Genomic DNA, 141,195 nt, shown 5'->3' with positions numbered 1-141,195 from the left:
TGGCAAAAGGACCAGAGTTGATATGTCTTTTTAAGTTTGTTTTGTGTTGCTTTTTAAATTTTATTTTTTAGTCTGTGTGTATATCTGTGTCGGGATATATGCACATGTATATAGATGTTGGATCCGCTGGAGTCGGAGTTACAGGCAGTTGTGAACTGCCTGATGCGGGTGCTGGGAAATGAACTCAGGTCCTCTACAAGAGCAGTATGTGTTCCTAACCACCGAGTCATCTCTTCAGCCCTCTTTGTCTTTTTCAAAGACAGGGTTTCTGTGCAGCACACATGTGATGCCCACAGAGGCCAGAAGAGGGCGTCAGATGGCCTGGAACTGGAGTTACAGACAGCTGTGAGCTGTCACAGGTGCTGAGAATTGAACCTCTGGAGGAGCGGCCCATGCTCTTAACCGCTGAGCCATCCCTCCAGCCCCTGGCACAGCTTCTACCAGAGGCTGTTCCCACTGGATTAACAGCATATTCTCGTATGAGAGAATGGAAAGCAGCTCAGAGAAGTAAAGCGACTAACCCAAAGTAAAACAGCCAGTTTGGGTTCATATCCTGGTCTGTCGGACCCCAGTGGGGCACATGTTGGTGTCTGTGGTGTTTATGGCCCGGCACCAACATACTAGAAGTGTCTGAAGGGTGGCAAAATGCCTTCTCCATGGACTGGGCACAGCACATATTTTTAAGACAGTAGAAAGTGCCTCTGAAAAACAATGGTTTACAAAACAGCTTAGCAGAGGTCCTCTCATCTGGATCCCAGCCAGAAAGGGCCAGGGGAGGGGGCCCTCTCCTGGAGCACTCTGGGTCAGAGCCCAGGGCTGGGGCTCCCTGGTGGGGACTGGGCAGGAAGCGACTGGCCTATGGAGGCCGACAAAAGGTCCAATCAATGCTATCTCCCCAGGCCATGCCTGGCCAGACATTGATTTCTAGTGCTGCTGTTAAGTCCCTGTTTATGTAACGCCTGAACTTTGCACAACTGAACATTTAATGTGCAGAGAGGGCCTGTTGCCATGAAAACCAGGCTGCGCTGACAGCCGGGATGCGGCCGTATCCCTGTTTTATTGGCCTTCGCAGAATGTATTTTAACCTTGATAAGTCAATAACTTTTTATACAAAAGGAAATCTGCCAGGAGGGCTTAGGACCCACTGGCCTCCCAGTCAGAGGGGAGACGCAGCAGCTGGCTTTAATCCTCGGGAAATCTCTCTGCCACTCAACAGCCACTGGGAGCCAGGCCTGGCCTGCCGAGGCTAGCACCTGCCTAGGGGGCTGGGGCCGGGGTCGTCCTCACTTCCAGTCTGTGTCTGGTTACTGAAAGCTTCCGGCAAAGTTGGAAACACTGACTGGAAAAGACCCCGAAGGTTCAAATCCCAGCTCCACCCTCGCATGACCTTTGAGCAAGGGCCAAGATCACCAAAGCCTGCCTCTGTGACCCAATCAATGAGTCTTCTCCGTGGCTTTGTGCCAGGTTTACAGATCAAAAATCAGAAGTGCTGGGGGCAGTGGCCGGTCACAGTAACCCCCCCCAAAGGGCTGGGGTAGCTATTGTCACACGTATTTCACGATAAGACATGGGTTTTCTCATTACTGTCCTGAGGTAGCCAAGGTTGAAAGCAATGCGCCCAATTTTCAGATGTGTAGACTGAGGGAGTTGGTTATCTCATCCAGGAATCCATAAGAGGGTGGTGCCCACAACCCTGTGTGCTCAGAAACATAAACACAGGGATAACTGGTTCCAAGACTCAGCAGACATCACTAGTCGATGACAGCACAGCACTCTCCCTCCTGAGCTTGCCTCAGAATCCTCTTCAAGATGGAGCTGTGCTCCAGATGGGACTTATATGGAACTGCATGTTCCCAAAGAGTTCTGTGTTCAAGTTCTACTCTGTCCCAAATTTGCTGTGTGACCCGGGGCAAGTGCCTTCCCCTCTCTGGACCTCATGATCCACCACAGTGATATAATAGGGGGACATTAATGGCTCTGGGATTCTCAGAGAGCTCTTGTACCTTGAAGGAACCCCCAGGACTTCCTGTTCCAGCTCTGCCCTCTTCTCAGAGCCCCTGAGCCTTTTCCAACTCCATCAGCAAACACTGACCTAGAACCCGCAACGCTGGGCAACTGGGTGAGGCAAACAATAACAAGGCCACCTGTATGACATCCCTCCGTAAGAAGCGAGAAGGGCTTACTAACATTCAGCTTGCTCGCTTCAGTCCTGGTCGTGGGTGCCCTGCCAAGGGAATGGTGCCACCCACAGCGGGCAGCTCTTCCTATCTTAATTAACATCCCCCAACACACACACACACACACACACACACACACACACACACACACACACACACACGTCTGCAGGCCAACCTGATCATCATCCCTCACTGAAACCCCTCTCCCGGGTGATTGACCATTTAGATCTTGTCAAAGTGACATCTAATACTAGCCATCACGCGGGAGGGGAGGGGGTCTCCGAAGAGGAAACAGGTTTGTTTGAGCTGGGACTTGAACCACACTAAGCCAGAGAGATGCAAAGAGCCAAAGAATAACACTTATTTTCTGGGCTGGCGAGGGTCGGGGTGGGTGGGGAGAAAGCAGCCTCTGCCTAGCTGGGGGGAGGGAGGGGACAGGGGTGTGGCAGTCGGGAAGGAGCCAGAGGGGGCAAGGGTGGGCTGTGGGTGGGGAGCTCCATGGGGGTTCACCCCTGAGAAGGCTTGGGCCTCTTCATGACACCCCCGTGGCTTGCGGGTGCCCTGGTCTTGCTAACCCATCCCCTTTGCCTGCCCCTCCCCCGCTGAGGGGCTCAGGTACTGGGGGGCGGGGCAGGTGAATGACAAGGTTACCAGGGTTCCCTCCCTCCCCTTTTCTCCCTGAGAAGCATAAAGAGCTCTTTCTTTTCTGCTTATTAATAGCTCTGATTAAATTATCTCTGAAAAACCTACATGGCATGCACCAATGGGGGCTCGGCACCCTCCTGGCTGTGGCCTAGATTAGAGCCGCCAGGGCAGGTGAGGCGACTGGGGGGTGGGGTGAGAGGCTGAGGCCGCCTGCCCCCCTGCCAGAATCCAGGCCGGCTCAGTGGGGGCTCAGCCTCTGACCCACTGGGACTCACTGGGTCCCCAGCTGGAAGCAAGCAGGCAGGTGGGGGTCTCTGCATCGGCCTCGTTCCCTTCTGTGGCCCCTCTCACCTTTCCCCCTTGGCTATTTATTGTTCCTGCCCATGGCTCCGCTCCCCGTGGGCCATCAGTAGCTGACAGTGTGTGTCCAGCTGCACCTGCCCCGCTTTGGGGCAGCACCTGCTCCGGGCACTCCTTCCCGGGTAGCCTGCATCAACCCTCTTAGCTGCTTCCTCAAGGACCACAGGAGACTTAGTTCCACAGGGCCCACGTCTCCATCTGTCACTGCAGATCCTAGGGTCGGGCACAGGACAGCTGTTAGAACACGCTGAATGTAGTAGAGCAGTGGGGATGGGACAAGCAGGCTTCCGTAGTAGTGGGGGCAGGACTAATCTCCCACGTAGGGCTGTGAATCTCGATCCACAGAGAGAGGAAACTGAGGCACAGAGGCACTGACTCATATGGTGGGTGGTTCACCTTACCAGTCTGTTTCCACTCTCCACTTCTCTTCATGTCTATCCTCTACAAGATAAGAAAACAGAGCCCCATTAGTCCCAGCAATTGGGGAGGGTGGAGAGGTGGAAACAGGCAGATCTTTGTGAGTTCAAGGACAGCCTGGTCCACATAAGGAGTTCCAGGCCTGCTGGGCTACATAGTGAGACTGAGAGAGAGAGAGAGAGAGAGGAGAGAGAGAGAGAGAGAGAGAGAGAGAGAGAGAGAGAGAGAAGCAAAATAATTTGGTGGGATGCCGCCGCACATGTACAGTCCCAGCACTCAGGAGGCCTGAGGTGGAAGGTCTGCCTTAAGACCAGGCCGGACTACATAGCAAAACTCTATTTGAAAGAAAAAAGGAAAAAGTCTGGGCCGCCTCGTTCATTAATTGGAAGATGAATTCTTGAGCACCAACTGTTTGTAGGCCTCTGCTAGGGAGCCCTGGGGAGCTCCAAGTTTAGGGAAACAGACAAATGTCAGACTAGACATATCACAAAGGCTGCAGACCTTGCTCCCATGATAGTTGGGCGTCAAGAAGGCTTCCGGAGGAGGAAGCCCACTACCTACATTCTGAAGGAAGGGCAAGAGTTGGCTACCTGGAGGGAGCACCCTCTAGATGGAGAGAGCACCCTCTAGGTGGAGGGAGGACTCTCTAGGTGGAGGGAGGACTCTCTAGGTGGAGGGAGAACCCTCTAGGTGGAGAGAGCACACTCTATGTGGAGAGAGGACCCTCTAGGTGGAGAGAGCACACTCTATGTGGAGAGAGGACCCTCTAGGTGGAGGGAGGACCCTCTAGGTGGAGGGAGGACTCTCTAGGTGGAGGGAGGACCCTCTAGGTGGAGGACAGCATGTGCAAAGGCCCTGTGGTGACAGCACACATAAGTGAAGGATATACATGTATCTCAGGAAGATTGGTGTGTGGGGTCTTACAGGAATGCTGAGGGAGTGAGCTAACCCCTGGCTCCCCTGTAACCAATGTTCAAGGGCTGGCCTGCCTGGGGCTCCTGCGGACTGCAGCAAAGGAATTTTAACAGAGTGTCCAATCACATCATTGGCTACCGCTTAGAGCAAAGGCCAGGACCATGACCTCACCAAGTGACCTGTGGGCGAGGGTTGTTGTGAATGTGTGTTTGGAGACACCGTAGAGGCCCAGGCTGAGATCTTGCAGGGCCTTCAACTGCTTGGGGGATATCTTTCTACTAACAAAACTGCCTCTGAGCCCACTGCCCGCCCCCCAAAAGCCCACCGTTAGCGCCTCACAAACTTCCTGACTTTCAGAGACAGAGGGCCCCTTCAGATCTCACCCCTAGCTGCCTCACTGCACTGTTTTGGAATCATGCCAGGTCCTTTGGAAACTATTGACCCACATCAGGGAGACAGGAAATGGGCCCAGAAAAGAGAAAGAATGTGCTGTCAATGGCACACATTGCCAGTCAGTGGCTGGTGAGGGGCACGATACACCACGGTGGAGGACTCTGTCATTGGGTGACCTTGGGTAAGTCCCATGGCCCTCTTCCCATATGAGATGTAGGTAGTAATTCTATATGCACCACACAGGTTTGCTGTGAAGGCAAAAGGGCTGTGGCACATGAGCAGCACCAGCTAGGTCCTAAGGGGCCGTCACGGTGACCTGCACAGGGAGAATCTCAGAGAGGGCTGAATGTTCCGTAGCGTGGCCCACTGGTCACCTTCAACCCTCCCTAGACTTTAGCTGTCATTGTCTCCTACCCTGTCCGGCTTGAATCTGGTCTTCCCACCTGTCCCGGCCCTGGGTCCAGCCAGCAAGTCGCCTGGGCAACTCACCCTGACGTCAGGGCTGCTCTGGCCCCTGGCCCAGAGGGGAAGCAGCTGGCAGCTGATCATGTTTCCAGGTAAATCGCCACCCCCATCAGCACTCGGGGAGCAGGGGGAGGGAGGGGAGGAAGGACAGGCAGCCACTGAGAACTAGAACAAGTAGGGAGGTCTGGAGCTGCTGGGAGCCCCTCATCCACAGCGCTGCCCTGAGACCTGAAACAGGGCCAGCTCCTGCCCTAGATAAGGAATGGGTGGCCTACTTGGGCCTGCCCTGGAGGTCCCCTGTCAGTGCGTCTCCCAGGTTCTGGGAAGGGGTTGGTTGGCTCCTAAAAGTAGGCTAAGGCCTGATTGTAATCCACACAAAACCCTGGATACACTCACCGGCCCTCCAGAGTGTGACCACATCTAACACTTATGGAACGCCTGCGCTTTTCTTTCCTAGCAGTAATTCATTGTGCCCTCACGCCAGCCCACTACGGAGGGGATTAAAATGTCCCGTCTTCTTATTTTACAGAAAGGAAACAGGCACTGAGCCCTGAAGATAAATGGCCAAGGTCAACAGCAACAGTGGTTCTGAGGGACCCCAGGCATCACTAAGATAAAGCCGGAGGTGGAGACCGGGTGTGTGTGTGTGTGTGTGTGTGTGTGTGTGTATGTGTGTGTCCCAATGCTTCATGTTTCTGTAGGAACCTGAGGTTCTGCCTGGATGTCTGCCTTGTTTTGTGACAGGCACCTCACGGTGGAGGAAACGCCTCTCCCGGGATTCAGTTCCCCGTCTGTAAAGGAGAATGCTACCTGTGGGCTGTCAGGCAAACAAGAACGAAAACAGCTGCTTAGATTTAGGTGATACCGTGCCTCAGTTTCCCTATCTGTTAAGTGGAAGAAAAACTCGTGCCTCACCAGGTATGGTGACCTGTGCCCCTAGTTCCGGCACTCTGGGGGCTGAGGCAGGAGGATTGCTGGAAACGAGGTGCCTGCCTCCTGGGTCACAGTATGCATCTGTGGGATGTCGCTTACAAAGAACTCAGCACGTGGTCTGTGCCCCACAGGTCTCAGCGTCGATGCCCAAACTCCATGGAACAAGACATTCATGGACCCTTCACATCTGTCCATCTGAGTTCCATCGGTGAACTGAGAATAAGTGCCAAGGTGTAAAACGTCGGTCATAATGCTGATCTCACAGTTTTGAAGATTGCGTAGAGTGTGCGCTTCGTTATATGTGTTAGTGTGCTCTCTGTGTGTGTGTGACTGGCACTGGGCCATGCACACTTGTGCACTCTTACCATTTTGCAGCGCTCTAACCTTTTTATTATCTTTAACACACTTCTCATAAGGTCTGTTCCAAGAGTAAACAAAATAAAGCAGATGGTACACTTAACGCAGTGCCTACCTTCAAATAGGCACTCAATAATATTGGTTTTTTTTTCCCCAACCCTAGGGTCTCAACAAAGGGACTACACCTACCAGCATGCTCTGCGCTCCCAGTCGGGGCCCTTTTGCCGGGTTTAGGCGCGCAGCATGCCGGGAGTTGAAGTCCTCTAGGAGCGGGCCCCGCCTCATCCCAGCTTGGGGAAAAGAGGTTGGAGAGCCGCCCTGCCGGCCTTTGAATTTTGCCGCGAAAAGCGCGCGTGGCGGCCCCCGGCCCCGCCTCGCGGAGGACGCGGTGCCGCGTCACCGTGGTAACCGCCTCTCGGCTGTTGCTGATTGGGCTGTGACGCGAGGGGCGGGCCGGGGGCGAGACGCCGCGGCTGCAGCGGACGCTCGCGCCTGTCAGTCGCGCCGGAGCGGAGCAGCGGGCAGCACTGCCGGGCCGGCAGCTCGGCGAAGAAGCTGCGCGCGCCGGCCAGGCCGGGCCGAGACCGGGGCCCGAGGCTAGGCGAGGGTGCCGGGCGCTACGAGGCGACAGCCCCGGGAGCCCCGCGAGTTGTCCGGGGCCACAGGCGCGGGAGAGACCGGTGCATCGCCTCCGCTGCAACGCTCGAGCCCCACGCCGGGGGCACGGCTCTCCATCCTCGAGTCTGCCCTGCGCCAGCTGGATTTGCTGGTCCTCAGCACCAAGGCCCGCGAGGCTGCATCCCAGCCTCTGTCGCTCGCTGCGGCTGCCACTGCCGCTGCTCGCCGGCTTCCCCTCCCCCCACACCCGGGGCTCGGAGCAGCAGGAGGAGGAGGAGGAGGAGGGGCCGGTGCGTTCTCGGCGCTGCTCTCTGCAACCTGCGGGGGCTGGTGCACGCCGGGCGAGGAACCGGGGCCGCTGCAGGTGCGTGCAATCCTCCGAGGAGACGGACTCTTCATCCCCGGGCAAAAGCCGGGAGCTGCAAGCAGAGGGCGGGCGGGCAAGCGAGAGGAAGCAACAAAGACAGGCTGCAGCTGGGGCTGGCGAGAGGGGCCGCGGCCGCCGGCCTCCCAGAGCGGACGGAGAGGGCGCCCTGGGAGAGGCGCGGGCAGAGCTGCCGCGGTGAGCCGGGCCCTGAAGGGAGGCGCAGCGCCTCCCGCCGGACGCATGGAGCACAGTCTCCGGCGAGGATGCACCGCCTGAGCGCGCGAGCGACCGGGGTCCCGGGCGGACGTGACCGGTGCTGAGCAGAGAAACCCCCTTCCCCGACTTCGGACGGCGCTTTCGGGCGTAGGGATCGGCCTCACCGACTGCTCCCCTTCCCACCCGAAGAAAAGCATCGGCCCCCAAGGTGGGGGGCTTCCTCGGGCAATCTTTATCACGCCTGCATGGCCGCGACCCGCAGATTGGAGCGTCGTGGCCTCTGAGACTTGGTGCCCTTCGCCTGCCTGGCTGACACAGTGAGTTGCGGGGGCACGGGATTTTGGACTTGAGCTGGGAGCAGCCTCTGGCAACCCGGCAATCTGGACTGGCCCTCAAAGGGGCCCTAGGTTGTTGAGCGCCCAGAGGCAGCAGGGCTTCTTGTCCACCCCTGTCCTGCCACGTAACTTATATATGGACAGGCTGGAGTGGAGGGTGGGGACCCCTGGTGGGTCTTCTGCTGGGCTTGGGCAGATGCCAGAGAGGGAAGGTCACCCCACCCATGGAGCTAACAAAGGTAGTATGCTCTGCCCCCCTGGAAATTCCCGGGGAACTCTTGTAGTTTGTAGGGTTTGACTGGGGACGTCCACAGTGGGCCAGCATGAAGGGTCTACAACCTTTGAGACCTTGAAGGGCCAGAGGTGTGGAGTCCCAAAACTTGTGTCTGAGGATCGTGTCCTCTGGGGCAAGACATTTGTGTCTCTATTGTTACAAATAACTCACAAAGACGGCATGTCCCAGCGGGCTGCATGTGACATCACTGCCTGACCTCTGATGTCAGAGGATTGCGGCCACCGCGCAGCTGGCCTTGAACCCAGAGCCAGTATGGCCGGAGCTGGATGTCCTCGGGTAGTAACAGAAGGTGAAGGCCAACTCCTTGCATCCTTTCCACTGCAATCTTATGACCTAAATCCCCAGTCACCACTTGAGGTGGGGGAGGGAGGCGGTGCCAGCTGTCCCTGCCGAGGCTTCCTGCCCCTAAGGACAGGTGTTCCGGACTCTTCCCTGTATCTCCTGGGAGCCCACAACTCCCTGAAGAGCAGCCTCCCACTTGTAAGCAGGATGTTCTTTAGGAGGCCTCCATGACCCCCACCATGTACCCAGCCAGCAGCCGAAGTTCCCGGGGTCCCCAGAGAAAAGCAGGCTGCTTCTCTTGAAAATGAGAATGTTCTGCTCCGAGCCAGAGAGAAGAGCTGCGACCTTCCCGGTCGGTGTGTCTGCATGTCTGTCTGGGTGTGTGTGTCTGTCCAGGGAACCCCCCTGCTGTTCAACTCCAAGGTGAGGGGCCTTGGCCCAGCTGGGACTCCCTGCCTAACCCACTCTCCTTCCGGTGTTTAAGATGATTTTGACAAGCGGTGTGATGGATGCTTATTAAGCAAATGCAGGGCCGGCCGGAGCCAAGGTCTGAATCTGTCCCTCTCTGCCAGGGCCAGGGGGATGGGTGGGGACGGCAAGAGTCCCCTCTCCCTACCACAGGCTCACAGCAGCCCCGTATGGTGCAGAGCCCAGAGAAGTCCTGGGCCACGTCTGTGCCCATCCCAGCAATGACTGCCGGGATTAGATATGGGTGCAACATCCACAGTCCTCGGAATGGTGGGGAAACCTGGCGTCACAGCTCCCACAGTGAGGGGAGAGGAGAGGGTGAGGAGGAACGAGCAGGCATTCTGAGAAGCCAGCCCTGGTTCCTCTGTACAGACCGCATGTCCCATCCTCCTCCCGGGGATTTTCTTGTAACGTTGGTCAATAAACACCACGGAGGCTGCTCTGGGGGTTTGATGTGGCGGTGGTATTGCCAGCTGAAACAGTTTCCTTAAACACAAGCTTCCGAGGACAGCGCTACAGCAGCAGATTGGGGGCGGGAGGTGGGGTGGGGGCGGGGGGTACAGGGCTGTTTGCACGGCCTCTCGACACTTCCCAGTTTAGAAACAAACTTGGAGTGCGCGCCAGAGATGCACACACAGGCGGTTGGAGGCCCTCTGTGGAGTATTTACATTCCCTCAGCCAGAGTTGGGCAACTCCTTCTGTTCCCTTCCGTCGGCTCCCCGGGCTTGGCAGCGAGCGCCAGACGACAAGCAGGGGGAGTGCCAGTTTACCCAGCGTCTTCCTGAGTGCCAGGCATCTTGCAGCATCTCAGCTGCTGCTTGGAGTGGCTTGTGCCGTGACCCATTTTGCGGATGAGAAACCCGAGGCTCGAGCCAAGGAAGGGATGGTCTTTTTGTAGGTGCTCAGCCAGGCAGCTACAGTGGGTGGACCTCAGTGGCCCTGGCTTTAGAATCTGCAGTTGGATCTTCCCAACCTCACACACACAGGCACAAGGGGAGGCACCCCTGCCCTGGGGCGGGTTCCTGGGTGAGACAAGACCAGTCGAGCACAGTGGCAACTTCTGCCAGGCCTTGTGATCTCAGCCTGTGGCTCTCACCTGCTGGGCCCCTTTCTGTAGCCCTGGGAGGAGGAGAAATGTGTAGCCTGAAACCCACCTGCCAGAGATAGTCAAGAAGCCAGCTCCCGTGTGTCGTCTGCTCGGAACCCTGGGCTTGCTTAGAGGGGCCTGTGATGGCCCTGGGTTGGTGGCAGGCTCTGCTGGTGGCAGGCTGAAGACTGGGTACACTTTAATGGGTGGAGCTCCTGGCCCAGCAGCAGGTGAGGGCATATGTGAAGAAGATGGGACATGAGTCCCCAAAGGGACAGATAGAAGAGCAGTCCAGGCTGTCCCAGAGGAGTGCTTCAGAGCTGTCAGGTTTGCCTGGGGCAGGGTGGCCCTGATGTGGCTTATATCCTGGAGTCTCTGGTGGGGCAGCCTCCACTTAAGGATCCCCTCCTCACCATGCCCAGGTGCCCAGGTCATTTCACGCGTCTCCAGTGACCTGAGCTTTGGAGCCTCGCAGCTAGCTGGTCTGGACTAGGTCTAGGCCCTGCCTAGGTGCTTGATGCCTGTGATAAGAAACCTGAAACTCCCCCTGAGAGGCTTCTGGCAGAGAACCAGCTTCTGGGATGGTTGGGTCTGGGACCGACTGGCTGTGTGACCCTGCTGCATGGCTTTGACTCGCTGAGACTTGGTTTCTTCATCTGTGAAGAACTACAATCGGCACCCACTTCCCAGGGGCGTGGTGGTGGTGGTGGTGGTGGTGGTGATTCCGTGAGGGCTACTGCAGGCCACGGCATACAGTAAGCGTTCGATAAATGTGGTGTATATCTGCTATGAGCGTAATCTCCAGCTCTCCCCAGTGTCTTTCTTGGAGGCCAAAGCAGAAGACCCAGTTCTGGGCTGGGGGGTCCCCTACCCTTCCAGCACCTCAGCAAGGGGGCCCCCACGTGGTGAGCCCGCATGGTGAACACGCGTGGCTCCCAATCTGAGTGCCAGGGGCTCTGGGGCCTGGCCAGGGTGTCCTCCCCAACCTCCCTCCTGCCCACTGTGCTTTGCCAACCCTCCCCAGTCAGAGGAAGCAGGCAAGCAGCTCTTATTCATGAACCGTAATTCAATCAGGCAGCGATTCCTTGGGGCTGGGCGGGGGTGAGAACGAGGAGGCGCGCACAAAAGGGCCGCTTTATTACCTCCCGCGGGCCGGGAATTGCTGCTCTCCCCCAGCACCGGCCGGAGCCGCCTTTATTGTGTTAACCCATTTGCGTGTCAAGAGCTATTGTGCGCTTTCCTGCCGCCTGTACGGTGCGGCCGGCCGAGGGAGGAGGGCTGCGCTGCCGGCCGGTCACCTCCGCGGGCGCCGCCCGCCGCCCTGATTGGTTGCTAAGCGATTTGCATCCAAGGTAATCACTTTTATCTCAGAAGGATGTCGACTATAATTATAAGCTACTGACATCTTTTGAAACCTGCTTAATGACTATTTTAGTCTGCCCGGGCTGGGGGTGGGGAGAGGGATTCTGCGAAGGGGGGGGGAGGCTGTGGGGGGGGCTGCGGGGGGGGGTGTATGTGTGTGCATTCTTTCCACCTGGACCACTGATTGCTTAGTTGAGAAACAGCTGAGGGCCTACTGACTCAAACAAAAGGCAAGCCGAGCCGGTGGCTGGTGGGGCGCTCCTATCCCTCCCTAGTGGAGATAGTGCCATTTCAGAGATGGGGAAATAGAGGCCCCTGAGGAGCCAGATGACCCATAGAAATCTCAGTCCTTCTCAGGTCCCCTAATCTGTTTCACTGGGGGGACACAGAGAGGATGCATTCATGCCTATGGTCACAGAACCAGGGAGTGGCAGGTGATGGAGGGGGGTGGATTCCTGTAGTCAGGGTCGGGGTGGGGCATGGGCAGTGAGGAGGCGTAGTTGAACTTGAATAGACACACACACAGTCTCAGTCTTGATGAGGGACTCCTGGTGTGCCCACTGTTGCTCGGGCCTTGGGGAGAAGAGGCCTTCAGATACTTTGGGTAAGCGCAAGGCTGTGGGGATCCCCAGGCACGAAGGCTGCAGCTACTCAGACAGGGCTTCCTGATAGAGGGACCGAGAAACTGCCCAGCTCAGGTCGCTGGCAGAGGGGTCGCTTGGCATGGTCAGAAAAGGTCAGCTATCAGGAGGGGAGAGAGGGTCAAAGAAACTAGTAAGGATGTTGGGGAGGAGGGAATCATCTCTATGTCCGAGCTAAGGGTCCCATGTGGTCCAAGGGAAGAGGGACTTCATCATGGCCTAGGAACTGGGGAGCTCAGCAGGGGCCTTGGGGTCCTTAGGCCTGTCTTGGGTGGAACCCTAGTCTCTCTCCTCATTGGGTATGTGTGTTCCCATCCAGATCAGTTTCCTGGTTGTTTATTGGCAATGGCAGTTCCCCTATGGGCTGTGGGTGGGAAAATTTTGTGTGTCCAGGACACTTACTGAGGTCCTGGCCTGTCACCTCAACCTCAGCTCCACAGCAAGCCATTGCCCCAGCCAGCTCCAGCAGCTGTTTGGGGCCCCCCAGGAGCTCTTACTGTATAGAGGCAGGGGTGGGGACGGCCTGGAAGGTCAGGAGGTGAGGCTAGAGGCGTGGGCTGTGAACAGGCTCTAAGACGTGTAGACACAGAACTTAATGACCCAGGGTCTGTGGGGAGAGGGGCCTCCCTGGGAGGAAGGAGTCCGGCCATCAGCTGTCTGTTTCAGGATTCACTTCTGGCTCCAGCCATCCATCTGGCAAAGCCAAGGCCTAGCTTGGCACTGATCTGGAGGCAGAGGTAGCAGCTCCTCCAGGCCCATACACCCTCACCATCTGTGTGACCACAGGCTCCTCATCTGTCAGGTGGGCCCAAAGTCCACCTGACTGGAAGGCTGTGAGGACTGGCTGCAATGAGCTGGTGGGGGGTGAACAGGGATGCCCATTGCTGCTCAGCCGGAGGCCTTCTCCGCTCCTGGCACTGGAGACAAAAGGTGGTGAGACTTAAGGAACCTCAAAAGATGGCTAGCACTGAGGGAGAGGCTGGATCGGGCTGACTGCAGGCCTCAGCTCTCTCAAAGCATGTGGGGACTCAGGTAGAAACTTAGAGCAGGGAGGGCTCCCTGGAGGGGAAGGTCCTGTTGCTTTCTGGTCCGTACACACACACACACACACACACACACACACACACACACACACCCTTTTGTTTTTCCTAGAACTCGCTTTGTAGACCAGGCTGGCCTTGAACTCACAGAGATCCGCCTGCCTCTGCCTCCCGAGTGTTGGGGTTAAAGGCGTGTGCCACCACCGCCCAGCCTGGTCCTTCCCCTTTCAACTCCTCTGTCATGAGAATCACTGTTGACAACTGCTGTGTGCTAGACCCAGCTTCCTGCCAGGGCCTTTGGAATCCTCATTTAAGGCCCTTATTGTCCTGCCAAGGGCGGTTTTATCCCTGTTGTTTAAGTGGAGAAGTGAGGCTCATTGTAGTGGAAGGGAAGTCTCCAGCCAGGGCCCCATGGCAGGTGAGCAGGGTCCTCTTCTGTAGAGGGCAGGACTGGGCAGGCTGTCCTAGGAAGATGCCTGAGCAGGAGCCAAGGGGCCTACTTTAGACTAGCCATCTCTTCACATTCTGTACAACCTTGAGCAAGTTGCCCCCTAGCTCTACCCAGAGGCAAGCGCATCCCTTAAAATGTCAAGGATGGTAAGTCCTGTGGCAGGCCCTGCTCCCCTTCTGCCAGGGCGCCCTTGGCAGACATTGCCAATCAATCGCTGCCCTCTTCCCCTGTCTCGTTCTTTTCCTGACCTTGGGCTCCTTCCAGCGCTCTGGGCAGCTAGCGCCAATCAGTCATTAGGGCCCATGAGCTAAAACACTGCCTGGCCGTAATGAGCTCAGGGGTCCCTCTGCCGTCTGTGGTTCAGAGGGCCAGGGGATCACACCTGGAGATTGTCCCGCCGTGCAAGTTTCAAAGCACCTGTAGCCTGGAATTTCTTGACAGTTAGTGCTTACTGAGTTCTTCCTGGATACCCCCTCATTCATCACCCCACAGGGCACCCGCGCGCGCGCCTCTTTATACCTCTAGGAAGAGCTCGGCCCATTTCAAAGATGAGGAGGTTGAAGCTAGCACCCACCGTTAAGCAGGATAGTGTAACACACTTCAAACCTGGGACTTCAAGGCCACAGCCCGGGAGTGTCAGGCAGATGTGACAGCCTCCTGAATAAGCTGCCATGCCTTCTGAAGCCTTAAGGGCTGATAGGCAGTGTGGCAGGGACAGCCTGACGGGTGGGTGGGGCTGTTTAGGTGAAAGGGCCATCAGGATATGACTGGGAGGGGACTGGAGGGAGCCGAAAACTGGCCTTGACATTTGGTGGTGGCAGCTTTGAACAGAGGAGCCATGAGGTACCATCTCAGTATCGAGTACCTCTACCAACCAGGGTGCTGTGCTTGATACTATCTGCTTCTGGGATACTAGGAGCCGTAGACAAGAGTGCTTCATACAGTAGGTAGACATCCAGGTAGGTTGAATGAATGCATGTGTGCTTACAGGGCAGAAGTGCCCCCCTGGAGCACCCAGGGGGTCCAGCTGCTAGGTAGAGCGAGCCCAGAGTCCCCTCTCTGGTAAAAGTTGGGCTACCCAGCCTGGCAGGGGAGTGGCCAGGGAGGGAGGAGGCTAAGCAGGGGCCCTCAGCCCTCCACAGCCCTGCCTGTCTCAGGGGCCCTCTCCCCGACCTTCTGCTGTACAGTGTGTACCTGAGCAGCCCCGCCTGGAGGACAGTGTGGGCCCGGCACTGGGGGGGGGGGGGATGAAAGATGAAGGTTCGTGACCATTTTTTAACTCAATAAAGGGAGAGACAAGCTGCAGGCCGGAGATATAATTAGTCCGCGGCAGTGGCGCTTTCTTGATTTAGCTTCTGAGAGAACAAGACAAGGGTGTGATACCCAATTAGCAGTGACATCCAGTCGGAGCCTCAGTAGCTGAGATAGCAAACTGTTTTTATGACTTCTTCTCTCCCAGCGTGGAGCAGGCAGGGAAAGGTCCATCAGGGCCTTATTTCTTTCATCATGGGACAATTATTAGTGATCTCAGGATGTCCCAAAGCCAAATGAGGCATTCGTTAACCCAAACAAGGGAGCATCCCAGGGCAGCAGCTGGAGCCTCGTCGTCGGCCAGCTCTAGGAACCCAGGAGTAGCGGGAGGAAGCCCGTGGGAAGAGGCTGACCCACGCAAAGCCCATTAGTTTGGCAGAGCCAGCTCCGATCCTGGAGAGCGTCTTGGCACCTGCCTCGATGTCCCTACCTGCTTCCCCTAAGTGGAGGCTGGGCTAATTCCTCTGGGGACCCGAGCGAGTCGGTTCTGGCCTTTGGCAGCTCTTCCTGGCACCGTTTTCCACCCCCCCTGCCAACTGGGCTGCAGGCTCTGGCTCCTTGGCCCCGCACCTGCAAATTGGGCTGCGGTTAAGGAGCCCCCATTGTGGCGGGCGGCACCTACCCTCCCGCCCGTCACAGGCCTCAGACCCGGTTTCTGGCAGGGTTTCTGACGGTGGTTAGCCTCATTCTCCACCTCACCTGCAGTCCAGGCACCCAGCCCTAGCCAAGGCCGCACCCAGCTCTCTGGCTGTCCTGGCAAACACCAGGGATACAGAGAGAAAGAGCTGATGTGCTCACTGTCACTCCCTATCCCCCCCCCAGCCATCCATCAGGTCCCCGTCCGAGGTCCCCGGGCTGCTGCCCATCCTGTGGAATCTTGCCTCACCCCACCCCCCACCGCTGCTGTCTGTCAGTGTGGAGCCCTCCACTCATGGTTCAGACGACTGACAAAATCCAGCCATGCAAAGTGGGAGTTTAATTGCAGACAGTTTTTACGGATCATGGGCCCATCTGTGCCACCATATGCAAAAGGGAAAAAAAATTCCCCCTTTTCTTTTTTCTTTTTACTCTCTCCCCCCGCCCCCACTGCCATCCCAGACTGACTCAGAAATATTGTGAGAGGTATTTGGATGAAACCGGTACAGAACTGGGGTTCGTCACTCTGCAGGGTAAACCTGGCAAGGCCAGTAGGTGCTCAGCCAGCTGCTCCAAACCCCACTGGATTTTCTCACATCTGTGTGCCATGGGTGCCCTTCTCATGTACCTGGTGGGGGCCTTCCTGTGACCTCTGGCTAGACTTAGTGTGTAGCCGTGTATGAGAGAGGGGCAGGTTTCTAGGAAGTGGAACCCTGATCGTGGGGCTGACGGCATCACTGATTGCCACGTCCCTGATACCCCTTGCCCTGACACCCTGCCTGGCTGTGCATTTGAGTCCTTGCCAAGACAGAAGGGCAATCCAGGGTGGGGGGGCTCATCCCCAGATACGGCTTCCCCCCAGGGCTCGGGGCTGTTCTCAGCAGCTTCTGAGAGGATTTGCCTGTGACACCACCGTCTGTCCAGTATTGTTTCCCAGACTGACTTTAGTCTGTTTCTCCTTGTTTCTTCCTCTGTAAATTGGAGATAAGGATGGCAGCATTCTACACATGAAGTACATTTAGAACTGTCCTCTCTTGATCCTGAGGCTCTGGGCCCTGTCAAGGAGGCCCTTCAGAGGCTTTTAGCACTGTCCCAGGCTCCTAATCGGGCATTTGATGTCTCTGGGAATTCATGAGTGAGTACCTGAGCTCACGATTGCACGAACAGGGAGGCACACACACGAGGAAGTAGGCATGTGAGTGAGTGAACGGGTGGATCTGTGAGTGACTGAGTATGAAAGCAATCCAGTGAGTGCCTGAGTGAGTGTACATGAGCAAGGCACCGAGACCGTGAGTGAGTGAGCGAGCGAATGCCCCGAGTGAGCGGGCGAGTGAGTCAGTCTGGGATTTGAAGCCTTTTCTCTGGGGAGGAAGCAGTATAGAGTCTTGTTTGTCAGGAATTCGGGGTTTCCCCATGCCCCCTTTTACTAGGGTCTAGAAATCACTTTAAGTTGATTTCAGGTAAGGGAAACAGACTGAGAGATTAAGGGTTCTCCAGCATCATGCATCTGGAGATAGGCCAGAGATGTCTGAATTCTTACCCCTCTTGACAGGTAAGAGGACCAAGCCCAGAGCTCGGAAGAGATTTGGCCAAAGTCACACAGTAAGAAAGCTGCAACCAGTAATTGTAGGGTTCTTCCTAGTCCATGAGGAACTGAGGGCCTCCAGCCAAAGCCAGACCAGTGTCCCTTCTCTGTGCACCCCACCCTGCCCCAGGACTCCCCAGTGCTTCCTGTCCAGCATTATAAACTGGCAACACCGTAGGTACCAGCAGCTAGGCCTACACTGGGGTTCGGTCCTGTGCCCAAAGCCTGGCACTTTGACATAGCCCTCCTGCAGCAGGTAGCCAGGAAGTCAGGCACCAGGCAGCCTCCCCCCACCCCGTGGTGATCACCAGCTCCCGATGTAATCATTAAAACTATTAGAAGGAAATGTTCGCTTGAAGCAAATGTCAGGCGCCGAGTTGTGCTTTGTAAACGCTCACAATTAATGCCAATCAGGCCCAGAAAAAAGCCGGCCCGGAATCCTGTCTGCCTCATCTCGTCTGTCAGCTGGTGCCGCTCCGTGTCGCACATTTTCATACAATTGCTATAAACATAAAAGGGAAACTCCACAGCGTTCCCAGGCACCCGGATGGTGCGTCGTCTTAATTACTTGGCACTCTGCTGTTCACTTGGCTGCCCCAGCTCAAGCGGGTAGGAAGGGAACAGAGAGATGTTGTGTGGAAGGGTCAAGGGTCGGGGGGTCAGCAGGGACGATGAGTCGGGTGAGAGGCTCGGATCTCTGGCCCCACCCTCTGCAGGCTGCAGGTTTTCTAGGGCTCTGGTCCTGAGTCTAAGAAGTGAAAGAAGAAAACAAAAGCCTGCTAAAGACTATCTCCAAGGTCTGTGGGGGAATGGCAGCCTACAAAACCTAGTGTAGCTCCTGGAATGGTTGCCTGCCTCCTATATAGCCAGGCACCAGGACACAACCAGTAGGTTTCAGTTCCTACCCTGGGCCTTGGTTAAGATGTCGGGCTTGCTGGGCGGTGATGGCGCACGCCTTTAATCCCAGCACTTGGGAGGCAGAGGCAGGCGAATCTCAGTGAGTTCATGGCCAGCCTGGTCTACCGAGCGAGTTCCAGGACAGTCAGGACTGTTACATAGAGAAACCCTGTCTCGAAAAACAAACAAAACAGATGTCAGGCTTGCTGGGCCTAGAGACATCATGAGTCTCTTTTCTCATGTCACTGCAGACCCTCTGAGGGTGCACATCCTCTTCTGTGCAGGGAGGGTGAGGCATCTGAGCCCTGGTTGGTGGGCTCCAGTCTCTGACCATGGTGCCATCCTGTGACCGCCCTTCCAGAGCAGCTGTGGGGTTGGGAGGAGATGAGGTAGCTCTCAGTCCCTGTGTACAGTAGGTGCTTAATGCCCAGCAGTTGCTGTTACACCACCACCTAGACAGGACTTCAGAGCCTGGCTCAAAGTCAATGCCACCAGCTTGGGACTTTGCCGGATAGGATGTGGGGGTTCCTCGGTTTACTCGTCAACTTCCTGAGTTAAACTAAGAGATGCACATGGATGCTTATGCTCATGAGGTGCCTACCTACCTTCCATCCCTCAAATGGAACAGTTCCCCAAATTCGTGACAACCCAGGGGGCTGGACATGTCACTGTCCTAGGCCCCTCTCGACAGAGGGGAAGCTGAGCGAGGTTCAGTCCCCCACAGGGTTATGTGACTAGGAGGTGCAGAAGCTGGACCTCGAAGCTGAGACCTCTTCCTGTCCTCTGTCCCCTCACCACGCACTGCACACCCTGCAGGACCCTTCTGAGCCTCATGCGCTCTCTGTGCGCAGGGTCTTCTGGGGCCAGGCCGGCTCCACAGGGACACACTGGCCTTTGTGTCTGCTCAGCCGGCTGGGCGGCCAGCAGAGCAGGGAGAGAGAGGGTGGTGTGGCCCAGCCTGGCCAGGAACAAATGCTCAGAGAGAAATAGAGGACCCTTTGTTGTGGTTCTCCATGGGGGAGGGGTGCTGCCAGCTGCCACCCCATGTGTTGAAGAGGCCAAGCCCTTGTCAGAGGTTTGCCCACCACCCCCAGGACCAGCCGGAAGTCTGTCATCTCCTACCGCCACCACCACCACCTAATCCAGAGCCTCTACTGCCAATCACCTCATTTGCTGTGGGCCTACTGTGTGCCGCCATGGGGCCAGGCCCTCATGAACCCCGATGAGATAGAGTAGTCAGACATTACAGCTTGATACAGTGGTTTTTATGTACAGTTTGACACAGAGGATGAGAGCCAAAGATGGTCCAGCCTCAGACACTGGTCCCTGCCTAAGGGGTGGGCAGACACAAACAATGCCAATGCTGTGAGTCCCAAGATGGGATCAGGTGCAGGATACCCACAGGCCACAGAACCCCAGTTTCAGCTTGGACTCTGAGGCCCTCCAATGCTTGAGATATCCAACCATGGTCTTTGAATCCCAAGGAAAGGCGAGGGTGGGGTGGGGGTCTCAGGTGAGAGAAGACTCAGAAATCTGGACAATGGCTAAGGTCACCCGGGCTCTGAGGGGAACCCAGATCTGAGCCTCAGACCATCCGTTCCCAAAGCTACACCCCTCTCCAGAGTGGGAAACACAGGCACCCACCTCCAACAGAACAGCTGCCACTTGACCTCAGAAACGCGAGCTGTCAGGCTGGTTTTGGTCCTGGTGGCCAAGAGATGAGTGAAAAGTTCATTTTCCGGGTTTTGTTTTGGAGGAGTCTCACTGTGGCCTCGGTGGCCTCGAACTCGCTCCTTAGGTAGCCAAGATTGTGCCAGACCTCCTGGAGTCCTCCTACCTCAGCTTCCAAATGCAGGAATGACAGGCATGCACTACCAAAGCAGCTGCACTTCTTTTTCTTTCCTTTTTTTTTTTTTTTTTTTAATTGCCTGCAGTCAGCTGCACAAAGAGAAGCTGTACCCAGGCAGACACTCACGCTCCAGCGATGCCATGTTGTCTGGGCGGGGAGCATGTCAGAGGTCCCGGGCCAGCCCTCCAGCCCGCAGAACCCACCCCAAGTCCCCCTCAAACACCCCTAGAAAACACCCCCCCCTGCGCGTCTGCTCTATCAGAGGCAGGAGGCAGGGCCCAAGCCCCGTGAGGGTACCACCCAAACAGCTATAATCAGCAGCCTCGCCAAGACTTCAAACTCACCCAATTATCCTGCGAAGGAAAAAAAACACAAAATGAAAACAAATTAACATGTTTGCATAGAAGCTGCAGCAGCAGCAGCAACACACAGAAGCGTGCACACACACGCGTGCTGGCATGTGCCCTGGCAAGGCTGAGATGTGCCACTGCCGCCGCACCGCCCCTCTTCCTGGCACCTATCTGGACCAAAACAGGAGCTGGCCCAGTGACCAAGTCATCCCCACACTGGCTGGGCATGGGCTTAGGCTAGCCGCTCTTGGCTTCTTTTATCTTTAAAGTGCTGGGTATTGAACCGAAGACCACACTAGGTAAATGCTCGACTACTAAGCCATACCTACAACCCTTTACATTTTTTTTCTTTATTTTTTATTTTTGGTTTTTCAAGACAGGGTTTCTCTAGGTAGCTTTGCGCCTTTCCCGGAGCTCGCTTTGGAGACCCAGGCTGGCCTCGAACTCAGAGATCCGCCTGCCTCTGCCTCCCGAGTGCTGGGATTAAAGGCGTGCGCCAACACCGCCCGGCTACATTTTTTTTCCTTAATAAATGAGTAGTATTTATTGTGTATTAAATTTCTTCCCAGTCTGTAAGGTGGGTAGGTCTGTTATGAATATCTTTCTAGAGATGGGGGGACCAGAGCACAGAGAGATTAGTGGTTCTGCCCAAGCCTCCCACATGCCACAGCTGGCAAGTGGGAGAAGTCCAGAATGAGTGGGAATCCCAGTGCCTTTAGCACGTCGCTCTCTGGTCTGCAGGTGAGGGGTCAGGGTCCTCTGAGGACCCCTGGGTCTCTGGCCTGTGTCCTTCCTTACACATCGCCCATGCTTTCTTCATGCTTAGAAGGACTTCAGACCCTTTGTCTAGCTGTAACTGTACCCAGGCTGTAGCCCTGGCTCTCAGAAGGTTGAGACAGGGGATTTACAATTTCAAGGCTAGCATGTGACTGTGCCTCGGTCTCTCCTCCTAGAATACCGGGACAGTAATAGTCCTGGCTCCAGTGAGGTTAGAAAGATGGAGTGGGAGACCGAGGGCTGAAGTTTCACTCCTGGATCCTTCCCCTGTGGTACTTCGCCATCTGCTGTGGTTTGCTGAGCTCACTAGGCACACCCGCCCCCTGGGCTCCTCTGACTCTGGAGTATTCAGACATCCAGTCAGACCCTCCCCAGGAAGCTTCAGTCCTGCATAGCGCTCTCTGGCTCCCCTAAAATCACAGGGCCCAAGGTTCAGGTTGCTGGCATGCGCCTTGTATTCTGTGGGTCTTGCAATCTGGTGTATGCGGGTGCTTTGAAAAGGATTGGTGAATGTGCCCTGTGGAGCCCCCTCCCCTCTCTGGGAGTTGAGGACCGAGTCTCTGGCCTCCCCAATGCTTCAGGGCCACCATGGACACAGATCCCTGACTCCGCCAAGAGTGAGTGACATGGGCGTGCTCTCCTCAGCCCGTGTCAACCAGCTTAGCCTTCACAGAAGCGGGTACGGATTCTAATTTCACAGTTCAGAAGGGGAAACTGAGGCAGCAAGGGACTCCGTGGCTAAGGACAGCCCTGCTAGTGAGTGGAGTGGCAGAGCTGGATTGGAAGTCAGGTTGGGGTTTGCACTTTAGCTGAAGAGCTGGTTTTTGCTTTCTGGAGCCAAACTTATCGGGACAGATGGGATTGGTGCTTAGTGGATATAGAAATTGGGTCAGTAGGACACCATGACGGTGCTGGTGGTTAGAAGGCAAGTTCACCGGCCTTAGATGGCCCCATGGGCTTCAGCCTCTTGACCTACATCATGGCAACTAAGCAGGGCCAAGACAGTGGCTGGTGCCCACCCCAGTAGGAGTCAGTGCCTAACTACAGGCTCAGGCTCCCCCTTAGCACAGTCTTCCGGTGGCTTCAGCGTCCAGTAGGCATGTATTCATGTTCAGGCCCACCAGGTGACCTTGGACGAATTCCTTTCCTTCCACAGCCTCTGAGGCTTGCCCTTCTGGGCATGGGAGGCCTGAGGGTTGGGTCCTCTGCCTTAGCTGCCACTAGAGGAAGCAAGGGGACCCCCCTCCTTCAGGAGCTTCCCATCCCTTAGGCCTCTGGAACTCGGGTTGGGACAGTACTTGGTTTTTAGCCCCAAGGACAGTGAGCCCAGGAGGAAGTCCTCCACCTCTGCCTGCCCCACCTGCCTTGATGGGGGTCGGGTGGGGTGTTCAGCCCTCTCTGGCCCACTGTGCCAGAGTTTGTCAGGTTGAGGTGATGAACTCTGTGGTGAGGTGGGATGGATGAGACCCCAGAAGCCAGGTAAGCCAGCTCAGCCCAACCACATAGGAAAGAAGCCTCCGAGTGAGAATTGGGGTATTAAAGCCCAGCCATTCCTGTGGACTGGCCTGCCTGACTCGAGGCCCCACTGTATCACTGCCGGGCACCCCTGCAGAAGCCACACAGCCTTTCTGGATCTAGCTTCACAGAGCACTTTGGGTGGGGCTCTCAATGAGGTGACATTCTGTATTGGGTAACTGAAAACATGGGTCTGGAAGCCCCCCCTTTCAGGGGAGAGGCCTGTCCCTAGGGTCAGCGTAGAGTTGTAAATGGTGGCAGGCCCTGCCTCTCGGGCTCTGAGGGAAGATACAGGGGCTGGGCTGTCAACTACCTCGTCCTGGTTATAAAAGCAACTTTCTACTTTAGCTATTTGGACGTGTCAAGTCTGATAGACGCTAGAAGCAGCTACCATCTCAATGCCTTGAGCTAAACACCTGGTGCCATTTGAGGGAGGGTCTGCCCAGGTACAGAGTGTTGGAGAAGTGTCCAGTATGCACCTTGCAGCAGTGGCCGACCTGGGCAGGCAAGCTCAGTGGAGGGTGTATGGGCGTGACAACATCCAATGCCCGGTCCTAGGAAGTTCTGGCTCTGCTCAGCCTGTCCTGAGTTCACTGGGCCACATGCAGAGCCCAGGCTCTGGGGAGCCACCTGCCCCCCAAGCAGCTTGTTGTCTGGCATGTGCAGGCACCGGGTGGCCCTTGTTCTGCATACATCTGATCCCGTCTTTCCCACATCAGATCATTTGTAACTGTCACTAGGCAGCCGGCCCGTGGCTGATTCCATCTTGGCTTTGTGCTGTCACGGCCATTTTCCCATGCAGACTGATTTTGAAAGGAGGCCCATCCTCGGTTCCACACGGCATGTGTAGGGAGGGGTATGCGTATGTGTGGACATGCACACGTGTGCACACACATCCCTGCACGCATGCATGTACACACACACACACACACACACACACACACACACACACGCCCCTTAGCCTCTCACCACTCAATAGAATGTGAACTAACGTAGGCAGCCAAAGGGTCTCATTCTCTCCTCCATCCTCCAATACCTACTGTGTGCTACAGCATGCGCACAGTGGGGTCTGCACTCTGGCAGCACAGAGCCCTAGCCATGAAGCGAGAGGTTGATCTGAGAGTGCCACGGAGCCTCACTAAGGAAGGGTGGCGGTGGGGTTGTGGCCCTGTGGATGGTGGCTAAGGAGGGCTTCATGGAGAAGAAGATGTTGGAGCTGAGGCAGGGAAAAAGAAAGTGCGCTGGCCAGAGACCGCCACTTTCAGAACATGGTGATAGGGACAGGCTGGAGACGGGTGGGCATGGAGTGCTGTCCACAGGTGGCTGTGGAGTCCGTCTCCTCAAGACTTCAAAGGCTTAGTGCAGAAAGGACCATGACATGCCTTGTCAGTGTCTTAAGGTCTCGCTGTGAACCTGTTGGATTAAGCGGGGTGCGTTGCTAAATTGAACTCCTCTTGGCTATAGAGAATTTATACTTACAAATGGAGCTTGCCTAGGTCTGTTGGACAGCGCTGTGTGGAGAGACAAAACCAGAAATGTAAAAGCTCTGTCTAACGGATCAGAAAGAAAGCCAGCGTGGCCAGGCAGTTAACAAGAGGACACGGTCGGGTGGTGTAGGCTGCCCCGAGGAAGATATTAGAAATGCCTAGAAATCGGTGGGGTGGGGGTGGGTGGTAGGTGGAAAGCTTGGCCTGGACCCTCAGGGTGAGGAGCAGTGTGGCAGCTTTGGGGCCTTGGCTCTCACAGACATCCCCGCGTGCATGCATGTGCGCTCGCGCGCGCGCACACACACACACACACACACACACACACACACACACACACACCCCTTGTCGCTACTGGGACCTGCTGGCACTCGCTCTGGCTCCTGATAGCTGAGTGCTTTCTCTGCCTCTGGTGTCTTGTCTGTCTGTTCTGCCCCATCAGCAGCTGCCTGTCCCATGACTGATTTACCCCGGGTCTCCTGTCTCCCGACAGCCAGAGTTTGCAACCCCTTTCCAAACATTCTTTCTTTCTTTCTTTTTCTTTCTTTCTTTCTTTCTTTCTTTCTTTCTTTCTTTCTTTCTTTCTTTCTTTCTTTCTCTCTCTCTCTCTCTCTCTCTCTCTCTCTTTCTTTCTTTCTTTCTCTCTCTTTCTCTCCCTCCCTCCCTCCCTCCCCCCCCCTCTTTCTTTCTTTCTTTTTGGTTTTTCAAGACAGGGTTTCTCTGTGTAGCTTTGCGCCTCTCCTGGAACTCACTTGGTAGCCCAGGCTGGCCTCGAACTCACAGAGATCCACCTGGCTCTGCCTCCCGAGTGCTGGGATTAAAGGTGCGCCACCACTGCCCGGCTTTTTTTTTTTTTTTTTTTCCTTTTTTTTGGTTTCCAAACATTCTTAAAACTAACAAAACACAAGTGAGGCTTGTCCGAGGCAGAAACGTTAAGCTCCGGAAAGCACAAAGAAGAAAAATACACCTCCCTCCCACAAACACCAAGGAAAACAGCCTCCCAGCCTAGCTGAAATGTGCTCCAGCTCTTGCGCTGGGTTCTTTGGAAACTGTGGTACCCTGTGACTGGGTGACATGGGTGGGGGCTTTTCAGGAATTGGGGTGTCAGGCACCACTGGCTCCACAGCAGAAGTTGAAAGCTGGAGACTGGACTACGTATGTGGCTCCTTGAGGCTCACAAGCTCCCCCGTTCACATTGCCAGCCTGGCATCGGCGCTGCCATGGGGCAGCGCCTTCATCCTAGTCTCAAACGCTTCTCCCCTGCCACCACTCAGCCCTCGCCTGCCACGTGGCTCCTCCCCTGCCACCACTCAGCCCTCGCCTGCCACGTGGCTCCTCCCCTGCCACCACTCAGCCCTCGCCTGCCACGTGGCTTCTCCCCTGCCACCACTCAGCCCTTGCCTGCCACGTGGCTTCTCCCCTGCCACCACGCAACCCTCCCCTGCCACGTGGCTCCTCCCCTGCCACCACTCAGCCCTCGCCTGCCACGTGGCTTCTCCCCTGCCACCACTCAGCCCTCGCCTGCCACGTGGCTTCTCCCCTGCCACCACTCAGCCCTCGCCTGCCACGTGGCTTCTCCCCTGCCACCACTCAGCCCTCCCCTGCCACGTGGCTCCTCCCCTGCCACCACTCAGCCCTCCCCTGCCACGTGGCTCCTCCCCTGCCACCACGCAACCCTCGCCTCCCACTTTACATGGCTTTAACTTTACATACAGTGTTGCCTCTTCAGAGAACCCCTCACACTCGGGGTCACCTGGTTCTTTTGGGATCCTCTAAAATGTACAACCTCCCTTCAAAACTACTGGGCCAGGGCGTTTCTTCCAGGCCTGTACCCTCACGACACCCACAGTTCCTATCAACTTCTGGCTTCTCACAACCTTTGCTGGGATGTAACAAGGAGGACCCCACACTTCCCACCTTGGGATGTGGTACTGTAGAAGAGAGTGCTTCAGAAGCTCAGAACAGGGGAGGGGATCTGCAAGTCTCCTTAGCTTGGACCTGGTCCATCAGCACTAGCCCCTGCTTCTGACTGGAAGGACCCCCCCCCCCTGGAGCCCCACTCATCTGCTTGGCAAGAACAGCCTTGGCTCTGGGAGAGGATCAGCTGTGACTTGACAGTGGTCATGACCACTCGCTCCTCTGTCACTGCACTGGTGTGTGTGTGTGTGTGTGTGTGTGTGTGTGTGTGTGTGTGTGTGTGTGTGTATGTGTGTGTGTGTGTGTGTGTGTGCGTGCGCGCACTCCTTTGAACCTTCACAGTGAGCCCTCAGCCCTATACCTTCAGTTCCCTTCCTGTGCTGAGTTTATACTTCTTGTGCATTTGGAGCAGACCTCCTGAAGTTAGAGCCTGGCTGGCCTCACACACTAGGCACTTTTAGTGCCCGCCCCCACCGCCATCAAGGTGTGTGCTGCAGCAGCCAGAGACCTCCCAAGGTCTCGACTCTTCATGTTCATTCCTTGGGATCATCCCTGTTCTCTTTACTCGCTGTTTGCTACGTTGCTGTTGAGTGTGTTACAGTTGCTCTCACGTGAGGTAGCTCACTTGACTTAGTGTATACCTGTACACGTTATGGAAAGGCAATTTTAGAAGCTGTATTCTGTGTGTGTGTGTGCGCATGCGCACGCGCACGCGGAGGCCAGAGGACAACTTTGGGGAGTCTGTTCTTGCCTTCCACCTTGTCGAAGCAGGGTCACCCTTGTTTTTACTGCACACCTCAGGCTTTTCAGGGTCCAGGAACTTCCAAGATGTTCCTCCAGCCTCCATCTTCCTTCTCACTGTAGGAGTCCTGGGATTAACCAGGCGGTGGTGGTGCACGCCTTTAATCCCAGCACTCAGGAGGCAGAGGCAGGGGGATCTCTGTGAGTTTGAGGCCAGCCTGGTCTACAGAGCGAGTTTCGGGACAGCCAGGGCTATACAGAAAAACTTTGTCTCATACACACTTTAAAAAAAGAGAGTCCTGGGATTACAGATAATTGCCACCACACGCAGCTTTCCCCCACTGTGGGTTTCCAGGGTCAAATTCAGATTGTCAGGCGTGGCGACTACCTCTACCCTCTGAGTCATTTTGCCAGTCTGTGGAAAGGAATTTAATGAAGAAATTGAGGTTCAAGTTAAGTTCAGACGTGAAACTACGACTTAGTTCAGGGACAGAGAACTCAAGCACCTGGCCCCATAGCTCAGGACCCAGTGCTGTCACCCTATGAGACTGTCGGGTGGTCTTCCTCTTGGCACCCCCAGACTGCGTTGGATGACCCCATCATGGTGACCCCGTTTTCCTGCCTTATTGTCCTTCTGAGTCTTACCTCCTCAGACCCCTGACAGCTCAGCGTTAGCACAGGACCTGGCACACAGTAGGGGCTTCGTATGTTATTCCCAGAAGTTGGCATGCTCGGAGAAAAGCGGGCACAGATGGTTCCCACAGCTACTGGCATCATAGCCCTGCCAGAGTTGGACCTGCCCCTTTCCTGGGACCTTGCTCTGGAGCTGGCCGTGGTGCTGAAGGGCTCTGGCCTGCAGCCCCTGCCCTGCCTCAGGGAGAGAGACTTGCTAAGACCCTCATCTTGCCCATTCTCCCCTCTGGAGACGTTTTCCTGGGGACCTATAGTGTGCAGGCACTGGTGACCCACGCAGAAAGGTTTGGAATCTACATTAGGAGCCACCTGTCACACTGTGTCATGTATCTCATGCACCCTGGACATCTTCAAAGCCCCGCTGGAATCTGGGCTTCAAGTGAAGGTCAAGAAGCATCATAAAGAACATTGGCTGGGTGGTGGTGGCATAGGCCTCTAATCCCAGCACTCAGGAGGCAGAGGCAGGCGGATCTCTGTGACTTTGAGGCCAGCCTGGGCTACAGAGCAAGATCTTTAGGTTAGCCAGGGCTACACAGAGAAACCCTGTCTTGAAAAACAAAACAAGCAAACAAACAGAGTCTTCTGCCAGGAGGAAGGGCTGACAAGGACCAGCAAGCACAGAAGCTGGGGCCAGAGCGGGTAGGGGAGAAGCTTGTGACGGAGATGCTGTCTGAGCATCCTGTGGCTGTAGTAAGATGTCATGACCCAAAGCAATGTGGGGAGGAAAGGGTTTATTTCATCTTCCAACTCTGAGGTCACACTCCATTGCTGAAGGAAGTCAGTGCAGGAACTGAAGCAGAGCCCAGGCAGGAAGGTTCCTTACTCCATTCCTCACGGTTTGCTCAGCTTGCTTGCTTTGACACCACAGGACCACCAGGCCAGGGGTGGCCCCACCCACCGTGGGCCAGGCCCTTCCACCTCCATCAGTAGTTAAGGAAATGCACGGCCAACTTTACCTGCAGGCCAATCTCGTGGAGACATTTGCTTAGTTGAGATCCTCTCTTCCCAAGTGACTCTAGCCTGTGCCAAGTTGACAGAAAACCAGCCGGCACAGAAGCCCACCACCCAAGCGCTCTGCCAACAGCCAGATTCCGAGATCGCCACTTTGGTTTTGGTTTTTCCCTTTGGCCCAGAACTGCCAGTGTCGATGGCTCCCGTGGCCTTCCCAGACACGAAGCTAGAAACAGCAGGAAAACTCTGAATGGAGAGGTGCTGGGCTAGGCAAGAGCAGATGGAGCTGGGCATCTTAGGTGCCTCTGGCCTGTGGGGGTGGGGACAGTAATCCTGGCAGGCCATGAGGCTCCTGTTGAAGGGGCAGTGCTCCCCACCCCCTCTGTAAGAGTGAAAATCCCCTTCTTGTGCCAGCCCAACCGGCAGCGGGAAATAATCACTTTTTACAGGCCCCCTTATCCATAGCCCAGCCCTGGGCCTGTTTAATCAGCGGTACCCGCCCTGTGACTTGAAGATTCCCCGGCTGGAGAGATCGAGAGAAGGGTTAAGGAAAATTACCCTGGCCTCCTCCATGCTAATGTAATCTCTAACCAGATCTGCCCAGCCGCAGCTCAAATTGCTTTTTAGATTAACATTTAATTATTAACAGGGTCCCCTGGAAGGCCTTGGGCTCTGGGAGCCGGGGTGGGGGAGGGAACAGCAGGAAGGAGGTGGGGTGGGCTTCTGCTCTGGCTGATGGGAAGAGAGACCCAGAGTAAGACAGGGGGGACCAGCGGGGGAGAGGGGGGTCAGGCAGGGAGGCGCAGCAAGGGGAGAGGGAGGCGGAGAGGGGTACCTGTGGGGTTCTGTGCAGCCTGGGGACTCTGGGCACTTCTCTGCAATAGGCTGCCGGCATTTTCTGACTCACAGAGGGGGGGGGTAGTGCTCTCCCAGAACCGCACAGCCAGGCTTTGACCCCAATGCCACCAACTTGGCACATCATCCTCTTCCTGGGTCTGGGCTTCTCAACACTGCAGGGCTCCTCCTGCGTCTGGAGGCGGCTGTGTGGTCAGGACAATGTGAGGAGAAGGGAGATGTCTCTGACAGCCAGGGGTGGAGCAGACCCTGTGTGGACCCCCGGGCTCCCCAGATTCTTCACTCTGGGTTCTGGCTCCTTCAGGGATAGGAACTGCATCTTTCCTCGGGTCTTACATGGAACTGGCACTATGGATTTTTTCTGAAAAGTCAAAGGGTGACATGTTCCCGCGTCCATACTGGCTAATTCCCATGAAGTTCCAGCCAGGGAAAGAGACGCAGGGGTACTGTATACCCTCAGAGTCACTCCGGACCTCAGGGCCTAGCCCTTGCCTGGCTGCTGCCTCCGTAGCTCCCTGTGGCTGCCTTTCTCTGAACTCCTCACCCTGTTAGGGCCTCCTATGACCTTCCTCTCCAGGCCGCAGCCTGTATTTGGCCTTGAGCGGAGCTGCAGAGATCTGCTTCGGCAGTTCTAGATAAAGGCAGAGATGGAGGCTGGAAGCCACACAGGCTGTGGCCTTCATGGAGTCCCAACCTTCCCCGGAGGCCAAGTGTTTCTCCACATTCAGCCTTCCTCCAGGGGCAGGCTGCCTACAAGGGCATCCTTTCCCTTCCGAGGGAGAGGAGGAGGCTGGGACAATCTCTTTGCAACTTACACTGGATTTAGCCAGGGAGAGGGGTTCTGAGTGAGTGGTATCCTGGGGTCTTTGTGACAGGTCATGCTTACGTATGTGGCATAGGGGTGCCCCACCCCAAAAGGTGTTCTCAAGTGTTACTGACCGAGTGAGTGAGTGAGTGAGTGGGGGGGGGTGGGCAGGGTCCCACCTGCTGCCTGGCACACGCTGTGTTCTGTTGAATGGCTATGGAACATGTGGGTGGTCTCCAGGGGGAGCCTCTGTCCTCTTCCCATGCCTCTCCTCTCTCCCCAGCCCCTCAGGGTAGAATCCAAGGGGCTGGTGGGCACGGAGGAGAATCAGGACCTTGCAGCTCTTCCTTGGTGGTGGCTTGGCTGAAGCCAGGGTCTTTGAGGATTCTCCCGACTATGAAGGACTTGCCATACAGGCACCTGAGGTTCAGGATCTGACACCCTCGGGCTCTGCCAATTAAAAATCTGTCTGCTCTTGTACACATTGCCCACACTCACACCCACACCCACACGGTGTCCATTTCCTACTGTGTGAAAGGAAGCTAAAACCAGCCTCTCGCCAAGGCTGCCTTGGCAGTTGGGTTGAGGGTCGACGGGATGCTCTCAGACCTGGATGCATGAGGAGGGCTTCTGCATAGTCAAAACGCAAACACAAGCTTCTGTCCTCAGTACCCAGCACCTCGCTCATCCCAGGCTCTCTTGGGACTCCCCGCCACCCCCTGTAGCCAGACACAGAGGGATGGCTGACACAGGGTAGCAAGGCCAACCTCCCACCCCTAAGAGGATGCTTTGAATAAAAGACAGCATGGGCTCCTTGTGTGCCACTCGGGCATCAGACTTAATTCTCCTCAGCCCCGAGAGTTCCTCCTTCCTTCCCGTCACAGCTCCTTATCTGCAGCCCAGCTATGAAAGGGCACACTGACAGCTGGGGGTGTTATCTGCTGGAGGGGACCTTTTCCTGGGGTGTCTCCCAGATAAGACGTCTTATCAGCCCCCATGTCAGGGATGGTGCCAGAGCATTCTAATCATTGAGGCTCGAGACATTTTCCCTCCCCTCCCCCCCTTTATTATCAAAGTCACAAAAGGCCTTGAGCTTATAAACAGTCCGATTTGCAGACAGTGTGGCTCTCTAGATGGTCCCTGGTGGGGCCAGACGGTGATGATTACGTGCTGGACGGTTGAGGGACCCACCATCTGCAGATGGGGTGGGGCTGGGCAAGGAGAAGGCAGGCCAAAAATCACGGGAAAGGCATGAGTGTTTTAGATGCCCACTCCAGGCCTAGTCCTGGCTTGCTGTGTGACCTTGTGCAGGACCCTTGATGTCTCTGGGCTTTTTATCTCAAAAGTAACCAGTGCATTTGGTGCAGCCATTCATTGGATGCCTTATTTTTACTTTATTTTTATTTGTATGTCTGTGTGCGGGTGTGCCGTGTGTGTGCACGTGTACCGTGTGTGTGTGTGTGTGTGTGTGTGTGTGTGTGTGTGTGTCTGTCTGTGTGAGGGTGTGCCGTGTGTGTGCACGTGTGCCGTGTGTGTGCACGTGTGCCGTGTGTGTCCACGTGTGCCGTGTCTGTGTGAGGGTGTGCTGTGGGTGTGCACCTCCAGGAGCTGGGGTGACATGGGTGCTGGAAACCAAACTCAGGTCCTCTTGAAGAGCAACAAGCACTCAACTGCGGAGCCACCTCCCCAGCATCACTTACGGAATGATTATTCCTGGCCAGACCCCGAGGAGATGAAAACAAACAAGACGTGGCCCTTGCCCCCTGGAAACCCACGGTCTCACACTGACAGACACACAGACAGACAGACAGACAGACAGACATGAAGTTGGCAATTACAACTTGGTGTGATTAGGGCTGTGGCGAGGGACACCCAGATGGCCAGCCAAGCCACCGGAAACAGCCCTGAGTTAACATGGCTGGGTGGCAGTGCCACAGGCCCAGGGCTCGGCAGGTGCCGTGGTCTGGAGGTATAAGGCAGTTAGCCAGGAGGCCTTGGAGGGCTGGGGAGCCTTGAGCAACTGGGCCGCTGGAGGAGAGCTGGGCAAACTGAGAAAGTTGGTTGTGTTGGGAGAAGTTTAAAGGCCAATGTGTCCCGGGGTGTTATGGGAACTTGAGGTGGACATTTCACTCCCCATAAGGCTTGGCTGGCCCCTGGCTCATCTGAGACCTACCCCGCCCCAGTCCCCACAGCAGGACACAGGGTGTGGGGAGAAGGGACTGTGATCTGGGAGACTCGAGGAAGTAGAGAACCCCCCCCCCCTCCACCTCCAGGTGAAGCTGGTGTCCAGGGCTATGTGTGTACGGGTCAGTCAACCTGGTTTCTCCAGAGGTGGAAAGCAGCAAGAACTGCCCCGAGAAGCTGGGGGGAGCCAGAATGGGACATCATCCATTTCCTCCCAGCCTGATGACCTCCAGGGTCCCCGGACTGCCTGGACATCCCAGCTCTGGGGACTGGAGGCCCTGGGGACTGGAGGCCCTGGGAGGCAGGCTGCCCTTACTCAGCAGCTGCAACCCATCATGTCCTTTTTAGCTGCAAGTGTACTATGAGGGGTGGCCCACTCGGATCCCCTCATCCTGGAGGGAGGCCGGGACTCTGGCCTCCTGCACTGGGTAAGAGAATGGGTCAGGACCCTAGAATAATATGCCTGGGTGGGGTGGTGAGGCTAGAAGATTCTTGGAGTGACTTTTACAAGTCAGAGAGCACTACCCAGCCAGTACAGGGACTGGGGGACTCTAGGCTCCAGGCTCTGCCCTCCCTCCTCCTAGACAAACGCTGCCTGGCTTGTGGAAGACAGACAGCCCCTGGGGACCTCAGGTTCCGCCCCCTCCAGTCCAACATCACCTGTGAAGAGAAGGGTGTGGGCAGGTTCCGTGCATCAGGGTGGCAGGAAACAGATGCTGTGATGGAGGGGGTGGGGAGAAGTGGGCGGGGTCAAGGCAGGTGCCACGGGCCCCTCACCTGTGCGCGGACCCATCAAGTGTCCTCATGGACTGTCAACACATACGTTTCAGAGACCCCACCCACGTGATGGAGTGTGACACTGGGTTATAGTGCCTGTGCACAAGCGAGCAGCTGCAGTGTGTGGGAACCCAGCACACTTGGTCTGAACGGGGTGGACTGTGGCCTCGAGGCCAGACTGTGGCATGTAGCGGTGGCCCCCGAAGGGCTGTTTCTGCCACCTGCTCCCATCCTGGGTCCCTGAAGAGCCTCACTACCCTGTGCAGTCAAGGACTTGGCTCCTGCAATAAGCTCCACTTCACTCCCTCCTTAAGCAGTGACATTTCTGCCTGATTGTAATGGCATATTTTAAAATTACCAGGAATCAAAGCCGAGAAGTGGGTATTGCTGCTTTTATTGCCTCGCCGTGTTAAGACTGGTGACTGGGGGAGGGGGGGAGGAAGGAGCATCCCACCCTCCCCCACACCTCTCCATCCCCCACTTCCTTTTTCTTTCTTTTCTTTTTTTTTTCCTCTTTTTTTTTTTTTATAGACAGTAATAGGAGAAAATTGGTTTTGAAACTGAATAAAAGTCCCTTTCAGAGGAAATCTTTACTCACGGGTACCTCTGCTGAAAGTAAAATAGAGCTTAATGAAAGGTGGTTACGTGATTGTCTTTCATTTACTGAGAGGCCAGGACAGACGGGAGGCTGCCACCGTCTCGGGGACTACAAGATTGGAATAATTGCACCGTAACAAGGAGCTTGTTGTGAAATTAGTATCCTAAGAAAGTGGTGAAAAAAGGCTTTTCCTCATGAATACTTCATTATTAGAAGCAGCAGAATTCTGGGCTTCAGACACCTGTTTAGTATTAAATACCTTCCCTCTTTTCCCCTCAAACCCCTCCTCAGCCCCCCTCCAACCAGCTCAGGATGGAGGCAACCCAGGCCGGCTGCCAGGGACAGGGATGGATGGTGATAGGAAGGATACAAGGACCTCAGGGTACCCAGGCTGCATTTTTCTCTGTGGCAGAGAGAGAGAAAGGGTGGACCCCACTGGGACTCCCCCCCATCTTCCACGGGGGCCTCCCAGGCTGGCTGGTCCTGACCCCAGTGCTCAGGCCACACCCTCAGGAAGGTGGGCTTTGTGGGGAGACATGTGGGCTTCCTGTGCCCCGCTACCCCTAGTGTCTGGCTTAGGTAGGTGAATAACATCATGGACTCTGAGGAGGCCCATCTGAGCTGCCATCTAAGGGCTACTGTGCGTGACTCTGGCCCTACCCTTCCTTCTTGGAGTGAGCACAGTCAGGGTGGAGTACCCCGGTCGGCCTCCTCGGGACACCATCCTGGCACTTCTTCTCCAGGGGTACTGTGAGAACACCCCAAACAGGTGCCACATCAGTGACTTACGTAAACAGGGACGCTGTACCCACGAGCCCTACCTGGCTACTCCTCTATGGACCTCAAAGATGACCAGATGGGTCCCTTCTGGCCATCTGGTGGAAGGCCACCTCTGATCCCGTCCTGTGCTGCCTCGGGGGCACCTATGGATGCTTCAGTTTCCCCGTCTGCAGGAGATGGAATGTCTGGTCTGAACATCTGGCCCAAAGGCAGACATAGTGGCACATGACCCGATCCCACCACCTAGGGGAGTATGTGCTGTAGGCTAGCCTGGACTACAGAGAGAGCGATCTCAAAAACAACTGACCTCTGAGGTTCCTTGGGGTGCTGGGGAGGATGGGCAGGAGGTTTGCTTGGAGCAGCTTTCGGTGACCAGTGTCTTTCTCTTCACAGGGATCCTGCCGCAGAGTGTGCCCCGCCTGGGGTTCCCAGCTCAGCCATGCTGGCCTGTCTGCAGAGGACTCAGAACCCACCCGGCCAACACCTGGCCTGTCCAAGCAAGAGCCTGGATCTGCGCAAATGTGAGTGAGACCCCTCCACTGCTTCCTGTTCCCTATGCCCTCCTCTGCGCACTCAGTCCCAGGACTTGCTCTGCTCCTCGGGCATCTGTAGAGCGGGTCGTGGCCCAGTCTGACCCCTGTCTGGGGTGTTCATGCAGAACCCCTACACTGAGACACTTTGGGAGGCCTGGGTTCATCCCCCAGGGAGCCCACTCACCACATGCCTCCAAGTCAGAGTTCTGGAGGTGGACATGACTGTGCGCCTGGAACCCCGGCACTCCGGAGGGAGGCCAGTCTAGACTCCATCGTGCTATAACGTGGGGATGGGACATGGGTCTCCCGCCCTGTAGCCTAGAAGGAGCTGTTTACACTGTTGATTTTTCTTCAGCTATTTATTTATCTTGAAAGTAGCATTCTTGTCTAACATTCCTAAGGAAGGAATGAGAGACCAAAGCCCCCGCCCCCTCAGAGGCAGCTGGTGTCCATTTCCTGTGTGCCCTCAGATGTTTTATGTGCTTTGGCAAATGCTCGCACATCTGATATGGTCCAGCACCTCACTTGGCCATCCATCCTCCAGGTCACCCGCCAAAGAGCTGCCTCTTTGCCTGTCCCTTTCTCTGGCAAGGATGCGCTGTAATTTATTTGGCTAACTCTCTGTTTGAACTGTCCACAACTTGTTGATTTGATAAGTGATGGAGCAATAAACCCTGTAGTCACCAGGTGTGAAGACAGCGTGGGGGAAGCTCTGGGAGAGGAAGTACGGGCTCAGGGCATGTGACACACGTCATCGCGTCTGATGGGTGTGGTGTGAGAGCTTTAGCGGTCACACCAGGGACAGTGTGCCTAGGTTTACTGGGTAGCTTTCATGTGAAACAACAGAAGATATGTGTCCCTGTGTCGTACCGTGTGTTTTCATTTTGGACATTCTGTGAGTCTCCTGGTCTGGTTTTTGATGTGGTGGTGGTTTTTGTCCATCTTCGTTGATCTGTGAGGCCGTTGTATGGAATGCAAGAACCACATGCTCCCCTGATTTGTCTTTTGTCTAGATTCTGCCTCAGTTCATCAGAACTCCTGTGGCTTTGGGGTTTTAAGTCGTACTTAGGAGACCCTTCCCCAAGCCGCCTTCCAATCTCTTGTTCAAAAGTGTGTGACTTACATGCTTCAAAAGGCTTCTCTCTGTGTCTGTCTGTCTGTCTGCCTCTGCCTGTCTCTCTCTCTCTCTATATATATATATATAGATAGAAAGATAGATAGATAGATAGATAGATAGATAGATAGATAGTATTTGCCCAGCATTTGGGAGGCAGATGTAGGCAGAGCTCTGTGAGTTCGAGGCCAGCTTGGTCTGCCTACTTAGTTCTAGGCTGGCAGGGCTATGTAGAGAAATCTTGTGTCAACAAAACAAAACAAAACAAAACATTGTTTCGTAATTTACCCATTGTGAAGTATGAAGTTGAGATCTAAATGTAATCAAGAGTCTGCCCAGTGCTGGTCTCTTCCCTTTCTGTTTGGCGACTCTGGGGACTGAACCAGGTCCTCACCCATGCTAAGCATGCTCTCTCGCCACTGAGCTAGCCAGGTCCACTACATTTATCTCCTACCCCCGCCCTTCATTTTTTTGAGGCAAGGCTTGTGTAGCCCAGGCTAGCCTTAAACTCATCATGTAACCAAGGATGACTTTGGCCTCCTGATGCCCTCCACCTCCCCAGTGCTGGGACACAGGTCACACACACAGCCGGCTGTTCTCATTGCTGAGGGTTGGACACTTGGGTGAGTTTAACTGAGCTGTGACCCTGTTCAGCTCTGGGTATACTCACAGACTGGGGTAGCATCGGGGGTCACATCAGCCTCATACCCAATGACAGCTGCCCCCTCCTCCCCACCCCTCCTCCATGGAGAAGTTCACCTCTTTCATAACTGACTCATTCACACTATGTGTGTTCTTTTGTGATTGGTTTGCTGTAATTAGATTTATTTATGTGTGAGCATATACACAGGTGTCACCAGGCACATGGAGAGGTCAGAGGACAACTTGTGTGAATCACTTATCTCCTTCCATCATGTGGGTCCCCAAAATCAAACTCAGGGCCCTCAGGCTTAGTGGCTAGCACCTTTACCTGCGCATGGTCCAGTGTGGCTGGCTCTCCAGCGTCAGCCCCAGTGCAGCACGGATAACATGGATAACTTCATGCTCCTTGGTAACCCACTCCAGATTTCCACGGTAACCTTGTTTATTTGCCTTCTAACCCGGGGAGCCACTTTCTTAGGGGTGACATTCACAGTGGGGTTGCATACCTTGACAGATGGATCCTGGGCCCGAGTGTTCAGCCCTCCTCCTGTGTTCTTAGGAACGTGCTAACAGTCACTGCATTTAGCTCCCACACATTTGGGGGCCAGTTCGCTTCTGGAGAGGAGAGTCTTTTGAAGCATTGCTGCTCCGGTAGCAGAGGCTGATCCTGTGAACACTGCTGGCTCCCGCCGCCGCCTTCCCGCATTCTGCTGCTAAAAGGGCTTTCCACTGTAGTGCTCTGGTTTACAGCAAGCAGCGAGAACGGTCATTTATTTAATACTCTGTCTTTTGAAGACCAGTCCAGGCTGGCTTCAAACTTGCTCCGACCGTGAGAATGCACTTCTCAGCATGCTGCCTCTCTCTGTAGGGAGGTGGGATTGCAAGCGCGCACCACCATGCTGGTTTTCGTTGAGTATGTTTGTTGTTTTGAGACAGCGTCTATGTAGCCCTGGCTGGCCTGGAGCCCGCCATGTAGATCAGGCTGGCCTCGAACTCCCCAGTGCTGGGATTAAAGGTGTGGGCCACCATGCCTGGCTCCTCCTGTTTTATTTTTGTCTTGTTGAATAGGGTTGACTGTGTGACTGTTGACATTCTTCCCAAGAATACTGTGTGCTCCGATTGCCCTGCCAAGGAAATACCGTGAAAGGAGCATTTGATCAAGAATGGGGGTTGGGACACTTGCAGATGGATGGCTTTGCAGGTTATGAGCGATGTCGTCACTGGACGCCTTCGTGTTGACGTATCCTTGATTTCTGTTTGAACCCCATGTGGTCATTGGGGAATCGCTCTTTATAACATCCTTTAGGAGTGGATCTGTTATTTGAGAGTCTTACCTTAATTAGAAAGACAGTGTTTCAACCTTCCTTAAGACAGGGTCTTGGAGTGGAGCCCTAACCCTGCTCCCACGCCCCACATCCGAACAATTCGTTTCCTGTCGGCTAGTGCCATCTGTAGCCTTCCCTGTGTCCCTGCGCTGGGTGACAGTTAATCGGAATTGTCTGTTGTAAAGCTTGCTCAGTTCCGGGGTAAAACTAAACCAGTGCGCGCCGGGTGGGGCCGGTGGCCTTTTCACGCTGCTCGCTGTTTCTTCTCTAGTAATGGTTTTAATTATTCTCCGGATCCTTGAAAGGGTCTGTTACAGAATTTTTAACATAATTTGATCCAGGTTTTTCGATGAGGTGACATAGGGATGAGCATAGTAGTATAGTGTAATTGGATCATCGCGACGCCGGCTATTTTCTGTTTTTATGTGTGCAGGTTTATGCACCGGTGTAGGGGCCAGAGGACAACCGCAGGGTCCCGCCCTTGGCGGAGACAGTCTCCCCGTGGGCTGGCTTGGCTGCGGGTGAGCCCCAGGCATGGGGCGGGGCTGTTTGGGTTCCCCAGTGTGGGGGTATGTGGGGGGCTAGTCATGTGTCACCGTGTTCGTCTTAGGTGGGTTCTAAGGCCCACAGGCACTTTGCTGAGCCATCTCCTAGCCTCGTCCCCGTCCTTGATTACATTAGCTAATGATGGGATCTACAGCCGTCCCCTAAAGATCAATCTACAGCATTATTAGTAATATTACCCTTTTAGGGATTCTAATTTATGGATTTATGCTTCTCTCTTTATTAAAATCTTCCTGCTTTTTGAAGTTATTTTTTTTTCGAGTTAGAGACTTAAATCTTTTTGGTTTTTCACTTTTTTAAAAATTCCATTTATCTGTGTGAGAGAAATAATGGACGGCACAGCTCGTGGGTGGAGGTCAGAGGACAGACTGCAGAAGTCGGCTCTCTCCTTCCACCGTGTGGGTCCCAAGGATGGAACTCAGCTCTGGCAGCAGTTCCTTTACCCTCTGAGCCATCTTGCATGCTCTGCAATGGGTTTTTGTTTGTTTGTTTGTTTGTTTGTTTTGTTTTTGTTTTGTTTTGTTTTGTTAAGGAAAAGTCTACAAAGTATTTTGAATTTTACTTTCTAGTTGTTTTACAGTGTTGCTTCTGATTTTTTTCTTTATCCTTTTTCCTAAGCCTTGCCTGTCCATCTGAGGGTGTGTGTGTGTGTGTGTGTGTGTGTGTGTGTGTGTGTGTGTGTGTGTGTGTGAGAGAGAGAGAGAGAGAGAGAGAGAGAGAGAGAGAGAGAGAAGAGAGAGAGTTGAGATGCCCCTAAAAATTTATTGAAGTTTTTTGTATCTAAGGACATACCACTCAAAAAATACCAGATCTTGTCTGCAGTCCTTTGTGATACAAAGTAACCTTTGGTTTGTTTGGTTTTTTCAATGAGAACTTTGAAGGTGAGCCTGTCTTAGGATTCAGGGTTTGCCGCACAGACACCCTCATTCTCCTCTGCGTCAACCTGGATAAGGAGCTAGATGCCCTCTGCTAATGAGTTCCAGGCTGTTTCTTCTTGTAGAATCCATTATGATACTAGTGCTGTTTAATGTGCAGATATTAGTGCTGTAAACCTTCATGGGAAGTAAAGCTTTCAAAAGTATTTAACACTTTGGGGACTGGATGAGATTTTAACCCATGTTTTTCCTGACACCTTCGCCAGTCCTCTGGGTTACTTTGATAGGACTCTCAGGCTGTGGAGCTGGATTAAGCTTTGTGATCCAAACACAACCCCTTCCCCTTTACTACTTCTGGGGGTGTGCCTTCTACTGTTCCCCATCATCTCTCTCTAAACCCGGCAAAGCTGGATGCCCAGGCACCCCAAGGATCCTCTCGTCTCTCTGCCTACCCTTCACGTACGGCCAAGGATCTAGACCCAAGTGCTCACGTCCGCAAGGCAGATGCTTTACAGACCGAGCCAAGTTGTGTTTCTGACTGTGTGTGTGTGAGTTCCCCTGAAGAAAATGATGGAATTGATACATTCTGCAGTTTGCCACCTCAGCAGCTGCAAATCGCATCTTCTGGTCCCCACTAGTAAAGAGGAGAATGGCACTGTGGTGTAACTGGCCCCTCATTCCCGCACCCAGCCTCTCTGAGGTGTTATCACAGTTCCTGGTGTTCTTCAACTGTGTCCTCAAGCAGTGGGATCAGTTCACCAACATGTTAGTTTTACATTCCATCGTTTGAAGTTAGCTGGCCTCCAGTGTGCTGCTGGGCGGCCTCAGGTAACCCATAGTCCCGATTTCCGGCCTTGCAAATGCTCCGTCCCTTGTATCTCTATTTGAGAGAGTTAAAGAAAATGAAACTTCATGCTGCCCTGCACCCATCTCACTCCACCCCTGTACCCTTGTTTTCAAACTTAGATGTCCTCTGTATCCAGTTGCTTTACCAACCTGTCTTGGGTTGACCTGTTTGTACCCCTTTCCTGGGACCATGGCCTCTAAGCCAGGCTCCTAGCTTTCCTTCCTCCTCCCCCCCCCCCCCCCCCTGCACATTGCAGACTGCTCTCTCCTCGTCAAAGCTGCATTGTGTTTCTGCTTTACTACACAGTTGCTGTTGCATGTTTTCCCTGCAGTCTAAATCCACGAAGCCCTGGGCGGTCACCGCCATCTCTTCTATGGCGACAGTCTTCCCTTGAGATGTAGTTTTGATATCAACCGTGACCTTGCCCGAGCTTTATTTCGATGAGGTCTGATGCTTGTTCAACGTGCCTTACCTCTGGAGGAAGTGAGTTTGTTCTGCCTGGCTGTTTGCAGGAAGTTTATGGTTCAGAAAAGCTGAGGCCATGTCCTGGCTGTCTTCCAGGGTGTCCCAGGTACATATACTTCTCCTCCATCGCTCCCGGGCTGCAGAGCAGGTGGGGCATGACTGTGTGACTGTGGATGTGTCCTGTGCTCCCTTCCAAGTGTGTCCCAGGCACCTCTCCGTCACTAGGAGAGGGACTTAGGCTTTGTATCTAGGGTGTCCCCTGACTTGAGGAGTGCATGATGCTAGCTCAGCGCCTCACGGCTTTCCTGCAGTTTTTACCCCCCACCTCACCTGATCTTTACAGCAGGCATCTTTGTTTGCATTTGGGCCTGAGCAGCTATGTGCACCCTGCACAGTGGGAGTGGCCCATTTAGACACCGCTGGTCGGGCGTCTGGGATGTTTTTAGTCAGTTCAGTTCTTCAAAGAGGGCCTAGCTCTCACAGCATCTGTCCTTGTTCTTAGATAGGGTCTCATCGTGTAGTCCAGGTTTTTGGCCATAAACTCCTGGCAATCCTCCTGCCTCTGTCTCCCAAGTGCTGGGAGCGTAGGTATGGACCAGCATGCCTAGTTAGGCCGCGGCTGCATTCCCTTGCTGTGGGCTGGGGCAGGAGAGTACAGAGGGCATCGAAGGCCTGCTGCTTCTTGCTCTGGTCTTCCACACCTCTCTACCTACCAGAAAGGACGCCAGGTCTGGTGGGACCGAGGAGCACATGGAGAGCAAGGAAGGGGATGAGTGAATTATGTCCCAGGCTCTGCTGCCAGCCCCACCCTGACACCTGGGTCAGGCTCCTGCCTTCTCCTTCTAGGTATGGCTGATAGCTGAGGAGCCTTCTCATCTCTTTTGGCCCAAGCAAAGCTCAGAGTGGAGGGGCTGGCCTGAGCTTTGGCCCAAGCCGGGTTACCACCAGGGTAGGAAGGTCTTGGACAAGTTGATCAGTCTCCTAGGACCTATGACCCTTCTATAAAGCAAAGAGTCAGATGAGGTGGATGGAAAAAGTCTAGCTCTGGCCACCTGTGATGGGTCACATCAAAAGATCCAGGGGTTGAGGGAGCCAGCTTTAGACCCTGTCCTTCTCTTGCAGGAGGGGATAGCAGTTGCCTGACTTAAAGAACTATGACAAGAACCAGGTGCCACATGTGCTCAGAATATACCTAAGGGACCAGAAATGGCCACAGGTTACATCTCTTAAGAGCTGAGGACAGGGGCTGGAGAGATGGCTCAGTAGTTAAGAGCACTGATTGCTCTTCCAGAGGTCCTGAGTTCAATTCCCAGCAACCACATGGTGGCTCACAACCATCTGTAATGAGATCTGGTGCCTTCTTCTGGCCCGTAGTCACACATGCTGTATATGTAATAAATAAATAAATCTTTTAAAAAAGAGCTGAGGACAGGGCAGGCTGTGGCCTGCCTGGCTGGCTGGGGTGGCCTATCCTAGGTGACTGAAGAAAGTGACCTGAAAAGAAAGAACAGAGTGTGTGTGTCCCCTCCCCTCCCTTAGGCCCAAGAGCTAAGCTTCCCAGCTGGCCAGAGTCCCAAGCCAGACCTGATCATCGCTATAGAAACCCGTGTCTCAGCCATGCAGGACCTCACTGGCTAACAGATATCTGACTTTCTCATTGCAGTTGTTGACATACAAGCTGAGTTGTGCACCTACTAAAAATACCGGCTCTGCAGAGAACCCCAAAGAGTTCTGCTGTGTGGCTGGTGGGGTGGATGCAGGGACCGGGGCTCTGCTGTGCTCAAGAGCACTGTGGGGGGGATGGGCAGCTGCCTGAGAGCCCTGGATAGCTTGTGCCAGACCAGGAACTGAGATGGATGGATCTAAGGGGTCAGGTCCCAGCTGGACCCCACCACAGGGCACGTTTGCAACTTTAGGAGAGGGACTGGTCACTATGACATGGGGATAAGAAGGGAAGGAGAACCATTGGGGTAGGCAGCCAATTCCAAACCTTTGCCTGCCATCTTCCCGACCCCCAGCACCTCTGTCTACAGCAGCGTAGGACATTCCCCACCCCTGCTCCTCGCCTTGGCCGAGAAACACTGAAGGGCATGTAACTCAAGAGCAGGTAGACTTTCAGCCCTACTCTTGCCCTTCCCTACCACTGGGAATCCCCTGTGACCCACCAATTGGGGTTTCTGCCCCAGTGAACTTGGAACCACTAGCATTTAGACAGGGGCCACTGGTTCTAACCACAGAAGAGGCCGGCAAGATGGCTCAGCAGGTAAAGGCGCTTGCTGCCAAGCCTGATGACCTGAGTTCAATTCTTGGGACCCCCATGGTAGGGAGAAAACTGACTTTTTTCTTTTGGTTTTTTTGAGACAGGGTGTCTCTGTATAGTTTTGGTGTCTGTCCTGGAACTCACTCTGTAGCCCAGGCTGGTCTCGAAATTCACAGAGATCCGCCTGGCTCTGCCTCCCCAGTGCTGGGATTAAAGGTGTGTGCGCCGCCACCGCCCGGCTAGAACTGACTTTTGGAAGTTGTCCTCTGTCCTCGACATATGTTGCCTTCCCTCTGTCAAAATAAAAATGTAAAAGGGAAACTATCAGGGGCAATGCCTCAGACTCACCGTGCCCTTCCTGAGGGGGTGTGGTGTGCTGGGCTCATACCCTTCCTCCATCTGGAAAATCCAGTCAGACTCACGGCCAGGGAACCTAAGGGCCTGGAACATGGTGGGGTAAAGACCCCAGGCCGCACTGCCTGTGCACAGGTCAGGGGGTTCGAGTAGCCAGCCAGGCAGCAGAAGAAAATGAACACGTGTCGGGGTCAGACATAGGACGTCTGGGAGAAGGCACCTTGAGCAGGAGCGTGGCTGTAAACTGACTTCTACGACAGAGGCTGTGGACTTGCCGTGCAGACCTTACAGGCCACACAGCCAGGTGTCACTTAACATGAAGCGGCAGCGAGACTGTTCTAACAAAACGTCCCTGGTGGCGGGGCTGGGGAAGAGAGCTGCCCGTATGTGCTTCCCCTGCATGCTTGAGGACCCAAGTTCCAGCCCCACGATGTTCTGTTTGGAGATGGGGTCTCCCTCTGCAGCCCAAGCAAGCCTCAAAATGACAGCAGTTCTCAGCCTCCCAGGTGCCGGGGCTATAGGCATATGCCCACAGCCAGCTACCCTCTGTCGTTATTAGTGTCTCGGAGTGCTTTGGATCCGTTTCATGAGCTTACTGGCTTTCATGTATGTTCTTTGAAGAAATGTCTGTGCAGCTCCTCTTTGAACTCTGTGACTTGCCTTTTCCCTCGGGGTATCCAGGGCCCTGGTCCTGTTTCGTGTGTGCGTGATTTGCAAGAATCCTCTCCCGTCATGCAATGTGCATCCCTCACACTTCCCGATCCCCCTTTGACGCACCAGACTGTTTCGTTCTGGCGATGTCATGGCCATCGCTATGTGTCATGCAAGGTTCCATAGGACCCGAGCTGTTGTGTGGTGGCCTCCTGGGTTTTCTTCTGAGCGTCTCTGTCGTCTTCAGGCCAATGAGACAGTGCAGGGGTTGGAGGCGCCTGCCACCAAGTCTGAGGACCCAAGTTGATGCCCAGGACCCACACGGTGGAAAGAGTTGTCATCCCTGTGCACACATGGAGCTTGCTCTCCACCCCCCACCTATAACAAATGAATAAAAAAAGGTTTTTGAAAAGTTTTAGCTTTTCTGTGTAAGTCTCTGACTACAATTTTTGTTGTTTGTTTTTCGAGACAGGGTTTCTCTGTGTGGCTTTGGATCTCGCTCTGTAGCCCAGGCTGGCCTCGAACTCACAGAGATCCTCCTGGCTCTGCCTCCCAAGTGCTGGGATTAAAGGTGTGCACCACCACCTCCCGGCTCTGATTACAATTTTGAGTTGATCTTTGTATATGGAAATGATCCAACCTCATTGTTTTGAATGCAGCTGTCTAGTTATCACCGATATCTAGCTATCTAGCTGTCTTCGATACCAGTCACTGAAAAGGCCGATTTCTCCCTACTGGGTGGGTATGTGAGTTTGTCCCCTGACTTGTTGGTGCCTCTCTTTTTATGCCTGGTACCCACAGTGGTACCCGATGATTTTAACTTTTCATTAAGCTTCGGAATTAGAAATTGCTTGGACGTTTCTGGAGTCCCAGAATTTCAGGACAAGATTCTTAGTTTCTACAAGGCAGCCAGCTGCCATCCTGAGTCTCCCAGTCCGTGAACATGGACTATCTTCCCATTTACTAAGTGATTTCTTTCAACAACATTCTGTCACTTGTGGATCACCTTGTTCTGTTAAAGTTTGTTCCTATTGTTTTTGAAGCTGTTTTAAACAGAATTAAGGTTTGTTTCTGTGTGTTATTTCTCCCAGGGCCGGGGATAGAACCCAGGGCCTTGTGCATGTTCGGCAATGGCTACATGGCTTGAGCTACACCCTCAGCCCTAGCATTTAATTTTCTTTTCTGAAATGTGAGCATATAGAAATAGAACTGAAAGGAAGTAGGGGTCTGGTAGTGGGCAAAGGGCATGAGACCTGGAGAAGCAGGCCTGGCCTGGCAGGGACGAGTCAGGCTGCCCCTTGTGTGGACGGTGCAGATTAGAGCGTCATAGATGGACAGGCGAAACAGCCAGGCTGAGGGGCAAGTAAGAGATCGTGAGGCTCAGGTGAGGGACAGGCACGTTAGGATGGGGAAGGATGGAGGTGACACAGAGGCCACCTCGGGGGCTCCAACTAGTCTGGGGGTGAGGAGGGCCTGAGGGTGGGGTGACTGCCTGTTGCAGTATGTGCAGGATGTCCCCTGATTAGACCTAGTGGCTTCATCCATGTGTTTGAGCATCAGAATGTTCTCCCATGTCATCATCGTCCTCTGCTCCAAGAGATAGGCTGGAGAGCTGTGTGTGTGCGCGCGCACACACACACACACACACACACACACACACACACACACACCCCGGGAGGTCCCCAGCCTTTAACAGAGCACGCCTGGAATTATCCAGGGTCTGATCCTCTGGTCGACCACCAGGGGTCAGTACGTCCAGCAGATTGGGGTCCCTGGGACAGCCAGCACGGTGCCAAGCAGCCATCCATCCATCCATCCCAGCGACTGCTTGAGTCCTTCCCAATAAAGACCAGAAAACAGCTGTTCTCCCCTGCCCAGTTGACACCCCCCCCCCAACCCCGAGCGGCCTCATTAGGCATTCTGCTGGTGCCACCAGCTAATTAGTGTCACGTTAATTGAGCATTCAGGAGGCTGCCACCTCCAAGGGCATGGTGTCACAGTGAAGGGGAATGCAGATGAAGGGTGGTGCCCTAGGACTTCCTGATCCCTTGTGGAGAGGCAGGGGCTGGCCGGAAGAGAGGAAGTAATCTTGCTGACGCCATCGCCCCTCTCCCACGTCTGTGGGAGAATGACAGCTAGCACCCTCCTGTACCCAGAAGTCCGAGGTTCCCCTGGAACTACTGCTCCAGGGCATGTGCCCATGAGTCAGGAGCGGGGGCTGGGCCACCTGGGGAGGACCCAGTTCTAAGTATACTGCCCCCAGCCCCAGGCTCCTGAGCAGGTGCCTGCCCTCCCAAAGCCCTGTTTCTTTACAGTACACACCTCACAAAACAGCTCGCCCCTAGGCCACTTCCTGCAGGGCATCTGGAGCACAGGGCCGGGAATTCTGGGATGGCGGCTCCCCACGCTCCCTCGAGCAAGCATCGCGTTGCAACCCATACTGTGCAGAACTCAGGCTGCCTGAGGTCTGCACAGTCAAGGTGCCCGTGACCCAACTCCACCACTTAGCTTCTCCACTCTGTGGTCCCCACAGCGGAGCCCCGCCCTCCTCCCCTGCCCGCCTCCGCCGCTGCTAGCAAGTGCAGTGAAGCCCTCTCATCTCCCTGAGGCAACATTAAACCCCACTCAGAGGGCTGGTTTTAATTGGCTTAATATACTCGTTAATAACCGCGTCTATTTAACGCACCTGTAAAAGGCCCATAACATTAACTTAATAGCGGCGACAGCTCGCCCGGCACTTCCTGCCAGCCTTTTAAATCTCCAGACAAGCCGTTAATGGGGGCTTCCTGGATGGAGATGGATTGGGGGAGAGCTAAGCAGGGAGAAGCAGCCCGGGTCACCCTTTCTGGATGCTAACCCTGCCCGCCTAACCTTTCCTGAGCACCTGAGCATCGGGCCCTCCTCCAAAGCTTCCTCGCAAGGGCACAGCAGCTGACCCAGGGGAAAGCATAACACTGTGTGACACTGTGTGCCTTCAGGGCCTGTCACGGGAGAGGAAGGAGGCTGCAGAGGCAAGTCTGGGTCAGGTGGCCAGCACCTCCACTGTTGCCTGGAACAGCACATTTTTAGTGAAGGCTTTGACAGAGGCACTGAGTGGGAGTGTCACACCAGAGCTCCAAAAAAAGTCACTGTCAACACCGGCCTGGGCCAAGGACACCAAGAAGGTCCGTCCTGTGCTCCCAAGACCCTCCGGGGCTCGAGCAGTATAAGGCCAATTTACTGGCGGCTTGGAGAGGGGCAGCGGCACAGAGGTCACACACGGCAGACCCGGGGTTTAGAAGCCCACCTGTGCTCAGCTGGCCTGTCCGTCCCGCCTACTACCCATACTCAAAGGCATACCCCAGTCGCCACACACAGCCAGGCCTACCTCATGGTCAACTGAAGATGAACACATCGGTGGGTTAACCTGTTAGTGCACCAGCCACAGGCACCAAGCCTTCAACACATGGGGCCTCCAGGGGACTATTTTATACCCCAGTCATAATGGATGGGAACTTATTACAGGGAGCACACACCAGATGGCCACAGTGGCCGGGATGTTTCAGTTTCCAACACCCAACTCCGGGTTGCTGACCCCTCTGCCCAGAGCCTGTATGGCTCCCCCTCTCCGTCAAAGGTTGCTTCCTCACTGACCACTGGGTCCAAGCCACAAGCCCTTCCAGCCGACCATTCCGTCCACTGGGCCTCACTGCTGATTCCCAGGGCAGCATGTCAGACTATCCCAGGAGTCAGGCCCAAGCAGCCACTATGCCCCGGACACGACAGTGAGAAGCTGCCCCATGATGTTCCCGGGGATGGAGGGAGAAGCACTGAGGGTCTTCTGAACTCGAGATATACCTGTCTGTGGCCTTGCCACACAGCTGGACCCAAGTGGCAGTCACATGGCCTTAGACTAAGTCACCATGAGTGGCGGCGCACACCTTTAATCCCAGCACCCGGGAGGCGGAAACAGGTGGATCTCTGTGAGAAGTTTTGTGAGGTCCACATAGTAAGTTCCAGGACAGCTAGGGCTACATAGAGAGACCCTGTCTTTAAAAAAAAAGTAACCTCATGAAAGTCACTTAGCGCCACTCCCCTGCTCACCCACACTACATTCTTCTCAATATAATGAAGCCACTGATCCAGGGTCATACCAAACGAGGGGGAACCAGATACCACTATTTATGGGAGACGTGCCCAAGAATGTGGACGTCATCACCAAGCCCTGTCAACCTGCCACCATCCTGTCTGTTTCTGGAGCTTGTTACTGCCTGCCACCTCCATCTGGGGTGCTGGCTTCTTCGCTCACTGGCAGACAGAGCAGTGGCCAGGGTCCAGAATGGATAGGCTCATGTGTCTACTGCGTCCTGTGGGTAGTGGAGCCTCAGCAGTGCACAAGCCATGGCTAAAGCCTTGAGTCTCAAGTCCAGCTCCAGTCGTCTACCGTGACCCCTTCAGCGATGACAGATGCCACTGAGATTCCAAAAAAAAAAAAAAAAAACCAGCTGGAACGGGGAGGGGGAGGGATGCTGGGCTTTCCCAGTGGGGGCCATGTACCCTCCCCCTTATCCTCACCTAAGGAACCCACTGTCACAGAGCTCCCCAGCCCCTCCAGAGGACCTTTCCCTATTCCCTATGGCCCTGGGTTTACCAGACCGCGAGATGGTATGCGCACTTGTGACAGGGACTTTGCCAATTTGGGCCCAGGAGCCAAGTAGCCTAGGGTCCCAAGCCAGGTCTACTGCAGAACAGGCTGTGTTTGAAGCACTCGGATGTAGCCAGAAAACAAGGCTTTAAGTGAGGATACCATTTCAAAGGCGTATGTGGAGCCCATGACTAAACCAGGCCAGTGATGGCAGATCCAGCCTTGCCGTTGCCCTGGCCTGAAAGACGCTCACCAACCACTAGCCCTGAGCAGCTGGATGATGGATGGTTCATGAGGGTGGCCCTCAGACATGCCCCAGCCCCGCCAGGGGCTGCCTGGGGTGGAGTGATGGTGACCCAGAAGACAGATTGACCTAGCCCTGCCCGTGGCTGGCTGTAACCTCTGACCTCTTCACCTACAAAATAGAGACCTGTGTGTCATCTTACCATGTATCAGGTGACGACACCCTGTGGCTGATGGGACTTGGAAACCCAAGGGCTGCTTGGCTGAGGGTCTACTCGGGGTCCCTCAGGAGGCTCAGCCGGGGCTGAGCAAGACTCACATGTCCAAGGCCTCTCTCTATTCATCCCCATAGACCTCTCCAAGGTCCGTGTGTGACTGGGTGTTGTGTGAGAGCCAGACTGCAGAAAACCATGTTTCCTTCCACAGGGTCCTACTGGTTATACAGGTCAACCCTGGCCTGTGTGGGTCCTGGGGACTGCAGGGGCTTGAGTGCCAGCTGGTCAGAATCATTAAGGAGGCAGGTCTCCAGGCTGGCTGCCACACGTCACACCTATCCCTACGTACACCACAGGGATGCCTCCCCCGCCCCCTCACAGTTGTGTGGCCCTCTGTCCACAAGCCACTCAGGTGACTGCAGAGCCTGTACCTAGCCAGTGCTGGCCCTGAGGCTCTGTATCCCGACCGACCCCCTCTCCACCTGCAGGATGCCCACTGACCAGATGAGGGCGAGGTGCGCCCTCTTTTGGTAAGAAGACCAGGGAAGCAGGCATTTCCTCCCCTTTCTTAAGGTTTGAACACCTAATTTATTCCATCCATTAGATAGATTTTGTAGATTTAATCATTTTCACAGTTGGTGGCTCATTGGATACTCAAGATAAACTCCGAATGAAAGCATAATGCAGAGGACAAATGAGTTTTCACACCACAATGGCAGACACTTGCTCGGAAAGGGAGTTTAAGGGAAGGAAAACACTCACGGCGATCATTTTTTTTCCTCCGGCAGCTGCTTTTGCTGAGTCTGGTAGGTTTCCACAGCTAATTTCACCAGTTTTGTTCATCTGTAAAATTGCATAAAAGTGACATTTTGGGGCTCATTATAGCAACTGCTGATTTATGGCTGGCAAATGAAGAGCTGGTCCCTCTTTTGTGGGACTCTCAGAGCGGTGCTAAGTGCCCATGAAATTGCTTGTATAATGTAGTTTAAATCCAATCGCAGAGAAAGATTCCCCCGTTGGCCAAAGTGACATTTCCATTCTCCACACCAAGTTTATTTTAGGCCACTTAGGAGCTGGGGATGCCCGGAGCAGGGTCGGGGGTGGACTTACCTTCTGGGCTCAGGTTAGGCCCCACGGCTTGAGAGATAGAGGGATGCTGCCCCATACCATGTCGTCACCTCCCCTTCCTGTCCTGCCGCACCTGGGCCTTGCTGGCCTGTGGGGCTGGGCGGATCACACCTGTTCTGTTCTGTGTGCTGTGGGGTGTGAGGCAGCCAGGAGGGGCTAACCTACTGGAAGCCACCAGTATGCAGACCCCCAGTCATGACAAGCACATCTCTCCAACTGTTTGGAGTGCTCAGTGTGGCTAGAAGCCGCCCTGATGTGCCACACGGGCGCTGCTGCCTTGGCAGGCCTGACCTCTCCCAGCTGCTCCAGGCAGTCCTGTCTGGGAAGGCTGACTGCTGCTGCCAGCCTGCCTAACACAGAGAACCATCATCCAGACTAAGGCCAGGGCTCTGGGAGGAGCAGATAGGAACTCTCCAATTGAAAGGACCTCGAGGGTATGTCCCTCTCTGACAAGGCCCTGCCCTGGGCTGGACTTGAACACTGATCTCCTCTTGCACCGCCTGCTCCACATGGACCTGCTCACTCCTCACAGCTATCCTCAGAGGGGCGGCCTTCGGAGCAACATCGCCCTACTTTATAGATGAGGAAAGGGAGGCTCAGCATGGGGAAGCTGCTCACCCAGGAGTTATGATGTCCTGGCACCCACCGGGACACTCGTCACTGGGCCCCTCAGGCACTGCTGAGGTCACCCTGCTGACTGGCACCATTATTATTCCCATTCCAGACATGGGGAAAGTGAAGCTTACCTAAGCAGACAGCTTGCCTAGGGCTACCTCACCCCACATAACCAGGGTTCCACCTGAGCCCCTGCCAGCACCAGCCCAGGTCTTCCTGTGTGCCTCCCTGTCCCCCTGCCTCAGAGGATGCTCTGGGCTGGGCTCTGGTCTAGAAGGGCTCAGGACGCCAGGAGTGGGGGTGTGTGGACCATCAGCTCGCCTCCCCCAGGGCCAAGACAGTGGTGACCACCTATAGTGGGTCAAGTCTCATATTTAGAATGTCACACACAGTATTGCTGGGCCAGCCACTGTGAGCACCCAGCCCAGCTAGTCCATGTTGCCGGAAGTGGGTGTAGGGCTGAGGATGCTCAGTTGGCAGGGCACTTGCCTAGCACCGTGAGGCTCTGGGTTCAATTCTAGGCACTGCGTAACAGGTCGTGCTGGCACACAGCTGTGACCTGAGCACTTGGGAGAGAGGAGCAGAAGGATCAGAAGTTCAAGGTCATTTTTTTTTTTCCAAGACAGGTTTTCTCTGCAGCTTTGGAGCCTGTCCTGGATCTCACTCTGTAGACCAGGCTGGCCTCGAACTCACACTCACAGAGATCCACCTGCCTCTGCCTCCCCAGTGCTGGGATTACAGGCGTGTACCACCGCCCGGCCGTCATTCTTATATATGCATCAAGTTTGAAGCCAACCTGGAACACACACAGGACCCTGTTGTAAATAGGAAACAAAGCGGCAAGCTTGGCTGTGGCCGAGGAGTGGCGGGGCCTTTACCTCAACCTTGTACATGGGTGTGGTTTCCTCTACCGCCTCACGCTTTGGTTCAAAAGTTGGAGGTGTGGGGCCAGAGAGAAAGGGACCTGGGCAGCTCCTGGAGCCCTGGAGGGGAGTGAGGGGTTGTGGGTGCCAGCCTCACTCACCTGTGCCTCTGTCTCCCTGCAGGCGAGTCAGTGGCCAGCTCTATGCATTCCGCCCGCTACCCAAGCCCAGCCGAGTTGGATGCCTATGCAGAGAAGGTGGCCAACAGCCCACTGTCCATCAAAATCTTCCCCACCAACATCCGAGTGCCGCAGCACAAGCACCTGAACCGCACGGTCAACGGCTATGACACCAGCGGCCAGCGCTACAGCCCCTACCCCCAGCACACCACCGGCTACCAGGGCCTGCTGGCCATCGTCAAGGCTGCTGTCTCCTCCTCTAGTTCGGCTCTGCCTGCTGGGCACACCAAGAGTGTGCTTAAGAGTGTGGAGGGCAAGCGGACCAAACTGTCACCGGCCACCGTGCAGGTGGGCATCGCACCCTACCCGGTGCCCAGCACCCTGGGGCCTTTGGCTTACCCGAAGCCACCCGAGGCACCCGCCCCACCACCCAGCCTGCCTGCGGCAGCCACTGCCACCTCTGTGATCCCTCTGCCGGGCCGGGGCCTGCCCTTGCCACCCTCCAACCTGCCCTCTATCCATAGCCTCCTCTGCCAGCTCAACCAGCAATGCCAGGCCCCGGGTGCTGCACCAAGCGCCTGTCAGGGCGTGGCTGTGCCCCACCCCAGTCCAGCCAAGCATGGCCCAGTGCCCAGCTTTCCTAGCATGGCTTACTCGGCCACAGCCGGTCTGCCGGACTGCCGGAAAGGCACAGAACTGAGCCAGGGAGCCACATCAGCCCTGACACTGGCTGGGACCACCAAGCCTGCAGGGTATGCAGAAGGTGGCCTGGATTACCTGCTGTGGCCCCAGAAGCCACCCCCACCCCAGCCACTTCGAGCCTACGGTAGCAGCTCTGTAACCAGCAAGTCCCCTGAGACTTGTGGCGGGCGGGCGTTCGAGAGGGCCAACGGGTCGCCCCACAACTGTGGCGTGGGACTGCCCACCGGCTTCACCATGGGTCAGTACTTCGCTGCCCCCTGGAACAGTGTTCTGGTGACACCAACTAGCGACTGCTACAACCCAGCGGCAGCTGCAGTAGTGACAGAGCTGGGGCCAGGAGCTGCCAGGGAGCTAGCCGGGCCTCCCGCCGACACACTCTCGGGCCTGGCCAGCAAGAGTGTGTGCAATACAGCGGTGCTGAGCAGCAGCCTCCAGTCGCTGGAGTATCTCATCAATGACATCCGGCCACCCTGTATCAAAGAGCAGATGCTGGGCAAGGGATATGAGACGGTGGCCGTGCCCCGGCTGCTGGACCACCAGCACGCCCACATCCGCCTACCTGTCTACAGATAAGGTCTGCCCTGCGGGCACGTGGACTGATGGACAGATGGACAGGGTGCTGGGGGTTGGCAGGCCACAGCACAGCGCAGGAAGCCAGCAGGGCATCCCACCTTGCCCTGTGGCCATGTGTCCACAGGGAAGCCAGGCTGGTTACCCTCCACGCTTCGGTAGGCAGGCAGGTTGACCTCACATACCAGGGCTTCTCCCCCAACTTGCTGCCCCAGGAAGCAGGGAGGGTCCAGGGCTGCCTGCAAGGCCCATCCTTCCTCCACTGAGGCAGGGAAAGAGGACCTTCTGCAGACAGAAAGTTCCTTCTGGGGCTCCAGCAGAGGCGCTCAGACCAGGGGTGTTCCAGTCAGCACGAGTCACACACTGGGTCTCTACCCACAATTCCCTAGTCTCTCACAAAAGGAGCAGAAGGGATCCATAGGAAGTCCCTGGATCCAAAGTGCCCCACCCCCCCACCATCTAATCCAGGTAAAGACTACTCTGACTCCAGACTCCTAGAGGCCTCAGGACTACCAGCCCCCTGTTCTTCCTGACTCTCCCCTCCTCATCCTTCCTAATAGGAATCACATCCCACCCTACTCTCTACACCCTGGACCAGCCTCTTCTCTGTTCCCTCCAATACACCTTATAGGGCTGCTGGGAACAGCTGGTGCACTGCACAAGGGCACGTTGCCCAGGGAGACTCCCCTTGCATCCTAGACTTGTATATTTATTACAGTTGTCTGCATTTCGAGGAAGGGACACCATTTTCCTATTCGCACAAAGATGTCACAGGGGCTAGCAAGGGGCCTGTAAATTCGGACTCTGTTCACACAGAGGATCTTCTCTTCTTCCAGTGTGGGGTCTCCTGGGAACTAGTGAGAGGGTGACCTACTGGCTAGAACTGGAATACCCAATCCAGCTCCTATTCTGCACCCCCCAACCCCCAGGCCTGGCCTGCACTGCTGTGGGGGGTGGGTGGGTGGGGGGTTGGTAGATAAACCCAAGAAGTCAAGGCCTGCAGTCCCTGGCCCCAGCCCGGCCCCCAGGCGCTCGCTCTGGAAGCGGTACCATATCTCTCCAAGGCCTGTCCAAGCACTAAGTGCATTTACAAATCTCTGAGAATGTTTTTTTTATACTAAAATTGACCATTATATTCTACTGTGAGAAGTGCAGCCTGCACTATATTGTTTTAAAAACGAAGAGAAAGAGAAAAAAAAAAGAAAAAACAGATGGTGTCTCAGCTGTGAGCTTGCTGTTTTCAGTCTTGCTGGCTCCCTCCCTCAGGGATCCACAGGAGGGCACCCCAGGGAGCCTGGCAGGGGTAGGGTGGGAGGGTGGTCTACACGGTGTCCCATGCCCAAGTTACTACAAAACTCAAGCTGGGTGCTACCCCATGTGTTCTACGTCATGTTCGGCGGCCAATGGTCCATCCACAGGAACAAAATCGGAGTCAAACCTGAGCGCCCAAAGCTCTTTCTAGTGCTGGGGTGGTTTCACAACCCCCCATCATAAGCTGCTCCCCAGCTTCTGTCTATCATTCCCCCAGCCTAAATGGTGGCAGAGTAGCTGGGGACAGGCTTGCTGTCATCCTGGCCAGCCCAGAGGACACTGGGCCAGACACCTGGCATATGTACCCATACCCTGTCAATCCTGTCACTGAGAGCTCGTCATTCACCAGGGACCAGTTGGAACTTGCCAGAGACTCACAATGTTCTTGGAAGGTGGGAGTCTCTTGCCTAAGGATATAATGCCGTGGACCAGGTACCCACATGGAGAAAGACAAGAAACCTGTCCTACAGTCTGTGGGGGAGGCCTGGGCTCAGAGCACCCAGCAGAATGAGAGCCAGGAAGAGGGGTCCAACCCCACAGCATGTGGGTTTCATTACGCCCTATCCGCACCCATGCTTGTCCCCAGCTCCTCTCCTGTCCAAGAGCCAGATACCTATGCCAGGAAAAAAATGGGGCCTCCAGTCTGAGGCAGCCCTCCTGCCTCACGCGGAGCCCTGGCCAGTGCGGTGGGACTTAGGGCAGAGATAGAAAGGTCCCAAGTCAGTCAAGCCCTCAGCTTTTCCGTAGAAAGTTCACAAGCCCGGGGAGATGTGGAAGACCAGACTACACAGAATCAGCAGGTGACATGACCTCAATGGTCCAATCAGGTGAGGAATGAGATCACACCTGTTTCTCAGCGCAGACACAGGACCTAAGGAACACCTAGCAAATAATGGCAGCCCCACACCACCTAAAGCCCAAGCCAGTGGACCCCCAGAGCCGAGACAGGCACAGCAGGCAGCTGGATAGGGTGTGAGCCCCAACTGCTACACTGAGCTGCCCTTAACTAGGCTTTCCCCCCAAAACACTGATATTGTGATGAAATAAAGCATCAGGAGTATCAATAGGAGGACAGACCAGTCTGCCCTGTGGCTGGGTGTCGTCTCCCCGGGCCTCAGTTTCCCTTCTGGGAGCTGAGACGGCTGACCTGAAGAGCATTCTCGAGGCTGTGGTACTGACCCATGCTTTCACAGTGACCCTGGATCGCAGGGCAGCCGTGGGACAGTCAGGCCACCAGAGCAAGGGAAGGCAACAGTCAAAACTGGCTCAGGACCAAGCAGCCCCGGAGGGCACGGAGTGCTCCGCACAGGTCAGTGGTGAGGCCCACAGCAAGGTCACGGCCCACAGCCCCCTAGCAGTGGCTGCCAGGAAGTCCTCCCATTCCGGCTCTGCTCCTGCTGCTCTATGCACGGCTGGAGGCAACATACAGGCTCCAGGTTTTGTTTGCCTTCAGAACCGGGGTTGGCTGCAGCAGGGCGGTGGGGCTGCAGGGTGGCGGGGGGGGGGGGGGGGGGGGGGGGGGGCTGCGGGGCAGTATGCAGGGCAACCAAGTCGACTGAAGTGGCCTCCTCCACCCTCTCCCACCTGAATTGCAGTTCTGTTTCTGTTCCTACATGCCAAGCTCTCCCTCTGGAACTATCTTGGGCTCCCATGTCTCCAGGCTGAGTAGGTGATCAGGTGGTCAGGCAGACTGTACCATGGTCATAGCATGCTGTACCACACTCATAGCATGCTGTTATCACACTCATGGCATGCTGTACCACACTCATGGCATGCTGTTTATCACACTCATGGCATGCTGTACCACACTCATGGCATGCTGTTTATCACACTCATGGCATGCTGTACCACACTCATGGCATGCTGTTTATCACACTCATGGCATGCTGTACCACACTCATGGCATGCTGTTTATCACACTCATGGCATGCTGTACCACACTCATGGCATGCTGTTTATCACACTCATGGCATGTTGTACCACACTCATGGCATGCTGTACCACACTCATGGCATGCTGTTATCATACTCATGGTATGCTGTACCACACTCATGGCATGTTGTACCACACTCATGGCATGCTGTACCACACTCATGGCATGCTGTACCACACTCATGGCATGCTGTACCACACTCATGGCATGCTGCTATCACACTCATGGCATGCTGTACCACACTCATGGCCACAAGGTCAATGCCACCAAGGGGCAACTTCTGCATCTTACCAGATCAGGACAGCCAGGGACTAACAGCAGCTGGAACAGACACTAAGTCTAATGCCTTAGGTTCCAAACCCCAGCACTGCCCAAAACAAGAAACAGCACCCCAGAGCTATGCAGATCACACTGGCATATTGAAGGTTCTGAAAAGTCCTGCAGGTTAGATGCCCTTCAGGCGTTAGCCCACTATTCTGCCAACATTTAAAATAAGTTTTTGTTTCTATTAATGTCCCAGGGAACAAAACTTGGTTCGGGAAACTCTGTGTTGCAATGGAGGAAAATAAATGAGTGCCTTCTCCCTGGGCCTCAGTTTCCCCAGTTGTAACAGGGCTTTGTAAGGAGCTGCAGGGAAGCAAGGATTTGAATCCAACCATAACCAAGAGTTGCTGGGCCTCATATCTAGGTTGATAGCATCCCTTTTAGGAAGGGGAGGACAGTGGGGCAGCCACTCTGAACACCCATTTGTTTGTTCGAGGCAGGAACCCTCAAACTCAAGATCCTCCTCCTGCCTCGGCCTCCCCAGTGCTGAGATTACAGGTATGTCCTAGCACACCCAGATAGGTACCCCTACTTTGAGAGGAAAACAGGCCCCGGTAGGGAAGGCAACCTGCTTGAGATCACATAGCAATTGGATCCTAAACCCTCCAGAAGCTGGGCTGCCACCTTCTCACAGAGGGAACACAGGCTCCTCCCAAGTCCTGTGTTCCTTTGGCCTCTTCTGAGGCCCCAGATGTGATCACAGCTGGTGCACCAGCTGCTGTTAAACCTCAGTACCTTTGTAAAGGCCTGAGACACTAAATTTTAAACAACCCCTTGTGGGGCTGGAGATATGCCTCAGTGGTACAGCACTTGCTTCTTAGATCTGGATGGGTTCCACCTCCCGCAACTCCCAAGGAGGCTACTAGAAAATGCACCCTGTAATAAGACAGGACTCAGGTTCAAATCCTGCCTCAGCCACATCCTCACTGTGTGTCCTGGAGTGGTTTCCTTTATGGGGTCTCACTTCTTTCTCCATAAAATGGAGTTAAAAATGCTGTGCTTCCTACCTATGTGGTGGGTGACAGAGACTGTGGCTTCACTCGTTAAGATGAGAAAGAAATGTATTCTCTCACATAATCCAAGGATGCCTTAAGGGCAGGATAGCCCAGGGGCTGGCTGGGTCATAAGGAGCTCAGTGGTGTCATCAGGGACCCCACACCCTTTCCATCACTGTCCTAGTCTATTGTTGTGAGGGGACACCATGACCACAGCATTACTAGAGAAAGTGGCTAACTGGGGGCTGGCTTACAGTTTCAGAGGCTTTAGTCCACTGTCATTGTGGTGGGAGCATGGCAGTGGTCAGACATGGTGCTGGAGCCGTAGCTGAGAGTTCAACATCCTGGTCCACAGGCAGAGAAGACTGGGCCTGGCATGCATGGACTTTTGAAATCCCAAGGCCCAACCTCAGTGACACGCCTCCTCCAACAAGGCGACACCCCCTCATCCTTCCCAAACAGTGCTGCTCCCTGGTGACCGAGCATTCAAATCTATGAGCCCCTGGGGGCCGTTCTTATTCAAATCACCACAATCAAGGTCTGGTCTCTCAGCCTCTTCCTAATCACACTCCAGCTGCTACAGTTCCAGTCACCACTTCCAGACCCACCGGTGAGGAGCTGCTGGGGGTGGGGGTGGGGGAGCGGTCTCTTCCTGTTTCTCCTACTTTCCCAGAATTCCCTCTCCCCCATCAGACTTGCCCTGTTGTGGATCAGAACTGGGCCACAGGGCTATTCCCATACCAACATCTAGTGAGGGAATAGTCATGGGGGTGGGGGTGTCCACACTGTGCAGAGCAGAGTATAAGAGGAAGAGAAGGCCCAGCCTCAGGCTCTCACAGCAGGCTTCTGCCTGGTTATCTGCTTCCGGTTGTCTGAAACCTTCCTCCACAAGGGCACTCCCAGCCTGGCCTCTCCCCACACCTCCTTGGCTCTTCAATCTCTGGGCTGTGGATCTCTGCTGGTCATGGCTCTCCTCCCAGCTGCTCGTATTACCCACCCCCCATTTTGGGAAGACCTCCCTCATTGCCCTCAGGGACCCTGGAGTCCTCAAAAATAAAAGGCTCAGGAGGTTCCTCAAGTCCATGCTTCTGCCCAGTCAGAAGTGGAGGCACAGAGGCCTGGGCTGCTTAATCACCCAGTCAAAGCACAGATGCACTCACAGGGGCCACTGGCCGGGCATGGAGGTCACATTACCACAAACAAGCCAATACAGCTTATAACCCGCCCCCCTCTGAGTTCCCACACAGCCTCACTTGACCCGACCCTCTGCTGTGATCTCCAATGTATCCATTATTTCTCAGACAACTTTAAATGTGGGGGACAGCGTTGGTCATACATGTTATATGCATGCTCACCCCTAATGAGCCCCTCCGGGAAGGAAGCCAGAGGTCACTGAAGGGACAGGGTGCCAAGAGAACAACGGGGCTGGCTGGGAGTCAGCTGACAGCGTCCCCCATGGAGAAGCAAAGTCCTTGAGGGCACAGTGCTGGGTTCAAATCTCACCTTCACTGTTGGTGGCCCTGGCGATGGTCCCCACCTCTTGAATGCCTGCCCTAGAATTCTGGTTTGGGACATGGCTGGGTGGGTTCTGAATCCATTAACTATAGCTGATGGCGTTATTTAATAATAATTAAAAACAAAAACAAAAAAACAGCCAGGTGGTGGTGGTGGCAGCGGCGGCACATGCGTTTAATCCCAGCACTCGGGTGGCAGAGCAGAGTATATGAGGATCTCTGTGAGTTCGAGGCCAGCCTGGTCTGCAAAGCGAGCTGCAGGACAGACTCCAAAGCTACACAGAGAAACCCTGTCTTGAAAAACAAAAAACAAAAAAACAAACACACGAACAAACAAAAAAACGACGCACACACACACAAAAATAAAAAACAAGAACAAAACGAACAAAAACAAAACCCAAAGGGCTGGAGAGATGGGTCGGTGGTTACGATCACCAGCCGCTCTCACAGAGGATCTGGGTTTGGTTCCCAGCATCCATTCCGGAGATCACAACCACCTGTAATTCCAGTTCCACGACCTCTTCTGGCCTCCGTGGGCGCTACACTCACATGGTGCACAGACACGTGCAGGAAAAACAAGACATAAATCATTTAAAAAATAATCAAGAAAACTCAGCGGCCGCCAAACTCGTTCATTTCTCAGGCATCTGTGGTAGCTCTGCACCAGCAAACGCTCAGCCTCACCGTCAGGCCGGCCACGCAGGTCTTGCTCACATCCCATTGGCTAACACACATCACATGGTCAAGCCCAAAGTGTAGGAAATGATGCTCAGCTCACAGCAGGGGGCGAAGCAAAGTTTCACTGCAATGGGTGTGGAGGAGCAGTGGGCGTGATGGCACACACCTATTGCGCCTGCACTTGGGGGTGTCCTGAGCCCGCCCAGCCAGAGGCAGCCCTGGGTCTGTGCCTGGGACGGTGGATGAAGCTGGAAACTTCCTGGGCCAGCACCTTGGTGAAGATGTCCTGGGATAAAAGCCACATAAAAGCCGGACTGAGGTCTGAAAGACAGTCTCGAGGGCCCCGGCTGAGCCCCTGGATCTAGCTATGTCTGAAGCCAGGCTGCATGGTCGTTTTTGGTCATAGGGGCCAATCAATTTATGGGCCCAGCCAGGGGGTGAAGGCCTGTAACCCCTCCAGCTGGGAGGCTGAGTTAGGACGCTGCGTTCACGGCCAGCTGGAGCTACAGAGCAAGTTCGAGGCTGAGCTGGGCAACCCAGGAAGACTCAATCACCAGGCCATACGCAGATGTCACATACAACAGAAAAAGTATGTCTGCTACTCCTCGTGGGGAGTATTAAGGCTACCAGCTTGGGCCCGAGAGATGGCTCTGCGTGCGAGGATGCTTGTCACCAAGACTATGATCTGAGTACATAGTAGAGGGAGGAAAATTGATTCCTGATCATTGTCTTCTGACCTCCGCACGTGTGCCATGGCATGTGTGCTCCAACGCACACACACACACAAATGAATAAACGTAACAAATTTTAATTAAAAAGAGGGGCTGGAGAGATGGCTCAGTGGTCCTAGCCCACATGTTGTGACCCACAAGTCGGCTCACAGTATGGAACTCCAGTTCCAAGGGATCTGCGCCCTCTTGTGGCCTCTGCACACACTGCAGGCACACGGTTAACATGCAGGCAAAACACCCATACACATAAAAAAATTAACTAAAAAAAAATCTAAAGAGTGTCAGCTTTGTAAGATTCCCAGTGAGATTTAAATGATGTGACACAGAAGCATGGAGGGGTCTGTTCCTGTTAACAAAAAGAGTGCATGGGGTGGGGGATGTCCTTGTAGGTCTGCACTCACAGGGTGGCTGTGTGCCCCTGAGCCAAACACCCCCTGCACTTTGTTCAAAGCATGGGAGGAAGGTTGGGGGTGTGGTTCGGTGGCAGAGTGCTTGCCTACTATGCCTGAGGCCCTGGATTCCATTCCAGAACCGCAAGGAACACTAGAGGAGATGGACTGGGCCTTGGGCTGGGGTCAGCAGGTCTGTGTCCCTGTCATCATGAATTATGACTTATGAATTATGACATCACAATGCTTCGTTGTGACATCACTGCCCAACTATGCCATCACAGGTCTTCATAGGTTGGGTATTCCTAAAGAAACAACTTATTCTCAAAGAACCCCAGCTTGGTGACGTAGCACCACCGCACATGGTGGGAACTTCGGCTCTCTCCCAAAAAATGCTGTCCCACAGATCACCAGACTGGGGGGGAAAAAACATCAAAATTCACAGATGGCCCCAAACACAAGCAAATCACTTGCCCACCACTGTGAAGTCTGAAAATTTTAAGTGGAACTGTCCCAAGCCGGGGACTGTGCTCCAGCAAACTGTCTACCCCTCAGTCATTTATGAGCTGTGGGACCCCATGTGGTATCTGTCAAGTCCTCAGCCTTAGCGACACTTCAGGCAGGCAGGCAGGCACTGACTCCAGCATCCAGGTAGTGGAGAACACACCACAAGGAAGGACTGTGGCTGCTGGAGGGTGGGGCTGAAGGAGCCAGGGTGCTTCAGCTGGGAGAAGGGTGGGTAGTTTGGAGGTGGGGTGTGGCCTGAGATTGGAAAAAAAAAAATCAAAAACATTGCTTTTTTTAAATTTCTCTTTAGACAGGATCTCATGTAGCCTAGGGTTGCCTTGAACTCATTATGTAAACCTGAACTCTTGTTCATTTTGAGACAGTCTCACTATGCAGCTCTGGCTGTCCTGGGACTCGCTCTGCAGACCAGGCGGGCCTTGAACTCACTGAGATCCATTTGACCCTGCCTCTGAGGCTTGTGTGGCTAAAAGTCATCTTTTAATGCCGCCCAAATGAACCACAGTCTTTCTCAGTGACATTAATGAAGGTAGAGCAGGACATCTCGGGGAGGGACCATAGCAGATGCTCCCAAAGCTTCCCTGGACTCCCCAATCCTTTCTCACACAGCTCTGACCGGCTAGGGACTTCCTCCATGTTTCTCTCTGCCCCTTTAGGCAATTACTGCTTCCTGCCTGCTGATTGGCTGAAGCATCATACACGACACAACCTTGGCCAACAGTCTGAAGGCAGAGGCTAGGCTAAGGGGGTCCATGGCACAGGTTGAAGAGATGGAGGCAGAGTCATCCTCTTGTGTGTTCTGGAGGTGCCTGGGTTCAGGGCATATTGTGTCCCTGCGGGAAGCCAGTGTGGGAAAGCCTGGAGAACCTCACACGTGGTTGACACTGAAAACCTAAATGAATGGTAGAACCTGGCTCTTAATGAAACAGTCCTGGAATTAGCCAGCATCCGTGGGATGATAAATACTAATTTTTCTGTTGACTGGCTATCTCAACCACACAACTGTGTATGACCACTACAACCACAACTCTATTTAGTGTGGGAGTACCAAGAAGTCATCTTCATCCCTTCTAGTGGCCCAATTATATTCCATTATATAGATATACTGCTGTGGTATGGTCTTCCTGTATGCTGTGACTATGTGCTGCTACCACATAATTTAATTAAAAAGAGGGGCTGGAGAGATGGCTCAATGGTCCTAGGTCCTAGCCAACATGTTGTGATCCATATGGTTAATAAAGAAGCTATCATTCCGGGTGGTGGTGACACATGCCTTTAATCCCAGCACTCGGGAGGCAGAGCCAGGCAGATCTCTGTGAGTTCGAGGCCAGACTGGTCTACAGAGCAAGATCCAGGACAGGCACCAAAAACTACAGAGAAACCCTGTCTCAAAAAGTCATATATATATATATATATATATATGAAGAAGAAGAAGAAGAAGAAGAAGAAGAAGAAGAAGAAGAAGAAGAAAGAAGAAGAGGAAGAGGGAGGAGGAGGAGGAGGAGGAGGAGAAGAAGAAGAAGAAGAAGAAGAAGAAGAAGAAGAAGAAGAAGAAGCAGCAGCAGCAGCAGCAGCACACCACCGCCCTGGCCTATGACAAAACAGGTTATAACCAGATAACCAGGTGGGGAATCTAAGCAAAGAGACAGGAAGAAGGAAGGCAGGGTCAGAAGAGAGACACTGAGCACTGCTGGGGAGCAAGATGTAATGGAACACAGGTAAAGCCACAACATTTGTGGCGGTACATAGATGAATAGAAATGGGTTAATTTAAGATGTAAGAGCTAGCTAGCAATAAGCCTGAGCCTCGACCAAACAGTTTGTAATTAATATTAAGCCTCTGAGTGGTTATTTTATAAAAATGGCTGCAGCCAGGGCAGGACCTGGAAACTTCAGTCTACATTATACCACACTTTGTTTATCCATTTATCCCTAAGCCTGGGAAACTGAGGCTTATGACCATGCTTCAAAGACTCTGAAAATTCCTAAGGCAATGCTAGAGCCCAGTTCTCTGCTCTGAAAGGACAGCCTTCTGGAACATTCTCCCATGTTTTCAACCTCACTGTCCCAAATCAGAAGCACCCAAGTTAGACAGGACCCTCCCTGTGTCTCCAGCATGCATCTTCAGGGAATAGCCGGGTGCCATCTTGTTTTGTGATCACCCAAAGAACAAGCCCAGGACCTGGTCTTACATCCACAGGTATTTACACCTCAGCCAGAGTCAAGGAAGGATCAGCAGCAGCAAAACCCTCCTGCCCCACACCTGACCTAAGGGAAAGACACCTGGCCTGCCATTTGGCCCTTCCAGCTGTCCTGTGGTCCTGGGGAGGCTCAGCCAGGTTGGTCACCCTGTCTCCTGGTCACAAGATGGGCTCAGGCCTGTAATGACACCCCAAGTCCCTGAAATGCTTTCTGGGACTTCTGTTGAGAATGCTAAGTGGGCCGCCCTCTCTGGGCACTGATGTGGAAGGTGGCAGCAGGGCACCCTGGGAGGCTGGGCACCCACAGGATCCTGGACCCAACACAGAAGGAGAGTTGGGTTGTCAGGAAGGATGGTGACAGTCTGGCTTCCTCCTCACAGAGTGGTACACTCACCATCACGGCTTTTCTGTTACCATCTGTATCCTCCAACAAACAAGGACACAGAGGCTCAGAGAGGTAAATGACTCCATGCCACTCTCCACCACAAGATGCCATGGCCTGGGTTTAGGTAGAGGGGGAAAGCCAGTGTGCAGCCTGGGCCCTGGGCTCTGTTCACTATACCTTTAACTATGACCTCCTCAGATACCCATGCTCCCTGTGGATGCCTCCAAGGGTCAGAGGCGCTCGCCTGAGCTGGGGAGGTCAGAAGGGACACCACCACCACGGCCTCCTCTGTGAAGAGTCTGAGGTGTGTGAGGACCTCTCCTTGTGCCAGGAGAACACCAGCCTCCCAACCCCACTCCACAGCTACTCCCTCCCCAGCATCCCTGTCCCCACCAGCGTCTCTCCTCCCTGTGACTCCCCACAGCATCACATGTCTTCCCTCATCTCTGCTCCCACCACACAGCTCCATCCTCACCTGCCACCTCCTCCTCCACCAGGATCACACCCACCAGCACCTCCTCCATCTCCACCAGGATCACACCTACCACCTCCTCCTCATCCTCCACCAGGATCACACCCGCCACCTCCTCCTCCACCTCCTCCTCCTCCTCCTCCACCAGGATCACACCCACCACCACCTCCTCCACCTCCACCAGGATCACACCCACCACCTCCTCCTCATCCTCCACCAGGATCACACCCACCACCTCCTCCTCCTCCACCACCAGGATCACACCCACCACCTCCTCCACCTCCACCAGGATCACACCCACCACCTCCTCCACCTCCACCAGGATCACACCCACCACCACCACCTCCTCCACCTTCACCAGGATCACCTCCACCCCCACCAGGATCACACCCACCACCACCTCCTCCACCACCACCAGGATCACACCATCACCTCCTCCACCTCCACCAGGATCACACCCACCATCACCTCCTCCACCTCCACCAGGATCACACCCACCATCACCTCCTCCACCTCCACCAGGATCACACCCACCATCACCTCCTCCACCTCCACCAGGATCACCTCCACCTCCACTGGGATCACACCACTGGCCTTTTCCCTGGCACCAACACTCTGGTGCCTGGTTCTCATTCACAGGTTTCCAGCCCTCCCACCTCTCTTGGTGATACTGTACCGGTCACTCCCCCACTTCCGTCCTCATCCCCACCATCTCCACCATGAATACACGAACATTTATTGAGCACCAACGGCCCCATCTCTACAAAGTACAGAAGACCCACCCTAGCCAGGGCTAGCAGGCCAGGGCTTGGCTGCAGTGTCCCCGCAGCAGCTTCAGCCCTGGCTGGGTTCCAGCGGAGGGTGGGGTCCTGCCATGCCATTTTCCTGAGGACAGCAATAAATAACGCACAAGAAGGACAGGGGCCTGAGCCCTGCGAGCAGAGGGGCCCTGAGCTGGCTTAGATGACTCCATGGGAGTGAACGGATGGCCAGGAGCCCCATCCCTCATGTGGGGAGGGGCAGAGCTGAGGGCAGAAGCCTTGGTGGGGACCAGAGGGTCCTGGGGCCTCCTCCGAGTCTCCATAGGCCCTCGCCTCTGGGGGCACAAGTGGGAAGACACAGGCCAGATGCTGAAATGCGGTGGACAGGTGAAGGGAGCAAAGTCCAGGCTGGGTTGAATGCTCTGGCCCTGGGGCAGCTCCTAGAGCGGAGCATCCTCGGTCCTCCACTTGGGGGCATAACCCTGCTGATGGCCGTCACAGTTGGCATTCCCTAGGTTATCCAGGGGCACCACCACCTCGTCTGGGCTCGTGTTCTTGTTCAGTTCCACCACACGGGGCACCACTGAGGACCAACGATCTAGATCCAGAATACAGAGAGGGCAAGGGTTGATGGACGGCTTGTGCAAGCATTGAGCACCACTGAGTACTGGGCACTCTGCAGTCATTTATTGAGATAGGTATTATCATGTGCATTTTTTTTTTTTTTTTTTTTTGGTTTTTCGAGACAGGGTTTCTCTGTGTAGCTTTGCGCCTTTCCTGGATCTCACTCTGTAGACCAGGCTGGCCTCGAACTCACAGAGATCCGCCTGCCTCTGCCTCCCGAGTGCTGGGATTAAAGGCGTGTGCCACCACCGCCCGGCTATCATGTGCATTTTACAGAGGTGAAAATGGACTCAGAGAGGTCAAGATGCCTGCCCAGGAGCACACAGCAATACAAGGAAAAAAGATTGAAGACTGGGTCAGAAAGACCTGGGGCATGCCCTCTAACAGCGCCTCTTGCCTTTAAGGGTTAATTTAAAAAAAAAAAAAAAGGACTCCCCCCGCCATGGGGCTGCCCAGGATCTCTCATGTCACCCCAAACCCACCATCTGGCATCATGGAGCGGGGAAGGTTTTGGGGTAGAGTTGCACCACCCCATGCAGCAGGGGAACCCGCTGGTGGCCCCTCCCACCTTCCTACTCTCTGGATAGAACTGCTCAGAAACACCTGGGCCCCCCTGCCCAAATGCCACACTCACCCCTGCGGAGGCGCCCCACGGTGTGCGAGAAGCCATAGTACTGGTAGATGTCACTCTTGCCCGGGTCCTCGTTAATGATACCCAAGTTCTGGTTCCAGTGGGACCAGTTCACCTCGTCCACCCTGGCAGAGAGAAACAGGGTTTGCGGGGAGCCCGAAGATACTGTTCCTGTCCCCAACCCCATGCCACCTCCCTGACCTAGCACTTCCCAGCATGCCCCCCTCACATAACCAAACGTCCGCTCCAGTCACTTTCTATCCGTAACCCCATGAACGTCATCCACAGTGCTGGGGGATGTCACCAGTTTCCCAGACTCCTCAGCGCTCACACATTAGTCCCCTTCCCCGATCCTGTGACCGTCCGTCACGATGAGTTTGCTTGTCCCGGCCATTTATAGGAACATAAATGAAACTGTAGGCCACGTGGCCTTTCATGTCTGGCTTCTTTCATTTAGCAAGAAGCTCTCTACCTGTGGGTCATGACCCCTTTGGGGGTCACATATCAGATATCCATTTTATGATTCATAACAGTAGCAAAATTACAGTTATGAAGTAGCAACAAAAATAATGTCATGGTTGGGGGTCACCACAACATGAGGAACTGTAATAAAGGATCGCAGCTTTAGGAAGGTTGAGAACCACTGATTTAGCATGTTTTTAAGGTTCATCCACACTGTGGCAGGGATTAGAATTTCTTCCTTTTTAACAGCCAAATAATATTCCATTGTATGGATATACCACACTCTGTCTATTCATTCCTTAATGCATATATTCCTTGATACAGTTTCCTCTTTTTATTAGAACACTGGTAAAGTCTGGTGATGGTCTCTTGGCACAAATTGGCCCAATATAAGCTGTGTTTTTTAAAGTTATTTTTTGTTATTTTTCATACGGCCTCTGTTTGGGGAGTCACAGTTACAAAGGAGACTCAGCAAGGGAAATGCATTTGCTGTTACTATTTACTGATGAGGAACCCGAAGCGTGTGATGTGGAGCTTCTTTTCTGATGGTTACAAAGCTGGTCACAGAGCATCAGTTCTAGACCTCTGGGCGGGTGGTGTGTGTGTGTGTGTGTGTGTGTTACACTTCATTCCACAGATGAGCAACGTGATGGGGCCTGACTCCCAGGGGCATGCCATACTCTACGCTGGTTGGTGAGTTGTCAAGGAATAGTTTACCTTCTAACAGTAAAGGCATCAGGAATGTGGGTCACTCTGTAGATGAGTGGGGTTGTCCCAAGCCCCCAAGCTAAGGATCCCTCAGTCTCCCCATTTCGGCCACAACACAACCTCACAGGCAGTAGATGGAGGGTAATGCACTTATACGAGCCCCCCTCCATCCCTGCCAGCCCCCAATGAGGGGCCATGAAGCCCCTAGGCATCCCAACATCCCATCATGTATAGGATGCCAGCTTGAAAGTCCTGGGTGCCCAAAGAGGTGGTGCCATAACCGTGCCCACCTTGTAGTCAAAGGAACTGAGGCTGGGAGACCAAGATCCCCTGAAAGACTGAACCCTAGAACAGCCTATCAGAGCCTCAGGCTGCCATGGGTTGGAAACCCAGGTGCACATGGGAGGCCATCCCTCTGGAGCCCATCTTTCTGGGGCCCACCTCTCCAGGCCTCACCTGAAGCACCATCTGCGGTCTGGAGTGCCGTCCGAGCTCTTGCCTACAGTCACCATCTCTCCGGAGCGGAAGGCCTTCCTCAGGAACACGGGGAAGGAACGCTCAATGTCCAGGATGGTGGTGGCCCACTGCCAGAAGGAGGACACAAGTGCACCGGTAAGCTTCCCAGGCAGGTGCCTAGCTTATGGCAGCCACGGGCCAAAGAAACTCCTTCTTTCTTTAAGACAGGTCTCAGGTAGCCCAAGCTAGCCTCAAACTCCCTGTGTAGCTAAGGCTGGCCTCGACTGCCTGATCCCCCTGCCTTCACCTCCCAAATGCTGGGATGTATGTGTGTACCGCCATGCATGATTTTAAAATAACAGGTCTTTTTTGTTGTGTTTTTTTCTGTGGCCCTGGCTGTCCTGGAACTCCCTCTGTAGAGCAGGCTGGCCTTGAACTCAGAGATCCACCTACCTCTGCCGACTGGGATTAGAGGCATGGGCCACCACACTCAGCTTAAACAATAAATCTTCTGAATGGCTGGGCCAGCCTCAGGGGCCTCCTGCCTAGAACAACCTCCATAAACCCACTTTTCCAGGGAACCCTTCGGGAGAACTAAGCAAAAGAGACCCAAGGCAGAATGGCCAGCAAACTTGCTCAAGTCATAGTAGCAGTGGACACTCTCTAGGGACTGCTGAGGAGGAGCAGGGCTGCGTACAGCAGGGGACAGCCTCCCCAGCTGGTACAGCGCCTCTCACTCACCCAGGCCTGCCAGGCAGGGAGCTAGGCTGCCATTGCCTGGGCCCCAGCCCTTCACAGAAGGGCCAGAAGCTGGGGCTTAAAAGGGGTGGGGGAGGGCTGCTTCACTTTTACATGAGACTTTTTGAAAATAGGGTGGTCTGGGGCTCAGAGAAGAAGCGACACGGGAAAGCTATGGGCAGACCCATATGGGTTCCTTCATACTCAGGCCAGAAGGGTGACCGGGTGAGAGGTGACCTTAGGTTTGACGGTCACTGTTAATTTCCAGGCTGGTGGATGCTCATGGCCCTGGAGTCCCTGTTTTCCAGAATCACAGAGAACCTCCTTCAGGGAGCAGCTCCCCAGCCACAGGCTCCTCCATCCCTGAGCCGAGAAAAGGCCCCCAGGAGAATGTTAAAGTGTTCACAAGGGGGTATCGCAGGCCCACTTTGTTCACGTAGATGGGCATGTTGGAACAAGTGTGCCAAATCACAAATGCAAGGGAAGTCAGAGGGCACCCAATGGTGCAGCACCGGCTTCCATCTTGTCTGAGACAAGACAGGGTCTCTTGTCTGTTTGCACCCCATGCTACCTCACCTGTCTCCAGGGACTCTCCCTTCACCTCAGGCTAGCTCTCCTGCCTCTAGGGAGTCTCCCATCAGCCCAGGCTAGCTCTCCTGGCTCCAGGGATTCTCCCATCTTGCCACAGAAGCACTAGGATTATAGAGATATGCTCCCCTACCCAGCTTTACCAAATGGGTTGGGGGAATTGAACTCAGGTCCTTTCGTTTGCTGTGTGGTAAACACTTTATCCCCCTATTCTCACTTTTGAATCAAGGTGAGGCACAGGCTCAGCCCAAAACCCATTAAAATGCCCATGCTGTCCGCTGTACCTTCCATGTATCCCTTAAGAGTTGCTATGCTGGAGAGATGGCTCAGAGGTTAAAAGCACTGGCTGTTCTTCCTAGAGGTCCTGAGTTCAATTCCCAGCACCCACATGGTGGCTCACAACCATCAGTAATGAGATCTGGCGCCCTCTTCTGTGTACATAATAAATAAATAAATATTTTTTTAAAAAAAGTGGAAAAAAAAAAGACTGTTAAAAAAGAGTTGCTAGGCCGATGGGGTTTGAAATGTGGGGCATTCAGTGCACTCAACAACTAAAGTCAGATGCAGCTTATGGCAGGCCCCCATGAGGCAGTTTCAGAAGAGAGACTTGAGCTCCGAGGACAGCTCTGCCTCACGGTGCAAGCCCTCCACCATGGCAGGATGAAGCAAGAGGGCTCTCGTCAGAGACAGCGCCGTACTTGAACTTCCCAGCCTCCAAAACCATGATCTGGACGAACCTTTATTCTTTATAAATGACTCTGCTTCAGGGATTTATGTTACAGTGACTGAAAATGGAGGGGGACTCTCTGAGCATGCTCCGTGCTGACAGGGGTCATGAAATCATGCTGAACGGAGCCAGCTGGGTCCCCTGAGCTGAACCAAAGCCGAAACAGAGAGAACTAAACAGAGGGGGGGGAAATGAAGCAATCCTGAGACACAGGCAGCGGCCTCACCTGCCTGTGGTGTGCATGGAAGGCGAGGAACACCCGTACCAGCCTCACCTGCAGCTTCCAGATGTGTTTGCTCTCCTTGGACACCTGGCCCACGGTCTCCCCCATGAGGGCGATGAGCATGTTAAGCAGAAGCACGAAGGTGAGGATGATGTAAGTGACCAGGAGGAGAATGAAGACCACGGGGTACTTGGCGCTGCTCAGCATCTCCAGGTCGCCCATGCCGATGGTGAGCTTGAAGAGGTCGAGCAGGAAGGCGCTGAAAGTCTCGCTGTCACGGCATGCGGGGTACGTGGGCACCGTGCAGTTGCTCTGGTCCTCATCACACACCTTCATGTTGGTGCACGGGTTCAGGAGGGTGACCAGGGCTGTGGGATGGGCAGGGAGGGGCTGAGAGGGTATCCCCACTGGATGGACGGGAGTGGCGCTCACTGGCCTCAGGTTAGCCAGCGGGAAGCCAAGCCAGCGAGCACATACAGAGCCTCGGGGCGCTTCTGCTCTCCCCCTCAAACTCTCTGAGGAGTCAGGGGTTTTCAGAATGGAGTGTGGAGCTACCCACCCTCCATCATTTTCTCTCAGGGCACATGTGCCAACTTCTAGAGACAGGATCAGTAGTTACAAGTGATGGGTGGGTGGCTATGCTGGCATCTAGTGGGTGGAGTCAGGGATGCAGCTACATCCTACAGTGCAGAGGACAAAGGTGGCCAGACCCCATCTGTCCCCAGAAGCTCTAATGCAGCCTGTCACTTGAAGGATATCGGGCACTCCTAGGGACGGACTCCACCCAGGATCCTCTTTCCCTTCCACACCATCCAGAGATGAAGCATGAGGCTGACCACGCCTGTCTTGATGGTCCCAGAGGCTCTACTCTGTGAGGACCCTCATGCCTGCACATATCCCAAGCTGCTCTTGGCGCCATCTTTTCCTGCTAAGCTAAGATGGAGCTTTGGAGGTTTAGCAGCAACCAGCTATGGTACCCCTAAAGAAGCCAGGTCAGAGAGGCTGAGGTCCTCCTGCATTCAGCAGACTGTAGGAAGCTACACTGCCTTCAACTAAAGAGTGTGGTAAACATTCTTCAACTCACAGACCAAAGCAATCAAATTGTGTAGTGGATGCTCAAACAGTGTGTGTGAAAGGATTCTGAGACCTGATTTAGGCACACACACACACACACACACACACACACACACACAAAATCATTCTGTGATCCATTAGCAATGTCTGCTTTGGGCACAAACATGAGTAACATGAGCATGTATGTCATATCTGGTCCTGACCTATGACATAGTGTACCCTACCCTGACCTCTAAGTTTCAGCTTTAGTTTGCTTCACAGAAGTAGCCAATATACCACTTCCACCTTTACTGGCTTAAAACGCTGTTTTCATTACACTCATTTATTTGAGTGTACTTATGTGCATGTGGAGGGGGGGACATCCACACGCCATGGCACCCCTGTGGGGGGTGAGAGGGCAAATGTCAGAAATAAAGTGCTTCCTTCCACTCTGTGGGTCCCAGGGATCAAACTGAGGTCATCAGGCTTGATAGCAAGCCCCTTTACGCACTGAGCCATCTTGCAGGCCCTACATTCTGTAGCTTTTGAACAGCTTATGTGGCCTCTCTGACCCGAGGCTGCACATCTGTACTGGGATGATGAAGGCTTTTGCCTTGCAGGCTTGCTGGGAGAGGGAAATGCAGCTTGGCCCACCCACGGGGATCTCAGGCAGGGATGGCCACTGTCCTCAGCCTATGATGGTTTCCCTTCCTTATAGGTCTAGTCACCACCCCCAGCATCCCTAGCCCCACACTCACCTGAAGCATAGCCGATCATGAAGAGCAGGTAGACCAGCAGGAACCGGAAGAGGTCTTTGAAGAGGATCTAACACCGGGGAGGGGTGGGGGTGTTGTGGAGGAAAAGACACATGCAGGTTCTCAACCCTCCGCTCCTCTGTCCCACCTTTTCAAGCCCCACCCCATCCTGTCCCATGCTGGAGCAGGCCCACTGTCCCCCAGTGCCCTGTCCTCAGGTCTACAGGCCGCAGAACAGGTACTCTGTGAGTGCGGAGGGTCCCCGCCCAAACCTTCTGGATCATGATGCTGTAGGTGCCTGTCAGCTTCAGCCCTCGGGTGAAGTAAAGGGCATTCATCCAGCCCAGGGTCAGAGCAAAGACCATCACAGCCAGGTAGGCCTCGATCCCTGCCAGGTAGAGAGCTGCAGAGATGACCACCAGCACAGAGTAGATGAAGCTGCAGGGCAGTAGAGATGGCAGGGGGGCAGAGGGGGGAAGGGACAATGAGACTGTGGAGGAGACTCGATCTCAAGCCCTTCAGAGCACCAAGAAGTGCCAATGTCTTCAAGACCCCAGAAGAGAACAGGGGTACCTGACATCTCAGCATTCAGTCAACCAGACAGCTCAACTGTGCCCCCCTGCCCCGCCCGGCACAAGACAGGGTCTCTCTCTGGCTGTCCTGGAACTCACTCTATAGACCAGGCTGGCCTCTAACTCCCTGAGGTCTGCCTGCCTCTGCCTCCTGAGTGCCAGGATTAAAGGCATGCACCACCACCACCTGGCTCTAGACATTGGCTCCTAGGCCCTACAAGACCCCAAAGTCATGCCTTTGGGAATTGTTAAGAAAGATTCAGAGGGCTAGAGAGATGGCTCAGGGGTTAAAAGAGTATACTGTTCTTACAGAGGACCTGAGTTTGATTCCCAGCACTAGATCAGGTAGCTCACACTGCCTTTAACTCCAACTCCAGAAGATCTGGTGCCCCTCTGACTCCTGCGCACGCACACGCACACACACACACACACACACACACACACACACACACACACACACTAAAAGAAAATGGTTTTAAAAGAGAAGGAAGAAAGACTGATGGGTTGATTCAGAGTTCTGTGGAGATTTAGTAGCTAAATTTCATTGTTTTCTAATTCTAAAGGAAACCGAAAAGATGTAGGGCAAATAACAGTGATTCCCACATTCTGTGACCTGGGCAGACATCATTAATCAATCTCAGAACTTTCCCCCCAATAACAGAGACAGTATTACAATTCTTAATCACAAGCAGACACCAGCATTCAGCCACCAGCATTAAGAAGTCAAAATTCTTTCTCTCCATGGTATAGGTGTAATTAGCAACTAAGCCTTGGCCTTGCCCAGCCTTTTGATTATGGCCACCCAGCTGGATGAACTCACTCCTCACAGTACCACCTCTTCCACCGTGTGGATGACCATCCTCTCCCAGAAGCTTCTGCCCTGGCACCTCTACTCACTAGAGCAACTGGAAGGAGCCATCGACGAAGAGAGAATTCACTCCGGGACATTTCTTCATGAACAAGTCTTTGATCTGGAAGGGAAGAAACAGCCCGTGCCAGGAGTGGTGCCAGAGGACGGGGAAGGGATCGGAGAGAGGGAGGCAGAGTGAAGGAGAAGAAAGAGACGTGGGCTCAGGGGATGAAGGAGGAGAGAGAGAGAGAGCAGAACCTAGGTTGGAGGAGGGGGGAGAGGAGGAGGGAGAAGAAGAAGAGGAGGGGGAGAAGGGGAGGAGGGAGAGGAGGCCGGGGAGGAGGAGGAGCAAGAGGAGAGCTGGGCAGGCAGATGGCACAGGGCCAAGCCCCACGCACTCACGCTGGTAAAGAAGAACAGGACTCCCGTGAAGAGTGTGATGATCTCACCAGCCAGCCTCAGGTAGTCCACCGTGGTGCGGTAAGGGTAGGGTGGCTGGGGAGGTGGGGATGTGCAGCAGGTCCTCATCTGCTCTCAACATCTGGCCCCATCCAGATGTTCCCCACTGCCCCAAACATCTGGATCCTCAGCAGCTTCCTCTCCCCGGTCTCCCCCAGAGTCTCCTCCAGGCTCAGAGCCACCTCAGTGCTGGGGCATCTTCCTCCCCAGCCCACGCGTCCTTCGGCCCTCCTTCCCGTCTGTTCCCGGACAAGCGCTCACCGTGCCTTCCAGCGGCTGGTAGTAGGCCGTGAGGGTGAAGATGACCATGGCACACAGGTAGGAGACCACATTGATGTAGAAGGACACGGCCCCGAACTTGTGCCACTTGTCTCTCAGCAGTTCGTTGATGGGCTCCACAGCCAGCATCTCATGGCGGTTCTGTGAAAGGCAGGGTGTCATGGCTGCCTTCCCATGCTGGGGATCCAGGCTGGCTCTATCAATACCTCCTCACTCTCCAGCTACTCTCTGGGATCTTCTGGGAGTCGGGAAGTCTCAACATGCAAGGTTCTGCACAGTTCTGCCTCAACTTGCCCTTTGTTCATATTCTATAACATCATAGAACCAGAATTTCCTTAAAGAACAGCTTTTCTGGGTTGCCAAGACGGCTCAGTAGGCAAAGGTGCTTGCTTTGTACACCTGAGGACCCGAGTTCAATCCCTGCAGCCCGTACGATGGTGGAAGGAGAGGACAGATTCCCATGAAATCGCCCTCTGACCTCCACATGTCCACTGTGGCACACACGTGTTTACATACACTAGTAATAAACATGCATGTTGTAGCTGGGTTTGGCGTCACCCACCCACAGTCACAGCACTTAGGGAACTGAGGCAAGAGGATTCCAAGTTCATGAACTACACTGCAAAAGCCTCTCTCAAAACAACCAAGGGTGCAGGGTCAAAGGGCAGGCTTAGTGTCTGGGAACACCGCTGCCCTTGCAGGGAACCTGGACTCAGTTCCCAGCATCCATACTGCGGCTCACAACCATGTTAACGCCAGATCCAGGGAATCCAATGCCCTCTTCCAGCATCGATGGGTATTGTACCTATGTGGTGCACATACATAATACAGGCAAATACTCATGAACATAAAATAAAAAATAAGTAAAATCTTTTGTAAAATGGGCTGGACAGATTGTTCAGCCGTTAAGAGCCTTGGTGTTCTTGCAGAGAACTTGGATTCAGTTCCCAGCAACCACATGACAACTCTTAACTATCTATAACTCCAGTTTCAAGGAGATTTGATGCCCTCTTCTGGCCTCTGCAGGCATCAAATGTAGTAGTGCATGACGCATAGACATACATGGAGGCAAAATACTCATACACATGAAATGAAATGAAACTTGTTAGCTTTTTTTTTTTTAGGAGAGGGGAAACACCAGGTGTGGTGGCGCACACCTTTAATCCCAGCACTTAGGAGGCAGAGGCAGGTGGATCTCTGTGAGTTTCAGACCAGCCTGGTCTAAATAGCCAGTTCCCTGCCAGGGATACAGTGAAATCTTGTCTAAAAACAAAACCCAAAGGGCTGGGGAAATAGCTCAGAGATAGAACACTTGCCTAACAAGCACAGGGCACTGGGTGGGATCCACAGCACCATAAAAAAACAACCCCCACCCCTCCCACACACTTTTCTCATGTTCCCCAAATCTGGTCTAGCCAAAAGTATAAATTCTTGAGTCTACATTCAGAAAGTCCAATCAGAGAACAGGTTTGGGACTTTTAGCTCAACAACAATACATGGTTGATGCACCATAGTTATCCAGTTTTTCATCCAGGGCAGACATCAATAATTGAGGCCTGCACAATAGTGCTCTATACAGTTCTCCTGGAAGATGCTGGCAGCAGATCAATTTACACTAGAGACACTATACCTACAACCTGGATCTATATGAAACTGAATTCTCATCTCAGGGATGAGGGAAGTCCTTGATGCCAGAGCCATGAGCCACAGACAGGGCTGGGAGGCTGGCCACCCACACCTACCCCCCCACCACGTTCTGCCCATTTGTCCAGAATGGTGTTCATCTGATGGCTGGGATCCCCGTGACAACACGGCTACGAAGGTGCTACTGTAACATGTTCCGAAGAGTTAGGGAACTGACAACTGATGAATGATCCAGACTGAGTGGTCAAGTCACTCACCCATGTCACACAGCATATGTGTGACAGAGCAGGATCCTCAACCAAGACCTACCTGTCCCGAAGCCTACCCTCCCAAAAACCCTGTTCTGTTTCCTAGCTGCTGGACACTGTCCTGAATGCTTAGTTGGCACTGTTCTCCCACCTGGGTCACAGAGCCCTCAGCCCTATGGTCTTGGCCTGCCTCAGCCACAGCCAGACTTCCCTCCCCATCTGGGTGCCCACCTCGATCTTGCTGTTGTACACCAGGATCTCCAGCACGGACACCTCCTCCCCGCACGTGTCCAAGGATGAGAGGTCATAGAGTGAAGAATACACAGGCCCATAGGCCCAGTCCTTGAACTTGCGAGACAGGTGACGGGTGTCTTCATCGGTCACCTCCCGCCGGATAATGTGCTGAAAGATCTGCAGAGGGGACGTTTGCTCTCAGACAGACAGATGACTGATAGAGACATATATGCTAGATTGATAGGTTGACATATAGGATAAGTGCTAGATAGATGATTGATACAGAGATAGACAATACATGATAAATAGGTAGATAGACGATAGATAGATGATAGATAGATAGACAGACAGATAGTTAGATAGATAGATGATAGATAGATAATAGGTAGATAGATGATAGATGATAGATTGATAATAGATAGGTGATAAACAGATGATAGAGACATAGATGATGGCTAAACATACAGAAAGATAGATTGATAAACACATACATAGATGATAAACAGGATAGATGATTGACAGATTGACAGGTGACAGATGATAAGAGACATAGATGACTGTGGTGGTTTGAAAGAAAATGCCCCCACAGGGAGTGGCACTATTAGGAGGTGTGGCCTTGTTAGAGTAGGTGTGGCCTAGTTGGAGGAAGTGTGTCACTGTGGGGGCGGGCTTTAAAGTCTCATATACGCTCAGGCCACACCTAGTGATCCAGACCACTTCCTGTTGCCTGCAAGTCAAGATGTAGGACACTCGGCTACTTCTCCAGCACCGTGTCTTCCTGCATGCTGCCATATCCCACCATGATGATAATGGACTGAACCTCTGAAATGTGAGCTAGCTACCCCAATTAAATGTTTTCCTTTAGAAGAGGTGCTGTGGTCATGGTGTCTCTTCACAGCAACAGAAACCCTAACAGAGAAGTTGGTACCAGAGACTGGGGTATTGTTGTGATAGGCCTGACCATGCTTTTGTCTGAAGAAATATGGACTTTAGGAGTTTGGGTTAGAAAAGCAGTGGGATGCTTTAAGTGCTGCTTAATGGGCCATACCAGCAGGAGCGTGGAAGGCAGTGGTGCAGAGTGTGATTTGAACTGTAGAGGGCTGACTCAAGATAGGAAAGGATATTAGTATGTTACCTAGAGATCATTCTTGTGATATTTTGGTGAAAAATGTGGCTGCTTTTTGCCTTTGTCTGAAGAGTCTGCTTGAGACTAAAGGGAAGAGATTTAGATTAATTCTGTTGGCAGAGGAAATCTCAAAATAGCCTAGGGTAGACTCTATTGTGTGGCTATTAGCATTAACTCTGATGAAGATTTATGATGAAAAGGAGCAAGCCAAGCTAATAAAAAATACAGAATGTAAAGATAGAGAAAAGGGGCACCAGGAAGTGGAATGGAGCTAAGTCCCGTGTTCAAGGAGATAAACAGATTAAGAAATGGAATAAAGGGAGTGGTGACCTCAGGGCAAGATCCTACCCGGCTAAGCTTCCAGCTTGTGGAAAGGAATTAAAGAAAAGATTAGAGGCTTGTGTAGTGGTACGTGCCTTTAATCCCAGCACTGGAAGCTGTGTTTGAGGCTGGCGGATCTCTGAGTTTGAAGCCAGCTTGGTCTACAGAGCAAATTCCTGAACAGCCAAGCTCAGGCAGTGAAGGACACTATTGAAAAGAGAAAGCTGGTGAAGATGTAAATGAACTAGGAGGCCAGGTTCCAGCCCCAGTAAACAGCAGAACTTGGCAGCTTTGGCCACATGATTCTGGAGTTAAGGACAGAAGAAATGGATTAGGGAATCTTGTTTTACAACTAAGAAAAGCCGCAAAGCCAGGCTTATGTCGGGGCGTCCCTGCAGGGAGGCCTAAAGAAACCATTGTGTGAAGCTGTGAGGTTGAAGCCAAGATACTGGGGATGCCAGAGCCATGAGATACTGCTATGGGATGTCTCTCTGTACACTCTGAATATATGTCGCTCTCATTGGCTAATAAATAAGCTACTATGTCAAGGCAGCTTAGAGGCAGGCAGGAAATCCAAGCAGAGATACAGGGAGAAAGAAGAAGGGCAGAGTCAGGGGAGACACCAGCCCACCAGCCAAGGAGCAACAAGATACCAGCAGACCAGTAATGCCACGGCCATGCAGCAACACATTGATTAATAGGAATGGGTTGAGTTTAAGTAATAAGAGCTAGCTAGCAAAAAGCCTGAGCCATAGGCCATACAGTTTGTAATTAATATAAGCCTCTGTGTGTTTACTTAGGACCGAGTGGCTGCGGGACCGGGTGGAACACAGGAAAACTTCCGATGTCTGCTGAGGAAAGCTGCTGTCAGGGTGTGGAACAAGCCCAAGACAAAGAAGTGGGTTGCAGTCAACAAAGCTGAACAGAGTTGGAGATCTGAAGAGCACTTTGACATCAGACATGGAGATGCAGAGTTTGAAGTTTGTCCTGCTGGCTTTTGGTTTTTGCTTTGATCAGTATTTCCTCACTGTGCTCCCTTCCCTATGTTTTGGAATGGTAATGTATATCCTGTGCCATTATATGTTGGAAGTATGTAATCTGTTTTGTTTTGTTTTTTAAGATTTATTTATTATGTATACAGTGTTCTGCCTGCATGCATTTCTGCACACCAGAAGAGGGAACTGGATGTCATTACGGATGGTTGTGAGCCACCATGTGGTTACTGGGAATTAAACTCAGGACCTCTGGAAGAGCAGCCAGTGCTCTTAACTGCTGAGCCATCTCTCCAGTCCCTATGATCTGTTTTTTTATTTTGATTTTACAGTGCATTACAGTTAAGAGGCTGTGTGAATTTCAGAAGAGACTTTGAACATTAGACTTTTTAAGACTTTTTCATACTATGGGGACTTTTGAAGTTGGACTGAATGCATTTTTGCATTATGATATGACTACATGCCTTTGGGGGCCGGAAAGTGGAATTGTGGTGGTTTGAAAGAAAATGCCCCCCAAAGGGAGTGGCACTATTAGGAAGTATGGTTTTGTTGGAGTAGTTATGGCCTTGTTGGAGGAAGTGTGTCACTGTGGAGGCGGGATTTGAGGTCACATATATGCTCAAGCCATGCCCAGTGATCCAGACCACTTCCTATTGCCTGCAAGTCATGATGTAGGACACTTGGCTACTTCTCCAGCACCATGTCTGCCTGCATGCCACCATGTCACACTATGATGATAATGGACTGAACCTCTGAAAATGTAAGGCACCCCAATTAAATGTTTTCCTTTATAAGAGCTGCCATGATCATGGTGTCTCTTCACAGCAGTAGAAATGCTAACTAAGACAATGATAGACAGATGACCGGTAATGATGGACAGATATACAGAAAGATGAATGATTGATATATTGAGACATGGATGATATATGATTGACACACAGGTGATAGATGATAGAGACATAAATGATAGATATATGATAGACATGATTGAAAGAGACATAGATAATAGATGATAGATGAGTGACAGATAATTGATGGCAGATAGATAAGTAGGTAGATAGATAGATAAATAGAGATAGACATATATATATATATATATATATATATATATATATAGAGAGAGAGAGAGAGAGAGAGAGAGAGAGAGAGACAGACAGACAGACAGACAGAGAGAGAGAGAGACAGACAGAGACAGACAGACAGACAGACACTGATTTCTAATGCTGGGGGTAGAACCCAGGGCCTTGCCTGTGCTAGACAAGACTTCTCCCACTCAGCTATTTACCCCGTCTTCCTTTTTATTTTGAGACCCGGCCTCCTTAAGTTACCCAAGTTACCTTGAACTTGCTCTGTACTGAGGCTAATCTTGAACTTCCAATCTTGCACATCTCTTGGGTTACAGGCTGCCCACTGGGCCTGGGTCCTGGCTGGCCTGTGCTCAATCCTACAGCACCTCCTGAGTACTCGCCACCACCCTCAGCTCTTCATTCAGAACTGTGCCTCAGCTCTTTGAACTGTCCCAGCAACACTCCACCAGATAAGGAAACTGAGGCACACAGAGAGGCAGGGTGGGGTGGGGCCTGAGGCCCCCACTGGGAAGCACTGAAAACCACAGCCTGGTTCCTAACTGCAGGCTCTTCTGGCCTGGCTCTCAGTTAGGGCAATGGTGTCTCCCAAGGGGCCGTCCTGCAGTGTCTACACTTATGACTGTCACAGTGCATGGCAGGGGTGCTGCTGACAGACATCAGGGGATCAAGGCAGGATGTCCCCCACACACAGGACAGCACAGACCAACCCCACACCCAGTATCCACAGTGCTGAAGCTAGGAGTTCTTCTCCAGGCTGCTGTGAGAGGAGACAGCCCAGCTGAAGGAAGCCAGCAGGTCAGAGGCTGGGAGTACTGCAGGGCCAGAGCCCGGGACTCAGTTTACATCAGTGACTTATCCCGACGGCCACGGGTGGGGCAGGGAGCAACTGGTGGGGATGACATAAACAGTTCTAGATGAAGCTGAGGAGCCTGGCTGGATGCTGGGGAGCCATATCAGGTTCTGGAGGTGGGATGCCTGCGCCCTGGAGGGGGCCTGCAGAGATGGGTATGGGGGTAATAAATGCCAGCGGGGAGCCGGGCCCACTCACCCCAATCTTGCCCGTCTTGGCAGCCATCATGAGGGGCGAAAGGCCGTCATTGTTGAGCACGGTCTCCAGGTTGCTGTCGGGGAAGAGGCGGGAACACTTGAGAAGCAACAGGTCGTACATCTTGGTGACAAACTTGGTGTTCTCGCGGGTGTTGTCAGCGATGGCCACCAGCGCATGCAGCACCGTGTTGCCTCGCGAGTCTTGCCGCCGCATGTCCGCTTTCTTGTGAGGGTTCTCCGTCAGGTAGTTGACGATGTGTGGCTGGTTGGTGCAGGCTGCCAGGGACAAGGGCAGCTCCCCTGGGGCCAAAGAAATGGAAGGTCAAAGCAGGGGACCAAGGCAGGGCTTTGCCTGTCATGCCGGGGATGGAGAAAGATGCCACCCAACTTTGGACAGCGCCTGGGGCTTCTCACGGTGACGGCTGGAGCCACAGGGGTTGGCGACCTGGGGACGTGGCCCGTGCTATCTGGAAGCTGTGTGGGTCTGGACTCCTGGTAGCAGGATTCTTTGTGGAACTTTGGCTCCGAGTTCCATGTCACATGTGGTGTTAGCAGGGTGACATGCAGAATTTTTTTTGTTGTTGTTGTTTTTTGTTTTTCAAGATAGGGTTTCTCTGTAGCTTTGGAGCCTGTCCTGGACCAGCTCTGTAGACCAGGCTGGCCTTGAACTCACAGAGATCCACCTGCCTCTGCCTCTAGAGTGCTGGGATTACAGGTGTGCACCACCACCACCCGGCTGACATGCAGAATATTTCATTGGTACAACTGTGGCAACATGGTGGTAATCTGGACTGTGAGATCCCACCCCTCGTATGGTGTTAGTCAGACCAAAGCACTCTTGCAATATTAGGGTGTTGGGTGTTGACACCCCACCACAGCCCTCAGCATACTCCTGACCTCCAGCTATGGATGGGGAAATTGAGTTTCATACTGTCAATCATGTACCGAGGGGGAAGCAAGGTGAGGATCTGAACCCAGGTCCCATCTGAACATTCTTCAGAGCCCCCACTCTGAGGCATGGCCTCAGCAAGCAGGACCCTGAGAAATCCATGCCACAGGGCAGAGCAGGACCTGTGATAGCCCAGCTCTGAGTGTGTGGAGAGTCCCCAGACCTGTCCCCAGTCTCCCACCCTCCAGCCACCCCTGCTCACCAAAGTAGAAGTAGCCACCCTCATCCTTGGGCTGGAAGAAGCGCCCCCGGGCCTGGGCGTGCACATCAGCTCCCTGGGCCACCAGCAGCTCCACATAGTGCTTGCAGCGGCGTTCAATAGCAATATGCAGGGAGGTCTGGCCTGGGGAAAAAAGCAGCCAGGCTCTGGCATGGCAGGGATGCAGCCACATTTGCTGAGGGGTACACAGAGTGGACTACCAGAAGTGGAAACTGGGCTAGGGACCTCAAGGTCAAGCCTTGGCTAGCAATCACTGGAAGGCTGGGTGGGATTTGGGGTGCATGACAGCCAGGGCCTGCTGTATTCTGAAGCAGAATTTTAAGCTCACAGGATGAATGGCTTATGGGCTCCAAGGATAAGACCTCCGACACACAAACTTCAATCCTGGAGGGTGCGATGCCCTCCCAGACTCAGAACTGTGACTGCTCGCTGTAAGATGCACAAGCTTTGAGGGTTCTCTTAGGGTCTAGCAGGAATATAAGCTTCCCGAGGGCCTCTGATGGTGCACACAGCGTGGGAAAGATGCCCACGGCATGGTAGGGGAGGAAGGGACTCCCACTCAGCCAAATCAACCCTAGAGGTCAGAGGGGTGATAGGTTAGCCACCCGGTCACCCCCAACACACCCATGAACTTCACAGACTAGGCTAGTATTTTGCAGTCTTTTGTTTGTTTTGTTTTTGTTTTTTTCGAGACAGGGTTTCTCTGTGTAGCTTTGGTGCCTGTCCTGGAACTCACTCTGCAGACCAGGCTGGCCTCGAACTCACAGAGATCCGCCTGGCTCTGCCTTCCGGGTGCTGGGATTAACGGTGTGTGCCACCACCGCCCGGTGTTATTTTGCAGTCCCAGTAAAGGCCAGCTTTTGTTCCTAGGCTCTCAGAATTGGGGGGCAGAGAACTTATGCACAGTGACACCCCTGGCTCCACATGGTGCACTGCGGAGCCTCGAGTGGCCCACGTGTCAACCCCACCGCCTCTGGGGTTCAGTTTTCTAGATCATGGGCATCAGACAGCAATGGGAACTGCAACCCAGAGACTCGGAATCGCTCATTCTGGAATTCACAATAGCTGCCCCCATTCATTCATTCATTCATTCATTCATTCATTCACTCACTCACTCACTCACTCACTCATCCATTCAGTAATGGCACGTCAACACTGCCCAGCCAGACCTACCTCGGTAGTAGATGTCTCTGAAGGGCGAGTTGATGAATTCGCGCATGTTGCCGGTGCGCTCTGCAATGTCCAACAGCACCGGGATGGTGTCATTGCGGCCATTGCTCAGGTTCAGCAGCGCCTTGGGCAGGCAGGTCTTCCCTGTGGAGGGCTCTAAGAGACAGAGGAGTGCAGGGGGTGGGAAGAGGGCTTAGAGCCTGGCTGTGAATTTGGGCAGGAACAGGATCCCAGGCCTGGCTGTCCCACATCTCCCAGGATCCCTTCTGCCTGCCTGGTGGGGACACAGTGCCCCTCTGTCTCTCATGGTGCTCAGGGTATCATGAACTTACGGCAACAGATAACGTTTTGACATACAGGAGGCCATAGCCTCTAGACTGGTGTGTACTTGACAATATTTGGGGAGATTTCTCTTTGACACAGGGTCTCATTATGAAACCCAGGCTGGTCTTGAACACTCCATCTTCTTGCCCCAACTTCCAGAGTGCCGGGATTACAGGTGTGTGCCTCCAAACCCTGCACTTGAGGGGAGTTTTTAAATTTTTATTTTATTTATGTGTATGGGTGTGTTGCCTGCATGTATGTCTGGGTACCATGTACAAGCGTTGCCTTGGATGTCAGAAAAGGGCATCAAATCCCCTAACACTGAACTTCAGATTGTCGTGAGCCACCATGTGGATGCTGGGAACTGAGCCCAGGTCCTCTGCAAGAGCAACAAGTGCTCTAACCACTGAGCAATCTCTCCAGCCCATAGAGACAATGTTTTAAAAGGCTTCAAAAACAGGGTAAATGGGAACAGAGAGCTAAACACCAACCAGACTAGGACACAGAGGGACACTGTGTGCATAAGCGCGCGCGCGCGCGCGTGTGTGTATGTGTGTGTGTGTGTGTGTGTGTGTGTTAAAAGTCAACCATATATCTTTTTGTTGGTTTTTGTTGTTTGTTTTGAGACAGGATCTCACTATGTATCCCTGGCTGTTCTGGAACTTACTACATAAAACAGGCTGGCCCTGAACTCCGAAATCCAGAGATCCGCCTGCCTCAGCCTCCTGAGTGCTGGGATTAAAGGCATGTACCACCACGCCCAGCTCCAACCATCCATCTTTACCACAGGACCCAGCAGAGCCTGTCTGGCCTCTACCCCCTTCCCTTCCTTCCTATGTACACACGTGTTCCCATCTGCGTCTGCGTCGTGGCCAGAGGTCAACACAGGGCCTTTCCTCCATCACTCCCTATCTTACTTTTGAGACAGGGTCTCTTACTGAACCTAGAGCTCACTGGTGTTCAGCAAGGCTGGCTTTGGACAATCTGCCTGTTTCCCACTTTCCAGAGCTGGGGTTCTAGACATGTGCCATCTTGCCTGGCTCTCTGTGTGGATGCTGGGGATCTGAACCCAGGCTCTCCTGTTTGCACAGCGGGCACTGTGCAGGACTGAGCATCTCCCCTTTAATCAGCTCTGAAAGCAAGACACTCCAGACAATACTTGTCCCTCCTTGGGAACAGAGAACCGTGTCCCATGAAGTATTTACATTCGGGTTCCTCGAGGGAAGTGAAGGGCCACAGTGTTGCCTAAAGTTTGCAGTGAGTGTGCAGAGGATGTGACATCTTGAGAGGGGTCCCAGAGATGAGGTAAGTGTAAATGTTTTCTGTAACTGTCCAACATCTTTGGGGGTCTTCACCTCTCCCTCTTCCAAGTTTCTGTCCCTCATTATGATGTGTTGGGCTATAGGAACTCACTGTCTCCAGACAATCAGTGAAAAACAATTCACCACCACCCATCTGGCCTGGAAAGTAGATTCACAGCGGGAGCACCGTGGGGGGAGGGGCAGCTCTGCAGGCTGGTACCTCAAGGTGGGAGTCTTGGCTTCCCCTCTAGCTCAATGGCAATCAAGAGGCCACCAGTGAATCAAGCAATATTGTGATTAACAGGACCCCGGGTAGCCATGAGCCCTCTGTACATGAGCCCTGCTGTTCTCTTTGTGTCCTGTGGGAAAGAATGTAGGGCTCTGGGGGGCTATCCTCCCCCACTCTTCCCCAGAGTACTCTTGAGTAGGAGTAGCAGGAAATATTAGAAGAGGGGAGAGAAATGGATAGAAAATACAGGGTAGCCTCGGGAGGACCTGGATCCTAATCCATCGGGCCCTGACTGTCTCTGCTAAACAGTTTTGAAAGGAACGCCAAGTGGTGGAGCAAAAGACCTCCTCCCCCAGCACAGCCAAGTGCGGACCATCTCAGATACCTGGTACGCAGGCCCGTGGTCCTAATCATCCTCTCTATGCGGACCTGCTGGGTAAAGCCACTAGGGAACCTAAATGGGCTCCAACCCAGGGCCACCTCTGCCCATGCAGGGAGAGGTCAAAGCCTGGGAAACTTCCAGCCCGCCCCCCAGGAGAGAGCGTGCCTGACAGCCTTTCTCTTCGGCTGCTCTCTCCTGTCACTGGGCAGCTGGCCCAGGGTGACACCAGCTAGCTGTTTGTCGAATGCATCAATGGTTACAGTTTCCCACGGGCATCAGGTAGGGGCTGCCTTGAATGCCGGCCAAAGCCCTGAGGCTGTGCAGCTGTATCTCCCCCCCCCCAAATCTTTGGCCTAGGGGTGGTGTCGATCTGCCGTTTTATCAATATCACCAGGCAACGACCAGCTCTCCATGGCAACCCAGTTCCCCACCCAGCCCATGAGTCCCACAGAATATGGTTCCCATCCAGCCAAAATCCTCCGTGTTGGCCCCTCTCCCCACATAGGCCCCCCAGGGTGTCTCTTTTACCTATGTTTCTCATACTCCCTGGACCAGGCACTGTCTCTCACAAGCCCAAGCCACTCCCCTGGTGTGACCACCAGCCTCTGAGGTTGTCCTTCATCCACTCTGCCCACAGCAGCTGTTACAAGTCACCTCAGAGCTCACGGTGGGCCGCCGGGTCTTTCTACTGTCCCTTCACTGCTCCCCAGTCTGAAACACTCCTCCCCGCTCCCCCTTTGCACACACTCAGACTTAGCTCGGGTTTCCGCCTCCTCCAGGAAGCCCTCCCGGGTTTCCCCCTGACTAGCTCTAAAATGCCAGTGCAGCCTCTTGTAGACGCCTCTTTGCAGTTTTAACTGTGTACTTATTTCTGTAGCTGCCTGATCGATGCCTGTCCCACCTGGAAGCCTGAGAGCTGCCTGAGGCCAGAGCTGTAATCGGCCTTCCTCTTTTTCAGCCCCACCCCACCCCAGCCCTCACCTCTCTCCCTCCCCGTGCCAGCCCAGTGCCTGGTACTTCATCGGTGCCCAACGGCATCTTGCTGAATCAGTAAGAACTCACTAAAGAAGCCACCCAGGCACCTCTGGTGATTCCAAATCACAGCTGGAAATGGGGGACTCGGTCCTGGGCCTGGTCCACTACCTCCTCCTGTGGTTAGGGAGAATCTGGGTGCAACCATGGCTAGAGAGGCAGCAATTCCTCAGCCGACCACCAGGCGGCCGACTCTGGTTATGGAGCCTGCTGGAGCCCATTGACAAACAGAAGGTTGTGAAACAACCCAAATTGGGGGCAGACATTCCACCCTGCAAATCGGATGAGCTCATCAGCCTGCAGCCAGAAAAACATGCGGGGGAGGATCCAGGTTTGGTGAAGCCTGGAGTTTGTACAACGTGGGGGCTCTGCTGTGGACCGTGAACTTTGCGTACAAAAAAAAAAAAGCTAGTCCAAGACCCTAGACAGAGTTTGTCCTTAGCAAGAGAGGCCCTGGAGCCTTGTGGTGTCAGAAATCCATGCCAGGCTCCTCTGTACTCACACTACAACCTCAGGCCCAGCAAAGCCCCCCACCTAAATCCACACCAATACTGTTTGGGGGTTCCAGACCAGGCTAAGAGTCTCTCACCTCAGCCCCAAGCCCAGGAGAAGCCTGACACTTGGAGGATCAGCTCCTTGGGACTCTGTCCTGCTCAAAGCTCTGGACAATGACCTTGCACTAGATCTGCTCACTAGAACATTCCCTTTGCCTGACGTGTGGGTGCACAGGAAAGGGGGTATGAGGCCACAAGACTGGACATCGCAGTATTTTATATAATTCAGTAATTATCAATGGATGGACACTTGTTAAGAATTGGGCCAAGGGGCTGGAGAGATGGCTTAGCAGTTAAGAGCATTGGCAGCTCTTTCAGAGGTCCTGAGTTCCATTCCCAGCTCACAGTCATCTATAATGGGATCTAATGCCCTCTTCTGGCACGCAGGAGTACATGCTGATAACGCACCATATACATAAAATAAATAAGTCTTTTAAAAATTAAAAAAAAAACCCTATCTCAAAAAATAAGTAAATAGAAATAAAGTAAAATAAATAATTTATTTTTTAAAAAATCAGGTGGATCCCTGTGAATTTGAGGCTAGCCTGGTCTACAGAGTGAGTTCCAGGATGGCCAGGGCTGTTACACAGAGAAACTTTGTCTCAAAACTCTCACCTCCCCCCAAAAGAATCAGGTTGATACTCTGTGAGTTCGAGGCTAGCCTGGTCTACAGAGTGAGTTCCAGGATGGCCAGGGCTACACAGAGAAACCCTGTCTCGAAACTCCGTCACCCCAAAGAATCAGGTTAATAAAAGCAAAATACAACAGTAAGAGAGAAAAACAAAAACAAAAAAAAGAACAGCCTGGAGGGCCCTGGGGGAAATGACCCCAGCCTTGGTTATCTGCTTTGGCACTGAGTGTACCCTGAAGTCTCAAAAAAAGGGGCCCTCTAGGGACCACCTCCCCAAACTTTCTCAGACCTGAGCTCCAGGCCAGACTTGCCGAGACTGGCACTGCTTTGCAGCACGGACCACACTTTGCACTGACTTGTGGGGTCCTCTGGCCCTCATCTCCGGTGACCTGGTGCCAGCACATGGTGGCAGATGGCTTGGAGAAAGGGTTCATAGGCCACGTGCCTGGGTACAGATGAGGCCAGGGCAGCTTGCAAAGATCTGGGGTCCACAGAGGGATAGGGTGGACAGGACAGAGAGGCCCTGCAAAGGGAAAGTTGGGGGTGATGGCCCAGGGAATCAGGCCAGGGAGGGGGCTGGCGAGGGTGAGGCAGATCTCTAGAAGTGTGTGCAAGCAGGAACCCCAACCTCCTGCTACCCTCCAGCCCTTACCCCGGGGGTACAGGGGATCCCAGCTGCTTGTGTTTAGCACTTCATGGCACAGTTGGTCATGCCATGGAGAAGCCACACTGCCATGTTCAGTGTAGAAGTGTGTTAGAGTTCCCATGGTTAAACTCTGTTTGGCTACTACTTGAATGAATATCCATGGCAGTCAAGACCCAGCCAGGTTTTGTAATGCAGTAAAGGACGCACCCAGACTCTCTGCTTAATGATCTACTGATGTGTTTGACCCACAGAGATATACGAAAGGGGAAGGGCATTACCCAAAGCTGAGCAGACCCTGTCCCTCACTAATGCCCAACAGGGCAGCTCACCCCGGAACTCCTCATCAGTCAGGCGCTTCTTATGGGTCAACAAAAAAGAAAGCAGTCCGTCCAGGTCGGCGGTGGAGCCCCGGGACACAATGTCAAAGAGGATGGGCCGGTTGAAGACTTTAAGGATGGGAGGTGGCTGGGGTGCAGGAGCCTTAGGGCTCTGTGGCTGCTTCCTAGTGGAAGGAGAAAGAAGGACACCAGGAGCTTATCCTCTGCCTCCCTGTCCTTAAGGAGCCAGAGGTTGGGGGGAGATGAAACACGAGGGAAGACCACACTGAAGAATACTATGGAATGCTTTATCCGGGAAGGGATAAGCTGGCCTACTGTGTGCTGGGCAGAAAAACAGAAGGAAAAGCACACAAGCCTACCCATCCTCCTGCCTACCCACCACCCATCTACCCACCCTCCCTCCCTCCATCTAACAATGCATCTATCCACCCACTCACCCATCTATCCATTCACTTATCCATCCACCCACCCCTCTATCCATCCACCCATCAATTCATCTATCATCCCTCCATCCACTCACCCATCTATCCATCTATCCACCCATCCATCCATTCTTCCATCCACTCACCCTGCTACTCACCCATATATCCACGCATCCTTCTTTCCATTTATCTGTCCACTCACCCATCTATCCAACCATTCAGTCATCCAACCATTCATCCATCAATCCATCCACTAACCCCTCAACCCATCCACCATCCATCTACACACTCATCCATCCATCCACCGCCTTCTATCCATCCATCCAACCACTCACTCACCCCTCTACCTACCCATTCATCAATCCACTCATTCTTCTGTCCATTCACCCCTCTATCTACCCATGTATCCACTCACCCCTCCATCCACACACCATCTACCTACCCATTTATCCTCACAGCTTACCATCTATCCACCAGTCATCCCTCCCCTCCCATACCCACCTTCCCCTCCACCTACTCAGCCATCCATTTGTTGTTTATTGAACACTGAACACATGTGTGAGAGTGTGAGAAAGTGTGTGTGTGTGTGTGTGTGTGTGTGTGTGTGAGAGAGAGAGAGAGAGAGAGAGAGAGACAGAGATACAGAGAGAGAGAGACAGAGAGAGAGAGGTGTCTCATGTAGCCCAGCTTGCTCTTGAATCTCCTGCTCTCACTCTTGAGTGCCGGCCGGGACTGCAGGTGTGTGCCACCATGGCTAGTTTGTGTAGGGCTGGGGATTAAAGCCGGCTCTTCAAGCACACCACTGAACCTGTCTTAGGTGAATGAAGATTGAAAGAAAGCAGGGAAGGGACGCAACGTGAAAGAGAATGCATCTCATTCGCTCAATCACTCTCTCATGAATTCCATCACCTAACGATGCTTTAGACAAGAGGCCATGCAAGCCCAGAGCCCACTACACAGTATCATGCAATACATGTTAGCGACAGTCACCATCGTTCCTGAGAGCCGTATGTCTGAAGCCTGTACATTCACAGGAGAGGTGCTGAGCAACAGAGGCAGGGAGAAGGATGACAGGACCCAGAGAGGGCTGAGGAAAACAAAGAGACACACTTGTTTAGGCATTCAGCAAACATTAAATGGGCAACGGTTGGTGCGCTAGGTTCTGCGAGAGAAAGAGCTAGCCTGAACACCACAAGGACAGAGAGAAAGAGCTAGCCTGGACACCACAAAGACAGAGATCATGCTCTGCTGTGTTCCCATCCAGCCCAGGCCTGCACAGACGGGATGCAGCAGAGCTTGTTCAGTGAAAAAGAGGACAGAGAGGAAAAGGTGGAAGCAGAGGGCCAGGAAAGGAGAAAGGAAGGAAGAAGCTTCATGGGGCTAGAAGAGGGAGGCCTGCAAGGGCCAGACAGGCTCTCTCTGTCTCTCTGCTCAGGTCCCAAAGGAGCCATGCATGGGAAAGGGGGTGCTGGCCATGGAAAGAGGCCTTATGAAGTGCAGCCTTGTCCACAGAGCAAGGACCGGGGCATCTTCCAACCAGAGCTCCTGAATCTGGACCTTGGACCCTCTAAATAAAAAGAACGCTGTTCCCACCTGACACCACTGGACACCACTCAAAGTCTTTGCGGTCCCAGCTTCTCAACTGTGCCCTAGTACTCCCTCTAATGCCTCCAGGGACCAGGGACGGGGCTAGGGTGGAACCCCGAGGAAGGCTTGAGTGAGGGAGAGAGGCAGTAACCCCAACGTTCAAGACCTCAGTGGACTTGGCTCAGAGGATCAATACATTGGGGATCCTTGCTGCCCTGAGCCTCAGTTTCCCCATCTGAACAGTGGTTGTACAAAGTCTTCAATATGTGGTGAACTATGAACTCCCTGGTCCTGATGAGTCACGCTTTTGCTCATGTGTTACTCCCTAGCCTGGGATGCCTTCCTAGCCATTGTGGGTGCCCTGCCTAGATGTCACCTTCCTGAGACGTCTTCTAGAACCACCTTTCCTGTCCCTGTCCCCTGTCCAACCTCAGCACCTCCCTTCTAGAATCATGTATTCTCATGTTTCTTCAGCTGTCAGTGAAGGTGCTTGAATTGAAGGTGCTTCTGAGTTAGGGCTGGGTCTGGTCTGACTCACTGCAGGAGCCTCGGGACCAATCAATCCCAGCTCTGGGCAACTGTAGTGCCCAAGAAACACCAGCGAGTCCACAGACACTAAAGAGCCAGCTCCTGGCTGTGCATGGATGGAAAAGGCAAGTGGGCTCCACTCTGTGTGGAAGCCAGTCTCTGGTCAGCAAGGGTTGGAAGACCCAACAAGCTCCAGGCGTCAACAGACTTCAGGGTGGCATTCTAGAACACACACAGAGGCCCTGAGGGGTTTCCAGGAAGGAAAGGGGCTGATGTCCAAGCCTGGGTCAGCTTAGGACACATTAGAGACAGCAGACAGGACCTAGGAATAATATAACCACCTAGTCAACAAGATCAGAGGTGGCAGGCCTCATTCCCTCTCCCCTCCTCATGGCAAAAGCCTAGGGAGGTGTCTGCTAAGTGCCTAAGGGTCAGGGAAAGAGGGCTCCTACACCAGCTTGGGGTGGGGTACACGACAATCACAGGGCTGTGACCACTCTGCTTAGCAGAGTCCATGGAGAAGACAGGCCTAGATGAGGGTGTCTGGGACTGAAGGCTCCTGTCCACAACTGGGCTAGCGGAGAATACATCCCAAGTGGCCTACACTGTCACCCATGGGGGTTTCTCACACTCCTCCATTTTTCAGCCAGGCCTCCTTTATGGGAGAGAAAGGGTTAATACCTCAGGGCTTCCAACCCTAAGCAGCCCCAGAAAGCCACGGAGAAAGGGGAGAGAGAAGGGGTGCATAGCTGAGGGTGGATAGATGACAGATGGGAAGTGAATGGGAAGATGAGTGTATTAATGAGTGGATGTGTCAGTGGCCAAGAAAATGGAGCTGGGTGAATGGTGGTTAGCCAAGAGAAAGGAGGAGGAGGAAGGGGAGAGGAAGCAGGCAGCCATCTAAAACAAGTGTGGAGTGGTGCCGCACACCTGTAGCCCCAGGAGTCAGGAGGCCGAGACAAGAGGGTTGCAAGTTAAGGGCAGTATGAGCTGCATACCAAGCCCTGTCTCAAAAAAAAAAAAAAAAAAAAAAAAAAGGAAGATAAAGAAATGTAATGAATGAATGATCTCTGAACAGTGGTGGCCGGATGGTCAGAGGGCCTATGGACATTTTGAGAAGTAAATAGCAGATGGATGGGAAGTTGGTTGTGCATATGGACAGACAGACAGATTGAGGACAAGAGGGACAGATGAGCAGGGAGCCATGTGAGTGAAGGGATGACGGAGGAGCAGTCTGGACAAGTGAGGACAGGCATTTGGATGATGGTGAAGTAGAAAATGGCTGCATGGAGCTGCCAGCTTAAGTCATGCTGGGATCAAGAATAATAGGCCTTGGCGGTTGTGTTCCTGGAGTTGTGTCCATGCCAGTGGATGCCCACATGCTCCAGAAGAGAATTTGACATCACTGCTGCTGTTGTTGCTGTTATAACAGTGGCGACCACCACAACTACTGTTTCTGGGATTGCCATTTCATAACTGGTTACTACAGCTAGCACAGTGGAGATCCTGGCAGCAAAAGTAGCTACCACAGTTAGTTAATCTTTCATTTTATTGGGCATGACAAATTGAAATCAATAGCTATATACATTTCAATTGGCATTGAAAGTTATAAATTTATAAACTCAAGTTCCATTTGCTCTCAGGATACCATCTTACAAGGACTCCAATTTGCAGTAAGGCTCACTAAGGAAGGGAATGGCTCAGTTGCCTTTAGCCTACTGGCTATTGGTGGTTTAAGACTTCTGTTGGTCTTTTCTGTGTCGAACACACAGATTGCAAGCCCAGTGCCACTTAGAGATCTTTGGCAATAGTTAACTCTGCAGCTCTCACACGATTGAGCCTGTATGATGAGTATTCAGAGACGGGTAATACCTGGGGGGGTGCTCACCAACCTAAGACAGAACACCTGTGTGGCCTGGACAGGTGTCTCCATGACGGGTAAGGTGACCTGCTGATGTCCCATGCAACCTAAGTCAGAAGCTCATTTTTTAGTAAACATTTTGGGTAAATGTTGCATTGCTTGCTGACCTTGACCTTGATATCCTTCCTATACTAATTCCCTGTGAGATTCCACCCTCCTGAATGCTTAAGGGATGTTCCTTCTCTGTGTATCCAGCATATTGGGCATTAACTGCTTGGATGCAAGATTGTAAAACATCAGAAGCAAACTTCTGCTCTCTACGGTTCTCCCATTGTGCTGTAAGCCTGTTTTTTGTTTGTTTGTTTGTTTTTTTAGCTGAGGATCGAACCCAGGGCCTTGCGCTTGCTAGGCAAATGCTCTACCACTGAGCTAAAATCCCCAACCCATTGTAAGCCTGTATTTAAGACCTCCTCCCTTCAATAAATGGCATTCGGCATTCAAAAAAAGGGCGGGAGGAGAAATTGAAGACAGTGATGTTCTAAAAAAGGAAGTGGTGATGGTGCCATGGGCCTTTGAGGATGCTGGACTAAAGTCTACTAAATTGTACAAACAGGAAAATTGTATACTATGTGAATTATCTGTCAATAAAGATCTTATAAAAAAAGAAAGAAAGAAAATGGCTGCAATGGGTGGACAGACAGGTGGATACATACGTGGGTAATAATGAACAAGTGTACTGCTGGGTATGTGGGTGGACAGATGGACAGACAAGTGGACAGATGGGTTGGTAGATAAAAAGGCTAATGAAAGGTTGGGTATGGTAGCCACACTTTTAGTCTCAGCACTCAGAAGGCAGAAGCAGGAGGATCTCTGTGAGTTCAAAGGCAGCTTGGTCTACAAAGTGAGCTCCAGGACAGCTGGAATTACATAAAAAAAAAAAAAAAAGTGAAGTGACAGATAGGTATAGGTAGTTACATAAAGGAGTAGATAAATGTATGTACATATGAATAGATGGAGAGATGGTGGATATGTAGAAGGATGAATAGATGAGGAATGGGTGGATTGATGAGTGAGTGGGTGGGTAGATGGGTGGGTGGGTGGATGGATGGATGGATGATGGGTGGATGGGTGGATGGGTGGGTGGATGGATGGATGGATGGATGGATGATGGGTGGGTGGGTGGATGGGTGGATGGGTGGGTGGATGGATGGATGGATGGATGGGTGGATGGGGTGGGTGGGTGGATAGGTAGGTAGGTAATGGATAGGAGATAGAAAGATAGGTGATAGATGTAACAATGTATGGTTGGAGGATGGATGGACAAAGATACAGATAGGCAAACAGATGGATGGGGTGATGAAGGAAGGGATAAATGGGTGAAAGGGTGAGTGGATTTATGGATGAATGATGGACTGATGGATCAATGGAAGGATGGATACATAATGATAGATAGATGTATGTATATATGGATGGGTGGACAGGTCAAAGAATGGATGGATGGATGGATGGATGGATGGATGGATGGATGGGTGGGTGGATGGATGGGTGGGTGGGTGGGTGGGTGGATGGATGGGGGGGGGGTGGGGGGGGGGGTGGGTGGATGGATGGATGGGTGGATGGGTGGATGGGTGGGTGGGTGAGTGGATGGATGTGGATTCAATATAGAGGAGCCTGCCAACCAGACACCCAGGAATACTTACTCTACGACCTTTCTCCTCCACCTCTTGTTGTCGCTGGGGTGGTGACGGTAAGTGCCGTAGTCGAACAATGAGTCCATGGGTGCTTTCTTGGGCCCGGGCACTACCGAGGACTCGTACAGGGTAGACTCCAACAGGTCAATGGGGTTGGGAACCCCCTTGCGGAAAGCGCCCTGGAACTTCATACGCAGGTTCGGACGCCCATCACCAGGGCCAGCAGGGCGGCTAGCATCAGCCGGTGAAAGCGAAGAGGAGCCTTCCTCCCCCTCAAACAGATTGGCCAGGGAAGAGAGGGGGAAGGCCTCCCCACCAGACGTGCCACTCTCATCTCCGGGGGGCTCAGCCCCCTCCCCAGGCGCTGCATGGGGGCCGTCACCAGGATCCGCCATACCGGCCCCAGGATCTGTGTGTGCTGTTCAGCCTACCGGGGGAATACAGGGGGTCAGGCAGAGCCGGGCCAGCAGCGGAGGCTCCAGGAAGCCCCCTCCCACGTGGGCAAACAGCGCTGCTGCCAGCTGCTTCAAAGCCACCGTTGTGATGACAGGGGCCGAGGTGGCCACTCCCAGATGTGGTCTGCGGCCAGCCCCAGGCAGGAGCCACAACAGGGGCCTCTTTGAGGAACCTGGAGACATGGAATGGGCCTCCAGCTCAGCTGCCCGGGACACTTGCTGGATAAGAAGGGCCGGGAGTCACCCCAAAGCCTGGGTACTGACCCCTCTGACCCGGTTTCACAGCCAGGCTCCCTCCACAGCCGCTGTGCGACACTAAATCTATCAGTATCTCTGGCTTTACAGGGAGGCCAGCGGAGGAGACGGGACAGCGTCCTGCAAGCCTAGCAGCACCACCTTGACCATGGAACTTACTGCACAAGGCAGTGGTCCTCACAGTCCCTTCCGGCGCCAGCATGACCCCTCTTACGAGTCTGTAATGGAGGCTCCCAGATTTAAATTGATGTCGGGGCTAAATAATGCCTCTCCCCTCCGCCTGACTGGCTCCTGCCCATTTGTGTACCCAGCTATCTGGAAGCCCTGCCCCATCCCTTAGGCTCTCTCTCTTTCCTAGATAAACTGCCAGGCCATGATACCCAGGCAGGGAACACGTATGTCCTAAATCTCCATAGGATGGAAGAGCAGAGACGAAGGTGTCCTTTGTGCCCATTTCTCAGATGAGGAAACTGAGGCTCCCAAGGGGCAGACACACAGCTTGTGAAGACAAGATTTTTCTGGTTTCTCAGGCCCAATATGTGCTCACTCACAGCTGGCATGGCAGGGCCCTCTACAGCTAGGCCCTGGGTATCCTGGAATTCTTCTCCTTGCCAGTTGGGTAAAGGAGTTTGTGTGTGTGTGTGTCCTCCTCAGGCCTCACATGAAGAACAGCAACAAACTGGTGCCGTTCATGTTTGTTTTGCCAACTGCCAAGAGAGGCTTGGCCAGGTGGGAACGTGGCAAGAGGCCTCCCTTGTGGGCAAAGCTGGGCACAGAGAGGGAAGGAATGCCTGGCAGGGGCTGGCTTCTCTCTTGACACCAGCGAGAAGAGAGAAGCTCGACTCTGGAGTCACTCGGGCTTCGATTCTAATCCCAGTGTGCTTGTGGGCAAGTCCCTGGAAGGCCAGAGCCTCTGTGTTCCCCTCTGGGTAATGGGCACAATGGTAGCTTCTTCAGACCCATGGCAGGAGGAATGAGGCCAAGTCTAGTTGGATTTCTCTCTCTGGGCTTTGGCTTTCTCACCTGTAAAACTGGGGTGTAAAACACCTCCTCCTGGGGTCTCCCAGGTCTGTGAAGCATCACTCCAGAGCTAGGCCTCTGAGGCCACATCAGGTCCTGTCCACCTGCCTTCTTGTGACTTTAGTCTCTGCTCTGTGGGAGCAGAGTGTGGGCGAGGACACGGTGGGGGAGAGGTGTTAAGGGGCTAGCTGCTTAAAGTGTCCTCCCAGGCAGAGTGTGCCTACCTCACCGGGGACCCCAAAGTTGGGGGAGAAGCAAGGCGAGCCATGTGCCATCAGCCATCAACATTACTGATCATTACACCCCTGGCCAGGGCGGCCCTGTAGCCACCACCCCAAAGTCCCATGAAGAAGCTGCCACCATGTCTCATCTCCTCCCCTGCAGAGCCCCAAACTGGGCAGCATCCAAGTTCCTGGGGGGACCCCAAGTCAGGCCACCTAGACTCTGCCAGCCCTGGTCATGGCACATGCCATGGCAGGTACACAATATCATGATTAGCTTAGATCACGTTGAGACAGTTAGAAAATCAATCGTCATTGTTGGGAATACAGAATTTTTACCGCACCTGGCCCTAAGGGCCTCGCGCACGTGCCCTCTCCCAATCCTCCTGAAATGATGGACCAGGGACACAGGGCTCTGTTCAGTCATGTGGCTGTCCTACTGTACAGGGGAGCAAGCCACTGACATCTAGTGGGTCAAGGCCAGGGTGCCATGAACCCTCATTCAATGCCCAGGGCAACACTGGAAAAAAAAAAAAAACCAGCCCCCCAAGCCAATAGGGCAGAGGCTGAGAAACTCTGCTGGGGTGGGAGGGGGGGGGGGGTGGGGGACCGTAGGCACTGCTACAATTATCCTGTTGTGAATGAGGAAACACACTGAGGTTCAGAGACATGAAGTAAGTCGCCTGAGGCCACACAGGTTAGTGGCAAAGCCAAGACTCAAATCTGTTAAGAGTGAGTCGCAAAGCTCTGGCTTCCTCGGCCTCTTAGTTTACTAGGCATGACCTGAAGAGCAGAGCCAGGCTGAGCCCCAACAGCAGGGCAGGAGAGCTGCTCGGCCACCCAGGGAGAGAGGGCTTTTCATCCTCCAATCCCCCAGAGCCTCACAGTCTCTACCTGTGGAAGGGAGGTGCTGACAGCATCCTCCTTGTCAGGGCTGTTGTGACAGAAAGTAGGTCATATGTCTCCAGGGCACCAACCACACTGATGATGCTACTTCTTGTATCTGATCTCTATTGTCACAATGTAACACAGGTCTGACTGTATCCCCCCCCCCCCCCACATACTCACACATTGTATACAAGAGCCCAGGGAAAGTTGGCCACGCCCCTCCAGCTTCTCCCTCACTCACATCCCCAGGACCCTGAAGAACAAAACTGCTTCCATTTTACAGCGGAGGAAAATATGGCCACCCAGGGAGCCAACACCTTTGAAAGGGGTCCCTGAAAAGATCCTTCTTCCCTCAGTCACCCAGGATGCTTTTACACACTTACACACACACACACACACACACACACACACACACACACACACACGGCCTTCCTTCCCCTCCTGCTGCTGGGTTCTTTCTCTGTGGCCAGGAAGAGTTCACTCCCTGTTCTAATTTGCCCTGAAGGCTGTTATTACACATTCCAATCCTGTGCCAGCCAAGCAGGGAGGGCCCAGCAGCAGAGAGGCGGGGGTGGGGCAGCATCTCCTCTCTCCCAAGTTGTTTCTTTCTCTATGTTCACAAAGCATGTGCCCATGTCGGGAGCAAACACGGGCCTTTCGTCCCTTCATGGTTTGCTGGTACCCCTAAGGGAGGGGTCTCCACCGCACACCTGGGACAGGGTGCAGGTAAAGGACAGACACCCTCATACATCCTCACTGCTGCGTATTTTATTCCCAAGTGTCCTTTCTATGTTTGTTCCTTTTCAATCTATATATCAATCAGACTGGTGTTGTATGCCTATAATCCCAGTATTTGGGAGGTGGAGTGGGGGGGGGGTGTCAAGAGTTCAAGGTCATCCTCTGTTACACAATGAGCTTAAGGACAAACCTCATCTCAGAAAAATATAAGGGACACAAAATCTATACATCAAAGCCACATATGGGGATGCACACCTTGCAGTCCCAGAACTAAGGGGGAAGAGGCCAGAAAGGTTCAAACTCAAGCTTAGCCTTGGCTACGCAGTGATACCCCTCCCCTGATCCGTGTGGCAAACTGGATCCACGCAGATGGCAGCTTCAACGGAATGGATCCAAGGGGGGTACAAATCTCAGGGCCCAGTCACAGGATCACAAGCCTGCCCACTCATGCACTCTACAAAACCATCCTGAGCACCTACTGTGTGCCTCTGAGCACCCACTGTGTGCCGGGCCTGTATCTGATCAGGGATACCAGCAGATTTGGTAGCAATCCTTCCTTGGGGGACAGCACACTAGACAGACCAGCAGAGTTGGCCAGTGGGTGTTGAAGGCTGTGTAGCTCACAGGTACTCAAGAGTGGCCCAGGGAAGCAGTGTGGGATCCTAGTGGGACCCAGGTTCCAGTCAAGGTGCCCCTACCTTCCTTCCTGTGCACAGAGGCCCAGACATCGGGAACATGGCCCCTGGGCCAGTGGGGGGTAGAGAGAGTATGCAAGCTGACATCATACTGTAGTAGAATATTGTTGTAAGGTGTGTTACTTTTGTGTATGCTGCATTTGTTTGACTCTGTGAAGCTGTGTTACTGTGCCTGTCTGAAACACCTGATGGTCTCATAAAGAACTGAACAGCCAATAGCAAGGCAGGAGAAGTGATAGGCAGGGCTGGCAGGCAGAGAGAATAAATAGGAGAAATCTCAGAAGAGGGAGCTAAGATCTAGGAGCCAAAGAAGAAGGACTCCAGGGGAAGCCACCCAGCTACACAGCAAGCCATGGAGTAAGAGTAAGATTTACAGAAGTAAGAGAACAGGAAAAGTCCAGAGGCAAAAGGTAGATGGGATAATTTAAGATAAGGAAAGCTGGCTAGAAACTAAGCCAAGCTAAGGCCGAGCATTCATAAGTAATAATAAGCCTTTGTGTGTGATTTATTTGGGAGCTGGGTGGTGCCCCCCCCCCCAAAAAAAAGAGTAAAAAACAAACATCATCATCATACTTTCTGAGGATCTGATTCCAGGCTCTAACTAACTGCGAAGTTCGTCGGCTTCTGGGAGCCCTAGTGTTTTGTGCTTGGTCAAAGGCAAAAGTTACCAGGTGTGCCGGCACCTGACCCAGGCAGGCTGCACCAAGGATGCCCAGGACTGAAATCCCAGGATGCAGTGCGACCAGAGGGCTCTACCGCCATTGTCTGCTCTGCTCACACAGGGTGGGAGGGGGGGCCCAGCTTCATCACTCCAGGGCTTTGCCTGGCCTCGTGGAAACCTTGGCACAAGTCTACCAGATGCCGACCTGATTATGTGAGCCAGGAAAGCAGCTTACATCCTGGGGCAGGTTTGGGCGTGCAGGGTGTCTCTACTCCCGGGGATGGTGGCAGGGGGCTGGTTTCTCCTACGTCTTTCCTTTTGGATCAACACATTCCAAACAAGCAATTTTTAGATGTCGCCCGTATGCACTGCTCTTAGGTACCCCAAACGGGATGAAGGTAGCGCACGCCTATAATCCCAGCACTCGAGAGGCAGAGGCTGTGGGTGGAGAGGCTGGTGGCCTTTGCCTTGGCTATTTACCGTGTCCACCACACCTTCTGCCACTGGCTGGCTCCTGCTCACTCAGCTCAGCATTTCCTATTTATTTATTCTCCCTCCAATGTTGGGGCAGGAACCCAGAGCCTTGAGCATGCTAGGCAGTGCTCATCCTGACTCATCCTGAGCACCTCCAGCCCCTCAAGTCTCCTCTTTAAAAGAACACAGGGTTGTGGCACACACCTTCAATCCCAGCACTCAGGAGGCAGAGGCAGGTGGGTCTCTGTGAGTTCGAGGACAGCCTGGTCTACAGAGAAAGTTCCAGTTCTGCTTAGTAAGACCCTGTCTCAAATGCGGGGCGGTGCTCTTCCAAGGGATCTAGGTTCAATTCCCAGCACCCACATGGCAGCTCATAACTGTCTGTGATTTCAGTCCCGGGGGACTGGATAGCCTCTTCTGGCCTCTGTGGGCACCCGGCACACATGTGGTGTACAGATACATACAGGTAAAATACCCATAAACATTAAAATAAACGAAAGGGGTTTTTCCTTGTTGTTTGGTTTTCCAAGACAGGGTTTCTCAGCTGTGTAGACCAGGCTGGCCTTGAACTCGCAGAGCTCTGCCTGCAGGTGACCCAGGTGTGACAGGTGACATCCTGTGTAACACTCTCATCACATTTCACGTCAGCATTTATCATCTTTTTGTTTATCTCCTCTTTCCCTTCCAGAACCTAGCCCTTGAGGAAGAGGGTCATCTGGGGCCACCATTCCTCCAGGATTTAACACCATGTGGGACCATGGTGGGGCATCAGCCGGTACTTCTGTTCCAGACCACCAGGGACCCCTGAGGTTCCTGCAGGTGCTGGTCAGGAAGCAGCATCCTGGGGGTCTGGTGGCTGGATGAGCAGGGTGTTTGGACCAGAGCGCCCTATCTAGAGCGGGATAAAAAGGTGGAATTCGGAAAGTGTGGGGCAAGGAGCAGGGGCGAGTGAGTGCTGGTGGGGGCTGCACTACAGGTAGAGGACAGACCCTGAACTCTCAGACAAGCCTTGTGTGCTTCTTCCCCTCCATCCTGGGGCTCCCTGGCCAATCTGTGGGAACCCTGATTCCTGTGGGACCTTCAAATAAACCTCACTGTTGCGGAATGTTATTTGAAGAGGTGTTACATTTGTTTATGTTGTGGAAAGTCTGTTTAATGATGCAAAGATGTGTTGCATTCTTTTATGTTGCATTTATTTAACTCTGTGAAGCTGTGTTACTTTGCCTGCCTGAAACATCTGATTGGTCTAGCTGAGCAGCCAATAGCTAGGCAGGGGAGGCATAGGCGGGGCTAGCAGGCAGAGACAATAAATAGGAGAATAAGAGATGATTGAGGAGTGAGAAAAGAGGGGGCCAGCCACCCAGCCAGACATGGAATAAGAAGGAAAGAAAAGATATACAGAAATTGAGAAAAGTAAAAGCCCAGAGGCAAAGGTAGACAGAAGAAAAAAAAAATTTTTTTTGAAACAGGGTTTCTCTATGTAGCCCTGGTTGTCCTGGAACTAGCTGTGTAGATTAGGCTAGTCTCGAACTCACAGATATCTGCCTGTCTCCGCCTCTAGAGTGCTGGGATTAAAGGTGTGCACCACCACTGCCCGGCCTAGATGGGATAATTTAAGAAAAGCTGGCCAGAAACAAGTCAAGCTAAGGCCAGGTATTTGTAAGTAAGAAAAAAGTCTCTGTATAATTATTTGGGAGTTGGGTGGTGGGTCCCCAAAAAGCAGAGTAAAAAAAACAATTACATATGACCATGAATGCCAGCTATCTGGTTCAGTCCTGGTGGGGTGGGGTGGGAAGGGGCTGGAAGGATGGGACGCTAAGGTTGGGGTACCAGACAAAGCACCAGCTCGGTGACCCCGCCTCCAAGATGAGGAAGCTAAGGCCAAGAAGCGGGATCATCCATCGCTTCCTGGCTCCAGGAGTGGGAAGCAACACACAGGCACAGGAGCTAGATTTTGTTTTGAGACAAGGTCTCATGCATCTCAAACTGGCCCTGGCCTTGCTGCATCTCCAAGGGCGGCCTTCAACCTCTGATCCTTCTGTCTGTACACCTCCTGGGTCCTGGCGCCACAGGCACGTACCACCACATCCCAAGTATGCAGTGTTCGGGATTAAAGCCAGACTTTCACTGGGCCACGCTAGGCAAGCAGTCTATCCATTAAGCCACTTCCCCAGCCAGGCCTGGGACTTTAATAGGGCTATTTTACAAGGATAAGGGGACTCAGGTAGGTGAAGGGGCTGGGGGAAGAAGCATGTAGGTGGAGCTATGGGGCTATATGACTCTGAGATAGTTCCCCGGGCCTTCCTGGACTGTGCCTGAATGGTGCTGACCATGGCATCCTCCCCAGAGCCCTGTCACAGGAGTTAGGTGGCACACCGTGAGTTAAGCCTAGCCAGTAGATGCTGGAGAAGACCAGGCTGGTATGTGAGCCCTCGGTATCATTATTACTATCACCAGGACACACATCGACAGACAGGACTGCGGCAGATGTGTGTGAGTATCAAGGAAGGACGAGTGGATGGGTCCCCCGGGAGGTGGACTCTAGTAGCAGCCACCTCAGAGGAGCTGCCACTGGGAGCAACTAACGGGAGCTCAGTCCCTTGGCAGAGTGAGACCCGCTGCCTGCCAGGCTGTGGCTGCCCACAGCTTCCCAAGGCCCTGGCAGGCCGCGGCAGGGCACATCACACCATGAAGGGCCCTCCCTGCCTGTATTTACCTAGGCTGTCTCAACCCCGCCCACTTCCCGGTTGCTGCACAGTGGGCTGTCTGTCCACAGCAGACAGAGCCCCAGTGTCCTGCCGGGTCCCTCCACCTGGAGGGTGTCCCCCTCGATGCTCACACCGTCCAAGCGGGACACGGCCGGCCAGGGTGACTCACTGGCCCCAAGAAGGGCAAGGCCAACGTGGCCACAGCAGTCACTCAGTTTTTTTCATAAGCCTTGGAAGGCTGCCTCGTGTCACAGAAATACCCCTAGGAACTCTCACTAAGATGGGGGCATCTCCAGGAGACCCCAGCTCTGGAGGGCTGGCCTGACCAGGAGCCATGTGGCTTGGTGGAAAGACATGATTCAGACACTAAGGCCACATCCTGTGGGGCTCCGTTTCCTTGTGGGGTGACAGAAACTGGAGTTAGTGGTGCCGTTCATTCACCCGGCACCCCAAAAACCCACTGAGCTGTACATTTTTAAAGGCCCCGGGGGTGTGATGTGATTAGACCTAAGTGACCCCATCGTCCCTGCCCTCCCCCAGCCTCCGGTCCCTCTCTGCGTTGTGGAAGACTGAACACATGAAAAGCCTCAGCCGCTCGGAGCCTGGTACACTGAGATGGGAAAGCTCTGTGCTCTTCCATGGCCCACCAAAGCCAAGCTCCAGCTTGGGGGGAGGGGTGGCAGTCTCAAAACCTGGGGCCTCCTTCTCCCCAGCCAGCTCCTATCCTGGGGGTAGTCCCAGCCACAAAGAACCTCCGAGAGGGTTTTATACCCTCAAAACATCACCTAGTCTATTCTGCACCTCTCCCAATGCCAGCAAAGTCACTCCTCCAGTCTGAGCCCTGGTTTTCTCATCTGTAAAATGGGGGTAAAACCATTTTACCATTACATTTGCTCCTATGGTTGTCCCATAATCATTTGGTGTGTTATGTTCCTGCTTTCAATGATACTGTGGGGTGTGGTAGCATTCACTTGTAATCCCAGCACTTGGCCAACCTGAGCGAGAGGAAGAAGATCCTATCTCAAAAAAACCAAGCGCTGGGGATGTACCCGTGGTACAGGGCACTTGACGGGCATGTGGCAGGCCCCAGGTTTTACCCCTAGCACTGCAAAAGTCACAGCTCCTATCAAAAGCGCTGCTGTGAGGATTAAATGCTATCATTTCGGTCCTGGCAAAGTAGGTGATCAGCAATGGTGGCATCTGTGCCGTTGTGTTGAACCTCCCTTAAAGGTACAGCAGGGGAGGGGAGCCCAGAGACAGGAGGATGGGGTGGGCACGGGAATCCAGGCTTCCTGGCTCCAATGCCAGGGCTGGTCAGGGCTCCTCTGGGCAGAGACCTCGCCTTTGGAAGGGGTTTTCTCAATGCCTGTTCCATGCTCACATCACCTCTGGAAGGTGGCCAGGATTCAGACTGCCCATCTTTCAGATGGGAGACAGAGCTCACCCCCCAATTCCTTACTTGGTCCTGGATAGAAAAGCAGCCCTGTGGTAATGGGGCTCAACAGGAAGGGACCCTGAGGCACATATCCAATCAAGGCCCTGCCTGGGCACCCACAGCATGCCGCTGTCTCCAGGGGTTCTGCTTGGAATCATGGTGGAGGCTCAGCTGGAAACCCTACCCACAGTACCTACACTGAATGCCCTGCACCAGCACTTTACACATATTCTGATCTAAATCCTAACTCCTCAAGCTAGGTACCACTGTCCTTCCTAGAAGAGTAAACTGAGTCACAGGGGAAAGAAAGGAAAGGCCTGATATTTATCCAAATTGATGTGTGATGGGGACTTCCATGACTCTCTTATCAGGTTGGAAGGGTCTAGATTCCTACATCACACCAGAGGCTTGAACCCACCGAGACACACACAGCTGAGCTCACAGTGTGTGAGGTTAGGGTGCTATCCCTACAAGGGCCAGCCCACTGCCCCCCCCCGAAATGCCCTGGTAGCTGGCATCATGGGTAATGAGGAGTTGACAGGCTTAGAGTCTACAGCTTGGCCCTGGAGCTAAGGAACTGTGTGACCCCAGCTAGACCGCCCTACCTCTGCACCTGCTGTGGGGTCCTTGGTCACTGTGGGTGTCATAATGATGGAGCCAGAGACACAAGCAGTCATTCTCTTAGGGAAAACTGGGCCCCCGAAGTAGAGCCTCTGCCCAAGTGGCTACCTACCCAACTTCTGCCCTCCCACCCACAAACAGGCAGTTTATTGAGCACCTACTATATCCAGGGCTGTCTGACCTATGAGATCCAGCATCCCCATAGGGCGATACTTACCCTAGGTCCCTTTGCAGAAAAGGAAACCGAGGCTCAGTTAGGCAGGACACTCACCCATGTCCACTGGCTCTCGAAGTCAGAGCCTGTATTCAAAAGGGGTTCTGATGGCCCTCACGGTGCTGACATGTCTGTCTTTCCCTCCCTCCCTCTCCCCAGGTCATAAGGATTCTGGAACCCTACTCTGAGGTGACACAGGAGGGAGCCAGGCCGGTGGGCCCCCACCTGCAGAGTTAGCTCTATGATTACTGTGCTTACTCACCTACTGGGGGGTCTCCTCAGGGCCTGTGGGTCCAATCCCTAGACACACACACACACACACACACACACACACACACACACACATACACACGAAGACCTACCCACATGCAGTCATCTCTTTGGTCAACCGGGTGGACCCCCAGGCCACCCCACCCTCAGGAAAAACAGTCGCCCAGGGGACTGAGGAGTCCTTTGTGCAGGGCAGGGAGAACAGTGGGCGGGGGGGAGGTTAGCAGCCTTACTCACTACCGAAGGAAAACACCAATTCCTGCGGCCTGGCTGCCCACTCCCCACTCCACCTCCTGGGGCTGCTCCAACACCCTGACCTCATCTGGAGCAGACCTGAAGATTTCCTGTGTGCCCTGCCTGGTGGCGTGGGACCCTCCCTTACTATTGAGGGAACGTGACCAGAGAGGTGGGGTGACGTCCCTGGGCTCACACAGCTAGCAGTGGCCGGGGCCTGGGACAGAAAGGGGAAGCCACCGTCAGGAATGGGCTCAAGGGTGGGGAGGAAGTAAGAGTCACAGCGAAAGGGAGGGCCTGGCCTTCCTGCCTGGCCAACTTACAAGACCAAGTGGCCTACTGTCCAGCTCGCAGGACCCAAAGGCACCCAAGGTGGGGAGCCCAGGCCAGGCCAGGGGTGGCGGCTGGAGCACCACAAGCCTCCCTCGTGCTGACAGAATTCTGATCTACAGCAATCCCTGGGTAGCAGCTTTGGGAACAGAGAGGTGAAGCCACTTCCTGGAGTCACACAGCAGCTGACAGAGGGGACCAAGAGTTCCCCGATGCTGGCTTCCAGCTCTCCTTCCCTGTGGAGTTTCTCCCTCCCTGAGACTCAGCGTCCTCAGACGTAAGGGGTGTCCCCGGTGGGAATGAGGCTGTCACAAGTGACCAGGTGACAGACGGTGGCTGAGCTGGAGTATGTCCACAGAGACTCAGCAAGGCACGTGCTCTCATGCCCCACCTGGGAGTCCTTGCTCCGATGGGCAGATGGGGAAACTGAGGCTAGAGAATCCCTTCGACCACCTGGGAGCGGGGGCTCAAACCTGGGCAGCTGGCTCCTAAACGTTAAGCGGGAAAGTTTAGGCTCTTGGCACTCAGCCATTGCGCACAGCACTGCTGCGTGGCTGGAAGGCTCCAATCATCCGTCCAGTGCAAGTCTAGCTTTGCCTGCTGCCTGGCACCGAGTGCTCCCAGGATGCCAGGAAACGTGCCCTGGACCAGGCTGGAAGACACTGTGTGAGGAAGGAGATCAGAGCGTCAGGACCCGTCTGCGGGTCTTAGGCTGGCAGGGCAGAGTGAACCGGAGAGTGAGCCCCTTTGACAGGTAAGAAAACTGAGGCTTAGCAGCGCCTGGCAACCTTCCCCAACTCCCTGCAGAAAGCAGCAGGACTTAGGGGTTTAGAAGCAATCCAGCTTTCCCCTATGGTTGTAGGACCTCTTCCTCAAGTCTCAGGTCATGGATTTTGAAATCAAACAATTAAGACTTAGGTTGAGGTCCCTTTAAGCTGAGTGACTCTAAGGGAAATGACTTCACTCTGCAGACCTCAGTCCCTCCCCCTGAATAATGGGTACATGTTTTGCTAACTGAATGCACTTAGCACATTTGGCCAATCACCTAGGACATAGAAAGTTCTCAGCCCATTCTTGCTACCATCCTATTAACTGGTAACGCAGCCCAGACTTGACCAAGGCAGACTGACTCTGTACCCAGAGTTCATGTCAGCAGTTAAAGGGACCAGGACCACAAGTATCTCCAGAGATCAGAATTAATCTTTAACAGGTGCTCCGAATCAGTGGTGTGGAACATTCTAGAGGAGCTGTGGGGTGAAACGAATGTTCTCTCAGATCCCTAGATCTTGCTAAAGCAGGAACCATCTCCTAGGTCCTGTTGGACTATCTTCCCAAAAGTCAAACAAGGAGAAACCGAGGCAGAGAGCAGGGCCAGGGCCCATGAGGGATAAGGATGCCTAGTCTCATGGAGTCCCCACTCTAGGTATACAAAACACTAAGGCCCTCTCCAAAGCATTTGCTAGGGGGTTGGGGCATAGTCCAACAAGGTCCTGGGTTTTGCATACTACCAGATTTCCCCAGCCGGAGGACCCACGGGCTTCCCAAGCCAGCCCCTGCAATCACTTCCACTCTGCAGCTAAAGGTATTTTGTTCTACCACATGAACAACAGCAGCGCCCCGCACCCCAACATTCAGGGCTTCTAAGTCGACCTTGGCCTGGCTCACACACTCCGGACAAATGGAAGTCTCTCTGATCTACACACCCTGCACCCCCAGCGGGTAAACACGCAAGACATGTCTTAGCTAGTGCCAGTCCCTCCAAATACCCTCTCCTCTGGTTCCGAATTTACTCTTCAAGGTGTGGCCCAGTCACCACCTTGATCAAAGGCACCCTGATTCCTTCTGGGTCTACCCTCCTCCCTCCAGCCTTTCCCTTCCGAATTTAACAACATCCACCACCTGGGTGCATCCTCCTGGCCCTCCCCGATGCACAAGTGGTGCCCACCTGGAAGCTACAACTTCGTGAGGGAGGAGGGTGGGGCAGACGTGCTCTGTTCCTACCCCTCAGGCTACAGCTAGGCCAGTCTGAGGTACCCAGAGTGCCAGCATCCAGTATCAAGCTTCCAGAGTGCCTACTGGGGACAGGGAAGTAGGTGAGGCCCAAGAGAGAGGAAGATCATTTCTTTCCTGGCCATAAGGCATCTGGATTTATCCAGAAGCCTAGGGACCTTCTCGGGGCTCACAGGAATCCTGTCTCAGTGTGCCTCAGACCCTTCTCTCTGGTGAATCCCACATAAACACCCTGTGGCTTCAAAGTGAGCCAGAGCAAAGCAAGAGGGATGTCTGCCAATTATGGGGAGCCCCCTCTCCCAGAAACTTCAAAAAAAAGACAAGGAGGGGTCTCCCCAGTCTTCAGGTTCCCACATTCTCCACAGCAGAGCAGGAGGAGGGCATAAAAATGACTTCTTCCTGATCCTCTACTAAGGCAGTGTGGCGAGGGAATGGCCAACTCAAACCGCTGTGGCAAACTCCTCCGGGGGCCTCTGTCCCCACAGCAGCCCTAGAGTGTACTCCCGGGGATTTACATTAAAGAGGAAGAACCAAGGCTCAGGCAGCTAGAGGCTAGGCCAAGGTCACATCCCAGAGGATGACAGAGCATGCCCAGAACCCACTCAGAGCCCACCCAAACAGGGCTCCTAACCTGGAGATGACAAGGCCTGGGCCTGGCAGACACCTCACTTCAGGCAGTCCCAGGCCTGAGCTAGCCCCACATGGCAAACAGCCAAGGTAGCCGGACTCAGCTCTGCCCGGGCTTTTTACCTCCCGCGAACAAAGCTCACACGTGACATGTGCTTAGACGTTCAAGGTTCATGCCACCCCCTACCCCAGCCCCCAGCTGAAGAGTCAGACCTCCTTCCCCTCTGCTTCCCAGCCTGGGTCTCTGTCCCGCAGAGCCGCAGAGCCGCAGAGCCGGCTGGGGACAGGCCGATGAGGAGGGTTTCAATCCACTTGGCTCCATCCTTACCCCAAGCCTGGATTGTTTCCATCTGCCCAAGGGGAAAGGGATGGCTGGCCCCCTCTGGAGTGGAAGAGAGCCCCGAGGGAGTCTGAGGTTGGGTTTTCAGTCAAGTGGGGAGTGTGGAGGTCTCTCTCTGTCCTCAAAGACCCGCAGGGTGAAGCTAGGGTAAAAAAAAGTTTTGCAGCCTCTCCGCCTCTCTGAAACTCCAAGAAGCGGCCCGGGAAGTTGCCAGCTCGTGGTTCCCTCCCCCGCGCCCATCCCTGCCACGAGCCCCAGGTGAGGCTCCTCCCGAGCAGGTAACGGCCCCTGCCGGGCCATCGGTTTGGGAACTTGGGTCTAGGTGACCTAGATTGGCACCCCTCAGGCTCGTGTCGGCGCCCGATCCACAGGTGACGGAGCGGCGGCGCCTCCCGCTTCCCGCGCGCGGCGGGAACTGCGAGTCTCGGACCCCGTCGGCGGGGGGATGCCGGGACCTCGCCGACCCCTTCCCCGGAGCTGCCCCACTCACCTCGGGACGCGGGCACAGCGCTGCCACTTCCTGATCGCGCCGCGTCCTCCTCCCGCTGCGCTCCGGCCGCGCCGCCCCCCGGGGTCCCGCCCACCCGCGCCCGCCCACCCCAGGGTCCTCCCCGGCCTGTGCGCAGACACCTGGCTCAGTGCCTCGCTCTTCCATTCATCGCTGGTCCCTGCGCCCAGGCCATCGCCTGCCCAACCCCGGAGCCCGCTTGACCCGCAGCTCATGTCCATCAAGTCTGGTAGAAAAGTCCGGGAGGCACCCGGTAGAGTAGAGGACTCCCTGCCACCCCCACACACTCTACCCACCAAGCCACCGCCCTCTGCAGATCCTTCCTGGCTGAGCCTCAGTGTCCCCACTCTGAAAGCTCCACGTAGCCATCGTTAGAAAGATGCTGGTGAGCCAGGTGGTGGTGGCACATGCCTTTAATCCCAGCACTCGGGAGGCAGAGCCAGGCAGATCTCTGTGAGTTCAAGGCCAGCCTGGTCTACAGAGTGAGCTCCAGGACAGACACCAAAACTACACGGAGAAACCCTGTCTCGAAAAACAAACAAACAATAATAATAATAATTAACTCACTAATCAAGGTGGAGGGGGTGGCATCGTCAAGTAGACTTCTTTTAGCTGGACCTGAGGTGAGCAGTGCTTGGCGCCCAGAAACAGGCCCAGAGAGAGAAGGGTGGGTCCCCACAAGCTGCTGCCTCAGGATGGGGAGCATCATTATCTGGGTGGCCAGGGTCTTCAGCAGAGTGAGCTGGCAGCTGCCCCTTAACCTCCCTGACAGGAAGCCTGTTGCTGGGGCCTTTCACACCTGCAGTTGGGGCTGAACCAGGCTGAGGAACCAAGAGGCTGACTTACTCTTCTCCAAGGTCAGCCGAAGGAGCCTTCAGCGGTAGGTGTGTTCACCCAACCCCATCTCACAGACTGGGAGACTGAGGCTACCACACAAGAGATACCTGGCTTGGGCTAAGAGGCTGGTGACATGGACACCTGGATAAAAATCCTGCCCTGCCATGGATTAGGCAACAACCCCCACATGGGTGCTCCAGCTTCTTCATCTAGAAAATGGGTGTTTCAGGAGGTAGGGGACCCTGGGTCCAGTCTGCAGGATAAACACTTGGCACTTAGCAGATGGTTTTAAAAGATCAGGTTGAGGGGCCCGGGAGCTGACTCACTTGGTCAAGAGCCTGCCTGTACACCTGAGGCCCTGCGTTCCAACCCCAGGATCCACATTTTTTAAAAACCCTGGCCCAGTTCCACATACTCATGACCTCAGCACCGGAGAAGTAGTGTCAGGCAGACCCCTGGGGCTCACTAGCCAGCTAGCCTAGCCTACTTGGTGAGCTCCAGGCCAGTGAGAGACCCTGTCTCAAAGAAACAGTGGATAAACCACAAGGAACGCCTGAGGTAGACTTCTGGCTTCCACACCTCACACACAAAGAGCTGGTTGGTGAAGGTGTGTAATCCTCACACTAGGATGGCTGAAGCAAAGGATTAAGAGATTGAGGCTAACCTGGACTACATAGCAAGAGCCTGATTGATGGAGACTGGGTTAGTGGAACCTGGGTCTTGTTTATTGGGCAGAGAATACAGGAGGTGGATGGAAGTGATGGTTGCCCAGTACCAATGTCTTCAGTACCACTTATCCCGGGGTAGAGGGCTTGCCTACTATGTGTGAGTCTTTGTGTTCCATCCCCAGCAAGATACACACACACACACACACACACACACACACACACACACACACACAGGCTGTGGGATGTCTTTTCTGTACACTGTGAATATATGCTGTTCCCATTGGTTAGTAAATAAAGTTTTGGCCTATGGTGAGAAAGTTTTACAGCCAGGCAGGAAATCCAAGTAGAGATACAGAGAGAAGAAGGGCGGAGTGAGGGAGATGCCAGCTGCCACCCAAGGAGCAGCAAGATGCCAGCAGACCAGTAATGCCACGGCCACATAGCAACTTACAGATTAACAGAAATGGGTTAAATTATAAGAGCTAGCAAGCAAGAAGCTTGAGACATAGGTCATCCAGGTCATAATTAGTATAAGCCTCTGAGTGATTATTTTGTAAGTGGCTACAGGACTGAGGAGCCGGGCTAGACTGGAGAAACCTTTTGGCTACACATACACACACACACACACACACACACACACACACACACAAATGGTGATCTTGGTAAACACCTAGTGTACTTTAGCATGGGAAGTGAAAACTCAGGGAAACGGAGTTAGTTGAAAGCGTGAAGATCTGCCCAGGTAGAAGAGACAAGCAGAGAGAGCAAGCATGATGAGGTACCTCGCAAACACAGGCTGGGGCCACTGACTACTATGGATCCCCTGGTGGACTGGTGACCCTCCTGTCTCTACCTGGAAAGACAAGAAGCAGTTGACCTCTAGCTGGGTGGGAAGAAACATATGATGTCTTTAGTGACAGTCCCATAGAGCCACAGGGCAAGGTGACGGTCCTGAATCCCACCCAGCTCCAGGATGGCTTACCTCGTGGGCCTGACCATTCATTCTCCTACAGGGCCTCCTGGAGAGCAGCAGAGAGCCTGAAATCCTGTGCTTTTGGAGTGCCTCTTATGTGCCAGGCCCAGGGCCATGTGCCACAGAGATCCATGAGCAGTGGGGTTAGGACCAGCTTACAAAACAGGGCAATTGCTCCTGACTTGACAGCTGGCACAGCAAAGCTCTGCCTCATCACCAGCCTGAGACATCTCCTGCCAGCCTAGAAGGGAAGGAGTCTCAGACCACTGAGTAGAAAGCGCCCGAGAGGCCACTTATGGAAGGAAGATACCATCATTGGGAGGGTTCGAACCCAAGCAGCAGACCCTTCAGCAGAGCACAGCCGGCGGGACCACAGTCTCTGCAGAGGACTGAGTTCGAGGCTTTGGACACACCGCTCCTGTGGAAAACAGGCAGCTAGTTCCTCAAATGTTAAGAACACAGTGGCACAGGACAGCCATCCCACTCTAAAGGGAAACAGCTGAAGGAACCGAAAACTTATGTCTGACCAAAACGTGACTGTTCAGAGCGGTGTTATTCAAAATAGCTTAAAAGTGACCCAAATGCTGAACAGATAAATCAGATGGGTGTGTCTGTTCAACAGATGAGCACACTGTTTCACTGTATTCAATAGTGAAAAGGCACAACACCAATTCATGCCTCAACCCAGATGAACCTCAAAACTTGAAGATGGGCTGATGTCCGAACAGGATGCGGGGTAACAGTTTTGGTAGAAACATTCCATCCTGCAGAGAAGCTCCTTAAGCAAGAAGGTAAACAACTCAAAGTAGCTTCAGGAAGTCCCTGAAACTGACCGGATTCATTAGGCTCCTCCCTGCCAGAGTAAGCTGAGCCAGGCTGCAAAGACTCAGGTGAGCTGAGCTACAAAGAAGACCCAGAGTGGAGCATCTGCCTGGAAGAAGCAGAAACCAGCCAAGCTGCCAAGCTCACAGTATGATCCAGTGTCTCACTTTGTGAGTTGTCACCCATGCCAGGGTGGGCTTTGATGATACAGCTGCCCTTGAGTCGTTTCTGCTCTTTCTAAGTAACCCCAGTACAACTCGTTGGCTCACCAAGTTGGACTTGGGTGGTGTCTGTTCTTGGATCTGTTGTGTGTCCCCTATCATGTGTGTGTTTCGTCTCCCCAGGGAAAGTTTTGTCACACAACTGTGGGTAAAGGTGTTTGCTACCAAGCCTGACAACCTGAGCTCAATCCCATGGCTCCACATAATAGAAGGAGAGAATCAGTTCCTCAAGTTGTCTTCTGACCTCCACATGTGTGATGGCATGTGTGTGAGCACATAAATAAGTAAATGCAATTTTTTTGGGTTTTGTTTTGTTTTCGAGACAGGGTGTTTCTGTGTAGCTTTGGATCCTGTCCTGGAACTCCCTCTGTAGCCCAGGCTGGCCTCGAACTCACAGAGATCTTCCTGCCTCTGCCTCCCGAGTGCTAGGATTAAGGGCGTGCGCCACCACCACCAGCATAAATACATAAATATGATTTTTTTAAAGTGAAGAAGCCAGACCTGAGAGGCTGTACATTGTGTGGCTGAACGTTTAGGAAATGACAAGACTCTATAGAGACAGTAGTTGTGGTTGCAGAGCCGGAGGGAGGGGAAGAAGATGGGACCACAGGTGACAGCTAGGGATGGGGGCTTGTTTTCAGGGTGATGAAAACGCTGTGGATGACTGTGATGATAGCCCTTGTACCTATGAATATCCTGAAGACGACTGTATCACCTGACTCACGTGGGATGTGATTGTGTCCTAGGCTGTCAGGAGAGATTAAAAGGAAATCTGGTCTCTTCTGTCAAAAAGTTCTAGGTGTGGTTCTACCATACTTCTAAGCTGTGTGACCCTGGGCAGAGATGGCCCTGCCTCCCCGAGCCTGGCTTCCCTGTCCTGTGTAAGGGGACAGTAACCTCGTGGGTCAGGAGGATTGATTACGACAGTGTTCATGAGGCGTGGGTAGCGCCTGTGAGTTCTGTAACTGCTCACTAGACAGCTGTGCACAGTGGTGGGGTGTGGTCTGAGAAAGTTGCCATCAGGCAGATTTGCTTCTCTAGAAATATCCCAGAGTGTGCCCACACGGACTAAGTTGGCTATGGTGTCCCTGGGCAGGAGAGTGCCATAGTCCATCATGGTACTTGTGATCTGTCCTTGGCCCACATGCCACTATTCCATACAAGACTCTCAGGGTGACAACACGCTGCCTTAACCTGACCAATGTCATGTACTCTCCAGGTTTTCCAAGGCCTTATGTATTTCAGTGTCATGCTTCCCAGTGACCCTGTGAGCTGGGTTTGGTGTCCCGACTTTACAGATGACTGCAACAGCAAATATTGCTAACAGGGCTCTCCAACTCTCCCCCACTGCTCCCCTGTGCCCCCACCCCTGTCTATCTTCCCTAGAACCCCTCAGTCCTGCCCTACATAGGGCCCAAGGGCTACTGACTGGGTCCCCGGGAGCCTAGAGTAGTTCCCTGAATTATAGACAAAGCCAGAACTGAAGCAGAATAGAAAAGGAAAATCGGGCTGGAGAGATGGCCCAGCAGTTAAGAGCACTGGCTGCTCTTACAGGGGACCCAGGTTCAGTTCCCAGCACCCACATGGCAGCTTACAACTGCCTATAACTCCAGGTCCAGGGGTCTGGCACCCTCTTCTGGCCTCTGTAGACACCTCATGCATTTGGTGCATATAGACTCATAAAGACATGCATGGAAAGAAGAAGGAGGGAGGGAAGAAGGGTAAATAAGGGAGCCATGAGCAGGGGAGAAGGCCTGACCGGGCATGTAGCGTGCTTTCCTTGGTGACCGGGGTCAACTTTGGCACAACCGATAAAACCAGCGTTGCCTACAGAGATAATGTGTTTTCCTGGAGACACCTCAAACAAGGATGTTAAATGCAGCCAATGAGTGTTGCTCACTTAGGGTCAGCATGTCTTGACCTCGAGTTTGGCCACATTAGTGCTTCTCAGTCACCCCCAAATCTAAATGAACAGTGCGACCTCATCGAAACACACCTTACAATTTCATTTACAAAAGGAATTTTTTTTTTTTTTTTTTTTTTTTTTTTTTTTTTTTTTACAGTTTCTAAAACAGGCTGGCCTCAAATCCACTAGGAAGTCGAGGATGACCTTGAACTTCTGAACTTCTGACCCTCCCAAGTGCTAGGATTACAGACCTGCCACCAAGCCTGCTCTAAGTGGTGCTGGGAACAGATCCCAGTGCTTCAGATGAGCAGCATCCCAGCCCACTAGGGAAAACCTTTAGGGCAAGCAACCAGCACATACATTTCTGCTTCATTTTTAAACTGAAAATTTGAGCTTGGCTTAATCTTTAAATGTTGTTATAAATTATTTCCTTTCAGCAATATAAATATGGCATATATATTTACACATGCACACACATACACTCATACACATTAAGACTGGGAAGTGTGCATTTATGTAGCTCTTGCTGTGTGCCAAGTACTGTGCAGACCTTTGTCTTCTTGAACTCCTCATGGATACAGGAGAGGAAGCATATATCCAGAGAGGCAAAGATATCTACCCAGAGCCACACAGCCCAGGCCAGGGTCAGATGAGCTCACCACGAAGTCACACCCCCATCTCTTCCCAGAAGCCATGGAGACACAGGGTCCAAGGAGGCTAGGGATGATGAGTTGGTTTGTATACCTTGGTCTTGAAAAGAGCTGGCTTTCTTCCCAGAGCCCAAGACTCCACCCTGCCAAAGACCCAGCTTCAATCAGGCTCTTCTGGAATTCTCCCTAGGGCAGAAACCTGAGGCCAGGTGGGGAGGAAGCCCTTCTCCTCAGATGACCGTTACCATGGACACAGCCACCAAAAGGGCTTAGCCGCTGGTGTGATGCCATTTCTCTGGGCAGCTGGCCTGGAAGCCTGTGGGTGTGGCTTAGCCACAGCTGGCCAGGGGCACTTCAGAGATCCAATTGGGAAGGAGAGGACATTAGGGTTTCTTAACGGGGCCCCTGGATGGCTGCTGGGGTAGATGAAGGTCTGTGAGATGTGGATGAGTCTGTCTAAAGTAAGGACTATGATGGTTTTTTGTTTGTTTGTTTGTTTGTTTTTGGAGGTGAAGTCACAAGTATTTTCGGGCTTGCTTTGAATTTGCTATGTAGCTGAGGTGTGACCTTGAACTTCTGATCTTCCTGCTACCACTTCCCGAATCTGGGATAGGTGTGTGCCAGGCACCACATGCAGTCCTTGCGATGCTAGGGTTTTACCTGCCTTTGCTGAATGCTCTACCAACTGGGCTATAGTCCCAGTCCCAGGACCATGACTTGGAAGACACCACCACCCTACCAGGTCTGGCCACAAAGGCAGGTGATGCAGGTGCCTGTGTCTGTGCCAGCAGGAAAGAGCCAGGCGTTTATTACGACAGGGCAGGGCACAGCTGTTTTCTGGAATCCAGAACAGGGGCCTCCTTGAGCACCTGGTGGACAGCTGCTTACAATGTAAACCTGTCATTGTCTTCTTAGGAGTGATAAGACAGTTCCCTGTTCTGAGGACAGAACCCAAACCTTCCTGGCTAAACTCAACACCTAGAGGAGGAACATCTTTCCTAGACCGTCTGCCTCTGGCTACCTGGGCCTCTCTTTGGCCCTAAGACATCCCAACTCCTGTCTGGGGCATGGCTCAGTGGCAGAACTTGCCTGACCAGAAAGAGAGAATGCTCCCGTCCTCCCCTACTCCCTGGCCTCTACACTAGCTATGACCAGCCTCTCTCCAGAGCCTGCTCAGGTTTCAGCTCTAACCCTACCTCCTCAGAGAGCTCACCCAACCCCCAGTTTAAATCAGGACTCCACAGATATTCCCATGACACTGCCCTGTCTGCCATTCACTGTCTAGCTTCATGACTCCCCTCCTCCTCTGCTCTGCGCCCGGGGACGGGGCGCCTGTGTGCCTTATTGCAGGATTCTCTGAGCCTGTCAGGGTCCCGCACAGAGTAGGTGCTCAGTACACAAGAGCATCTCTCCAGCCCGACACTTCTCATGCTTAACCACACAGCAGAGCCTTCCAAGCAATCATCTCAGACTAAGGAATGATCTATGGTTATTCACCAAGTAACCACGACTGTCAGCCTTCTCCGGAGCTCAAGGCTGCACTGAGCCCCTGCAAGTGTGGTCCCATCCCAGGCCACAGACAGAGGGCCGATCTGACTGCATAGGGACTGGGAGGCCAAGCCAGAGGCTGGTTTTAGGGCTTAGGTGTCCACTGTAGATTAACAGAACCTCGGACCCTCTCAAGTGCTGGGTTACAGATATACACCACTACACCCAGCTCCTGAACTGTTCTTTATCGATATGTTGGCATAGGCTCTGCTGTGTGGTTAAGAACAAGAAGTGTTGGGGCTGGAGAGATGGTGGTGCAGTGGTTAAGGACACCGACTGCTCTTCAAGAGGACCTGGGTTCAAGTCCTAGCAGCCACATGCAGATAACAACTGTCTGTAACTCCAAGATCTGACACCCTCACACAGACACACCTGCAGGCAAAACACCAATGCATATAAAATAAAAAAAAAAAAAAATAAGTGGGGGCTGGGATGTCCCTTCAGGAGTTCTGGGCAGGCGGCAGAATCACAATAAATAAAAAAATATCGCCCTCACTGAGGGTTCGCTCACGTGTGTGTGTGTGTGTGTGTGTGTGTGTGTGTGTGCACTCTCTCTCTTTCTCTCTCTCCTCTCCCAATAAAGCTCTATAAAGGTAATATATATATATACACACACAAAGGTAGATTGTTGACCATGTCCTGTGCAGCGGGCATTTTATTAAATTAAAAATAGATTATTTTGCTGCATGAGTATTTTGCCTGTGCCACGTGCATTGCAGTGCCCACAGAGATCAGAAGAGGGCGTCTATGCCGTGGAACTGGAGTTACTGCCGGTTGTCACCTTCAGTGTGGGCGCTGGGAATGGAACTGGGTCTTCTGAAGAGCAGCCATCTCTCCAGCCCTGTTTTATTGCTTTGTTGTTTATTTTTGCGCCGGGCATTTCCATACAGTACTTTACATAATCCTGAAGAGCAGAGATGCTCCTGTCTCGTACACGTGGGGACACTGGGACTCCGAGAGGCCGAAAAGAGCCAGGGAACTGGACTTGCACCCAGGAACTGTCAGGGGCTGATAGCGCCGCCGCAGCGACAGTGAAAGTGAGCGGACTTTCGCAGGACTCCTCCAGCCAGAACGCGGAAACCGGCTGGGCCCGCCCACTGTGGGCGTGGCCACCCGCGGGGCAGGAAGGAGGGGCTGGGAGGCCCCGCCCCTGGCTCCCCAGCAGCCGCGCGTGCCGGCAGCGCCACCTACCCGGATCCGCGGGAACTACGGGCACGGCTCCGTTGGACGAGCTAGGGTCTGTCCGGACTGGAGCCTCGTGGGGTGGGGGTGGGGTCGCACGAGCTCTGTACCGGGTCACAGCACACGCCCTCCACTTGGGGGTGCAGTTTTTAACACTCGCCAAGCGGCTCCAAGCTGCTGCAGTCGCGCTTGTAGATCCCGCGGTATGCTTAAACCTGGTAAGACCTCGGCGTGACAGATAGGGAAACTGAGGCCGGAGGAGTGGAGGAAGCTTTCTTTGGTCTGTCGTCGGTAACAGGCACACGTTAGAATGAGCTTGAGACTAGTCATTCTAAATGAATGACTCAACCAGCAAATAGATCGAGGGGCAAGCTCGGGGCTGTTGGGGCTGTTGGAGTTTCTTGGCAGTATGGGGTTCCTTGAGGGATACCTAAGGGGTTATTTGGTAGTCACGGGACATATAGTCAGGTGGAAGTCTCTTGTGGGGGGGCTTGTGTCCTCCTCTGGTAAGTGGGGCTTCTGACATCCCAGGTGGCCGTGAACTAATGTGTTCGAAGCACCTTGGCTGTGAACTAACGTGTTCAAAGCACCTTCGCTGGGCCTGGTATACAGTCTGTGCTCATTGTATGTGTCTTTCTCTCCCTGCCCCAGGCAGAACTCAGTGCCCCAAGGACAAGGATGAGCTAGCTGCCTGTCTCTGGGCTCAAAATATGCCAGCAGGTGCCTGGAGTGAAGGAGGCTGGCCCTGGGTGAGTCTCCCTCCCAAAAAGGAAGTGCCCCCAGACTTCCCTGTCGTACATCAGAGCTAGAGGGAAGACAGAATTCTTTTTGTTGGCAGTGCTGTGTTTCTAGAAGGCCCAGGTTCTGAAAGCAATTAGAGCATAGGAAGAACAGCAGGATGCTGAGTTTCAGTGATATTAAAACAGATCATGAAGTAGGAGGCAGTGAACAACTTGATTCAGGCTTCCATCCCTCAGTCATATCTGAGGCAGCCTTCCAAGCACCCCCTCCCCCCGCCAAAAAAACAAAAAAAAAACAAAAACAAAGGGTCAGCCTTTGGTCAGAGGGCTGGGCAGAAACCAAGGCAAATGGAGAATGCACCCTTCCCTCCTTTCTAGCCAAGAGATGGTCATTTTTCAGCTCCTATTAAGAACCATGATTCTCTCTTCCCCCTCCACTCTTGCTCAACAGTCTTGCTATGTAGCCCAGGCTAGCCTGGAATCACAATCCTCTCAGCCTCTGAGGTGCTGGAATTACAGGCACATGCCACCATGTCTGGCTCCTGGTGTTTCCAAAGGAGTTACATATGTGGTTTTTCTGTGATCTCTTAGCGTCTTTTATGTGGCCACCAGTTATATTTTTTAAATCAGAAGCCAGAAGACAGGTGCTTGTAGGGTTGGCTTTAGGGTCCCCGTTCTAGCCTGCTTTCTGTGGCTGTGGCCAAACCTCAGACCAAAAGCACCTTGGGGAATAAAGAATTTATTTGGCTCGCAGGTCAGTCCATCACAGAGTGAACTCAAGGCAGGAACCTGGAGATGGGAACTGAAGCAGAGACCACAGAGCACTAACGCTTACTCCTTCCTCCCTTATACGGCAGACCCTCCTGCCTGGGGATGGTAACCGAGTGGCTGGGCCCTCCTGCATCAATTAGCAGTCAAGAAAATACACCACGGGTCTATCAGAAAGAGGCAATTCCACAGTTGAGGGTCCCTCTCCCCAGGTGTGCCAAGTTAACAACTATGAGACTCCCCATTTGTAACCTCTGATACAGAATAAAAAAGTCAAGAGCCACAGAAGCACCCAGATATGATTTCAAAATATAGATTTATTTATTAAGGATTATTTAATTTCTGCATAAAAATCACCAATTGTTCCTCATTGGGTTTTTTTTTTTTTTTTTTCCCTTTAACACACATCAATTCTCTCAGGGTCTGTTTACCCCAATACTTTAAAAAATATAGCTCTTTTTAGCGCCAGAAGGACAGTTAAGGCAGCAAGGCAGTTTCTGGGGTCTCCACAGCTGGAGGGCTCCCATGACAGGCAGTTTCTTAGGTTGGAAAAGCCACCCCTGAAGACAGTAATTATGCAGAAGAATGTGAATACAGTCTCGTACGGTCACCTGTGTGTGTGCCTAGTCACTCGTTTGAAAAGGCTTGCTGGTACATTTCGGCTTAAAAAAAAAAAACAAAAACCTGTCTGACAAAAGACAGAGTGCAAGAAAGAGAGAGAACAGGGCTGGTGGATGTGCAGCTTGCTTTTTTAAACAGACACCACAGTAGGGGCCCTGCAGAACTTCCAACCAGACTCCATTGTCCTCCCAACATCTAAGACATCCTTGGGCCAGATGGACCAGGTTTCTTTGCTGGGTGAAGTGTATATGTCTTCCCCGAGCTGGGCAGAGGAGGAAAAGACAGAAAACCCTAGGAATTGATCGTTAGCAACGTTAATTGGTTTTGACCACACTGGAGGGGAGGTGTGCTCAACCTGGGCTGCTGGGGAAGCAGGAGTTAGGTGTTTATTGCTCCATTAGAATAGGCAAGAAACAAACACAAAAGCAAATGACCTCTAACAAGCTGAGGCTGCCCCTGCAGACCTGGGCTGGCCTGGCGGCTGAGCTGGGGACCCCAGCTTGATTCACAGTGATTCGGGGATGCTTGCTCCCACTTGGGACTGTGTGTCTGGGTGCCTACACCGTGTAGTCAAGCTCCGCGTTCATCTTGGTGTACATGTCATAGATGGCGTCGATGGTGGCCGTGTAGTTGACCAAGAAGAGGCGGACCTTCTCCAGGCACTCCTCCTCTGTCACGTTCTGCCCCTTGGAGAGCGCCTTCAGGAAGTCAGACTTGTAGGGCGCTGCGTACAATGCTGCCTTGAGAGGGAAGAGGGAAGGCAGGTGCGGCATTAGTGGGGCAAGACCAGGCTGGTATACCAGGCACCCGGGGCTGGCACACCGGGCACCCGGGGGCCTGCGTCCCTGACACTTGTGCTGGGCGGGTCTCTCTGCTTATGTTGGAAGGAAAAAGAACAGGAAAGTGCATGTTCCCTCCCCCTGTAAGGGACGCCAGCTTGGGGTACAGACAGACAGAAGACTGTATGTAGCTTGTGCCTCAAGTAAGTTCCTTAGCTGCATCCACTCAATTTGGTTGCTTCTGTTAAGATTAGGGAGGGGATAGCCAGGCAAGGTGGCACACACTTTTAGTCCCAGCACTTGAGAGGCAGAGGCCAGCCTGGTCTATAGAGTGAGATCCAGGTCAGCCAGGGCTACGTAGTGAGACCCTGTCTCATAAACACAAAACCACACAACAAAATGATTAGGGCGGTTGCGTGAGGCACTCCACATGGCACGGGGCACACAGATGCCCAGCGCAGCACCAGGCACATATCTTTCTGCCCTTGGCTAAATTTGGGGGCTGCTCCAATACTTCAAAAGGCAGAGAACCAGAAATTCACAGAACCTAAGAGCCTTAGAGGACAAAGACACAGCCAAATAAAACATCCAGACCCTGGTTTGTGGGGCGAGGAGGTCACACATGATGAAGACAGTAATTGCTTTGGGGCCCTGAACCTAAGCCACGTGCTGTGCTCTGTGCAGAGATCTGGAGGTGTGAGAGATGAGGCCATCAAGGCAGGCTCCCAGGTGCCCACTTTTGTTTCTGAGATGGGTTCTGACTATGTTGCCCAGGCTAGCCCAGAACTCCAGTGATCTACGATCGTCCTGGGAAGAGGTGCAGCTGCCAGCCAGGCCCAGGCTGAACCATGGGACTTTGAGGTCATCCTAGGGTGGAGTAGGAAACAGCGCCCACTACTGGTGTACTTTCGGGCAGCTGGGGTGGCACATGGGACACTGTCAGGGGAAGGAGGGGTAGTGTGACAATGATATCGTGAGGAGCGGGGTAGCCAGGAACATTTGGGAGGCCTTTTGCTATTCCTTAAGCCTCCCAGCCTGATGAACCTAGGGCCTCTCAGCTGCCCAGGCTGGCACGAGAACCCTTTCCAGGAGTTGTGATCAGTATCACCCCAACATAGGCCACAGTAAACTGAGGACCAGTCTTTACAGCAGCTATCTCCTTGCAGGCAGGGCCCTTCTTCCCCGCTGTGCCTGGGGTGAGAGCCCAGAGTGAGAGGGGAGTCAGTGAGGCCAGCCCACCATCACCCTGCGATTCTTGAGTCTGCAGACCTGTCTCTTCTCACAACCATGGAACCAACAGGCTGAGGGACCGCGGGGACACTAAGGAGCACCTGGGGGCACAAATAGGGTTGATGTGGTTGCACGAGGGCCTCAGTGCACCAGCTCCATCTCGCAGCACAGGTGAGCCCTTCCTGGGATAAGTGGGAAGGAACCCAAGTCTTCTTGTCCCCTGGGGGCTCACCTTGAAGATCTTCTGTACCAGCCAGCCATGGTACTTCTTTAGGGCCATCTCATAGGCCTTGTTGGCATTTACGCGGATGAGGTTGGGGTGGTTCTCATCCCGTTCCCCGTCACAGATGCTCTGCAGGAACACCTGGATGAAGCGCAGGCCCCTGTGGTGCAAGGGGACAGTCACTTAGGACCAGGACCCGTAACAGTGCATGTACAGGGGAGTACCTCCCCTAGGTGACTTCTGAGCAATGTGACGGCCCAGCTCTGGTGCAGGGCGCCTTTAAGCAGAGCCTACTCTGGGTCTTTGCGGCCTCTTGTGGTATAAAAGATGAAGCCAGAGTGACCCTCAGAGGGTTCAAAGGCCAGAGATAGTCAGGCACACTGCCTCCCAGGCTGTTCACCTCTACTGTACAGTGACCCCTGCCTAAGATGCTTCAGGGGGCACAGCAAGAAACCTGAATAGAAAGCCGTCGCTGTGGTGATAGATTGCGTGCCCTAATAAATTTTGCCTGAAGATCAGAGAAACAAAGGAACAAGCCACAACTTACCCCTAGGACTCCTCAGCCTGAAAAAGCCCCTAGTTCCTGTCTCCTCACGCCTTACATACCTTCTTCTGCCCAGCCATCACTTCTTGGGATTCAAGGCGTGTGTGCTTCCCAAGCAAAGGCATGAGATCTCAAGTGCTGGGATTAAAGGTATGTGACTCCCAAGTATTGGGATTAAAGGTGTGTGTCACCACCGCCTGGCCTCTATGTTTAATCTAGTGGCTTGTCCTGTCCTCTGCTCTTCAGGCAAATTTATTAGGGCACACAATAGATCACAAATCGATGCCAGCCCTGTAGTGCAGTTAAGACAACAGGAAAATTCCCAGAAGCTCCTATGCTGAAGGTTTAGGTGTTGCTGTGAGAGGTGGGGTCTAGCTGGAGGAAGTGAGTCCCTAGAAACTTCCTGTTCCCTGTCAGTCATGAGATGAGTAGCTTCTTCGGCACAGCGCTGTTGGGAGGATGTCTTGCCTCACACTGGACCTCGAATCAGTGAAGGTGTCCAAGGGCTGAGCCCTCGGAGACCGTGGGCTACAAGGAACCCTTGTCCAAACTGCCATGGCCACAAAAGTGTGATGCACATGGGGCCCCGTGTCCTACCCTTCCAACACATGGGGCCAAACTGGGCAGACGAGCCACTCCACAGCCAAGTGCCCTTTCAGCCGCTCACCAGCCTCCTGCCTTCTCTACCCCTTACACAACCCGACTGGATCCCCAACAAAAGCCTCTGCTCCCTTCCTGCAGGGCTTTGGGGGTGGCCCAGGTGAGGGCACTGAGAGCAGGGCTCCGTCCCGGCTTGTCCTGGCTGGAAGCTTCTTCATATGACAGGTGCCCGTCATACTTCATCTGTGTTAGGCTCCAGAGCCAGCACTGCTTTCCTGGTCACTCACAGGCCCACGGGTGACTTAGGTCTGAAGAGAGACATCACCTGCCTTGCTACTGCTGGGTAAATGGACTGGGGGATGTTCCTCAGGCCTGGCCTTCAAGGCCTGCTGACAAGGTCAGGCCTTGTACCTGGGGCAGCTCTTAGAGCAACCATACCCTGATGACCACCCGGCCTCACTTCCGGGAAGCCAACTTCCCCAGGTCTGGTTCACCAGAGAAGCATGTGTTGGGGGCTGGGAGATGGGCTTCAGGGGACAAGCTGTCCTCCTAGGCCCTGGCCCAGACCCCTGAGATGTCAACAGTGGGAAGCGCTGGAGAGCCGGGCAAGGGTCCCTGGCTTCTTAGCAGCTGCTGGAATCCCACAGCTAGAGAGTTCTGGAGCTACCAGACCATTGGCAAGATTCAAAGCAGGGACACACCTGTGCAAACTCAGGAGATCTCCTCCTGTATTTCTGTCGAGAGTCATAATACACAAATCCACCTGTGCACGCACGACTTGGCCCCCTCTGTGCAGTGCACCACCACTGCTCAGATGACCTGGAGTGTGGCCTGGCCTCCGGATGCCCCTGTGGCCTCCTGACTCACAGCATCTGAGACTTATCAGGTGCATAAAGAACAGAGAAGACTAAGACTGGAAAATGCACTTCCCCTGCCGTCTCTGAGGCTAGAACAGGAAGTGCCACCGTGAATCTATCAGCCTTCGGAAGTTTCTTGTAGCTATTAAATGGCAGTGTTAGCACCCCTTGCCCAACATGGCCCAGCCATGCCCCACCCGAGACCATCACCTTTTCAGCCACAGCAGTGCCAGCGTGGCCCCCACTTTGGGCCACTCTGCTCCATACATGCCCTTCTCCACTTCCAGGATGTTCTGCAGGGTCCTGAACTTGGCTGGGTCGGTGTCGTACACGGCTTTGATTTTCTGGAATAGAGCACAGGTGTTCTCCCATCACAGACTGCCCCACAGACAGCTGAGCACACTGAGCGGAGTGTCCCATTCTGTGGGTGCTGCCACCCGCCTGCTCGTGGGCACTGGTGCTACCCAGGAGCCTGGGTCCATGAAATGCTGCAAGTGCCTCACATGGTCATTTTGGCGACCCTGACACGGCACACAGAACCCAATCAACGGATTAGGACACTGAGGCTCAGGGGTAATGCACGTGTCAAAGGCCACAGGTTTGGGACAGGGAGTGGGCCCTAGCCTGACTGGCTCTGGAAGCCATGTCTTCCCACTGCTATTGACATTTGTCACGGACATCAGAGACCTGAAGTCCCACAGTGAAGAAGAACGGACCCAGGCAAAGGGTTCCAAGCTCTCCAGACAAAACAGCCCCTGAACTGGTGCCAGATGGGTCTGTCGAGACTCTAGCTGAGTCTGATCCCACCCATCACTTTCCCACTGTGTGACCTTAAGAGAACCATCAACCATTCTGAGCTTCAAGCTCCTCATCTCTGTGAAGACAGTGATAGAGGGACCGGGCTCGAAATCCTCTGGGTTAGAGAAGTGAGACCATGCAGCAGATCCCAAGCCCTCCGTGTGCCTCTCTGCAGAAACACCCAGCCTGCAAGAGTCAAGCTGACCATGGACTTGATTTGTTTGTTCTTTTCTTGGTGGTGGGAGGCCTGACTAGATAGCCCAGGCTAGCATGGATCCTCAGGCCTCAGCCTACATGCTTGGATTTCAGGATTACCTGCATGATGATGCTTAACTGGAGGGTGTGTGTGTGTGTGTGTGTGTGTGTGTGTGTGTGCGTGTGTGCGTGCGCGTGCGCGCACGCGCGCCAACGGAAGCCAAAGGACACTAGATCTCTGGAAACGGAGTTACAGGCACTTGAGAGTTGCCCAGTGTGGGTGCTGGAACCAAACTCCAGGCCTCTGAAAGAGCAGCAAGCACCCTTGACCACTGAGCCATCCTGCTAGCCCTCCCCCTTTATTTATTTATTTGTTTGTTTGTTTATTTATGTATGTATTTATTTATGGAAGCACCCTTGACCACTGAGCCATCCTGCTAGCCCCCTTTATTTATTTATTTATTTATTTGTTTGTTTATTTGTTTGTTTATTTTAAGGAGAGCCCTTGACCATTGAGCCATCCTGCTAGCCCTCCCCATTTATTTATTTATTTATTTATTTGCTTGCTTGTTTATTTATTTATTTATTTTAAGACATGGCCTCTCACTGGCTGGCCCATGACCATCAGGGACCCACCTCTCTCTACTCTTCCAGTTCTGGGGTTATTCTTGTGCCGCCCGGTAATGCTTTTCTGTGGGTTTGGGGGTCCTAACTCAGGCTTGCATGTTTATAAAACTGAACCATTTCCCCATCTCTGAAGTCCTTATTTGGTGGAGGGGATGGCAGTGTGTCAGGCCAATCCCGGACTGTGTGCTTGCAAGAGGGCACTGAGAACCTTGGCCCCCGCAGTGGGAGGGGCTGGGACTCCCCGGATCTTTGTCCTCTTCCCTGACCTCAGGCTGGGCACAGGGCTGGGGCGGGTTCAGACGCCTGATGGTGAACTTACCGTGATGTTCCCACTTATGTCTGCCTTGATGGGCGTGAACACCGGGGACCCAAGGCAATCTGGGAACGGAATGAGAAGAGAGATTTAGATTCCCAACCAAGACGGTATTCAGAACCACCACAGGCCAGGGAAGAGCATCACCTGTGTGTTTAGGGCTCAGGAAGGATCATTTATAAGTTTTCAGAAGGCCCCAAAGCCAAGTGAACTCAGGGAGTGCTGGGCTCTGGATGAGAGTAGATAGTCACCCCAGAACTGGGCAGGGCAGATGAGGCTGCTGGAGTTGCTGTCCCCAGCACGGCACAATCCACGAGAACTCTCTGCAGTGTCCGGTCTGCACTGTCCAGCGGCTAACCATGTGACCTTGGACTTGACTTGTGCCCCACTCACCCTGGCAGGGTAGGCTCGGGCACTGCCCTTCATCTGAGCTTCAAGTTTCCCATCTTGTGAACAGGACAGGTGAGTGACAGACACACGTTCTGCCCTCCCTGGAGCTACTACTACGGTGTTTCCATGTGGAGGTGGGAACCTTTCTTGGCAGGTCCCAAGAGAATGGGGCGCAGTACAAGCAGTGACACCTTGGAGCCGCCTGGCCACGTGTGCTTGGAAGGAATGCCAGGCTCCACAGTGAATTACGCTCCTGCCCTGCCCCCTTCACTCTGCCCCTCTCACACGGCCAGAACACCATAGCAGCCAAAGTTGCTCAGAGAAAAGGGGTGCAGGCCTTCGGGGTCACATTCCAGTACTGACCTCACTCTCCGAGCCTGAACAAAGCTGTCATGCTCCCCTGTCACTCACCCTCTCCTTGCTGAGGAGTCAAGGTCACAGGGCACCTACCGTAGTCAGCAGGAAGTAGGTGCTAAACCCACAGAAGAGAGAGAGATACCGCTGCCCTGGAGGCAGACAAGGGCTTAAGGGCTTCCCGAATGACAGCCGCAGAATTTCTACAGGTCAGTTCCAGTGAAGGCGACCAGCATGTGGGCTGGTCTTCTAGAATACACATTCCCTGCCCATATGAAGAGGTGTGAGCTGGAAACACCTGAGAGACACACCCCAGACACAGTGGGATGAGGAACCAGATGGGTGGTAATGAGATGGCCCAACATTCCTCCCTGGGGCAAGCCTCCCAGACTGCACATCTGTTTCCCCCCATTGTCAGCTGGGGTGCTGTGCATTTAGGAGGGTCGGCACAGGGGTCAGAAATTAGGATTTGAGATGCACCAACCATGCCTGTGGCATGCACCTGTAATCCCCACACTCAGGAGGCAGAGGCAGGGACCCCAAGAGTTTGAGGCTAGCTTGGGCTACAAAGCAGAGTCTCTGGAAAGAAACCAAGAACAGTGCTGCATCTGGGCTGGGGTTGCAGCTCAGCGCAGTGGAGGCTAGCCTCTGTCTAGCACGTGTGAGGTCCTGGGTGTGACCCTCATCACCAAAAAAATTGAATTAAGGGCCAGAGGGATGGCTCAGTGGTGACCTCAGTGCCAAGCCTGGTAACCAGAGTTCAATCCCTGGGACCCACATGGTAGTAGTAGAGAACAGGTTTCCTCAAGTTGTCCTCTGACCCCAACTCAGGTGCCATGGCTCACACGGGCCTGCTCATACAAATAAATGCAAAACATCAGTTTCAAAGAAAACTGCTTCATACCTACTTAGCAGTGTGTGACTTCCTAGCTCTGGGGTCAGGTTTCACAGCCTAGCAAATCTCTCTGAACCTCTACAGAGTGCAAACCCCACCGTACACCCCACGGTTCGCTTTTTTTTCTTTTGGAGAGATTGTGTTGTGTAGCCTATGGTCCTCCTGCCTCAGCCTCCAAACGCTGGGGTGACGGGTGTGTCCCACCACACCGGCCCACAGAAGTCCCTCACGGAGCCTGAGTCGCTGCTGCCCCTGGTGCCTGCGGGCTGTGAGCCCTACTCCTCAGAGTCCCAGCAGGCTCCTGGTAGTACCTCGCCCATCTCTGTGATGCCTTCCCTGGTAGGCCCCTCTCCCACACTTCTGCGCATGTGCATGTGAGGGCCAGAGGCCAACAGTGGCGTCTTTGCTAATCACTCTCCTTGCCTCTCACTGAACCCAGCGCTCACTTACTGGACGGACACCAAGCTCCAGAGATTCTCCTGTCTTCACCCCTCCCCACCCCGATACAGACAGTCCAGGTGTAGTTTTGGCCCCTTGGCTACCAGAGGCATCCAAATTCAGCCTCACTTGACCAATCCCCCACTTCCCCTTTGTCTACACTCTAGCATAGTTTGGATGACCCCGCCCCCAAGTATAAGTTTTAAGCACCCACCCACCCACCCACCCAAGATGGCAGAGGATCTGTGAAGGAACTCGGGCTTCAGTTTTTCTTCCTGTAAAGTGAGACTAGGACTCCCACGCGGGGCAGGGCTGCTATGAGGGAGATACGGGTTGAGAACATAGCAGGTGTTGAGTGATCATCAACCACAGCCTTCAAAGGGAGATGCCGGGAAGCTGGGCTGGATAGCAGAGTGGGGGCAGCCATAGCTAACGCAGGACACAGACGTGGTGGGGTGCTGAGCACCCGCCCTGGTGGCAGGCAGGAGAAAGGCTTATTGTTTGCTCCATGAGGGTCACAGCAGCTGTCATTGTGTGTGTGGCTGATGGCTGCTGCCCAGGCCAGGGCGCCCATTCTGCTGCGGGGGAAGGGTGCAGTGGATGGAGGCAGATGCCCAGGCAGGGATCGAAGGCTCTATGAGGGACTTTAAGAAAGAGAGTGGGCCTGGCCTGGCCTGGCCTGTCACCCCAGCATGCTGGAGACTGAGGGAGGAGGGTCATGAGTTCTAGGCCAGCTTGGGCTACATAGTGAGACCCTACCCCAGAAAGTAAAAGATGAGAGTGTGGGGTCAGGTGACCCCGGGTGGATGGGCAGGAAAGGCCTGGGGCGGTGTGCCCCATGAGGTAGGCCAAACAGGCCAGCGGCACCTGGAAGCTGACTCTCTGAGGTCAGAGGGGAAGCTGCCTGTCACTTTGGAGCCAGCTGGCTCTGGGTGTGAATTGTGACTCTGAAATGGCTTTGATAAGTGATTTAAGAACTCTGAGTGCGTATGGACCCTTTACTTCCTGCGGCCCAGAGAGAACTCCAAGGGGGGCTGGGGTCTGCTTCTCATGGCTTACTGGGGGGAGGGGGGCGGTGCGTAGAGAAGCCAAATGACTCACCCAGGTGGGTAACAGGGCCAAAGTGACCCACGTTAGCTTTCTAGAACTTCTCTGTTGGTGTGAACTCAGTGCTGGGGCAGGGACCCCAGAGCATGGTTTGCATCCCCAGGCTCACCGTATCCTTTCTAATAGTTAAACCCATGCTGGCCCCACCCAGTTACCTGTTCCCACAGCCTAACTGCTCCCCCAGGACGGGCACAGCCTGCCCACAAACCACCTTCCTTGTCTGACGAGTTTTGCAGTTCCCTCAACTCGTTTTTACCTTCTTGAACTGCCGCTGCCTGGAGGGAGAGGGTACTTGCAGGGTTTTCCAGTTCGTCCTGTGACCCACAGGAGGAAGGGAGCTGCCTTTAAAAACAGGAAGGCCCACAGTGCCACCACCTCCTGTTGACACACAACAGGCCCCAACAGGCAGGCTGCGTGGGAAAGCTTGGGGTTTAGAACACCAGTGCAATGCCTCTCATGCCTAATAAAGGCTTCTTTTCCTCAACCCAGAAGGCATAAAAAAAGGTCAATAAATCTGCTTAGGAAACCCAAGGGCTTCTTATAAGAGGCCTGCAACAAAGTGGGGCAGGAAGCAGAGAAAGTAAATAAAGGCTGTTTACTATCTCAAATATATAAAGAGTATTTACAGAACAATAAGAAGAAAGTTCTTTAGAATGAAGAATTCACAGATGAAAGAAAAAGATGCTTCATCTCAGTGAGAAAGAAGAATATACAACTAAGTGGAGATCTCTCCATCAACCGAGTAATTTTATGGCTATATCAGCTTAACCATTCTAGATAGCACTTATCAAAATGTGGCACAGGGGCTGAGAGATGGCCAGAGGACCCGAGTTCAGTTCCCAGCACCCCTACCAAGTGGCTCACACCCTCCTGTAACTCCAGTATCAGGGGAGCTGACGTCCTCTGTGGCTACTGTAAAGATTCTGTATATTTGCTGCTGGGGTCTCATCTGGCACCTTATTACGTCATCAGCAGGCGACTGCGTCCCAGCCTAAAAGCTGGACATGCCCCGCCACTTGCTCTCCTGGTCTCTGCCTCTCTCTCTCTGTTTCCTCTCTGCCTGGCTTCTCCATCCTATCCCCTCTTCTCTCTAATAAAGCCCATTCTGACTCTGGTAACCGCGGCTCGTGACTCTTCCCGCCGCTGACCAAACCAGAGCAGTATACCCTTTCAGGTGCCGCTTTCCATACCGCACATTCAGATACACATGAATTAAAATAAACCCACAAATGGAACACTATGCCTCCATAGAGCCAGCCATTTGTATCTTTCTAAATAGAGTCGCCACACAAAAAAAAAATCGAAGGGGTGGCCTGGTGATGGACGCCACAGGCTCCCTCAAACCTTCACGAGGGGCACTGCGTTGAATGTCTTCCATCTTTTTAAAAACCCTTCTGGGTCGTGGATGGCTAACTTTTCCTCTTTGCCTTCAGAGTCCAGTTGTGCCTTCCGGGACAACTGTGCCTGGACGGGGGCCACCTAGGGGCTCCTGCCTAGGTCTCCACCACAGCACAGATGGCTGACATTGCCCAGAAAGCAGAAGTGTCCACCAGTCAACTTGTCACTACATGCCACCCAGAAACACTTGTTTCCTCCTTCAACACAGGTGAACACAGGTCATTGTACTCAGCCCAGCCGGGGTGTGGCCGGGCATCACAGACAACGCTTGCCAAGCATGCGCACAGCCCTGGGTTCCAGCATTGCAACGTGGTGGTGCATGCCCACAGCCTTGGCCCTTGGCAGGCTTGAGGCAGGAAACATCAGTTCAGAGCCTGCCTGGATGACGTCGTAAGGCTGAGTGCCCCCTACTCTCCCTCTCCAGAAAAGACACGTCTGGAAATTTCCATCCTAGGTGTTCCAAAGGTCTTTACTGTCTTCTTCTGTATTTGTGTGTATGTTCATGTGGGTGCACAGGCGTTCGGAAGTCAGAGGTCAACCTTGGGTGCCATCTTCCATCTTTTTTGAGACAGTAAGCATCTCTCACTGGCCTGTGGCTTGTTAAGTGAGCTCACTGGCCAGCCAGTGAGGTCCAGGAAGCCACCTATCCCTATTTCCCTGGCGCTGGGATTACAAGCATGAGCCACCACACCTGGCATTTTACATGGGTTCTGGGAATTAAACTCAGGTCTTCCTCCCAAGCCCTATTTGTCCATTCTCTGTCTCTGTCTCTCTCTAATAAGATTTCAGGTTTGCAGGCTAGCCTTGAACTTACTTTGTAGCTAGAATTACAGGCATGCAGCTTTATCTATCACAACAAAGGGTGTTCCTGTTGTCCTAATTTGGAGCAACAAAGAGATTAGCCATGTCCTGACACCCCCGCCCCCACTTCCTCTCAGAAATCATTTTCATTTAAGAACAAAATGTCATTCTAGTTATCGGGGGGGCCAAGGCAGAAAGGTGGAGGGCTGAAGCCCAGCCAGAACCATATGGCCAGACTCTGTCACAGGTAAATGAGCAATCACATGAAGAACCAGGATGAGACACACCTAACTCAATCCCTGAGCGCTTATTTCCAAGGAGTGGTCACTATGTGGCAACTGACGCCAAGTGTGTGGGGAGTTTCTGCTGGGAATGCCCTTTTTCATAGCCAGGTGACAAAATTTGTTAGACACTCCCAGCAGATTAATGTTACAGGTCCTGAGTTACAAGATCAGAGTGGGTGGCTCAAATTACAGCTGATGGAGATGAATCTTTTATTAATTGGGGAGGGGTGTCCAGGCTCAGGTCATGGGCCGATTCTCAAGGAAAGAACACGGAGGATGCCCACATTCTAAGGCAGGCTCTGCTCTACATTATCTGCCTACAAAGGGGAAAAAAGCCAGTCCGGACCAGCCTTTAAGAAGCCACCCTGCATCTGCACACTGTCTGTCCACAGTGGCCCTCTTTAATAACAGCCAGCTTTGAGGCCAGGTGTAGTGACACACACCTTCACTCTCTCTGCACTCAAGAGGCAGACCTAGAGGCAGGAGGATCTTTGTGAGGTTGAGGTTAGTCCTGGTGGTCTACATAGTGAGTTCCAAACCAGCCAGGGCTATATAGTGAGATCCAGTCCCCTGCAAAAGCCAGCCTTGAGTTGCAGGTACAGTTGCGAAAATCTGACTTGCTGTGTGACCTGGGGGAAATTAGCTAATGTCTCTGAGCTACACTTGCTTCGCTAGTAAAATAAGAGTACTGATGACTCCCATCTCACTGCCGGGCTTCTAGGCTTCGGGAAGGGCTCAGCACAGTTCCTGCAGGGCACCTCAATAAAAAGTATTTACTTACTTACTTACTTACTTATTTACTATGCTTATTACATATTACAGCATTATCTTTCTCAACAGGCAGGGCTTTCCAGAAAGGAAATCCAGAAAACAATGATCTTGGTTGTTGGGAAAGCCGGAGCCTGGATCTATGGTGGAGCGCATGCCTAGCACACACAACACAGGAAGGAGAAGAGAAGGAGGAAGAGACGCTGACGGACTGAAGAGGAAAAGCCAACAGGAATCACCCAGGCATGACTTTCAGAGCGTCAGGAGGCGGGCTGCGGTGGGAGTAAAGGGGTGTCCTTGGAGCAACAGCGTGTAGACTGCTAGGGGGCCAGGGGAAGCTGACTGTCCCAGGGCAGGCAGGAGTCTGCTGGTCCCTGAAAAGAGCTTAGAAAGCTTAGCTACATTGTAACAATAAAGGGAAAGCCGACTGAGTCTAAGAATGTAACAGAAGCAGGGAGACCCACAAAGCCATTTTAAAAACAGAAACAATGAAACCTAAGACCAGAGCCACAGTCTCCGACGCTGTCACGTGTCACATCCAGCTTCCCCTCCCCAGCCACACAGCAGCCCAGGAAGCTGTTGCCCAGAAGAGGACTTCCCACAGAACACAGCTGTCCCTGAAGATGCAGGGCTGACTGCCCCGCCCCAGGGCTGCATCCGCCTCGAGGTCCTCTTTAAGAAACACCCGATTCCCTCGTTTCTTACTTCCTGCCACTCCCACGCTTGCCCCTGAGAGCCGGCTTAAAGGAGGTCAGGCTGGCTGTGATGGGGGCATTCTCAAGGTCCTGGGCCAGGAAAGCTTCCATCTGGACACTGTCTAGCCACCTGTGCTCTGCCGGTGGTCAGGTCACAGGAGGGCCTGACTTCCGCCCCTGAGAGATTCCCAGCACTGTGTGCGCCTCATCCCTCTGCAGAGCAGGTGAGGAGGTGCCAATGTCCACAAGTTCAGACACACGCTTGGCTATTTCCTTTTCTCTTCGGCTCTCACACTAACAGAGGCCTGGGCCTCAGAACCAGATGTCCTGAACAGAGAAAGGCCGACGAGCCATCTCAGGAGGCCAGGGTGAGCAAGCGGATGACACCAGGGCCCCGGACCTACTCCACATGGCTCTCGGCTGCACTGGAGTGATTCTCAGACTGGAGCAGCCAACAGTTGGCCCTGGGCCCTGGCAGTCAGTCACCAAGGCTCAGGAACGCCTTCTCTGTGGCAGAGCCGCGTTTCCCAAGGGCTGTACTGCATGCACTTGGCAGCCTCTCTCACCCACACGAAGGTGGGATGACTCCAGCATCAAGCACCATAGTCACCTTGTGAGGTCACTCCCTGGGGGCCTCATATGGCAAGTGCATGGACATGGACTGTATGCTTCTATCCAGATGCCAACAGAATTCAAACCCAATGGGGCTCAGCTGGACGAGAACGTCGTCCACGCTTCTTCCCACTCACTTATCCCAGGGGTTCAGGGCACGGGTACGGGAGGAAACTAGTTGGATTCAAAGTCATTGCTCCCCTCTGCACCTCAAAGGTAGCCATCCTATGTACTGGCAACAATCCTTACTGAGCCAGGAGCACCAGCACTGGGCAGGTGCCTCCCTCTGGTGCCACACCACTACAGGACTTTCAAGCCGAACAAACCAGGACAGGAAGTGTCTCTTCAGCCCTGTGTGCCCTCAGGGTACTGTTTCATCTTCCAAGTGCCCCCTACACCAGCACAGTCCATGTCCCCTGTCCCACCACGAGGACGGTCACCAGCTTGCTGGACTGGAGGGGGAGCACAGTCCCACCGCATGTATCTTAAATAGTCAACATGCAAACACCCCTCAACAGACATGTAAAACACAGTGGGGCTGTGGCCAGGGGTCCTCAGTCCCCCAAAGGGCTTGGTGCACCAGGGGAGTGTCCTAGAGATCAGGGTGCATGAGGCACTTCCCATGTGCTTGGTCTGTGCATCCCAATTAGAGGAAACACTGTCCTGCTTGGGGTTCCCCCAAGCCTAATGGTCCCTGCAACCCTGTTGTTCTAATTTGTAGAGCAAGAAGCAGGAGCCACAGGCCGAGTGGCAGGAGGGTGGTTGACAGAGGTCCCCTAGAAGGAAGGACACATGGGCATCGACTCTGCAACTCCCAGGCCACTTGCCATATGGCAAAGTCACTATTATGCCAGCCAAGCACTGGACTTCTGCAGGGGCCCAGCAGGCTGTTTCCACGGGGGCTCCTCTCCTCTACTGGACAGGAAGCCAGGAGCACTGTGTGAACAGTCCAGAGGTCTGAATTCTGGTCTCGGTAGATGGGTGACTCACTGGCTGTGTGACCTTGGCAAGTTTTATAACTTCTCTGGCCTGTTTCTTGGGCTGCAGGAAGCAGAGGATTCTGAGATTCTAAAGTAACACTGCCACCCACCTCAGTGGAGCAAGCACTAAGCAGAGGAAAAAGAGAGCCACTTTTTAGACTCAGGAACATTTATTGAGTGCCAGGCACCTGCAGATCCCAAGGACACTGATGTAATTATGCTAAAAGTCACAAATGAAGGAAGTGTATCCCAGCACTGAAACCTCAAGAAGTGAGGGGCAGAAATCATGGCCCCAGGTTCCTGCATCCGGGGCTTTTCCTTAGACAATGACAGCAAAGAGTCACCACAGGAGTCGCCTCGTGGACCAACTTTAATTGACCAAGAGAAACATGCTGAGGCTGTATCTATGCTCAGAGGGGAAAACAGAAATTGGTTCATCAGTAATGCCTGTCACGTGTGCAGGAAGGGCAGAGGTTATGGCTTCTGATTCGATCATGTCTTTTACTATGGAAAGAAAAGTCAAGCATTTTTTTGGGCAAGAACCTAGAAGAATGGGAATGGAAAAAACAAACAGGCAAACGTCTCCCCCCAAACCCCTTTCATGCAGCCAAGTGTGGTGTAGATTGGTAACGCCAGCACTCTGGAGGCTGAGGCAGGGGTGTCACAAATTCAAGGCCAGACTGGGCTTCAAAGGGGCTCAAAATACTAAAAACTAAGTGAAGAAAAAAAGGATGCATTCAGCAAATGTTGCAGCTCACAGAGTCCAGGGCACTGAGGTTATTCAGAATCACAGAACACAATAGGTTCTAGGAGCCACAAAGAGGAGGAAGGACTCTCTGGGTAGGGTTATAGCTAGGCCAATTCCTTAAGGACCTGTGGACTCCAGCCAGACAAAAGGAAGGAGGTGTGTGGGTGTGTGAGTGGAGTGGTATGCAGAGTAGAGGAGAAAGGCTGGCACAGGGAACGCTCTGGGGACAGTGGCACAATGCCATCTGTGGGCCTGGGAGTCATTCAGGGAGCTGGCCGCAGAGATTTCAGGAGAGGGCAACAGGGAACCACGGAGGGGCATGGGGCCTCCTAGACTCTAGAGTAGCCGCATAACTGACCTAAAGGATAAGAGAGCAGGAGTCACAGGTCAGCCTTGTAACCGATCAGTCGGGAAGATCCAATTACTGGGTCAGAGGGGAGAAAGAAAGATGGGTGAAGGACCAGCCTCTAAGTGGATGTGGTAAGACCTGCATGAGCAGAAGAATTCAGGCTAGAGACACAGAGGTGGGGTGAGTCCCCACGGGGATGCTGTAAACCAGGGGAGCAGGCTGCCATGTGGCCCACACCCATAGGAGAGAGAGAACCAGTGTTGACCCAGCCCAGCCGATGATCCCAGGCCACACCCTGAGGAGTTAAGGTGGTTGTTCCAACAGGTCCGAAGCCTTCCTGCCCTTGGATCCAGAAAGTTCTTCTAAAGTTGAGAAACACCCAAAGAACTATGCAGAGAAATAGACCTGGCGATGTTGGCAGCAGAACTGTCCACCACAGCGACAAGTAAGAAGCCATGCGGGTGTCCAGAATGAGGGGATTGCTAAATCGTGGCCACTTTCAAGTAGGAGAAGCCTAAGCCACTATGGATATGTGACATATCCATAGTGACATAGGAAGACAGCTTCACTGTGTAGTTAGAAGGAAAATGAGGTTGAACATATCTCTCTCTCTCTCTCTCTCTCTCTCTCTAAGATATAGGAAGAAGAATCTAGAAAGAAAACATTCTGAAGTGACGGCAGAGGTTGTTCTCCAAAAATCCTACTTCAAAAGCCCATGAGATGCCAAGAGTGTAGCCCACACCTGTGATGCCGGCCATCTGGAAGCTGAGGCAGGAGAACCGCCTTTGAGAGCAGCCTGGGCTGCACCAGGGAGTCCCAGGACAGAGTGAAATCTTAGTATAGAAAACCAAACCAACAAACAATAGGCTCCTGAAACTGAGTATGGTGGACGTGCCTAGAACCCCAGCAGCTTGGAAACAGTGGCCAGCCCATGCCACATAGTTCATTCAAGGCCAGCCTGAGCTACAAGACCCTGGTTTCAAAACCAATGTCTGTGAAAGGAATTAAATGAACCAATTAATTCATATTAGATCCTTAGTACCCAGTAAATGTTCAATTAATGGCAGTCATCGTTGGGTTTTGCTGATTTGAAACCCTGTTCTCAAAATGCCTGAGAGGCTCCTTGTGGCCATCACTCCAGACCAGCGGTAGTCCAGGGCCACACACACTGTGCCCGGTTCAGCCAGGCGATTGGGGACACTCCAAAGATGTAGACCAAGACCCCACCTTACAGCTGACAGTGGGTCTCCTAGGCCAGTGTGGGAGAACCCTCCTGAAACCTGAGTCCACAGGAGAAAGCTCCACCCAGAAAGACCACTTTCAAAATGTTTTCTTTTATGCAGGTGCCAAGAATGACCCTCTTTGGTGAACAATAAACGGCTCTGGGGTGACCCATGCCAGTTAACCCTTCCTAGGCCAACTCCACTGAAGCGCTGGTCTAAATGGTGCTTCTGTCTACAGCTGTGACATCCACAGCCCAGGATGGCAGCAAAGACAAGGGTCCTTTGAGACCAGGAGCAGGGAGGAAGGGACACTCCTTTGCCCTGGCTCCAGCTGCCTCCTCCCATCTCCTCCCAAACCAGCCAGCCGCTCATACCCACAAGGGGTGCCCCAAGTGCAGAGCTGACATGCCACCCCAGTGAAGACAGGGAAGCCATGCCATCACCACCATAGAGCCACTGACAGGGCTGCAGCACGCTGAGTACTGTGGGACTGTGTGTTAAGGGTGTCTAGAAGCACCTGCATAGCGCCCTGTAGAATTCAGCATCACCCCTTCAACTCCAAAGAACAAAACCACCTCCACACACCAACAGATACCCACTAAGGAACAAAGCTGCCCTCACTTGGGAACCACCGGCTCCAGTAGATTCTGAACCCAGGACAGGCTGGCTCTAACTAGCAACTACTCATAGAACCAAGGAAGAAACGAACACGTAAAACTCAGTGTTGTCTGGGTTGATGAGATGGCTCAGCAGGTAAAGGAGCTTGCTGTGAAGCTAGATGACCCAAGTTCAATTCTCAGGACCCATATGGTGGAAGGTAAGAACTGACTTCTGAAAAGTGTCCTCCAGGCCCTGGCAGGCAAACCCGTAAATACATAAATATATTTTAAAAAAGAAAAACATAATGTGGTCATATAAATCAAAGCTAAAGACAGCAGCTCCCTGCCTGGAGATGCCACCTTATCTCTTGCTGAGATACTGATGACAAGCAGGTCCCATGCACTCAACAGGTTTGACAGCGTGCCTGCTGGCTCATGCTCAGAACACCTGGGGCACAGCAGTGGCTGAAGGAGCCCAAGAGCCCCCTTAGGCTCTTAGGTCACCGCTCCAGGTTAGAGCCTCTCACAGACAACTACATTCAGGGTTAGGGTTAACGCCGCCCGGTTAGACATCTATGGAAAGGGCCCAAAATTAGATTCAAGACGGTCATATAAGGGCTTCCTCTCCACAGCAAACATCTGCTCTTCACGAGCCCTCATTTATCCCCCATAACCAGCCTAGACCAGCACCTCCACTTCACAGATGGGAACTCTGAGGCTCAAGAGGAAAACTGGTGTCCACATCTACTTGGCCACATGGCCACACTGCCCCTGTGGGAACTGCTGCTCCCACCGAGTCCCAAGCATCTCGGTGAGCCAAGCAAGCGAGCTACGAGCGAGCTACGTGGCTGTCAGACCTCCTCAGGCTAAGGAGCCCCAAGGCTCTGCAAAAGTGTGGGTCTCAACTGGACTCTGCCCCAGGGGCTGGTGTCGTCCCGCAAAGTCACCAAATGAGCTAGCAGGGTAGGGCACTGGGAGCGTCCCCACGAAGAAGAAAGCAAGGATCAGGTTGCACCCATTGTGGACTGCAAGGCAAAGGGCAGGGCAGGCGGCATCGGTTTTCCTTCCACTTTCCAAGGCCTGGGCTGGAGGAGGGGAGGAAGAGGGTCTGAAACTGGCCGGGGGTGGGTGGGGACAGTTGGGGTGTGTGTGACTCAGGCTAACACTCCTAAGAGCTTCTTCAACTTGACATAAGGAGGAAGGACTCCCTCCTCTCCAAGCCAGAGGGAGGGAGGGCATCGAGCTAAGCACCCTGCGGCTGACATCTCCCCCACGACCCACCCACTCCCCTTCTCCTGACCCCTTTCCTAGTCCGAGGAAAATCTTTCCATGACTTCCTCTGAAAAGCGCCCTTGAGTTCTGCAGCTCCATCTTCAAGCCCTTGGAGGTGGCGGTGGTCTTTGATCTGGGGAAGGGAGGGCTGATTCCTTTTCAGGGTGGGAGAGAAGTGAGAACCATTCTGAAAGGGACGGAAAAACGAAGCCGAAGAGGAAGGCGGTCGGGGGAGCCGGAGGGGGGTTGGTGCAGCGTGCCCGTGGTGCAATAGAGAGGAATGTCCCGGGGGCGGCGAGGGGTGAGAGGGAGCGCTGGTGGAGAAGGGCTGGGGTGCATCAGAAGGGAGTGAAGGGGCCGAGAGATCTGGGCAGGTGGGAAGGGCTGCCGGGGACTCACCGAAGAAGGGCGGCAGGTGGGCCACCGCCTCCAGGAAGGGCCCGGTCTCGATCTGCCGGTCCGCGGGCAGCGGCTTGAGCAGGTGCTCGGCCAGCAGCGCCATTTCGGGGTCGAGGCCCTTAGTGATGCCCCAGCCCGCGCCGAGGGCGTCCGCGCCCGGGCTGTCGCCGCCCGCCGCCTCCCGGGACGCCAGCGTCGCCACTTCCGCCCGCGCCTCTCAGCGAGCGCCGAGCGCCGCCCGCAGGCCGGAGCCATGGAGCGCTCGGCCCCGCCCCTCCGGGGCCTCTACCAATAGGCGTCCACGGTCGCGCCCCCTTGACCAATGGGAGCCCGTCTCCCCCGCCGCCGCACGGCCATTGGTCTGGGGGCGGGGCTTAGCGGAAGCGCGGGCGGCGGGCACTAGGTGAGCCGCGCCCAGGTAAGGCTCTGCACCGCCAGCCTGTCACTGGTCATCTCGGGCCCCCAACCTGGGGTCCTGGCCCGTGTCGCTCGGATCCCGACCCACTTACAGTCCAACCCCCCCTGGCGGGGCCTTGTTTCCCAATCTGGGGTCCTCCAAAGGTCCCAGGTTCACGCTTCCCGCAGCCGCAGCACCTGGGTTCACCGCAGCCGCAATCCAACCTCGCTGCTGCGCCCTAAAACCCAGAGCTCTGTGCACCCCACATCCCGCACCGAGGAGAGCCTGGTCCTTCGCCCACATTGATTATTCAAAGGTGCTGCTCTGCGCGGCTGCTGCTCACAGTGCTGGGCACCGAGGATGCAGTGACCATGTAGCTAAGTTCCCTGTCCTGGAGCCAGAGTCTAGTCGGAACTCCGTGCAGCAGTACAACACGCAAATGAATAGTTCCAGAGCTGGCTTGTGGGTGAAAAC

At 53.6% G+C, this 141,195-nt stretch overlaps 3 protein-coding genes across 4 annotated transcripts; 1 reads left to right on the top strand and 2 right to left on the bottom strand.

Annotated features, from left to right (window-relative positions):
• Nucleotides 1–8,135: 8,135 nt before the first annotated feature.
• On the top strand, nt 8,136–54,484 carry Fam222a (family with sequence similarity 222 member A). Its single transcript, XM_036172491.1, has 3 exons — nt 8,136–8,180; nt 34,923–35,050; nt 52,031–54,484. The coding sequence occupies exons 2-3, from the start codon at nt 34,969–34,971 to the stop codon at nt 53,299–53,301; spliced, it is 1,353 nt and encodes a 450-aa protein (XP_036028384.1). The 5' UTR covers nt 8,136–8,180; nt 34,923–34,968; the 3' UTR covers nt 53,302–54,484.
• A 10,984-nt stretch (nt 54,485–65,468) lies between these two features.
• Trpv4 (transient receptor potential cation channel subfamily V member 4) lies at nt 65,469–109,968 on the bottom strand. Of its 2 annotated transcripts, none has more exons than XM_036172029.1 (16): nt 109,893–109,968; nt 95,216–95,633; nt 89,109–89,281; nt 83,684–83,836; nt 82,493–82,633; nt 81,343–81,641; nt 76,765–76,944; nt 74,624–74,782; nt 74,306–74,398; nt 73,951–74,024; nt 72,754–72,919; nt 72,485–72,551; nt 70,725–71,041; nt 68,398–68,525; nt 66,775–66,896; nt 65,469–66,114 (listed from the first exon to the last, which is right to left on the bottom strand). In XM_036172029.1, the coding sequence occupies exons 2-16, from the start codon at nt 95,599–95,601 to the stop codon at nt 65,957–65,959; spliced, it is 2,616 nt and encodes an 871-aa protein (XP_036027922.1). In that variant the 5' UTR covers nt 95,602–95,633; nt 109,893–109,968; the 3' UTR covers nt 65,469–65,956. The 2 variants fall into 2 exon arrangements, with proteins under 2 accessions (XP_036027922.1, XP_036027924.1); XM_036172031.1 differs by lacking the exon at nt 65,469–66,114 and adding an exon at nt 66,387–66,448 and having other exon boundaries at nt 109,893–109,939.
• A 10,554-nt stretch (nt 109,969–120,522) lies between these two features.
• On the bottom strand, nt 120,523–140,541 carry LOC118572121 (glycolipid transfer protein). The gene is made up of 5 exons (XM_036171499.1): nt 140,325–140,541; nt 127,019–127,077; nt 125,290–125,423; nt 123,088–123,238; nt 120,523–121,586 (listed from the first exon to the last, which is right to left on the bottom strand). The coding sequence occupies exons 1-5, from the start codon at nt 140,425–140,427 to the stop codon at nt 121,404–121,406; spliced, it is 630 nt and encodes a 209-aa protein (XP_036027392.1). The 5' UTR covers nt 140,428–140,541; the 3' UTR covers nt 120,523–121,403.
• Between the last annotated feature and the right edge of the window lie 654 nt (nt 140,542–141,195).

The sequence above is a fragment of the Onychomys torridus genome, chromosome 22 (genome assembly GCF_903995425.1).
Source record: "Onychomys torridus chromosome 22, mOncTor1.1, whole genome shotgun sequence".
NCBI lineage: Eukaryota > Metazoa > Chordata > Mammalia > Rodentia > Cricetidae > Onychomys > Onychomys torridus.
This window is presented reverse-complemented; position numbering and strand designations above follow the sequence as displayed.

Bases quoted from the DNA above. Each gene is read 5' to 3' on its own strand.
- Fam222a (XM_036172491.1), top strand. From the start codon at position 34,969: ATGCTGGCCTGTCTGCAGAGGACTCAGAACCCACCCGGCCAACACCTG. The intron at 35,051-52,030 runs GTGAGTGAGACC...GTCTCCCTGCAG, and splicing joins GAGCCTGGATCTGCGCAAAT to GCGAGTCAGTGGCCAGCTCT.
- Trpv4 (XM_036172029.1), bottom strand. From the start codon at position 95,601: ATGGCGGATCCTGGTGACGGCCCCCATGCAGCGCCTGGGGAGGGGGCT. The intron at 76,945-81,342 runs GTGAGTGGGCCC...TCCCCTCTGCAG, and splicing joins CCAAGACGGGCAAGATTGGG to ATCTTTCAGCACATTATCCG. The intron at 66,115-66,774 runs GTGAGTGTGGCA...TTCTGGATCTAG, and splicing joins CGTGGGGCGCCTCCGCAGGG to ATCGTTGGTCCTCAGTGGTG.
- LOC118572121 (XM_036171499.1), bottom strand. From the start codon at position 140,427: ATGGCGCTGCTGGCCGAGCACCTGCTCAAGCCGCTGCCCGCGGACCGG. The intron at 127,078-140,324 runs GTGAGTCCCCGG...TTCCGTTCCCAG, and splicing joins CCACCTGCCGCCCTTCTTCG to ATTGCCTTGGGTCCCCGGTG. The intron at 121,587-123,087 runs GTGAGCCCCCAG...TTCCCTCTCAAG, and splicing joins TGGTACAGAAGATCTTCAAG to GCAGCATTGTACGCAGCGCC.